Genomic DNA, 144179 nt, shown 5'->3' on the forward strand with positions numbered 1-144179 from the left:
ACACCAGGGCTAGATGCTGCAGAGGCTGAGCAGCACACAGATGAGCTTGGAGTCTTCTGACTGCGAGTGGGACATCATCTGGGGGGTCGGGGGTGCCTCTCTCCACTGTTCACCACAACGTCCATCAGGGTTTGCAGGGCTGACCCAATCGACGGCTGCCATGTTACTAAAAAAGTTTAAAAAGACGCAGAAAATAATGACTTTACTAAAACTGTTTTCATAACCCTGAAATGAGAACAGCTAAAATGTGATTCTACTTGCCATCTAAATGTAAAAGTGGTCGGGTAGACCCTCCTCCAGAGCAGACACCTCGGCAGACAGCTGGTCCCTCCATGGAGCACCACTGACTGCTTTCAACACGTTCTCCCCCTCCTCATCCACTGGCATGTTATCCTCTGGGGCCGTGATGTCACCGGACAGGACAGCTAATGCCGTTATGACCTGTAGAAAAAAATAGACAAAAATATTTACTTTTATTCAGTCATCTATCTTTTTTTCATTATCTTTATTACCGTATTTTCACGACCATAAGGCGCACCGTACTAAAAGGCGCACTCTCAGTTATGTGTCCCATTTCTGTATTTAACACACACATAAGGCGCACCGGACTATAGGGTGCATTTTTTATATACAGGTACATGTCCTCTACTACCTTTAAATACCTCTACTGCGTATTTAAAAATACAGCGGGGGCAAAACTGAGTATGACTGTGCTTTATTCATGTATTTATTACAAAGTATTAATCAAACCTGGCAGCTGGCCGTGAGACAGACACATCGCAGATGACACAGCGCTGTGATCACTCCTAAATTAACTTAAAATCCTGAAACCTGCCGACGGAATATGTTCGCTTTTATTACCGGTATCCTGGTGCCTGCCGTTTAAAGTATTTAGATGAAAAACACCTGCCAGCCACCGCGGTGAACCCCAGGCGACCCAGCGTAGAGGCTGCTGATGAAAGGATTTCTACTGTCGGTGCACCGCTGGTATGTGGGGGTCTGAGCGCCTCCAACAGAAATAGATAATCTGGATGAACTGACTGCAATTATTAAGTTTTCAGGTGGACTTTCTCACTTAAAAACATATTAAAACTACTTTATTCCCACTGATCACAGCAAATATAGCTGCAAGATTTAGATTATTTAGATGAAAAACACCTGCCAGCCACCGCGCTGAAGAGGAGGAGGAGACCAGAGGCTGCTGTTGAATTAAGTTTTCAGGGAGAAAAATAGAGCGGGAGCAAAACTGAGTATGATTGTGCTTTATTCATGTATTTATTACAAAGTATTAATCAAACCCATCAAAGTCATCATCCTCTGTTTCTGAATAAAACAGCTGCGCTAAATCAGACATGCCAATTTCCCCTTCTTCGCTGTCAGTCACTTTCCGTGCAGCGCGGCTCCTCAGAAATAATGCCGGCTTTTGCGAAAGCTCGAACAACAGAGCCAGCAGACACTAGTCCAAGCATCAACAATCCATCCGCAAACGGTGGCGTAACTTGCCCGGCGCTGCCTTCCACTTATCCTGAAACTGTGGTCTCTGTCGGTCATCCATCGCTCCCACGCCGCTCGCAGCCTTACTTTGAACGGCCGCTTCACACCGATGTCAAGCGGTTGAAGTTCCTTTGTCAGACCCCCGAGATAACGGCGAGCACAGCGTTCATTTGATTCACCTTTTTTTTCACATCGGCTGTGAGATGGGCACGCAGCGATGGTGATGCGTAGAAAAAACCACCTGTTCTCCTCACATACACCTCCCTCAGCCACGCTTTCATCATCTCCTCATCCATCCAGCCTTTTTCATTTAATATCATATGTCATCAGAGCGCTGTGTCTGTCTCGCTGTCAGCTCCCAGATCAGCTTCTCTGATTGGTTGGTGCGGCGCGTCCAGCAGCAAAACTTCAATTTTTCCATCTCGAGCAGCAGCAGCGCGTTGGGGGCGCTTCAGATGCTTAAACGCTCCTGCTGCTCAAAACGTGCTGCGGGACCTTTTGCTGTGCCTATACGCGCGTCAACCATTGACTTTGCATGTAAACTCGCTGCTTCTGCTGCACCTGCTGGGTCCGGTTCACACCGATGTCGAGTGGTTGAACAGCGAGCACAGCGTTAATTTGTTTCCCCATGTTTTTCACATCAGCTGTGAGATGGGCACGCATGGAGTTACATATTAACAGCGATGGTGATGAGTGGAAAAAAAACACCTGGTCTCCTTACATTCAGCCACTCTTTCATCATCTCCTCAATGAGGTGGTCTCAAAAGTCGCAGTTACAACACACATACAACACACATAGGGTGCACCGCACCGCACATTTTTAGGGGAAAAAAAGACGTTTAAGTGCGCCTTATAGTCGTGAAAATACGGTACATGATTTATTAGAATATAAATTGTACTTGATCTAGATCCACTATTTAACTTATTTTTTCCTTTTTATATTTAGATTTTTTTACCTGTATTATGTTTTTTATATATATAATTGCAAATAAAATCAGGCAGTAAGGGGATAACAATTTAGACAAAAAATGATTTATTTCTCAACAGTTTGGCTTCTCAACACAACATTAGTGATAGTGAAAGTAGTGATTTAAGTCAGTTATTTACAGGGTTTGTACACATTTAACTATTCAATTCAAATGACTAAAGTTACAAACAAATAAATTACAAACCTACAAATAAATATAAAATTTGATATTTAAACATATTCATCAATCTGCTGACAAGCGTTTTTTTAATAACTGGTATACAGTGATGGGCAGTAGCTCCGCTACATGTAGCGAAGCTATTAGTTTAACTACATTTTCCAGTAGCTTGACCGTAGCGTAGCTGCTTTATTTATCAAATAACTTTCCAGTAGTGACGTTATTGTTTATATCAAGTAGCGACGTAGCGTCCACAAACGCTAGAAAATCCAGGGCATAACTAAGAAATTAAACCAGGTTTTCTATTTTTGAAACAACAATCAGAGTTATTTGCTGGACATTCACGCATGGGCCTCTATTCTGCCTCTCCTGTCTGTATCTACGAACAACCCAGTCTCATGGGAAAATGTACCCCCCACTACGTTGGTCCACACTGCAAAACGTAGTGGAGGTACATTAATGGCCATTTTTTTGTGGTACTGTTACGTTTCTTCTGCCTATACGCTTTCTACTGTTTTACGTCCTAGTCACGTGACTTTCAAGATTCCAGCTGGGAGAAGAAAAAAAATATTAGCAGAAGAATAAAAAACTTAGCTCAGGATGAGTTAAAATTTCCTCTGAACTAAAACTCTGTAACCTAGGAATTAATGATTACTTCAGAATGTGTATAAGGAAACTTTTTCTCATTAATATCTCAACTGGTAATTTTGGTAGGAATGTATCAGGGTGGGGCAGTGTGCTTGTCTGTATTTATGTATGGAAGGAGGGGCATATGCACTAGGGGGCCAGTGCCCCAGTAAAGCTTTGTGCCTAGCAACGCCCCTGGTGAGACATAAATGTATATATATCTCCTAATTAGCTTCTTTATTTTTTCACCTTCTTTGTCAAAACATGTATTAAAGATCAGCGAATGACATAACACAGTGTAAAAATTGTTTTATGATCAGCATATTAAAATAAAAACTAAAGTAATTACTAGTAGACAAAAAAAATAAACAATAAACAATCTGCTGTTATTAGAACCAAATTAAAGGTTCTGTGTAGTGTTCTACACATGGAGACATGGCTATGAGTTTGCATTCAATGGACATCTCTAGGGAAAACAAAACCCTACAAAAGGCATCTTATTTCTTTAGGGTCTCCCTTAGAGAAAACTTCTTCAGACCTCAATTAAACAGTCGATTCAAGGAACAAATGAAACAGTTTACAAAAAAGGTGAAAAAATAAAGAAGCTAATTAAGAGATATATATACATTTATGTCTCACTGTATAATTTAATTTCTACCTACATATTTATTCATTGTATTTTGGGGGGTAATTAATTGAATGTTCATTTATTTATTTATGTATTTATTTTTATACATGGGAGAGCTGTTTCTCCATACCTAAAAAATCTTATCTGTGCAAATAAGCCTTAAAACATCTGAACACGTACTTTTTATCAGAGGATTCAACAAGTTTCAAAATCTCTGAAGATAAGGCGCTCTGCTCCTGTGTCCTCCACCCTGTGTGTGTGGCTGTGTGTCTGCGCGTGGCTGCGGGTGTCGTTCATTGAGTTCCACTGCAGTGCGCATGCGCATGTTTCGTAGATACAGACAGGAGAGGCAGAATAGAGGCTCATGCGTGAATGTCCAGCAAATAACTCTGATTGTTGTTTCAAAAATAGAAAACCTGGCTTAATTTCTTAGTTATGCCCTGGATTTTGTAGCGTTTGTGGACGCTACCTTTCTACTTGATAAAAACAATAACGTCACTACTGGAAAGTTACTTGATAAATAAAGCAGCGACGCTACGGTCTAGCTACTGGAAAATATAGTTAAACTAATAGCTTTGCTACATGTAGCGTTGCTACTGCCCATCACTGACTGTAACATTCAGTAACCGCACGTGCTTTACATATAACGCTACAGCGATACATTGCTGACAAGCATATGAAAGCCAGACATCTTTTGCTTCGCGGTAAAAGTAAGAAATTAACTTACCATTGTTGTGGAGTCTCGCGTGTTCAACAACCTTCTTCTTCGTCTAGAAGGTGATGTCGGTTAGGGGGAGGTGGGCGTGGCTAAATTAGTTTATTTCCGGCCCTACGGTGGAGGTGGAGTAGGACTTTGCTGCAGCAAACAGAAAGGGGCGGACTGTTTAATTAGTGTTTTTAATGTTGAAAGTGTTCTTGGGTGTTTTGAAAGGCGTTGTCAAATAAAATACGTTCTTATTATTAGAATTATTATGAAACGGTCGGTACAGGAAATAGTGTCACTAGCGCCCCCGTCAGTTCCGGAATGAAATGGTCCCATTTCCATATAAGGTATGAGACTGACAGTGGTCCGTCCCCGCCCCTTTCTGTTTGCTGCAGCGAAGTGTACTTCTGGAGGTGGCCTGTGACAGGCGCCTGCAGCGGAACTGGTCTGACAGCTGCGGTGCTTCTTCTTCTTCTTCTTTTTTTTTTTAATGGCGGTTGGCAAACAACTTATAGGTGCATTACCGCCACCTTCCAGAATGGAGTATGGATCAGACAAACTATTACATTCTCCCTAAAATACCCGTTCTTCTTAGAAAATTAAAAATACTCCCAAAAACTACATCCCCAGATGGCCTTTGAAACAATTCCCTTATATCTAGTTTACTTTTATTCCTGTCTAACTCTCTACACAACATTTCTCTTTCCTGAGTATATTTATTACATTCTAAAAATATGTGTTGGACAGTTTCTAATTTCCCACAAATACAACACCCTGTATTATGCTTATTCATTATTTTAAGAGTACTATTTAATCCTGTATGTCGAACCTTATTCTAGATATAACATCTTCTTCTTTTTTAATTCTATTACATTTTCTTAATTTTCCAAACTTTTTTTTGAATACTATAATAAAATTTAGCATTCCCTCCTTTATCCCACTGTTGTTGCCATTTCTTCTTGAAATACATTTTTATAATATTCTTTAACTCATTTTTACTAATGTTAATGTTTAAATCAATATCCTTTTTTACAGCACTCTTAGCAAAACTGTCAGCTAACTCATTACCGATAACACCAATGTGAGCAGGAATCCAGACTAATTTAACAACAGAACCACCATTTTTAATCCTAAAAATTGAGTGAAGAATATCCAATATAATATCTTGTCTCGACTCTGAATTAAATTCTAGAATACTTATTAATGCACTACTTGAATCTGAACAAATTAAAACCTCCCTGTCTTTTGTTTCCTCAATCCATTCTAAAGCCATTAAGATAGCCATTAATTCACCTGTATACACTGCCAATTTATCTGTTATTATTTTATTCCTCATAATATTTAAATCTGGGATTAGCTGCGGTGCTGCAGCCAGACCGTCTTGATAAATAGTGGTGTTTCAGTGCTGTTGTCAGAGATGGCTTTGATCAACGGGCAAGTCAGTGAGCTGATTGGATACCGAGATACCGGTGATGGAATGACGTTACATGAACCCCCCTCCCTCCCGAATGGACGGATGATCCACGGACCTTTATTGATTCAGTTATTTGTTTTGCCAAAAGATTAATTATAATCATTTTTCATTAAATAATAGAGATGGATATAAATAGAAATAAACAGTTCTCAGATAAGATCGCAGGGTGTATCTATAACTGCTCCCATACAGTATGCAACAATTTTCATGAAATAAGATAATGCAGTCACTATGTTAAATTAATTCATTAACTTTATTTTAATCAAAAACATCATAAAATAGCACAATATCACACCAAGATCCCCAATAAACCTGCTTTAAAGACAGCATCTAAATAACAGCCTGGATTAAGGAGGGGAAAAAAAGTTCCCAAGTGCCACCTGGTGGTTGTCCGGGTACATTGCAGTTCTTTTTTAAATAAAAAAACTGGCCTCAGGAAATGCATCGTGATTCACGTGGGAATCACACAGGAATCATGCAGGAAACCGTCCATTTTCAACCAGTGCCCACTGCATGTGCAGAATAGTAGGATGTTTCAATGAGCACTTCTTGCATGTTAGTCTCTGCTCACAAGTTTTGCTCAGATGCCCAGATGACAGGCAACCAAAGCATAAACCTTTGGACCTCAGAAAGTCCAGCCTCTCTTTGTGAGGTTTCTGCACAATTGACTTGCAAAATTGTAGCTTGTGTTCTTTCTGACAGAAATTACATTTATCAATGGAGGAGCTCAAGACCTTTGCCTTGCTTGTTGACTGTTTAGCTTCAGTCATGGATTCAGCACTGGTTACAAATGTGCTTTTCTTTTCTTTGTACCTTTGTGGGTTGCTAGGTTTTGTGATGCATTTGTCCTTTGAACTCACAGGCTCTTGAATGTTGCCAAATAATGGATCAGTAGCTATTTGTGCCTGTCTCTCCACAAAATACACAAAATCTTCAAACCTAGCTCTGACACCAGTCTTCTCTTGGATGTCACACGCGAATCCCCTCCATCTTTCTCTGAACCTGAAAGGTAGTTTTGCAATTATTGCACGCATGTTAGTTGGACTGTCCATTTCTTCTTTAAACTCCATTCCTTCCACTGTATTAAGGCAGCTTGTGAGGAAAACAGCCAATTCTGTCAATGATGCTCCATCTTCTGATTTCAAGACAGGCCATTTCAAAGCCTTCTCCACATACGCCATAGCAATGGTGTATTCGTTGCCATAATGCTGTTGCCATAGCCTTTTGGCCTCTTTGTACCCAAATTCAGGATGCATGTGCTGGCAACTTCACACAAGCACTTTAGGATGACCGCTTGTGTACTGCTCCAGAAAGTATAAACGGTCTTTACTAATGGAGGTTCTGTCCTCAATTCCATGTTCAAAAGCTTTAGTGAAAAATCTGTATTCAGTTGGGTCACCACCAAAAACAGGAATGTCCACTGATGGTAAGCATGACAACCTTTGCTGTTTCACAAGCAGCTCAGTGATATCATTCTGATGCTTCATAACCTCAAGCAGGTTTCTAATCTGCATGTTGCCACGTCGTCGTTCACCAACATGAGCACCACTGTTGGCGCGTGAGTGTGAGGAAGATTAAACATTGCTGTGTGTGTTTTGCCTTCAACTCACATAGTATTGTTGCCTTGGCTGAGGAGGCTGCCTTTCGTGTCGCTGTATAGGAAAAGCGACATCATCTTCCTCACCTTCATCTTCAGGATATGCAAATTCAGCACGCAGATTTCTCACCTCAGGAGGCCTCACTTGTTCCTGCTCTTGCATATCAGACTCATGCAAACCAAGCACTTGAATTTTAGCATTCGCTGCATCAATAGGTGTCTGCAATTCCAGTTTCTCTTTCTTTGCTTGTAGTAGAGCCAATTCTCTGTCAATTTCTTGTTTTTGTTTCAATGCACTAGCCTGTGCAATCAAACTTGCTCTTTCAGCCTCGTACTTATATCTTGTGGCAGAAGCAGTTGAAGACACAACTGAAGCTGCTCTATTATGGAGAGATGCCCCCAACTTGTGTGGTAAACTGACCATCGAAGCACTATCTGCAGAGCTTACTTCATCATCATACTGTCTTGCTTCTTTAGCCTGCTCAGCAGCTGCTTTTAACCATCCCTCAACATCCTCCACAAAACCATTAAGATGTTTGGTTCTAGATTCATACCAGCTTTACTGGTCTTTAATCAAATCCTCTTCCGACATACATTCTTTTGCTGTATCATTCAGACTGCAAAATTGCACGTACACCTCTGTAAACTCTGTTGATAGTTTCTGGGAAACTACCAGCATTATTTACATCTTCCATTAGAGCATCAATATCCTTCATTATTCGACAGAGATGTGCAAACTTGGATTTCCTTTCAGCCAATGTCATGCTAAGCTTTTGTTCCATGCCTTTAGAAGTCAGCCTTACTGTCCTCTTAGAACGCACAACAGCATCACTTTGTTCATGCATTTTGAATATTCAAATATCCCTCTTTTCCACAAGCACAATTCCAATAATCGTCATATGTGGTAATTTTCCTTACGAGATCTTTCCAAATTCCTCAGAACTAGCATTAGCTTACAGCACTAATATGCAAATTTAGCTGAGTGTGGCTAACTCCTTTTGCAAATCCAGACGCATTTCTTACTTGTTCCTTCGAACGGAGATCCAAACTTGAGGTCAATACTTGCTTGTAGATGACTGAATCCACTCTTCAGGACATCCCCTGGGTTTCTTAATCCATTTGGAGCTCTTTTCTGACTATTGTGAAGCCACGTTGTCCGACGAAGTCACGTTCCAACTCGCGTTTTTGGTTTCAAACTCAAAAGATTTATTTCCTCCAAAAATGCAAAATAAAACGGTACAAAAATGAAAAATGCTTTTAAACTAACTCTTTTAACTTATATCCATGTTCTTAATTCCTTAGACCTAAAACTGCGGTCAGAAAAGGCGAAGCTCCGTCACATCAAACACCTAGTAGCTTGCTTCCTGAACGTGCCTGACGTGCCAGACCTTCCAACTCAGAAATTACCTACAACAAAGATCGCTATTGCCACCTAGATGCAACTAGTGGTACTACACGTATTTCAATCTTGTCAATTCTGGCACTTACAGTGACCATAGGGACATGTTAAATCAAGGCATTTCCATTAATTAGCAACACAGGTGTCTACATCCTTGAAGACAGTCAGTTGGCCTAAATAAAACCAAAATGGGATTTTGACATTGTCAATGTTTAACCCACATCAGGTATTTACATTGAATAATCATCAAATTTCTGTTAGATTTTGATAGTCTAATTAGCTTTGATATAGCGGCGACATGTTAATGTCATTTTCAATTTAGGAAGATTAAATACTGAGTTTAGATTTTGCAAATGTAATCATTAGCAAGATTTGAAATATACAATTGTGTTCTGTCTTTTTTAAATATGACACTGTTTTGACCACAGAATCAATGTGCTGAATGATAAAAGTACAGACAGAAGATCTTGAAATGTAAAGTTTTGCAGAAAACCGTCCTGTGAAAACATCAGAAAGTAAACAGTGAATTTTACTATCTATGTTTTTCATTTAAACTAAGTCCATGCCAATATAATAGCACATAATTCCATTTTCACTAGACAATACATAACAATCATTAGTGTTTTGTCTGATAAATAATTTCCTCTGCTAAGGTGGTTATGTATTTGTCTCTCTGTGTACAGGATAAATTGAATAGCTATGGACAGATTTTGATTAAATTCCTACCAAAGGTGCACCTCAGTCCAAGGAACAATCCATTACATTTAGGTGATGATCCAGATTATAATCTGAAAACAGCATTTTTAAAAAGCTTTTTTGACATTTTTAAGATGGGGATATTTGGCAGAAAAAAACAGTTCCCCACTAAAACCAGTGAGGTTGCAGCAGTAACTATTAATGGCCTCAGCATCACACTCAAATTAAATTAATTATTAAAATGACTGTATCATGTTGTCACACATGGGTCACAAAATCCCCCCCCAATCCTAATGCAGCCATTGACTTCTCACCAGATCTGCAGCATCTATGCCCCTTAACCTTGTCAAATGTTTACTCTGAAAAGGAACAACAAGAAATAGATGAATAAAAATTAACCACAAAAGGTGAACGGTAATGTCTAATGTGCATGTCTATCACCAAGAGTTTGCAGAATTCACCAGAATTATGGGGGTTTGATTAAAAACAATAGTTTGATTTAGGAGATACACTAAGATCTGTGACCGGTAATCTAGGAACTGCTAATGGATGGTCAACTTTGTCTGTTTTCTCAAAAACAGATGAGAAAACAGTTTATTTATTTTAAATTTATATTTTCTAAATTGGTGCATATTATCAAGTAAACAGGTATTCCCTTCCCAGGATTTTCACTACGTGTACATAATAGTGGCACCGCTACAGCAAGATAAAAGCTGCCTCACTTTCAGAGTAAACTTAAAATTATATGTTAAACAATGTAAATATAGCAAACTGTATATTTGTACATTTATTTAATAACTTTAAATGGAATCTTACATTTCGTGATATTTTTATTGCTATTTTTGTAAAACCAACAATGCTTGACTCCTTTCTGTGTTGCTGTGGAGCTGCTAGTGTCTGAAGCTATGGGTTGAATACAGAGCACTGTGTTCCTCTCTGTTGAGAAGAGAAAAGGGAGACTTTCAGACTACTCATGCTTTTTTCCAATACAAATCTGAATACTCATTTCTTTGTTTACTCCCAGTTTAGTGACTTTACATAAAAGCTCTAAAAATGTAAAAATATTTAAAGGGTTAAAGTTTCTTACTTTCAATTCTAAATGGACTGTTGAGCTTAGTTTTGGTACATTTAATCGTTAAACGTGACTTAGATTGTGTCCTTCAAGATCTATAGTAAAGAGCAGGCAGAGGAATGTGAAATCTCAAACATGTTTAATTTAAATGAATATGCCACATTCATCTTCAGAGACATCAACACCTCTTGTTAAGACAAATTAAACTGAGGCTTAAAAGAAAGTGGTGAAATTTCATATTAGTATATGGACAAAAATTAAACAGAACAAATCTTAAGCAGTTATTGACTTCTTTATAAAGCCATACATATTAGATTTTGTTGGTGTGTGAAGGATAAACCCACATATGCTACTGTGCAAGTGTAAGCTGCAGACGAAAACAGTTTTCATTTTAACAGGAACACAATTTTATAAATGTTTTTAGTAACCTTATAAAGCAGTGAAGACTTCTATACAAGTTTTAAAATCAGGAGACAAGATAGGGCAGGCTTGATCAGAGCGATGTGAAAAACAGGATTAATCTTTAAATGATCCGACAGCTCGAGGCAAACCGCTGAGCACTGCCTGGATTTCAAATGAGCCGATGAATCTGGGAGAGAGTTTTCGATTAGATGTATTTATGTTAATTTCACGAGCTGATAAGCAAACCTTTTGTCCAGGTGAGTACTGGGGAGGAGGAATTGTTACGGGTCTCAAGCACGATGACCACAGTAACAAAGAGCATCTGTAAAATAAAGGTTGAGTCTTAGAGCAATGAACACAGGAACACTCAAGTCTTCATCCAGGTTAGATATATATTAGGTCAATTCAACACACAAAATCAGTACATTTTCTTTGTCCTGTTTTGAATAACAAATAAAGTCTAGATGAAGTCAATTTACAGGGATCTCCACCTGCAATTACAGCATTTGTTATTACTGCTTATTACAGTCTTAGTTGACTGGCTAACTAAACAATGCCTGTAACCATCATTTCGGTCTTCAATGAACATAGTGCAAAATTTGGGATTTGCCATTTACAATCTTAAATTCCATAAACTTATTCAGGTATAAACACTGCTCTTTAGAATATATGCAAATCACCTTTACATCACGGCACCCGAGCATATATGTGATAAAGCATTTATAACTTTAAGCTCACTAAGCTCGTTCAGATGTGGACAATGTACTTTAGAAAATATGCTAGTCACTTTAACATGACAACTTCTAACCATATTTCTATGCAATAAACCAACATTTATACAACATGGTAATCACTTTCAAACCTGAACAAATATTCTGGATTCTTTAAACACATTTGAGTTCCATCAAGAGCCTTCTCAAATAATTTGGAGCAATCTGTAGATTGTAAAAAAAACCCTAAACTATCTGATTTTACTATCAAAGAGAATACATCTCAAACGAATGGGCGAACTCTCGCGAGACTTCCGGCGCAACGCGGCTCGGCTTTCCCGCCACCCAGCAACGGTGGACAAACAAACACCCACAAAACTAATCCAAAGTTACGCTCATCGTCATAAAATTATTACCTGTCACTTACAGAAAGAATATGAAGCTTAAAGCTCTCATGTATGGCACCTGTAAAATAAAGGTTGAGTCTTAGAGCAATGAACACAGGAACACTCAAGTCTTCATCCAGGTTAGATATAAGGGGAACACAGGGGTGCCTCCCTAATTAGCAACCGGAATGAACGACCGTAGCGTCAAAGGTTCCGCCTACCCTTTTCTCTCCTTTACCCACCAATATTCACCCAGGAAAACATCTCCTAAAAGTAAGATAATGTTTGAATCGACTACTGCCGTATGTTTATTTTCATACTAAACATCTATAGGATAAAAATTAAATTTTTTTCCCCTTTTGATCGATAAAGTAATAATTCCAAATGTGGTTGCACATATTTGGGTGCACCACAGAATCATTTTGGGATCAGCCAGATTTCTATTTGCTTCCATTGACTGGTTCAAGGCAGAAACATATCATCAGATGAAAATAGGGGACATTGGTATCCTAGAGAGAATGGAAATGGATGTTTCAAATGGAAACAAACCCCTAGCTGAGGAAGTGTGACAATTATGTGCATATTCTACCCAAGGCATCTGACTACTCTGTTATGATGGGTGTGACAAACGGAATTTCACTAAAGATCCCATGAAAGCAAACAACATGCTTAGTCAGGAGCTAAGCTATCTCAAGGAAAGATGGATGTCGAAGAAGGGGGATGAGGTAGCAGGCTATGGAGAACCGGTCAGTTATAGCGAGGATGCTGGTGAAACCCTTAGATGTTGGTAATCCAGGAACAAAATCCAAGGCAATATGAGACCACAGACCTTTAGGCATAGGCAAAGGCTGAAGAAGACTACTGGAGGCTGCTAACAAGCTTTGTTGCTGGTACACACTGGACAGGCTAGAACATAACTTTAAGCATCTATATATACAGTATTGTAGGCCACAATAAATTCCGTTTAAGCAGGGCGAGAGTTCTCTTGATTCTAGGATGGTAGAATAATTTTGATGTGTAAGCCCATTGAATGAGGCAGGACCTAAGGAATCAGAAACATAAACTTGGTTCAGATGTCCAGTGCCAGGGGCGGGTTTTGATCACTGAGCAATCAACAGTTTTTATTTCCCATTATAAGGCCCCCTCAATGCAGAAAGATTGAAAGAGGGTTGAGATATTGGGCTGCTGGTAACTGAAATATTTCTTATTTAGGGCATCAGGTTTGGTGTGTTAGAGCCTGGACGGTTAAGAGATTAAGTTGAAATGGCTATCCAGGTTTCAGACATTTTGCTTCTTGGAGAAAGGCCATATTTTTGTGGTCATTCAGGATGACCACAAAAAACAGTCAATAACAGGATGTTCAGCTCCCTCCAACCAGTAGCAGCACTCTTCAAAAGCCATTTTTATGGCTACAAGCTCTCTATTGCCAATATCGTAGTTTTGATCTGCTTGAGACAAACGACGGAGAAAGAAGGCCCTGGGATGATGTTTATTATTGCAAAAGGAACATAAGAAAGGATTGCATCCACCCCTAAACTAGATCCGTCAATAAAAAAAACAAAACAGTTTCTCTGGATCTGGCTCAATGAGAATTAGAGCATGAGCAAACATTTTCTTAAGCTCCAAAAAATCCCTTTTGGCTTCAGGTGACCAAATGTAAGTTTGTTCGGAGGAGGTAAGGCTGTTGAGAGGTTGAGCAGTTTGGCTGTAGTTTTTAATGAATCTGTAGAAGTTGGCAAATCCTAAAAAACATTGAGGGAGTAGGCCAATTTAGAATGGCTTTAATCTTTTCTGGATCTGTCCTCACCTGCTCACTCTTGAGAAAGTGTACAATAATAATGTAAAAATGTAATTGATCTGTCCAAAAAAGGTGATTGATGTGGCATGAAACTCACACTTCTCAGTTTTAACAAAGAGTTGGTTCTCTAGAAGATGTTGGATTACTTGAAGCACATGGATTTTAAGTTTGGATAAGGTCCTGGATAAAATCAGAACATCATTAAGGTATACAAATACAAAGTGATTCAAAAATCTCTAAGGAAATAATTCACAAGGTACTGTAAAACTGCAGGCATGTTCGTAGAACCATAAGGCATTAACATATATTCTAAATGACCAAATGACCAAATGGGATTTTGAATGCAGTCTCCATTTCTAAGCATGTGGTGTGTTTTGGAGATCCAACTTGGTCAAGAAATGTGAGCCATGAACCGGATCAAAAACTGCTGAAAGATTTTATTTGTTAGATTAATCTAGTCAAGGTCCCTGAAATCAATGCAAAGAAAAAAATGCTCCTAATAGAGAGGTAGAGGTGTGGATAATTCCAGCGGCTAACGAGTAATTAATGTACTTGTCCATACTGTCTCTCTCATGTTTGTATAGGTTATACAACCTACTTGAGAAAGTAGCTTAGAAGTAGCAATAGGAAGTAGTTCAATAGCATGGTCATGTGGGCAGGGAGGTGGGAGAGAGAGACATTTAGACTTACTGTACACCAGATGGAGGTCATGATACTCAGGTGGAGCCCTGGGAGAGATCTACTGCAATTTCCTGTTCCTCAAATTTTTAAAACTGGAGACAGCTGTAGACAGTTTGACAGACGGTTGTTTCCACATGACTCAAATATATTGTCTCTCCAATTCAGGGGAAGTTTGTGGGTGAGCCAAGAGAACCCTGAAACAATGGGAGATTGGGTAGAAAAGAAGAGGAACATTTTTTTTTTAGGTATGATTGCTTGACACCAGAAGTTATACTGATTCAGTTTGGTGCAGGATTATATGCAGAGGACTTCCATCTAGAGTCGAGACATGAAGCGGATCAGGTAGGAGTACATCAGGAAGAAGTATTTGTTCAGCAAAAAAATTATTCCTAAGCCTTTGTTAACAACCACAATTAATTAAAGCAAAAGAGGGAAATATTGCATTTAGTAGGAGACAGGGTAATATAATGCGTAAGGTTCTTTCTTAAAACCAAAAACTGGTCCCTTCCTTACCACTGGGCCCTCCCTTTTAGCTGCTTTCGGTAGGAGGAAATTATGCCACCACTATCACCACAATACAGGCAGAGTCCAGTTTTTATCCAACGTTGTTGTTCCTCAGGAGACTTCACTTCACTTTAGTCAGAAGTTTTTGAATGATCTTGAAGTTGAGATTGGGGAAGAAGTAAATAATTCCATTGTTTTGCACAAGTTTTGTACTGTTGTCAATGCTAATAGCCAGGGAGAATAATTCCTCTTGTTAATAAGAACAATTTGTTGTCTTTCAAACCATTTTCTTCCTATTGGTCAAAGCTATGACCAATGATCTCCACTAACTGTGAGGTAGTAAGCATGACAGAAAGCTGGTGGCGGAGTATAAACAAACAGCCTGTCGGTAAAACGGCGAATATGTCCTTAAAAATGAATGAGCGTAGACCCTCTTCCTGCTCACGTTTCACTGAGAACCCCAAGTCTAATCCTTCCAGTACTGATTCCAAAGCTGAGTCAAAAATCGCCATCAGAGCCAGCGGTCCTTCACACACGACTATGCCGAGAGAGGGCTGCTGCAGACGGGCTGTGTTAGCCCTTGCTACCATTAGCCTCGCTGCCATAACCTCTCACCTTCGGAAATTATTTTTTAAATTACGCACTAAATCGGTAAATGGACCGTATAGTGACACTATAAACTATAATATTCTCGCCTCAAATGGTCTTAAAACATACTTTTATTGAACAACAGAAAAGAGAACTTTTAACTTTCAATGGAGCACCCAAAACCTGGGGGTTTGACTAAAAACTTTGAAACTTAAATGAATTGAGAACACCATCTAAATACCCGCATAAGGCTATGGTGTGCGGTAATTGGCAAAAGGAAAATTAGCAGTTGCAGGAGGAGTTAGTTAAGGAATGGCTGATGCGTCAGCTGTAGAGGAGGTAGAACCCATGAGAGTGGTTCTGTCAAGCAAATCCTTGAACATTGCTGTAAAGTGCTCCATCCGCTAATTTGAATGTCTTTGCTGTGCAGCAAAATAATGAATTAAGAGACCACATAATAAGAGGTTCCCACAAAGACAGATTTCAATCAGAAGGATATTCCTGGTATGAAGCTACTATGAGAAAAAGCAGAGAGCATAATGTTAGAGATTGAAATAACAGATTCCACAGATTGGGAGAGTTGAGACAGAATAAAGCACAATGAAGAAATGGGGGTCCCTATGTCTTACAGCGGTCTAAGCCTATAGCAGCATAACTATAGAGATAGCTCAGGATAACCTGAGCCACTCTAACTAGAAGCTTTATCAAAAAGGAAAGTTTTAAGCCTAGCCTTAAAAGTAGACAGGGTGTCTGCCTCATGGACTAAAACTGGTAGTTGGTCTTTGGCTGGAATACCATTAGGGGGAATGATTCGGAGAATAGACATGATCTTTCCCCTCCTTACATACATGGGTTAGCCCAGCCACCAGCAAAGATCCTTTCTGTAACAAGAAGCTCACTCATTCCAGAAAAATGGCAAAAGCCCAGAGAACCCAACATACGCATTTTAAAGAAAGCATAGGACTCATCTCAACATCAGAATTAGAGTTTAGATATGGGACATTATTCCGCTTTAAGCAGTCAAATAATCAGTATTGTTTGAAGCTTGTAAATTTTTTCATATATAAGCATATTTGCAAAAAATATTTTTTAAGACATACAATTAAAAAAGGTTTATAATTTACTGCTAAATCTCTAGACTATCAGGGATTTTAGAGAGAAGTATGCTGCAGTGTCAGCAAGCTTGGTCTCAGTCCCAGCTCATGGGTCTTCAACAGGATAATGAGCCAAAACACAGAGCTAGAGAAAGGCCAAGAGGAAAACATTAGATTGTTTTGAAGGTGCCCCTGGGAGCTCTGACCTCAATCCTACTGAGCATCTTTGGAAGGAGCTGAGAAAGGCTTTCAGGAAAAGGCAGCCTTTAAACCTGAGGCAATTTGTTTACGAGGAATGGAGCACAATGCTGAGAGGAGCAGAGGTCTGACTGACAGGAACAGGCATTGCTTGATTCCTGCGCCTGCCTCAAAAGGTTGTTCAACAGAATATTCAGTTATGGGTACCATCATTTCCGTCCCGGTCTGTTTTGTGAGTTTTTTTAATTTTTATAATTCTGTTGAAGCCTTGCTGAAAAACAACACCTTAATTATTTTTTTTTTTATTTTAATAGATTTTTTTATTCATTATTACCTTTGTCAGATTTAAGTTATGTCTATGACCATTATGGGGTTTCGCTTCATTAACTGAGGGATACAAACAATTTTGTCCAGGTGTATATTCTTATATATAGTGCTTGAGAACTAAACATTGACCTTTTTGATCCACATAAATGTCCAAGAGAAACACAATGAAGAAGAAAATTCAACAAAAAAACAGGTAAATTACATTACAGAACTGCTTAAATATGAATAACTACTTAGGAGAGATAAAGTAATGGAGAATTTTTGTGAATCTGAATAAGAGTTTATGATAGTATCAGAAACTTTCAGAACTTCTGAAACAAAGAAAATGCAAACACCCATCAAGGTGTTTGCATGTTTCTGTAAATCATTTTTGAATAGTCTAAGAAAAAAAGGGTTTACCCCCAAGTCAATTTGCATTAAAATCGTGCTGCAGGTTCTGAGTTATTGTGAATCAAACAGGCTTAATTTTGACACAAATACCCTACATTCATTTGCTCCACACCAGTACTCTGATAAACATCTAGCAAAAAAACATTACCATGGTGACGTCAGAAAGAGAACCCTGTAGGAGCTAGCTTACCATGCTACAATGGAGATGGATGGAAACACTGATGCTTGTTCCAGAACATCTAGTATGCAATTGGTTTGAGTGGTTGAACCATCAGCCAGTTCAGGCCCAGGAGAGGGTAGTGATACTAAGCGATATAGAGGCATAACACTGTCTAGGTCAGAACCATCATGAGTGGAGGGTGTTGCTAATATGACCTCAGCAGCCCTGCTAGATAACACAGGCCGGGGAAACACGGCTGCTAAACCTCTGGTACAGTTACTACAATTAAGTTATTAGTTTATAAATATATATTAGGATAAAATACTTTCAGTAAACATGATTCTAAAATAAATCCTTCACCTGCCTTTCACTGCCAGGGTTGTCAGATCTGCCTGTTTTTTTCAGGTGACTGTGACAATGAACCGATTTAGGCATGTCAGGGCGACCATGCAGGCCCTGAAAAGTCAATTGGTTTGAGTGAAGAAACGTTATATTGAAGGAGATATTTAAATGTTTTTACAACTGAATATTTAAGTTCAACAAACTGATTTAAATCTTTTTTTTGTCTCCAGTAAAAAAAGCTGGTCAATAGCACAGTCGTATGGTCTGTGGGGAGGCAGAGAACAGGCTTTGGATTTTCTAAATACCTGGGAGAGGTTGTGGTTGTTGGCAGGAATGGAAGAGAAATCGATGGCATCTGACTCACTAGAATCCAGAACTTGGAAACCTGGGGGAACAGCAGATCTGAGACAATGTGAATGACAATAAACGGACCATGAGTCCACATGTCTGCTGGTCCAATTTATTGTGGGATTATGAGCCTGGAGCCATTCGAAACCCAAGGTTAATGCAGTTAGCTGTAGGAAAAACAAAGAAAGAGATGTTTTTGATGTGGTTACCAGAAATGGTTAGTTGTAGAGGGATAGTCTGGTGGGTTATCTGAGGCAGATCTATGCCATCCAAGGCAAAAACACGAAGAGGGTTCTGTAGAGGAATAAGCTCTATTCCCATCTGTTGAGCAAAGGCAGAGTTTATACGATTATGTTCACAGCCAGAATCACTCAAGGCCGATAAGGAGACGGACTTATTATTTAAAAGTAGTGATGCAGGAAGGAGAAGTCGAGGTGAGGAGGGATAAATCTTCTGGTCCACCAGTAGTCCTCTCTCTACTGGTGGACCCTGGCTTTTCCTAAAAAGGGACAGGAGGCTACAAAGTGGCCTGCCTCCCCACAGTATAAGCAGAGTTTAGCTTGCATATGGTGCTGCTTTTGCTCAGGACTAAGACGGATGCTGCCAATCTGCATAGGTTCAGGCGGGGATGGATTAGCAGGCAGCTCAATGGGGAAACTGTTTGACTGAAGTTTGGGAGAAGCTGTCTTGCTCTCTCTTTCCTTAGCTCAGGCTTGAATCTGATAATCTAAACGGTTCGAGAAGTTTATTAATTCCTCAAGAGAGTCAGGTTCATTTAGCGTGGCTAGCTCATCCTTGATAGAGTCATTTAGGGCGTGAGCAAAAACCCCCTTAAGGGCTACTTATTCAGCAGCCATTATTCGGAAGTCAATGGCAAAATCAGAAACAGATCTTTGTCCTTGCTTTAATCTCAACAACTCACGAGAGGTTAGATTTTTCAGTCTCTTGGTTGAAAGTCAATTTAAACTCCTTGATAAACTGATCAAAATTGCAGTCATAATTAGTGGATGAGGAAAATCTTACCTCAGCCCAGTACAGAGCTTGGTCAGTTAGGTGAAAGATTATATATGAGATCTTTGTAGAATCCTGGAGAAACTTACTCAGAGCATGAATTGAACGATGCATTGCATGAGGAATCCACAGAACTTTTGGGGGTCTCCGTCAAACCTGGGGGGGTTTAGCAAATTGGCACTCAGAGAAGATTGTTTATTCTCAGCTCATGGACTTTTTAAATGAACAAAATGTTCTTGAGATTTTCCAATCTGGTTTTAAAACATTGCACAGCACAGAATCAGCGCTTTTAAGAGTTTTTAATGACATCTTTTTAGCTACTGACTCTGGACACTGTTGTCCTTGTACTTTTAGATATGACTGCAGCCTTTGATACAGTGGACCATGAAATCCCGATTGCTCGTTTGGAGCAGTGGGTGGGCATCAGGGGCTTAGCACTGGAATGGTTCATGTCCTACCTGTCACATCGGACTTTCTGTATCAGCCTTGATGACTCTGTGTCCTCCACTGCTCCTCTCTCATGTGGGGTCCCACAGGGCTCCGTGCTTGGCCCTCTTTTATTTTCTCTCTATCTACTCCCACTTGGCTCCATTCTCAGGAAACATGGCATTTCCTTTCACTGTTATGCTGATGACAGCCAGATGTATGTCCCCCTCAAAAAGGCTGATTCCTACTCTGTTGAACCACTGTTAAAGTGTTTACATGACCTTAAAGCTTGGATGTCTTTAAATTTTCTGAATTTTAATGAAGAAAAGACAGAAATCATGGTCTTTGGTGGCACATCTGTGAACCCCCCCCACCCCCCCCACCCCAAGTTGATCTCGGTTCTCTAGCGCAATATTGTAGACCAATTGTAAGAAACCTCGGGGTAAAAGTGGACTCAGACCTTAAATTTGACAGCCAGATAAAAGCTGTAGTAAAATCTAGCTTTTTCCAGCTAAGGCAGCTGGCAAAGATCAAACCAGTCCTTCAGAGACAGCACTTTGAGACAGTAATCCACGCCTTTGTGACCACTCGGCTGGATTACTGTAATGCACTTTATGTGGGGGTTGCTGGGTCCTCAATTGCTCGTCTTCAACTGGTTCAAAATGCTGCTGCACGTCTTTTAACTGGCACACGCAAGTACGAGCACATTTCACCTATTTTAGCTTCACTCCACTGGCTGCCCATCCATTTTAGGATTCATTTTAAAATTCTTTTATTTACTTTTAAAGCCTTGAATGGCCTTACCCCCAATTTATCTCTTTGAGCTTCTGCACCCCTACACTCCCAGCCGATTTCTCAGGTCAGCTGATCAGCTGCTCCTGACGGTGCCTAAAGCAAGGCTTAAGCTCAGAGGGGATCAAGCGTTTTCTATCGCAGCTCCAAAACTTTGGAATTGATTGCCGCTGCACATTAGACAGGCCACCTCTCTGTCTCATTTTAAAACTCTTCTTAAAACCCACCTCTTTTCTTTGGCTTTTAACACCATGTAGAGTATTGATTTTATGTACACATTGTTGATTTTATGTACACATGTTGATTTTATGTATACACATGCATATTTTTATCCTGTGCGGGCAGTGCTTTTATTTTATTTTATTTACTTTTATTTATTTTAGTTATTTTATCTTTTTGTGCAGCACTTTGGAAACCTTGTGTTTATTTAAACCGTGCTATATAAATAAAGTGGATTGGATTGGATTGGATATGGGGAAAAGAACAAACGGCCTGGTTAGCTTGCTGCGGGGCTAGCTCGCCGGTTGGGCCCGAAGCCTGGAGAGAAAAATGTACAGCCTCAGTTAGATCTGTTATATGGCGCTTTAATTCCGTCTGTTGATTAACCTGCTCGACCAAAGTGTTATCATGTCTGGACAAGGCGGCTTGCTGCTGGTTGATGGCTCTCTGAATGGCTTTTGCAGGGTCAGCTGTTTGGCCAGAGTGTTCTGTCATGATTTTATCAAGAGCTCGGACCCAGGTGCAGATAAACCAGTCCAGAGAGAAAAGGGAAAAATTTTAACAAGTTTATTGAGAAGTTTTGTGGGGATTCCAGTGTTGCTCTGAACACTGCTCAACCGGAAGTTTCCAGAGATTAGGTTGACTCTTAGACTCCAGTAGGTGATGTCATGGATTTTCTTTCTTAACGACTTGAAAATTGAAACTAAGTTTTATAAAAATTCAAAGTTCTCAAAAGGCAGAAAAAGTCTTCAACCAAAAATGTAAAAAACAGGCAGAGGTCACGGATTTCCAAGTCCAGAGTGTTTTATTGCAAAACACAGCATCCACACTGAGCTGCTCTCCGGAGAAACAACTGACAATACAATGAAACAGCTTCCCTTTTATACATTTCAAGCTATGGGGCTCCTCCCCCAAGCTCCTCCTTTCTTTTTCATCATTTCACATGCATTTCTTCGGTTAAGTCTAATTAATTTTATTTTACCGGTGGAAAGTCCTTTTCAGAACACATTTTTTATATATTTAATCAACAAACACTTCATTACATGTCATGATTACTTTTTCTTATAAGTCATAATAACATATGCTGCTATATAATCGTCAACCATTATTTTCCAGCTATTATTATTTCAAAACACAGTTTTCAGTTTAGTTTTTATTATTTTAAAACAATGTTTTCATCCAGTAATTATGATTGTAACATTTCACATTGAACTAGGGTGCTCAAAGTTTCAGTAAATCATTACATTAATGATACTTAATACTGCTCAGGGTGTGTGTTTTAAAACCTATAGCTCCACTTTCCAAACACATTTTGTTTAACTAGGCTGGGTACATCTGCGCCAATTGTTCCTCCAACCGGCCTTATCTTGACTTTTCTGCTGCCTCTGAGGCCTAAATAACCTTGGCCATCTGCCCTTCTGTTGCTGTACTCGGAACATTAGTGATCCCAACCATCTGCTGAGCCCAAACTTTCATCTTTTCTTAGAAACTTTCCTTTGCAAAGGCTGCTCTTTAGGGTTATTCATTAACAGTCTATTCCTGCAAAGGTGCACTATCTAATCAGCCTTGTTTGTACAGCTGTACTGTTCGCAGCTCAGACCTTTCCATGTTAAAAATGGTTAGACCTTTAAACTAAGCCCTTTATTCAATGTAAAAGATGACATGCATACAACTGTAATCATATAATTTTAATCATAGGTGCACACTAATTCTCTACATTATCTCCCCTTTGATCCTAGAAGGATCAATACTAAACGGAACTACTCAAAATACCATAAGTGTAAAATGTCAAAAGTACCTTGCTATTCATTCGCATGCACATCAAACTAGAAGTAAGTCAAACCTACAATAAATCAATCCTACATCATATGGCAAACTAGAAATAAATCTAACCTACATCATAAGGCTATAGTGACCAATATAAGAGGTCATGAGTATATAAGGACAGCTTAATCAAAGAGGGATCCCCCTCTTGGCTCACTTATGAGGATTTCCCCCTGTTGCTTACTTTTTTTGTAGAAGGATTTTCTAACTTTGTTTTCTCGGCAAAGGAAAACGTCAATGTTCAAGTGGCATCTTGTGCCCCGAGGTCACTGCAATCCCCTTCGCATGGGTGTGGCCAAACACCCTTAAATAAACCAAAAAAACCTACATCACTCCTGGGCCAGGCCAGGAAAAGCACATCATCTAATGGTCAATGGACCTTCAATACATCCAACCTAAGAGTAACCATGTGGCACTCTCCTGCACAGTACTTGTACTGTCGCGTGAAGTATACAATTATATCAATATTCTTAACATAGGTATGCATAATCATCGATAATCAGCATTGTCCGTTACATCCAGTTATGGCGTTGAAGTTGATATATTAATAATAATAATAATAGCCTCCATAATTTCTGTCCATAATTTCCCCCTCCGTTCGGGCCCCCCCTTTTTGGGGGGGGTAGGGAGCCATATGCTGCAAAAATCAGCGGGTCAGCTGCCTAAACTTGTTTCTTTTTGGTTTCGATAATAGTTTTGCTGTGCATCTGGAAGTTGCAAAAACCTGCCCCTTGCAGTTTGGGATAATGGTCTGCCGTTGCACCCTTGAATTTGCTGCCTCATTTCCCAAGATTTGGTCTCTGGCAGCGTCGTTTCCCACCCCTTTTACTTTGCGTTTGTAATGGTGCGGCGCCCCTTTTCAAAGGACCGACGTTAGCTGGGGGGGGTTGCCCCAACCCTTCATAAATTTTGGCATTTATGCTTTTGGCCCAGGGGAGGGGGTTTTCAGGCTTAAAGGGTTTCGCGTTGGTTATTTTAGGCTCCAGCGGATGAGCCAAGAACTTTCCCAAAAATTGTTTTGAGCTTCAGCAAGATCAAGTTTTTATGTCATCTGCTATGCCCTTTAAAACTTTAGCCATACCCCTTGGAATGGGTGGTCCCGGGGATTTTTTATTTTTTGGGTGGGGGGGGGAAGGGTTTGGTCTTTGGGATCCTGGGGGAATTTTCCCGGTTTGTCGATCTGCAGGGCCCCAGGAACCGGTTCTTTTCTCCCTCAGCCAGGAACCCCTGTGGAAGGGAAGGGGAAGGGAGGGCTCTTCTTCATTTTTCCCTGGGCCCTCATTTCCGTTGTTGGAAAGGGCAGCTCCTGATGCCCATTTTGGGGGGTAGGAATGGCAGTCGTTTCCCCCGGGATTTTCGGGGGGCGGGGCGGGGGTGTTTTTGGGGGCCGAATCGCCCTTGGGGTTTTCCCGGGTGATGGGGGGGTTGGAAAAGTGGTTTCCCCTGTTGGTGACGGGGCCGGGGTTGTTCATGGGGGCTGCCTTTTGGGGGTCTTCTTAGGCCTGGAAAAACCCCCGGAGGTCCCGGCCCCCGGGCCCCCCCCTGCGGGAAATTTTTCGGGCTCCCTTTAAGGGGGGGGAATATGGTCCTTTTCCCCCTTAGTGATGGGCCTAACAACCCGGTTGGCCCTTTTTTTTCAGTGTAAAATTGGGAAATCCCCTCATCGGGTGGGGGTTGAAAAAAGTTTTTTGGCTTTTTTCATGAAATATCGAAATAAGGCCTCTCCCAGGGCCCAATAATCTACCTTTTGGGGCATAGTATGGCTTTTTAGATACCCGTCATAAGGTTTTTTTCTTTTATAGCAATGAATAATTTAAAATTTTTGCAAATTTGTTTACATCTACTTTGGGGAAAAGCTTTATTAGTTGTTTTTTTAAACCCATTTTTAAAAAATTTTTTTATATAAAATTTTTGTTAGTAAATAAAAGAACGTACCTGATGGGGAGGGTTTGGGGGGGAGATTTAAGTATATTTTTTAAAAGGCTTGTCCAATTGTATCTGCATTTACGGGGAAAATGTCCTGTTAACTTACAATGAGTCGTGAGATCATTTCCTTCCAAAGAGGCACGATGAAACCCAAAAGGGACTATCAAAATCATTAAATCATTACTCCTAGAGCCCCCCCAAATTGATTAAAGGGATATCTTCCCCTTTCCAAGTTGCCAACCCCATTTCCCAAAAATTTCCCCTTTATTTGAGTTTTCCCAAATTGGATTGTACCCACGGTGCTACCCCCTCATGCGTTTCTTTTCCCTTGTGGGACTCCTGTGAGGCTCCCTTTACATCTTTTATGCATGGGGAATTAATTTTACAACAATTTTCCCCCTATATGATGCTTATCCCTTGATCCCCTCCCATACGGGATTCTACCAAAAACCTATTTTGCGGGCCCCCATTTGGGAAGTGGCTTTGCAACTTTCCTTTCCCCAGATCCTTTGCCTTTTATTGGGGAAATTGAAAAACCCCTTTTGTTGATTTTTTTACCTTGGAGATTCACCCCATCTGCTATTTCGAGCTGTGTTTTGGCATTGAAACAGTTCCCCTTTTTGGGTTTTACCGGCGCCAGCCCCCCTCTTCCGTTTTTACCCAATCACTTCCTAGGAAATCTGATCTTCGGGGAAACTCCATAGGGATCTGATCCCGGGGAAATATATACTCATCTGTTGTTTTTCCATTCGTGTTTATCAGGGTACTTCTTTTAGCCGATTGGCTTTTTTCGTTAGATGTGTTCTTAAAAACCTTGGGGTTCGGCTTATTAACTTCAGTTTTTCCCGTTAGCTTTAAAGGGTTTCCCCCAAGTTCCCTTTCCCCAAAAAGAGGGGGCAGTGGGGTTTAAAACCCTTCTGGGTTTTATTGGGGCCCACACCCAAAAAAAATGTAAAACCCAAAGGGGAGATCCCTTTTGCCACTCAATATTCGATACTGCGAAACGCTTAAAGGTTTGGGAAAACTCAAGATGAATGACCCCCATCGGGTTTATTACTTTTTTCACAAGTTTGGTTTTTTTTTGAAAAAATTTTTTTTAAAAAATTTTAATATGACGGGTGGAATTTCCTTCCTCGGGGGGGTTTTGGGAAACCCATGTTTTTTTCTAATGTAAACCCAGTCAAATTCTGCTGCCCCACATTTTCCCAAAGATTTCCTTTTGTTATTCTTTTTAATTTTTTTTCCACGGGCTATACGGGAAGGGAAAAAATTCGGTTTTACCCGGTTTTTTTATTTTACTGGTGGGAGGGAGAACGTACTAAATTTTCTTTTTACGGGAAGTGGTCAACGCTCTTGGGGATTTTGGGTGTGATTTTTTTTGAAAATTTGCCGCAAGACCTCCGGGAAATCTGCATGGCACAGTGGCGAAACATTCTGTTAATTGGACAGTCACCTTTTTTTACCCCCGGGGATTATCTGAAGGGTTTTGGTTTTAAATTTTTTTTTTATTATGGGCAGGCTTTTCCCAATTCATTAAAAGGGCGTTTTTGCTGTAAACACTGATTTGGACAGAGTACTAAACCCCTTTTTGGGAAACATTTTTGTTTTCCCAGTAGGCCGTTTTTAATTTTTCTGGTTTTCCCTTTTCGGGTTTCTGTTATAATTTTCCCAATGCTATGTGCTCTTTTACTGTTTTTTATTTTTTTGTTATTTGGGGCCCTGGATAGGGTTTTTTTTTCCCTTCTTACCTCAATGATCACCACCCCCCACCCCCAAGGGCAGTCCGCGCTTTGTGGAAGCCCAAAGGGGCCAAAATTGTTTTTCCATTGAATTCCCTAAAATTTTTTCAGAAATTACATAATTATACCCTTTTAACTTTGCACATGCTTATTGAAAATACTTTCTCCATTTTTGTTGGGTAAAATTCCCCCCTTGGTTAGTAGCTAGTTTTTTACCATTCCCAAAAGGAAAAATGTCTGTTTTTGGAGAAATTTAAATGTGGGTGTTTTTGTTTTTGTATTTAAACCTTAATTAGTTCCCCCCCTTGTTAACCCAAAAAAAAGGGAAAAAACAAAAAAGAAATTAGTAAAATAAAAGAATGGGGTAATAGCCAAGGGGCCGAGGGGGAGTTGGGGGGGGGGCCCGGGTTTTCAAAACGGGGGGCCCATCTGCTTTCGGAGTAAAGGCAAAGGAAAAGGGGGGGGAAGAAAGGGGAGGGTTTTGCAGGTGGGGGTTTTGTAAAGGGTTTGACACGCCCTCCAACAGATCTGGTGGGTTTAAAAAAAGAAAACAAGTTGTCCAAGTTGGCCAAAGGATGGTCAGGGTCGGGACCCTTTCAGGCTCTGAGCGGGCGGAAGGGATTCTTCATTTTTTTTTGCCCCCCCAGAGTCAAAAAGGGGCGTTCGGGAGCTTTAAGGGAATGAAACTTTTCACCCTTTCGGGTTTCCCCCTGGCATTGGGGGACCCCCTGGCCCCCAAGGCTTTTTTCAGCCCCCCCCTTTCTGCCCCGGCTGAGGTGGACGGCGGAGAGGGGGAAATTAGTACTGATTAAAAGGGTTTTTGTGAGTGTGGTGGGGTGTTGGGGGAGGGGGGACTTTCGGCTGCCCTAGGTTCAGAAATGGCAGGGCCGTGGGGTCCTGGTCAAGTCCGGGGGGGTTGGGTCTGGGGGGAATGCCGGGGTCCCAAGTGGGTTTTTGGGGGAACCAAAAAGGGCTTTACCTTCAACTTTGGGGGCAGTGGGAGGGGGGTTAAGTAAAAACTTTTTGGGGGCCCTTTTCCCCCGAGGCTCGTTCCCTGACGTCTAAGACTGGTTATAAACCCCCACTGCCCCCAAAATTTTGGGAAACTTTCCTCTGACGTCCGCGGGAAATTGGGGGGTGTTCCTCGTGCTGGGTTGGGGGGGGCCCAGAAAAAATTTCACCTGTTGAAAAATAAGTCTGTGAATGCGTTTTTAAGGATCTGAGCTAATCCCCCAGTTTTTCGTTCAAGCTGTGCAGGGAAAAACCTCCTCCTGCTGGGGCCCTCGAACCTTTTGGGGATTTTGGTTTGGGTTTCGACCTGTAAGAATTTAATGTGGAAGAAGATGGGTTATGGGTTTTTTGGGGATCCTTTTGCATAATGCAATGGGTTTAAAGCATCAACCCAAGTCAAAGGGGTTGTTGTTTGTCAGTATTATCTTACCCAATTTTGGGGTTTTCATTTATGCCATTAGCTGTTCCACGGGGAGCCCTGGGGGGAACCGGGGGAAAGGATCACACAACCAAACTTTTGTTTTATAAAAAAAACAGTTGTAAACATCTGCCGGTTTCACCTGTGAAAAAAAAATAGGTCCGTTACAGTTTGTTATGGGGGTCAGGCTTTCCCAAAATTTCAAAGGAAAAAAAAACTTCTTTACAAAAAAAAACCGTGCCGCTGCTTGTGGTAAATTTTTTGGGCATTGGGGCATGTTCCCCCAACCGGGCAAAAACCCGAAAAACAACCACACATAAAAACCTTTTCCCCTAAACCAGGAGTAATCATGTCAACGTAGTCCATCATCAGATGGACAAAGGGGGGGGACCGTCCGGCAGGGGGGGAATGTGAAAAGGGGGTTGGGGGTGAACATCTTACCCCCACATTATATTTAGGACAGTGCGGACACAAGGCCAGCTCTCTTTGTCTACCATAGGGGGTCATTTTTAAGGTGACCACCGGGACTGCCTTTTATTTTTCGAATAATTTTGGGGGCCCGTGAAAAAATTTGACCCGGGTCCTTGCATTTTTTTAATCCGGGGGTAACGGGAGAAAAAGGGGTTAAAAAAAAAATGCCCTCGAAAAACTCCCCCAAAAACCCATCAGGGGGAAATGTGATGTCGTGCCCCCCCCCCCTTTTTGCCCCACAAAACGTTTTTCCGTTTCCAGAGACTCGGGTTTTGGGCTTCTATCAACGAAGCTAAGTTCGAAATAGGTTCACTTTCGTGTATGAACCTTTTGGCCCCTGCACTGCAGGTCCTGTGGCTTCTTTGGCCCCCTTAAATCCCCCAAAGTTTTTTTTCCCTATGGAAGGGGTGTCTTTTTGGCCTTTAATGAGGGAGCTGCACTTTTTTCGATAGCTAAGGCGATGGCAGTTGCATGCTTTTTTAATTCTACAATGCTTGAAATGGGGGTTACTGGGGTCCTTTCTTTTTTTTAACAAACCCTCGTTTTTTTTCCAAAATGCTGGGCCATTAATTATGGCAAAACCCCTTTAAAAATGGGGCAGTCAGTAAGATTGTCACTTTTTTACCAGTAGCTAGTTTAAAGCAGTGGTTTTAAAGCTTTTATTTTTGCAACCAAATTTTAGCAGAGCAAGGTTGATCTAGGCTCACTGATTGTACTTTTGGGAAAGGTCCCCCTTTTTGGGGGGGGTTGGGGCTATTCCAAAATTTCCCGCTCTGGTTTTCCCGTTTCACCTTGTACGGAGCCCGGGCTACAAACAGCGTCAGATTTAGATGGGATTTTGGGTGATTGTATTTAAAACCTCCCCTTTCCCCTTAAAGAAGGTTTGTTCCTTGAAGGGACAATCATTTTTGGGGTCCCCCCTTCTGTGGGCAGTAACCCCTTTTTTTGGCTGGATTAATCGTGGGGACAGCGTTGTATTGTTAAGTTTAGGTCCCGGAAAAACAGGGAAATTCATAACCCGTTCGACAAGTTGTGTGATCACGGAAGGTTGGGGTGGTGGGGCAGTTTCATGTAATTGATGTGTGTATACAAAAATTTCAGGGTGGCCCAAAAGTAAAAAATGAGGGCCTTTTTTTTATGCGAAGGCTGTGCTTTTCCATGCCAAACCCTGGGTTAAACAGGGAGGGGGAAACCTTCTTCGACACCATTTTAATTTTGTGCTGTAATGGAGATTGGGGGGTTTTTCCCGTTTTGGGGGGGTCTTGCTTTAATTTTCTGAAAATGATACCCTTGTCGCTCAGCCACTTAAGGTTTGGGAAAGGTTTTTCCCCTAATCTGGATTTGGGAAAAAGGGAGGAGCAAATTTGGAGATTTGTTTTTAGCAGCTGGGAAAGCCCTTCTGCTTCTTTTGCCATTGTAATTTTAGGGTGAATGGTTGGGCCCTTTACCCGCGGCTTTAATCAATTTCCCCTTTTAGTGGAGCCGTTTTGATGGCATAAAAAACAAACCCGGTCTGCTGTAAAAATTTCCAAAGCCAAGGAAAGAAAAAAACATGTGGGGCCAACAGTCCGAGGTTTGGGCATTTTTAGTTATTTGGGTTTTCCCGTTTGGGGGCGGGTTTCAATTTCACCTTTTGTCCCCCATGAGTTGGCCCCCCCAAAGGGACTCCACGTTTTTTCTGGCAGAAAATTTCAATTTTTTTTTCTTTCACACTGGGCCCCTTTAGAAAACGAAAAAAATCAGAAAAGTCATCAACATACATCAAAAAATTGTGGTTTGGGATGTCAAGGTGATTTTTGGCATTTGCCGTACACGTTTGGGAAAATTTATGGTGAGGGGGAAAAAAAGCCCTGTGGCAATCGCCGAAAAAAGTATAAAATTGTTGGCCTTTGTACGTGAATGCAAAAAAAATAATGGGAATTTTGGTGGGGGGGGTTTCACTGAAAAATGCTGGGAACACAGATCTTTTCAGGTAAACCATTTTTGTTTCCTTTGGGGGGATGTTACTTTAGTAGTGTGTGGGGTCTGGTATACTGGTATCCTTCCCCTACGATTGGGATTTAACCCCAAACTCAAGTCATGCACTTTAAACTGTTCCCTTACTTTTTGGGCTTTTTTAATTTGGAAAAAAATTTGGGGGGGTTTTTCAGGGGCTTTTTCGTTTTGGGTTTTAAGGGGCTCCTGTATTTCTAATTTTTGTTTTAATAGGTTGTTTCCCTTTACCCGCCTCTTTTTTAAAGGGGGGGGGGACGGGTTTTTTTGGGAAAAGGGTTTAAATTTCACGTTTGATTTTTTTGGTTAAAATTTTATGGGGGCTGGCTGATTTTAAATAACCCTACATCTGGTTTTTTCTTTTTTGGGCCCTAACCCGTTTGGAAAACCCGTTCAAAAATTTATTCCAAAAGTTCTGCAGCCACTGCCATTTGTTTTTTTCCCCGGAACTTTAATGTTTTTCTGCCCATTACTTTTATTTTGGTGCATGAGATTTTTTAAAAAAAAGTCCATCTTTTGACAATTTCTAATGCAGTTCCATGCAGTAAACAATCCATTCAGTGACCTGCTTGGGGTTCTTGGGGCCATGGGTTCCCCGGTCATGTTTAATATTTTTTTGTCTGGGGATCAATAATGTGACATGTGGTTTCTGGTTTTGGGTACCCGGAACCCCTTCTGCTACTTCTTTATCAGGAAAAAGTGACAACAGCTGCAGCTCCTTTTTCGGTCCCAAATATTATGTTTGCGTTTTGGGGTGACAGTTGTTTTGTTTTAATTTCTTTATTCCAACTTTTCATAGTCTTCGTGTGTTTGGGCCCCTTTTTCCCTAAAACTGGTGCAAAGGAGAGGGAGGAAGGGTTCTTTTGGGCTCTTCTTTTGATTCATTACAAGGGGGCCCCCACGTTTCCCATCCAGGGTTTGGGGGTAGGAGGTTTGGTGAAAGGGGAGTTTCAGCCAGAACACTTGGTCTTTTGATCATGGTTAATTGTTGGGGGGGTCTTTTTGCAGGTTTGTGGCATCATGCGGCTTTCCCTTTTTGTCTGTTGCTTCAAAGGTTTAAATTTCCCTTTGGGGTAAAATTTAATTTCTGCGTTGGTTTGGGTAGCACATCTTTTTACCCGCCGATTTTTGGGCGTATTTTTCTGAGTACAGTAGTGGGTTTCATACACAGTCTTTTCAAATATAATCCCTGGGAACTGGCTCCCGTCATGGGTATTTTTTTTGGGTTTTCCCCGAGAAACCCACTGTTCGAAAACTTTTATGGGTGAGGGGAGGCAGGCCAATTCCCCTTTTTTTCCAAAACAGGGTAGGGCCCCGCTCCCGTAAACAATCAAATTTAAAAAGATGATGCCCCGTCAAAATTTTTGACATCCCAAAGGTGGGTTTGTTTGTGGTCGTTGGGTTAATACAGGTTAAAAATGGCCTTTTCCAAACCGGTTTCTTTGGGAAACCCCCAAATTTCCAGTACATTTCTTGTCCCCTTCCCTAGGGGGGCTGGTTAGCCTTGGGGGGGGGCTGGGGTTACCATCCAAGGGTTTGTGGGGCAGTCTCTTTGCTGTGTCCAACTTGTCCCCATCCCCCGCTTGGAGTTTTTCCCGCTGCTGTGTCATGTTGGAACCCCGCTGGGGGCATCTGCTGGGGGGGTTTGGGGATTTAGGGGGCCTTTTGGGGGGCCCCCCTTGTGTTCCCCTCCCATCCCTTTCCCCCCGGGGGGTGGCCTCCTCGTTTTTCCCCTATTGAACCCTGCTTGTTGAGGGGCCTCCTCCTTTGGGTTTAGTGCACATGAATAGGAGGGATTGGGTTTAGGTTGGATCGGGTTTTGGCAGGGCTCCCTTCCCCACAGGGCCCGGTTTTGGGGGTTGGGAATTGCCCCTCTGCTGTGTGGGCGGGAAAGGGAAAAACAGGAGACACCATGGGTCCTTTTACCAAATGCCTCTCCCCTTGGTGCCCTTCTCTTTTAGGAGGGTGTTTGGGTATCACCGTCAGTGCTGCTTGATGTTTGGGTTTTTCTTTTTCTTTCTTTGCTCTGGACAATTCCCCAATCTGTAGCTGGGTCAATCTGGTGGCCAACACCTTACTTTGTTCCTCAAAGGCCTGTTTTTCAGCCCTGTACATGTTTACATGATGTATAACATGCTCAGTGAACAGTGGCCAGTCCATCTTCATGAGCCCCACAACATCCTTCAGTTTGGCTTGCACTTCTTTGGGCATGGCCTCTTTGATGTAGGTCCTGAACAGGGGGCCAAATGTCTTCAGATCCTTCCCATCACTGCCAGTCTCTGTTTTCCATTTCTGTTGGAACCTGTGCAGGAATTGGGCTGGGCTCTCATCGTCCTTCAGGCATTCTTCTTTCAGCTTAGATGGATCACTGCAGGTGGGGTATTTGTCTCTCAAGGCTGCCCACACCTTGGGTCTTATCTTGTTGAATGGTATCTTGTCATACCGGTGTGAGGACATGACCCCTGGAAGCTGAGCTTCATCAAACACCTCTCTGGCTGCTGAGTGTCCTGCTGTTTTGATCAGCAGCGCCTTGATGTCTCCCGCAGCCAGGTTGATGCCTCCAGTGATTTCTTCCAGCTTTTCTATCCACCTGTCAGCACCATCTGCTAATGGGGTCAGTCTCCCGGCCAGAGTTATCATGTCCATAAAGGACCAGGGTACATATCTTTCTTCCTGAGGTCCTTTAGACAGCAAGGGAGCCATGTAGACCTCATCTTGCTCTTGCTCTAGCTCTCTTGCTTTGGACCTGGTTTGCATGGCGTGTTTACCGCCTTGTATTATTTGTAGATCCACATCACACTCGGCTGTGAGAGGCTCTTTTACACTTGCCCTCAGCCTGCTCTTCTCCTTGGACCCCTTATCGAATGGATGTTTTGGCGATATTAAATCTGGGCCTTCATCTTGTGGCACAACGTGTTCCCAATCTGTCACATCACTCTCCACTGTGCTCACCTCCTCCTTGCTTGCTTTGTCCATCAGGAGTTGTGTCTGTGGACATGGTGGGTCTGGGCAATCTTCCCTAGCTGCTATTATAAGCTGCTCTTCTTCCATTCTTCTTTCTTTTTCTAATTCTTCATCTCGCCTTTTCCTCTCCTCCTTTTGTCTTTTTATTGTTTCTTTTAATTTTACTAATTGTTCTTGTTGCGCCTTCTCTTTCAACTCCTTCTCCCTGTTGACGAGTTGTACAAATGTTTCCGTCAGTTCCGCCAAGTCCTTGTCTATCTTTTCTGTCAGTGACTCAGTTTCATCCAATACTACCTCGGTCTTGGGGTCTACGTGGCTTTTATATGTTGACGTGGTCCTAGGCTCTGAGCGGCATGGGGGGCCTCTAGGGTATGGTGAATGTCTGTGACGTTCTGGGGGCAGGGAGCGACTATGGGGAGCTTTCCTCCTTACTTCTGGGGTTCTATCCCTTTCGTCATAGTCTCTGCTGTAATCATACTCTTTTAGTATCATCAACTCTTCGTCTCTCAGTTTCTTTAGTGGTTCAGGTTCATCTAAGACCAACTTGGCCCTGGGTGTCGGGTGGCTTGTGAGGCTTTTCCGCAGTGGTGCGTGTTTGCGACGTACTGAGGATCGGGTACGGGCAATGGAGGATTTTTTCCTTACTTGGGGGGTTCTTTGCATCTTCTCATCCTCACTGCTGCATTCATACTCATCCTGCTGTGTGTCACTTATCTCTTTTTCTGTTTCATCCTCATCTTCTTCCAACACTACTTTAAGTTGCCCTGTAATCTTTCCCTTTCTGCCTGACTCTAACACTACGGGGTACTGGCCGGCTGCACTAGGGTGATAAGGCGGTGGCTCATGATCTATGTAATCAGGGGCTGTTGGGCTCTTATGGCGTTCCATTTTAAAATACCGCAAGATATCACTCTGTTCAGCATACTTCTGTTTTTTATGCAAATGCAATCGGTCACGCTTTTTATCCTTTTCCCGCAATTTGGCATCTACTTCATCACAACAAGAAGGATCAAAGCTGCCCTCTTTAGGCCAGCGATTTTTTCCAGATGTTATCTTATGCCATTCCGTCATGCATTTTTGAATTTTGCGTTTATTGGAAGGATGTGTCATTATAACCAATTTGGCAGGCGTCAATCCTGCAGACTGTTTGCTCCCATTGGCTCCCATGGCAATCAGCAATCACTCAACCCTTAGGGTATATGCTTATTTACCAACCTTTATAATTTCACTTTAATTTTACTTTAACCGATTCTGCTCTTTTCAATACAGATTGTGTTTTTTATTAGTATTCTTATTGTCCAATTGTTCTTCTTTTTTCCTGTTTAGATTTTTCCAATTCAAATTTTGTAGAGTTTTTTATAGATAATAATACAGTTTTATAGATAATAATACTTTGCAACTAAGAATAGTAACTCTATAATTTATACAATATGATTTATAATACCAATTGTTTATCATGTAATTATATATTCAATTTTTTTAAATCTTTATTTTGGGACTTTGTTAATTTATTTTTATTCTTTTGACTATATACTTTCCAGTTGCCAATCTGATTTACAATTCTTAATTCTCTAAATTTTGGGTTATATCTTTAACTGTGTTTTGTATTAACAGTTTCTATTGATTTTTTATTATGTCTTGATATTTTATCAATGTTATAATCTTTTATTTAAATTTCTATTAACTTATTATTATATCTTACCGTTTTATCAATATTATACTCTTCTATTATTATTAATTTTTTTACCCCTTATCTCCTTTGGTAGTAACTCTTTCACTCTTCACACAGACAAAGACACACCAAACAAACGATTATATATTTTACAGTGCACTACTATTCTCACTGTCTTCCACAGTGGCATACGCGTTTTCCCTGCTGTCCGGATCTACTCAGATAACTGAAAATAGATAACGTTCCCGGTAGAGCGGTACTATCTCTACGATTATCGCTTAATCGGTAATACTCTGGCTATCCCTTAGCCTGGCTATCGCTTAGCCTCTTAATACCTTAATACACAACACAAGCTTTTTCATGGAGCATGCCAACTATCATAGTCATCAATACCCTCACGTAACAGACGTACTATAATGTTCCGGATCTATGGCTTCCACCGACTATTGTCAAAAAACGTTTTGACCAATCTGTCCCTTCACCACTTGTCCGCTCAGAACAACATCTGTTAAGCTTGACCTATTCACCAAGTTATCAACAGTTCAAATACAGATATAAACATCCATTAATACTTAAACCATACATTCACATATACTCATACATACCTGGACTTTTCCTCCGCTTAGTCTGCCTTTATTTGTTCTCATATGAATTCTTCTCAAATTTGGAAATTTCTTCATTAAATTTGGAAAACTAAGTTCTTTTGAAGAGCTTTGTGACGCCTAACCCCTACAGGCAGTTGCCGGAGGCAGGTTCCCCACTAATTTAGAAAATTATAACGAATTGACTCACCTTAAATGGTGACTTATGGGCCCTTGGGGTTCCACGCCTTCCAGCTGGTGCCTGCGGATCGTCCGGCGTCCCCTTTTTGCTCTTCTCCGCCGCTGGCTCGCCAATTATGTCGTGTATTTTCTTTCTTAACGACTTAAAAATTGAAACTAAGTTTTATAAAAATTCAAACTTCTCAAAAGGCAGAAAAAGTCTTCAACCAAAAATGTAAAAAAAACAGGCAGAGGTCACGGATTTCCAAGTCCAGAGTGTTTTATTGCAAAACACAGCATCCACACTGAGCTGCTCTCCGGAGAAACAACTGACAATACAATGAAACAGCTTCCCTTTTATACATTTCAGGCTATGGGGCTCCTCCCCCAAGCTCCTCCTTTCTTTTTCATCATTTTACATGCATTTTCTTCGGTTAAGTCTAATTAATTTTATTTTACCGGTGGAAAGTCCTTTTCAAAACACATTTTTTATATATTTAATCAACAAACATTTTATTACATGTCATGATTACTTTTCTTATAAGTCATAATAACATATGTCGCTATTAAATCAACAACCATTATTTTCCAGCTATTATTATTTCAAAACACAGTTTTCAGTTTAGTTTTTATTATTTTAAAACAAAGTTTTCATCCAGTAATTATGATTGTAACATTTCACATAGTACTATTCAGTGATCCATGCTTGCAACATTTCACATTGAACTAGGGTGCTTAAAGCTTCAGTAAACCCTCACATTAGTACTGCTCAGGGTGTGTGTGTGTTAAAACCAACAGCTCCCGTTATCACATTTTGTTTAACTAAGCTGTGTACATCTGCACCAATGCTCCACCAACCGGCCTTATCCTGACTTTTCTGCCGCTTCTGAGGCCCAAATGACCTTGGCCATCTGCCCTTCTGTTGCTGTACTCAGAACATTATTGATCCCAACCATCTGCTGTGCTCAGAATTCTATCTTTCCTTGGAAACCTACCCTTGCAAAAGCTGCGCTTTAGGATTATTCATTAACAGTCTACTCCTGCACAGGTGCACTTAAAACTCTTTCTACTCAGTTAATCAGCCTTATCTGTAAAGCTGTACTGCTGGTCTCACAGCTCAGACTTTTCCATGCTAAGGCACAAAATGGTTAGACCTTTAAACCAAGCCCTTTATTCAATGTAAAAGATGACATGTATACAACTTTAATCATATAACCTTAATCATAGGTGCACACTAATTCTCTACATTATAATAGACATTCACCTGCATTGTGTCGCTGACTTTGTAGCAATCCCTCACACCAAGCAAGCATGTAGCGACAGTGGAGAGGAAAAACTCCCTACTTAAGAGGAAGAAACCTCCAGCAGAACCAGACTCAGTGTGAGCAGCCTTCTGCCAAGGCCGGCTGGGGATTCCAAAAAACAGTAGCTCATTTAACTCACAGATCTAATACAAGTGCTGAAAACCAAAATAGTGAAATAATAAATACACAAACTAAACACGTGATTCATAGGGATGGACAAAAATGTGTTGCAAAAAGCATATCTCAATGCCAGTTAAAGGCAGATGATTTCCAACAAACTGTTACATACTCTAATATTGAATTGACCATAAAACACCAAACATATACTTCAAAATTAGGAATTTACGAAACATGGAATACGAGATTTTAAAGCACAAGAATAAGCATAATTTATAGCCTAGTTCCTAGAAAAAAATATATTAACAGTTCATTTGTTTTAATCATTACAAAAGGTAAAGGTGGTAGCAAATTACATCTACCTACCAAAATATCTTGTATTCCAGTGCTTAAAAAAAAACTGCTATTAATCTAAGCAGTTTTACCCTGACAAAGAGGAACACATATCTCAAGGCTTTTCACATCATGCTGCGATCAACACTGAATCCAACAGTTGTACTTATTCATAAAGTAAATATCAGATATTACTATCATAAGTTCAGTATAATTTTTTCAAGCAATTAAATTTTTCTTTCTTTATAATTTTTGTAGACGCCTTGAGATGGCATTTGTTGTGATTAGTGTTAAATAAGTAATCTGAATAGTTTTGCATGTATTTCAGCCTGGTCGCTGCACAATCGTGAAAAGCCCGTTTTAAACCTAGACACCAGCTGACATCCCAAACTGAGGCAGACTTCAAGCAAACACATTGCATACTCCACTAGCAAAGCTTCTTAAATATAACCTAATGTTTAACAACATGAGTTTTGATTTGGTATCTGTTTGGATAACAATTTGATATATAGGAGGACTTTAATGAAATGTTTTTTAAAAGGTTTATTACCAAAAGAAATTCCATCACCAGTCAGAGTTACTAGTACTGGCAAAATGCAAAACATTATGCAGTAGAAAATATAACATTTTATGCTTTGTGTTTGTATGATTTCAGCCTTTTATAATCATAAATTATTCATACACATAACTCTTTTTTGTTTTTTGTAAATACTTGCGTGGTTAAAAATCCTTCCAATGACTTTGATTTTCCCCACTTGGTGCATACACCTGTATTGATATGGTTCTGATATTATATGCTCATGTGTTAAACTAAGCTTTTATCCTTCAGAATGTGTCCTAATGATGTGCTGCATTCTTGGGTGATGTGACCAAAATATACTTTATTGTTTCTACCAACATATAATTATTATATGTTTTTTTTATCTTCACAAAGCTAGTGTCAAATATTTACTTTCATTGTAGGTGAGGCATTGACATTGGCAAAAGTTTATTTTCTTCTGACCTTTGACCCACTGTGCCCTTTTGCCCTTTCAATTATCAATAATTGGTGTTATCATATTTTCTATTATAATAGTTTTCTTTAGATAGATGTTGTGTTCTTTACTATGTGAATAAATGCTGTTTTTAAGTTCTGATTGGTTGTTCCCTCTTTTCATAGGCTTGATGTCAAATGTTTAAAGATAACTGGAGTGATGCCAGGGCCTCTGTAAATCACAGCAGCTGGTTTTTGAACTAAAGGCTCCTGCTGAGGGTCAGATGGAAGTTAGGGCTGGTGATGCTCTTCACATTAACTTTGATGATTTCTGTGGGATTTTATGAACCCAATCAAGCTCCGCTTAGGCAGATATAAGTGCAGTTACACTAGTGTTACATTAAAGCTGGTGGGTATATACACAGTTTCCTATTTTTAAAGCTATTATATGTTTTTTTTTCTTCACAAAGCTAGTGTCAAACCTTTACTTTCATTGTAATAGAGGCAATGACATTGGCAAAAGTTTATTTTCTTCTGACCTTTGACCTACTGTGCCCTTTTGCCTGTTCAGCTTTTGCTTATCTGAAACAGACAAACGGAAATATTAATTACTTAGGTGTTTCTAATGTCTGAAAGAGTTGTAAAACAGTAGAAAGTGTTACCTTTCAGCCAATAATGAAGATGTTGATACCAAAGGAGGGGGTAGAGTCAAAGGGAAATAGTTGCAGGTTCCCTTCATACAGCAAGACATAGCTTTTGCTTATCTGAAACAGACAAACGGAAATATTAATTACTTAGGTGTTTCCAATGCCTGAAAGAGTTGTAAAACAGTAGAAAGTGTTACCTTTCAGCCAATAATGAAGATGTTGATACCAAAGGAGGGGGTAGAGTCAAAGGGAAATAGTTGCAGGTTCCCTTCATACAGCAAGACATAGCTTTTGCTTATCTGAAACAGACAAACGGAAATATTAATTACTTAGGTGTTTCTAATGTCTGAAAGAGTTGTAAAACAGTAGAAAGTGTTACCTTTCAGCCAATAATGAAGATGTTAATACCAAAGGAGGGGGTAGAGTCAAAGGGAAATAGTTGCAGGTTCCTTTCATACAGCAAGACATAGCTTTTGCTTATCTGAAACAGACAAACGGAAATATTAATTACTTAGGTGTTTCTAATGTCTGAAAGAGTTGTAAAACAGTAGAAATTGTTACCTTTCAGCCAATAATGAAGATGTTGATACCAAAGGAGGGGGTAGAGTCAACGGGAAATAGTTGCAGGTTCCCTTCATACAGCAAGACATAGCTTTTGCTTATCTGAAACAGACAAACGGAAATATTAATTACTTAGGTGTTTCCAATGCCTGAAAGAGTTGTAAAACAGTAGAAAGTGTTACCTTTCAGCCAATAATGAAGATGTTGATACCAAAGGAGGGGGTAGAGTCAAAGGGAAATAGTTGCAGGTTCCTTTCATACAGCAAGACATAGCTTTTGCTTATCTGAAACAGACAAACGGAAATATTAATTACTTAGGTGTTTCTAATGCCTGAAAGAGTTGTAAAACAGTAGAAAGTGTTACCTTTCAGCCAATAATGAAGATGTTGATACCAAAGGAGGGGGTAGAGTCAAAGGGAAATAGTTGCAGGTTCCCTTCATACAGCAAGACATAGCTTTTGCTTATCTGAAACAGACAAACGGAAATATTAATTACTTAGGTGTTTCTAATGTCTGAAAGAGTTGTAAAACAGTAGAAAGTGTTACCTTTCAGCCAATAATGAAGATGTTGATACCAAAGGAGGGGGTAGAGTCAAAGGGAAATAGTTGCAGGTTCCTTTCATACAGCAAGACATAGCTTTTGCTTATCTGAAACAGACAAACGGAAATATTAATTACTTAGGTGTTTCTAATGTCTGAAAGAGTTGTAAAACAGTAGAAAGTGTTACCTTTCAGCCAATAATGAAGATGTTGATACCAAAGGAGGGGGTAGAGTCAAAGGGAAATAGTTGCAGGTTCCCTTCATACAGCAAGACATAGCTTTTGCTTATCTGAAACAGACAAACGGAAATATTAATTACTTAGGTGTTTCTAATGTCTGAAAGAGTTGTAAAACAGTAGAAAGTGTTACCTTTCAGCCAATAATGAAGATGTTGATACCAAAGGAGGGGGTAGAGTCAAAGGGAAATAGTTGCAGGTTCCCTTCATACAGCGAGACATCTCATCAGTGTGGAGTTGAGAGAAACTGGTTCCATCCAGTGTGGTAAAACAGCAGAACCATTTCATCTTGTGTGTTGTAACAGAACACAAAATGCTGGTTTGCAGATGGAAATTGTTCTGAAAATTTAGAGGAAATACATGTTAATGACAAAGCTTAGAAATGTCAAAATAAGATGTATCGTAATGCATTATAAATGAATAACCTTAAAAAAAACAGTTGCAAGTAATAAAACCCAGGTCCAAGTGGTCTCACTTCCAGGTAGTGGTACTGTATGTGTTGTTAGAAGCTCATTGTTGAAGTGTTGAAGGTCTCAGCTGCTTAAAGTGAACTACTAAAGACAGCCATACCTGCACACAGAGGATGTTTAAAAACAAACAAACCCCAATTAAAACTTTACCTCTAGATTACAATGGCTAAATCCAAAAACTATTTGGACAATGTACACCTGTTAAATTAAACACATATTTGTTTTATAGATGAAAACTAATGACCTCCTTCTCCTTTTAGAATCGCCAAACTCCCAGGCAGGATGTGCAGAGGCCTACGCAGCACTCATTGTTGCTAGTTCAAACGATGGGTTGTGTGGTTGGGTGGTGATGTTGTCTGGGTTATCCAGAGTCTTCTGAAGGGTGTGCCTCTGTCCCTCTGAAGATCTCTGGCATTGTAGGTCATTAAGCAGCTGTCTCAATGGAGCATGTGATATCTGAGTTGTCCAACACTGAGAAGGCCAGTTTTGGATCAGCAGTTCATGAACAAGGTGATATTATAGTACAGCATTCACTTACATTGATGAAGTTTACAGATGTGGTCACAAGGACCAAAATAAACAAACAGATCAAAGGAAACACGATTATACAAGATAAAGTTGAAAGCCATTCTTGGACTCAACCCCTTAACCTATTCTAGTATGGGATGTCAGCTGGTATCTCTAAAGTGACATCAGAAAGGATGGATTACATTCAAACTCCATCCTTTCTGATGTATATTGCTTTACCTTATTAAATGTACCCATTTAAATGGGTACATTTAATAAGGGAAAGTTCTGCTTTGTACCCATTTCATATATGAAATGGGTACAAAACCCATTTCATATATGAAATGGGCAGAATTCAGACCTGGCCTTTTACCATCCCTAACCATAAACCCACCCAGGTAAAAGGCCAGGTCACAATATAGATCTAGAAAAATTTAAACTGAAACATGTAAACCTTAAATAATGTATCCATAACAAAACATCAATATTTATAAAAAAAACAACAACTATAAGTACATGATCTGTAATACACAATTTCAATTAAAAACACATTTGAGCCATGATTTAATTTAGCAGTGATGCTTCAACAAAAGCAAGTTTGACTTGATAAATAAAAAACAACAAAGTCATATTTCACAAAAATACTCATCAATATTTAGTTTTTGACATAATGCAATTTTCTCTATCCTAGACATATTTATTTTGTCATTTTTCTGAACTAAATTTCTTTTTGTTTGCACTTGTGTATACAAAATGACAAAATAAATCTGTCTAGGTCTCTAAGTCTAAGTCTATCAATCACTCATAAACTGATCCATGATTCTACATACTTAAAAACAAAACAGAAACTCTTATTGTACATGATTTAATTTAGCATCAGAAGCAAGTTTGACTTGATAAATAAAAAACAACAAAGTCATATTTCACAAAAATACTAATCAATATTTAGTTTTTAACATAATGCAATTTTCTCTATCCTAGACATATTTATTTTGTCATTTTTCTGAACTAAATTTCTTTTTGTTTGCACTTGTGTATACAAAATGACAAAATAAATCTGTCTAGGTCTCTAAGTCTAAGTCTATCAATCACTCATAAACTGATCCATGATTCTACATACTTAAAAACAAAACAGAAACATTGTAATATAGCTATCACCTCTAAAACATGCCATGATGAAAAATAATACTTTCACTTAGAAAACTGCTTCTCAACAAGCACCATGAACTATCATTATTCAAATGATTACAAGTTAGCCATCATTTAATTCTGCACTTATTATTAATTGGTAATCAGAGCCAAATTGGACTTTTTAAATGGTAAACTGCCTAGTTGCAAAAATATTCATGATTTACTAAAATAAAAATATACATTTAGCTTTTAACATAATGCAGGGTTATCTATCAATCACTAAAAAGCTGTTCCATGATTTAACATACATATTATGAAAATAAAACTTGTGCATGTGACTTCATTTCTGGCTAAATGTTTTATAGTGTAGTATAGTGTAGCAGTGTACATTGAGGACATCTCGAGGTTTTACAAAAAAGAAGCATCATTAAAGTGTGAGCAGGTATTTTACACATTTTAGTCTGATGCTATTGTGTTTTGCACCTTTTTTGATGCCTTTATTTGAGACTGAAGGATGTCCTCAATATACATGTGCCACCTAAAGTAAATATTAAGTGTAACTGTAAATTAATCCCTACTATTAAAATTATGTTTGACATTAATAATTCAATAAATGTATCATGATTCAAATTCAGATTAGCAATAACAAAAACCCTCAATATAATCACAGATCAAGAAAATACAATCTATAAAATGTCTGATTTATGTAGGCCTTTTGGATTAAGAAAACATGTCATGATTAAGAAAAATGTACACACTTAAGAAAACATTTGTTTTCAGAAAACTAGCAATAACATTATTTCAAGTAAAAGCACATACTAGCCATGAATAAATCCTGCACTGATGAATGATTATAAATATAAAGCTAAGAAATATATTTAAATTCACATTGATTTTTTTTTTTTTACAAAATAACAAAAGAATATTTAGTTTCCAACATAGTTCAATGGTCTCTTTTCAACATATTTATCCATAATTTATTACCCATGATGACAGAACATAATAATTTGATCTCTATAAAATATGAAACAAGCAAGATGTGTGAATACTTTAAAACTCACCAGATGGCCTCATGATTGGCTAGGGCTCAATATGCAGAAAACAGGGTTGTGGTAACTGTAATATGTTCTCAGGACACCAGATGTGAGACATTGCTGTGGCTGAGAAATAAAAATAAGATCAATCAACGTGCACCTGTCTGTCGTGGCAGACGTTATCAGTTGTTTGTACCCCCTGGACTGAAACAGCTCCAAAATCGGTTTCCTTCCTTCCGGTAGCTGGTTCTCATTAAAATCGCCACACACAATTATTGGCTGAAAATCCATAATTTCAAGTGAGTCTAAAAGACTTACCAGATTTTGCAGGAATGGTCTCAAACTGTAGTCTGGAGGTCGATACACAACACCAATGATGGCAGGGAAAGGAGCCTGGACCTTTAAGACCAAATATTCAAGGTCAGTAACATTATGCAGATACTGTTTTACCTGAGCCTGAAAATGATCCTTCAAATACACTGCTACTCCACCACCGGCTCTGCTAGCCATCTCAGGAAAGTTAGTGTAGGACACGTGTCTGTTGCGCTTGAAAAGCGTGTAGCCGTCCAGTTGAAGACTGTCTGAAACAAAAGATCCTTGCAGGCGGGTTTCAGTGAGACACAAAACATCAGCAAGATACAGCTCATGGTGACTCTTGATGTCACTGATATGAGATGGCAAACCTTCTGTATTGTGATGGATCAGTGTGAGAGTGTCAGGTCTGCACGCTGTGTCTCTGACTTGAAGGAGAGGCATCACATCTTCAACATTGGCTTGTCTCATGGTGTGGAGTGCTGCAGTGACCTCAGGATTGGCATAGATCTTCTTTTCATCAAAGTCCAGTAAATACAGGCCACTGAGAGATGTCACCCTGCTGAGAGCAACGTAAGCCATGCCAGGTTCAAAAATGTTCTTCATGGAAACAGCACACGTCTTTGTTGTAAGGCCCTGGGTTTTGTGAATCGTGCATGCAAATGCCAGCTTTACAGGAAACTGCCTACGTACAACACCTTTGAATTTCAGATTCTCCTCTGATCTCTCAACATAAACCAGATCATCAGATGCTGCAGTTGCGTTGCGGCTGTGTCCCCCAGACTGCTGATTGTCCATTTTAAGGCCAAGTTTAACAATGTGTCCATCCGTCTCAGATCTTACCACTTTCATCAGAACACCGAAAGCACCATTTACCAAACCTGCACTTGTGTCTAAGTTTCTGGTCAGCATAACTCTGGCATTTATAGCAACAGACAGCTTGTCAGGCAAATCGTTCCTCCCACCTGTATATGGTTTGTCCCTTCGTGTCATTTTACCTGTTCGAGGATCCTTCTCGAAATCGTCTGCATCAATTTCGATGATGTCTGAATGAAGTTTTGCCAGGGTAGATTTGTTATGGGCTTCCACACTCTTGTTTGTTGCAAATATGTGCAGAATGTGAATAGGGCAGTCAGCTGGTTGTGTCAGTGCTTGTGATAGCAAATTTCTGTCATCATGAGAAAGCTCTTCTGAGCTTTCTTTCACACGAATCCTGTTCAACATCTCTGCAAAGGCGACGTCATCTTTCTGGCGCATGATCTCAGTCAAAGTGATCATCTGAAAATGTTCCTGCCATAGGTCTATGTGTTCTGGATCATAAACACAGAGGGGTTTAGACTGTCTCACTGGTGGTAATTGAAAGAAATCACCAACCAGCAATAAGGACATCCCCCCAAAAGGTCTCTGGGTGCCTTTAATCTGCTTCAGCCTTGCATCCACATAAGTAAAAAGAGGCTTTGAAACCATGGAAATTTCATCAATAACCAGAATTTCTGCATTCATGAGCTCTGATCTGACCTCATCTAGTTTATTCCCAAGTCCTTGGATGGGTGGTTTCAGACTCCTGGGTAGTTTCAGCAGGGAATGCAGTGTGGAGCCATTGATGGAGAAAGCCGCTGTTCCTGTAAATGATGTCAATAACACAGTTGGATTTGATATGTCAGCCTCCTCTGCGTTAGTAGACAGTCTGCTCAGGATCTTTGATGCTTCAGCATGCACACATTTAATCAAATGACTCTTGCCAGTCCCTGCGCCACCATTGATGAAGTACTGGAAAGGCATCGGATTCAAACCACAGACACGCTGAATACACCAGTCTCTGATAGCATAGAAGACACAGGCCTGCTTCTGGTTCAGATTCTGATACATTGTGCGTAGCACGGCTGGATCTATTGCAGGTTTCTCTCTGGTGGCCCTAACCTCTGGTACTGCATTGGACTCACAACTGTAGTCTGGCACATTTTCCTGTTCATCCTCATGGTCAGAATGTCTCTCAGGAAGATTGTCATCGCACCGTAACCTCACAACTTCGGATTCAGGGGCAAGATTACTCCATTCATCGACAATATCTCTGCTTTGCTCAAATTCCTCCACTGCACTCTGAATTTCATCTGAGTTTTTCTCATACTTCTCTTTGTTTCTCTGTACAATGCTCTTCACGCTCTCACATTGGGCTGAACCTGGAAGCCGTACCCAACCAGCGTTGTAGAAGGACAGATAGGTTTCGAACCTTGGTGGTTTCAGTTCCAGCTCTGATCTGTGTGGAAGGTAAAGTCTCATCAGACGCCCATAATATTGCTCTGGTTCCTTTTCCTCCGAGCAGTGGTAGTATCTGATTATGGCAGGTTTTTCATTCTTTCGTCTTTGTACAAATCCAAGTTGGTTTAGCAGGGGAAGAACATCTTTTCCTTCATTCGGACCACTCACAAAGCGGCAAAGAGCGGCAAAATCCGCAAGGGACATTTTTTCGTATTCTGGGGTCTCAGGTCTACTTTTGTATTTATCACCCAAACCAGTCATCCAAATGTTCCAACTGTCATCTGTTGTGGTCTCCAGGAAGCTCATTGGGCGGCTCATTTTCACTGGGTTCTCATCCGTTGGCACAAACACCACACCGCGGGAACATTGTTTCATTTTTAACCCACAGACTCGAGTGACACACTCCTGGGCACTGATTTCTCTCTTTTTGGAGTAAGCTTGCATCACAGCTTTCATTTCATCACATTCATTGACTCTGTCCTTGTCAGAGTTATCAATAACTGTCTTCAGGTAGTCAGAAAGTCCACTCTCTTTCTTAGTTATGTACTTTGTGAGATACTGAATGCAAGAATAAGCATTTACCACAAAGGAAACATCAATGTTAGCATCCCAGGCTTCAAGCAGGTGTGGATTATAATTGTTGATCCAACAGTCTTTCGGGTCACGTTTCAGAATGACAACAGTTTTTTTGTTAATCGCTTGGAGGCATTCTTGGTATTCGGACATTGTCAGGTTGCATCGTGAGAGGATCTGCTGAACTGTTAAGGAAGCAGCTTCAGGTTGGTGCAGCAGGTTCATCAGCGGCCTGAGTTTGTTTTTTGCAGCGTCAACATCTGCTAAATCATTGGACCTGACAATCATTGTTTTAGTAGCAACTGGTTTTGGAAACCCAAACCTGCAACCAGAGTTAAGGCTTTTGAAGCAAGTCTTTGTGTGGCTTTTGCTGTGTTTCTGGAGTTCAGTGACTTTTTTGTACAGTTCAGGTTGCTTTTCTGGGTCAGGAAGTTGAGCTGTGACATATTTGTCAATAAACCTACAAACGGTTATATCATCATCCACTTCTATGTCTACCTTCTCAGTTGTCCAAAGTAGCATATGGATGTGAGGGGAACCTCTGTGCTGGAACTCAACTCGGTAGAAGTAATCCTCAATTTCACCAAGCGGCCTCGCAGGAGAAAGTAGCAGGTCTCTGAACAGAGCTTCAACTCGTTTATCAAACATTCGCATGGTGGTAACTGGATTAGATCTTAGAATGTCAGTCTTTTCTGTCCAGTTAAGTGCTTCAAAATCCACCACTTCACCTTGCTGTCTCTTTATTGCATGAATCACTTCAGGCCATCTCATCTCAGCAGCAGAGAAGGTTACAAAGAACTGTGGCGTTCCAATCTGACGTAGCATGCTCAAAAGGTCTCGAGTCGTTTTCTCCCAGTAAGCTGGAGTTCCTCTTAGAGGCTGCATAAATCTGATGGCATCTTTATTTCTGATCAGTTTCTCCACTTCTGTCTTACTTTGTAACATCCCTGAGGTTATTCTCCTACCATCTTTTGTTGTAGTTTTTCCTTTTCTGAGCTGTATCATCATGCTGGAATTTGCCAAGTGGACTTCTGTAGCAAACTGTCCAAAAAACAGGTAGTTTGTATCTTTAGCAAATCTCTCATCAATATGGAACAGTCTCGACTTGAAATAAGCACTTGGTGTGAGTTTAAGTGGTCTTGCTTCATCAAGAGTGTTCTGACCATTAGGGAAATGTGAAGGAAAGGACATGGCTTCCAAATGCGGGGTTCTGAAAAAACTAACAGGATTGTTCCTTTCAGCAGGAGCCACGCAGTACGTGTTATCACTGAAACACAGAATCTCCTCTGATATGTCAACAGGCTGCAGACAACTTTCTAATGCGAAACCTCCATTCTGACGATCATTTTCTGGTTCATCTGGATTTTGTTGTTCTGGTGGTTCATCACAGGATGACTTATCACCATCTTGTTCACTTTCAGAATCGGTTTCACACAGTGCATCTTTTTCATACCTGTCAATTTCCATTAAATCTGCTTCATCGTAATCATCACTTCCCATGCTGGATTCATCACTACTGTCCTCATCACTACTGTCCTCATCAGGCAACGTAGGATCACAGAGCAATGCATCATCCCTGATCTCGATATCTGTGTACTGGGGATGGATCTGTTTTAGTTTATGCAGGGCATGAATCAGTTTTGACCATGAAATAGTCTGAAGGATGTGGTGGCCTTTAAAACACAGTCTTCGTTTCAGCTTGACCCTCATGACCTGTGATTCACTTCTCAGTCTGGGCAAACTGTTTACCGTTTCTTGGACTTCAGATGGAACACACACCACATTTCCACGAATGAGCCGTTGTCTGCCTTTAGGTAATGGAATAATTTTAGCAAACGGGATGCATTTTGCAATGAGATGCCTTTCAAGAATATTAAGATCCTTCAATTCATTTGGAATATCTAGTAATTCCAGTTTATTAGCTGCAGCTAGCCGCGGCATACATCCTTTTCTAAGAGAGGAATCACACGTGTGGCAGATATACTCCTTCTTTCTCTCAACAGGAAAGCTGCATTGATCATTACATGCTTCATCACACTCATGAACATATTTCCCTGTGAGACATTGCTGAGCTACAGCTTGATGCTTTGAATAATTAGATCTCTTGCAGATTTTCACCTGATTTGGAAAGGATGCTTTCAGACAGACAGTACAAACATAAGATGGTCCTGATTTGATGTTCTCTCTGAAAAGAGAAATGGCCTCCTTGATTAAATCGTTATCTGGCTGATTTTGTAAGATTTCAGCAGGTCGATGCATATGGCGATACTTTCTTTTTATTTTCATGCCACATCTGATATTATGCAACATTTTAAAAGAACAACTTTGCCAGTATCTTTCTCTCATTCTTTTTTTCATATTATTCTTGTGTTGTTGACGAAACTCTCCTTCTCTGTAACGATTAGTCATGTAAGACCTTTTTTTCTGTTGAAATGCTTCACTCTCTTTATATAGTTGAGACAAATATGACCTCATGTGAGCTTTATGTTTCTCTCTAAATACCAAAGATTGTCCATAATTTCTCTTAACATATTCTCTTTGCCTTTCTTTTTGCTTTTCTCTAAATGCAGGACATTCTCTGTAAGTTCTTTTCACACGTTCTTTTTGCTTTTCTCTGTACACAGAATTTATTCTGTAAGTACTCTTAACACGTTCTTTCTGCTTTTCTCTAAATGTAGTACTTTCTTTATACAGCTTTCTAAGATGTTCTCTTTTTTTATCTCTAACTTCCTCTCTTTCTCTATAGATCGCTCTCATTTGTGCCTTCTTTTTTTCCTTAAAGCCATCTTTTTCTTTATAAATCCTTCTTAAATATTCCTTTTTGTTTTCTTTATACCTAGAACTTTGTTTATAAAGATTCTTTTTGTGCACATTTTCATCTTGAATCTGATCAGATTCATTTCTCTGAAGTTCAAGTTGGGTCAATAGTCTTCTCTTTATTTTTAACTTTTCGTTTTTGCTACGTTTCAACATTTTACGGTTAAGTTCTTCAACCAGAGATTCGGGGAGATCACTGAAAACTGTCTTTTTTGAGCCAGATGCTTTATTTGAATCATTCTTAGACACATGTGATGTTACATGTATTTCTTTTACATATGATGGCAGTGTTTGTTGTAGTAACGGATCAGAGGGGCAATGGCTCATGGGAGCGGTGGTCTCATTTGAAGAAGAATCCATTCTGGGTGATGTCACTTCACATGAATCATTGGATCGCACAGCGTCTTTAACACAAGTCGCCTCTATATTGATCCTCTGTGTCTGTTCAGTAGATGTCTCAGTGTTTGGTTTCCAAACAGGTTCATCTAACATTGGCTCCACATTTGTAGTGGTTTGTATATAGTCTAGGGTTTCCATGGCAAAGTCTTCACATTGAAATGTGATTGGCTTAATATCATACTGACAGTCTGAAGCAGTTCCAAGTATTCTGTACACAAGTTTGATCCTTGCAATCATGTCATCAAGTCGGCTGAATTTTAGCTGAACAGCTTTTCCACCATTTATGCCAGAGGGAAATGGAAGTCCTGTTGACTTGCGGGGATGAGGGTCAAAGTAAGCATATTCACCAGAACTTAGCCTGCAAACTGCGATACATGTTGATGTCATGAGTAGAAGAGCATACTGGACCTCTGATCTCAAACACTGCAGTCCTTGTTCCAAGCTCAGAGCATCTGGACCACCATCAAATAATCCATGACGAATGGGCTGAGACATGTCCACCTGATACTCATGACTACGGCTTTTAACCACAGTAGGCAGCTCTTCAAATTCTAGAAATATGCTGTTAATGTAGATCTTTCTGACATCTGAATACATAGCATGACCTTTGTCCAAAACCCTGTTAAGATCATCTTTTGTAATAAAATCATGTTCATGGACGAATGAAAGGAAAACCAAACAATTAGCCATACATTGCTTATTTCTGTAGTTTCCATATTTAAAAGATGCTTGACTCCTGGATGCACAGACACTTTTCACTGATGGCTGAGGTTCAGCAGGTTCATTAGATGGTCCTGGAGATTCTCCGTCGTGCTGTCCATGTTCATTTTTAGATGCAATTACCTGCTGTTCTTTGGAGGCGATCACATTTACTGCTTGGAACCCTTTTACCACATCTGCTTCACCTCTGTCATCTTTAAGGTAATCTCTCGGCTGGACTTCTGGAGTTGATGAAACAGAATGATTTCCCTTCTCACCACTTTGAAGAACATTTACCCATTCTCTCTCCTTTTGCCTTCTGAGCTTCTGAGACTGCGAGCGCTGACCTTTTCTTGGCATGGTATAAATACTCTCCAGACAGCAATAACAGATCTTTATTCAGGATTTACTATCGCTTCTTTAAAGCAGTTATACTTAAGAAATATGTGGTTAAATTGACCTTGGGATTATTTAATGCAAACCAAAGATTGATTCTCTAATTTTTTGTTAAACTTATAATACAATTTCAAACCAGAACAGGTTCAAACAGCTCTTTTAAAGACAGGTTTTATTTAAACACAGGTTTTTATCAAACACAGGTTTTATCAAACACAGGTTTTATCAAACACAGGTTTTTATCAAACACAGGTTTTATCAAAATCAGGTTTCATTCAAAATCAGGTTTTTATAAAGGAGGTTCAAAATCAGGTTTTTATAAAGGAGGTTCAAAATCAGGTTTTTATAAAGGAGGTTCAAAATCAGGTTTTTATAAAGGAGGTTCAAAATCAGGTTTTTATAAAGGAGGTTCAAAAACTTATTTCTTTAGATGAGGTTCAAAAACAGGTTCAGAATTGGCTTTTCAAATGCTTTCAAGGCTTTTCAAATGCTTTCAAGGCTTTTCAAATGCTTTCAAGGCTTTTCAAATGCTTTCAAGGCTTTTCAAATGCTTTCAAGGCCTTTCACTGGCACCTGGGGACACCCAAGGACCTGTGAGACACAAAGGAAAATAAATTATATTAGATTCTATATAAACACAAAGCATCTTCTGTTGCATATAATTTAAACCAGAAACATCAAGTTATAAAACATATTTAGTTAGCCAGTGATTGTGCAAGTTATCCTAATAAGAAATATATGACCTGTCTTTAATTTTCATCATACCTTCCCCATAGACACAAAATGACAGAGAGAATAAAATCAACTGATTTAAGGAGCCCTTCTGTCCTTCAGTCTTTACTTGTATTAATTGCTCATGTTTGGTCCAGAAGAAAACTACAATATAATGTTACCAGATGAAACCAAAATAGAACTTTTGGGAACAAACTAAACCCATCATGTTTGGAGAACTAAAAATGATTAGCTGCATACCAAGAACACCATACTTACTACGAAGCATGGGGGTGGAACAAAACATTTTAATGCAAAGCAAACTGGATGACAGATCAGCGTCAAGGGAAGAATAAACTGGGTCAGGGCAGAAACCTCCCTTCCATCAGTGACGGCAACAAAGATGAAACATAGCTAGGTCTTCCAGGATGATTCCTAAACAATGTTCAGCCATGTCTCACCTTCACTGTTTACATCTGATCACTGCTGCACTTTATGAATGGAAATGTTCTTTTTTACTGCTAAGTTGCTGCTCATTCCCTGTCAGAAAGCCGTATGAATGAAATTTAATTTCAGAGACGGCCTTAAAACATCACTGCTCTGAACAAGACCTGATTGAGAAGACTAAATAGAACATGTATGACTCCTCTCATTTCAAACAAAGCGTATGCTACAAATTATTAAACCAAATTATTGTGATTCACCAAATATTTTGTCCACAGAAATTACCTCTGCCAAAGAGGTTATGTGTTTAGGAAACATAACCTCGGTGTGTGGGGCGTTTTGTGTGTTTACCAGATAATTTGTTAAGATATGGCTTTTAATAAAATTTGTATCAGAGGTTTCCCCCATGCCAATGAAAATTCTATTACATTTTGGTGATGATCCAGATCATAATATGGATACAATTTGTTTTTTTAAGATTCTCTAATGTGAGACAGGGATATTTGGCGGAATAAGCAGTTCCCCACAACACCAGAGGGTGGCAGCAGTGTCTATTGGCAGCATCAGACTGAAAAAGTCACAAGGTATTTTACTAAAGAGCAAAACACAAGGAAAGGGAACGTTGTTGGGCTGTTAGCGGGGTCGATTGAGAGCTTATGAGCAGATTTCATAACCAAAGGTGTGCGTTATGCCAAGGAACAATTCATTTAAATTCAGTAATGATTTAAGATCTATATGATTTATGCCAATATTGGGAAAAATTTGCTGGTTGACAGAGGTTTGAACTAGGGCTGCAACAACGAATCGATAAAATAGACTTTTAAAAGCGTTGGCAACGAATTTCATCATCGATTAGTTGTGTCGCGCGATTAATGCGTCATCCGCCGCCGCCGTCATCACATCCACTTGACTGAAACGGGGGAAGAAGAAAAAATACGGCAGAGGGAGTCAGCGCCGCAGGTGCAGTGTTGCCAACTCAGCGACTTTTCAGACCCCTCCAGCAACTATTTTTCAAAAAAGCGACTAGCGACAAATCTGGCGACTTTTTACGGTGTCACTGGCGGCTTTTGGAGACTCTTACGTGAAAGCATGTATCATTCCTACTCTGCCGTGGGGCGCCTCCCCCCGCTCCCGCAGGAGTCCGTCTCAGCGCTGCAGTCAGAGCCGCAGGATGTTTAGCCTCAGCGTCCAGACTGCAAATGAAGCGCGCATGCACCGGGATTGACGGCGCTAATTGATCACAATAATTAAAATAGCCTGCGCTTTGTACAGTGAAAAAAGTCGTAACATGCAACTTTTGTCAAAACAAATTAACATGTCTTTGGAGGATGTGTTTTTTACCACCCCTAGTTCTCTCATTTTTATTCCAAATACAATTTATAATTTGAATCACAGGGCTATTTTTATCTCTATGGTTCAGTATTTTCTCAAGTAGCAACTTTAACTGCTATACTTTCCTGTCTTAAAAGGCAGAACTCTATTAGTCTAAAAAAAACCTCATTTGTTGAAATGGGGGGGGGGCTATTGTTTGAACCCCTTAGGGGCTTTTAAAAACAAAAATGTCTTTTTTTGCACTTTATGAAACAAAGTACCCTATATTTTGTGGATGTACAGCTACATTTCTCATGTAAGTTTGCGTAGTTTTAACACAAACATTTATTTTTCATATTGCACCAGTACAGTTAATGAGCAACCTGTACTTGTGTGCTTGTTTGTTCTGAATAAAATGTTTATTTTGGAATAAAGAGTATAAAATATAAAAAAATATTTTTTGTCCGATTCATCGATTAATCGACAAAATAATCGGCCGATTCATCGATTTTTAAAATAATCGTTAGATGCAGCCCTAGTTTGAAATCTCCAAGTGCTTTTCGGGCTTAGAGATAAAGTATTTGAAATCCTACAATGTAATTTACTGGATTATTTTCCCCCTCATGATTTGTATCATAGACAAAAGATAAAATTGCAAACATTCAAATTTTTAAGTAGACAACTTGGACAATCAGTTGCTGACTAAATCCTTTTTTGCCCTCCTGAGAGAAGATGTAGACAAAATAAACTGGAGCAATATAACTTTACTTTCTTTCATTGATGTAAAAGAACAATATACCAATTAAACCCATCTCTTTTTTGTGTGATTTTAATTTCAATTTTTTGTGTCAAACCAAGTTTACATTTTGAAGGAATGTCTATAATAACCTAAGTAAATTATATATTAATATGTCTAAAATTTTATTTATGTATATACACACACAACTTAAAAACCTACATCAATTTAAATCTACATTTCATTGAACTCAAGAACCATCAGAGGTGCCAAATCAACGTTATGCAACATTAAAATAGAAATGCCTATGCATTTGTAGATGTTGCATCAAGTTCTTTCAGTATCTCCTGTGGTAATGGTACTCTGACAATTGTGAGCCAAGCATAATTTTCTGTCTCATCTCTCTGCCCGATGGAAATATGTCATTAAATAGTTAATGAGTTTTAATCTAAACAAAACCTTTTTAAACTGTGCTTTACTCCTCAAAGTTTTAATCTAGTTGATAGTTAATCATTAAATCTTTGAAGTTAGTTTATTGATGAGAGAACTTACCGTTGTCTCAATAGGGATGTGCGAGGTCACCAGTACTGAGAATAAAACAATAAAAACATAACATGAGCAAAATGTTAAGTTTTTTTTATTTATTTTTTAACTATTCAGTAATCACATGTTCTAGTACTTACCAACATGTGCACAAACAATGTGTTGTCTGGTAATCTGAAAAGGGGAGAAAAGTTATAACCGGTTTGAGTTTTATGGCATTAAAATAAAAATTGATGCAAAAGAAAAGTGATGTTTCACAGCATTTGTGCTGATTTTCAATACCAAGCTGTATAGAGCTAAATGCAGCTGTAAATATTATGCTGAGCAGACAATGACCTGGGATTAATTTCACAAAGCAGGTTTAACAAACTCAGATTCAAATCTGCAACTCTGCATTGATCTGGACTAAAGTCAGGAACACCAATTTTGTTCAGTTTCAAAATGGCTGCTATTAATTAGTTCAATGAAGTCTAAGTAGGTTCAATCGGAGTTAAGAGAGTGCGTAACAAGTTTTAAAAACCAACATCAGAAAGTGCCTATTTCACCCCACTGGAACTAGAGATTTTAATGCAGAAATGAAAAAAAAAAAAACTAAATGTAAAAAAAAAAAAAAAAACTGAGAAACAGAGTTACAGCTGTGGAAGAATAATAGTCAAAATTATACAAGTAAGAATTAAGTTTTATACCTCGAAATGTTTACACATTTTAAGTGACCATTCTGACATTTATCAGCTTAATGGAATATGTACTTATGAGATCTGAAATACATTTCTCATAGTCAAAACAATGAATAATGTAATACAAATGAAGACCAGTAACAGTAGGACTATGGACATCTGAAATTAATTTCTAGAAATCTAGAATATTTTTTTTCCAAATTTGAAGAATGTAATTTTGTTAGAAATTGTCATTTTGACAAGGATTTTATTTTTTTGTATCAGATATCAGGAATACATATTCAGTAAAACTAATATCAAAACGGCTTGCCATAGGCTTTTCGGACCACAATGACGGGGCTCTTAAGGTTTGATTCTTTCTTCTTTTACACAGCAAATACTAAATATATGTTAACATCCCAATAAGTGGCTGTTATAAGCGATTATCAGTCCCATAAATTTGCTTCAGACTGTGGGCTCAGTACCTTGTTGTTACTGAATGAATGCTAATCCTAAAGTAATTCCTTTACCCCCAACAGAAATTATGAATCTATGTGTAATCTGAAAATCATTTCAGCAGTTCTTCATGTACAGTAAATAAAAAAATTAATTAAAATAAAATGCTCTGCATGTCGCTCATATTAAACAAACCAAAACCAAATAAATCCTTTCCCAACAAAAAGGCATCCAACACTGATAGCAAGATGAGGCCTTGCTTCAGCCATTTGCTTCAGCAAAGGGATAATTTCTTGCAGCTTCATATGCTCAAGAAACCACCTGCTGGTTGAAAGCAGAATCACAGTCAGTGGTATAATCTGTGATGCTTGCATATATTTTACCATTTAGGGACCTTTATAATGGTTATTTCTTGTTAATGATCATTTCAATCTCTTATGATTGTCACATGTGTATATTAAAATATTTTAACATGTTCTGTGTGTATGGTTTTAAGAAGAGTACAATCATAAATAAATAACACACACATTCAGGGGAAACTGAAAATGCCAGCTGATAGCATCTGATGGATGGTCCCACCACATGTATTTAGTATGTACAACTAGAGAGAACTTTTTTAGTGAGCACCCTAAGGGCAACAAAGTAAAGTCTGGATGGGATGAAATTCTCAATTATTGATCACTTCTTTAAATAAGACATTCACTTCGTTATCTGAATGGAATAAATACAGTTTAATACAACAATGTTCTTACAGCAAACGATAAAAAATGTCAATCTAGTAATAAGATCTGATGAAGAGGTCTCCACTCTCCTTACTACCAATCACAAGTTTTTATTTTCTGATGCAGTCAGATTTGTATTGTAGTTTTCAAATCACTAGCTAGGTCTGTTTGACACATTAGGTTTTAAAAATAAACATTGCATGTCCAATTGACAAGGATCTTATTAAAGAATGATCAACAGAGAATTAAATATTTATAGGAAGAGGATTCTACAACTCAGTGACAGGATATGAGATTTGTTGTAGGTTTAGTTATTTTGAGCAAAATGCGGATCATTGTATTATAATGCAGAACTACTGAAATTACTTTCAGATTATAAATATATCAATTAATGAATTCCATGGTGATAACAAGCTACTGAGCCTACTGCTACAATCTGAAGCCATTGTATGAGACTGATAACAGCCAATAAGGACCATTTATTGAAACATCCGAGGCGACTGGAAACAGCCATTTAGTATTTACTGTGTGATGGGAGACAGAATCAAACTGATAAACCATGAGATAATGAACATGTTGCATCTATTAGAACAATGTTTTTATTCTTAATCTTTACCTGCAGTAAGATGATTTAACAAACAGATGCATTGACTCCCTACCATTCAGGAAATAAAACCTTAGTGTCATCATGGTCACAACAGGCTATGGCAAGCCAAATTAATATGCATTAGTATTACTGAATTCCTGATATTTGAAAAATATTCCCTTGTCAAAATGACTATTTAAATCTAGAAAAAACATTTCCAATGCCTACAATTTAACTTTATCTCCATATTCCTAATATTTCTGGTCAGTATTTGTATTATTTTGAGTATGAAGAAATGCATTTCATATATCATAAATAAATACAAAATGAGTCAAGCTGATAAATGTCCAAACAGCCACTTCAGATGATTGAATTTTGCTAGGTACATACAGCTTAATTCGTATTAATATAATTTTATATTTTATGAAATTCAGTTCCTGCAGCAAAAATTTTATTTAGAAAATATATTATAGTTCAGTCTAGAAGTGAGATTTTGTTCAAGAAAAATCTTATTTTAGTGATCTAAATATAGAACAACAGTGATTAGAGTGCTTTTAATTAATGTAAAAACACCCTGCCACAGGCCATATAAACCTACACTTTAACTCAAGCAGCATTCTTCTCCTTCGCCATCTTCCTCTCCTCTACATTTTCATTTTTTTTCCCTTCAGTAAAATTTCTAGTTCCAGTGGGGTGAAATAAGCACTTCCTGTTGCCATGGCGACTCATCGATTTGTGGCTCCACTAATGATAGGTTTTAAAACTTGTCACGCACACGCTTAACTCTGTGTGCACCTACTTATAGTTAATTGAAATAATTCATAGCAGCTGTTGAGAAACCGAAAACTCAGAGATCCCGACTTTAGACTAGAACGATTTGGAGTTGAGGATTTGAATCTGAATTTGTTAAACCTGCTTTGTGAAACGGACCTCTTAACATAACATTAGGCTGAAGTTGGCTTCAGATTATGGAAAGTAATACATTTTTCCCAACCATCGGCATCTTAAATCTACTATAATTAAAGTACCTAGACACATCAAACCTGGATTTGTCTAGGTATTGCAGTTCGAGAGCTAGATTACTTCTAGTGTGACATGGAGACAAAAAAAAAGTATTAAAATCGGTCTTTATTAAAGTGTCACAAATCAGAAAGGTTTCCAAAACCCCAAACCTGGTTGTAGTTATTCTAGATCTCGCTTAGAAAAATCTGTTCCAGGTTAGACGTATCTAGGTGCTGTAGTTTTTTTATTGGAGTAGATTAAAGATGGTAAAGGTAGGGGAAAATTAAGCAGAATCGCCCTTTATTGGTTTCCCGAATCGGAAGCTAGAGTCGCAAGCAAACTTCAGCTTTGTGTAAATAACGTGGATAAAAATAAGTCAAAGTCTGTACAATCAAAACGGTAAAATTTGTATTCTAAAGGTGACTTTAGTAAAATGAATGAAAGAATAAAACCTCTCAAACAACATGATGAAATCATGAAGCATTGCGTAGCTTCGTAGCTAATAGCTACTCAGTAGCTAATAGCAATGCGGACTTTGACATCGAGTTAAACTGTGATATTTGACGAAAATCGCTTCTGCTTATGATACACTTAATCCTCGAAATAATTAATAAATATTTTACCACGGTATACTCACCTCGGCGAACGTAGACGTGGGCAGTTACTGGCTAAGCTCTCCGTGTTAGCAAGCGAAGTCAGTTTGTTCTTCTGAGGTTTCTGGAGTTCGGCAGCATCCGATCCGTCCCGGAAGTAGGCGCATATATACATCCGGGTCGCCCTCGCTTTTATTTTGTTATACAGACTTAAATTAAGCATTTCCCTCCCCAAACTATAACGTATTAAAGGTTAGTAATATATTCCCTGTATTTCCTAAGGAAAGAGGCCTTAAAATAATTTCTGTTTACAATTTTGAATAACAAACAAATTATTTTCCAGACTGACAGCTCTTTCCTAGATACTACAATTCAACAATTCAAATAAATCCAAATGTGTCAGTGGATAAATATGTAGTAAATAGTCTAATTAGTGGAAAACAGAAGGTCTTCATGTAATGACATGCAATAAATTAGCAGAAAAGGCAGAATTATTATGGAGAACTTGGATTGTTATCTAGTTGAAGAAAAAAAAATGAGAAGCTTAAAGTTAGGGACAAAAATGTTGAAGAACATGATATTGAATGAGAAGCAAAGTGTTAAATAGGAAAAATGTCTAGAATCAGCATAAAACTTGGAAATAAATCCAAATTTGTCACCTGATAAACATGTAGAACATAGTGTAATTTTAATTAGCTTAAAAATCCAAAGAACCCACAAAGAAGATCATAAAAAGCAGACACATGGGGAAAGAAACATAAATAGAAAACAGCTGATACCACAATTGAAGTTATTTTAAAACCACTAGCTGTTCAAAATAATTGTTAAAATATTTTAAATTGACAAGAATTTAAAAGTAAAAAACAAAAAAAGCATAGAGTAGCATAGAAAGTAAAATAAAATAGCATAAAATGATGAAGTAAGTACTGAAACAGTTGTTGTGACAGAACATTTTAATGACGGGCTTTTTTGAATGGGAAAATCAGCTCCGAACAAGTGCTGAAGACAAACTGTAAATGGTATCTAAAAAAATGTTTTAGTCTAAGCAACATCTATCCTTTCTGTCCGAATGGGGTAACTTTCATGGCTGTAGCTCTTTCACAAACTTAATGGGAAGGAGAAATAAAATGGTTTGTCCCACCAGATCCTCTCATTGGATTAGCTACAGCAGCTAAGCTACAGTAAGGGTTCAGCTGCTAAACACCCCCTCCGAACAGATGAGTGCTGAAGGCAAACCGTATAAGCTATCAAAAAAATTCTTTCCGTCTAAGCAACATCTAGCCTTTGTCTCAGACTTGGGAAACTTTCATGTCTGTAGGTCTTTCACACCAAAAAACGAAGCACAAACAAAATGGTGTGTCCCACCTGCTAGTTCCCATTGGTTTAGCTGCAGCACCTCACTTTCACATGCAGCAGCTCAGCCTCACAGAGCTTTCAGCTGCTAAAAAACGCCTCCGAACAAACGAGCGGTGAGCCAAAACCGTATTAGGTATTCAAAAAATTCTTTCACCGTGAGCGTCAGCCATCTTTGGACTACAACTGGTGTAACTTTCATATTTCTACAATATTTCGTCTAGGCGTGGTGACGATGTAAAAAAGTGTATAATTGTCAAAATCTTGATTTTGGGGTTCGGACAGATTTGTTACCCCCGAACAAACCTTTTTCCTAGCTAAACGATAAAAGATATCGACACACTTCCTTCAATGTGAGTGCTAGGAAGGTCTGAGGAACAACTTCACCAAGGCTCATGTTGCTACGTCGAACGGTTCCCAAATGGGAGCGATACGAAAAACTTTGTTTTTTTGAATTTTCACTTCGGATTTTCAGAGAGCTCTCATTGGATTTCTATTGGGGAAGTGTGGACTTCTTCGTGGTCTGGGCCAAACTGTCGGAAAACCGTAAATGCCACACAAATGAGGGTTACATTTCCTGAATCCTGACAAAAATCCCTACGTTTTGATGTAAAATTTATCTAGATAGAGTAAAAGATGAGCGAGTGAGTTGAAGCTGTTCGGCATGAGTGAAATGTTTGAAAACGCTAGAGTGGCACACTCTAGCAGCTGAACATTCCGTCCATAGACTTCCATTATAAATTTGAAAATCTTTAAAAATTGTTTAAAAGTTTGAAGCTTCACTGAAGCAAAACTGTAAAAGTTAGCAAAAAGCCGAGTTAAACTGTAATAGCAGAAAGATGCGGAAACATTTTAAAAGTTGAATGGTGTTTCTAGCTGAAAGTATGCAGAAGTAGTTAAAGAGCAAAATAGCAGAAGATTTAGCAGAATTTTAGCAAAATGCCATTCATTTCAATGAGGCAAAAATTTGCAGAAAAAGCTGAATAATTTAAAAAGCAAAAGAGGTAGAAATACAAAAAGACATAGCCGACATGTCCTAAATGAGCTGAATATTGTGAAATTTGAATGGTTGAAATAGCATAAAGTATGCAGAAGTAGTAGCGTTACAAAAAATGGTCGGAAGAATAAAAATAAATAAAGAATAAAGAGAAACAGGATCTCAATAGTGTGAATGCCTACAGCATTCACACAATAATAATAATAAAGAATAAAGAGAAACAGGATCTCAATAGTGTGAATGCCTACAGCATTCACACAATAATAATAATAATAATAATAAAGAATAAAGAGAAACAGGATCTCAATAGTGTGAATGCCTACAGCATTCACACAATAAAGAATAAAGAGAAACAGGATCTCAATAGTGTGAATGCCTACAGCATTCACACAATAAAGAATAAAGAGAAACAGGATCTCAATAGTGTGAATGCCTACAGCATTCACACAATGAATGCCTACAGCATTCACACAATAAAGAGAAACAGGATCTCAATAGTGTGAATGCCTACAGCATTCACACAATAAAGAATAAAGAGAAACAGGATCTCAATAGTGTGAATGCCTACAGCATTCACACAATAAAGAATAAAGAGAAACAGGATCTCAATAGTGTGAATGCCTACAGCATTCACACAATGAGTTGAATAAAATCCATTTTACTTATAAAATCTTAGTCTTACGATATAAAATCTTAGTCTTACGAATATACAGTAACTTAATTTACAAATATACATTAACTTAATTTCACTAAAAATGTTTCAGTGTTTCCTTGGCTTTGGCTAGATGTGTAATAATCAGTAGTCATATCGCCCCACCCTGGCATTTACAACATTAAAAAGGTTTATTTATGTTTATGGATTGGTCCAGAAATTCAGGATTATTTATGTCCCCACCTTCAAATTTGTGTGATTGACTTGTATGTTGAACATTTTTAAAAGTTTTATAGACATTTAATCCCAATTTCAATTGATTTATACATTATTTTCATACACCAGTGAGTCTCTCTCTCTCTCTCTCTCTCTCTCTATATATATATATATATATATATATATATATATATATATATATACACATCTCTCTCTTATATATGTGTATAAGAGAGAGAGAGAGACTCACTGGTGTATGAAAATATATACATATAGACTGCATTCAAGGATTTACCAAAAGGCTAAAAATAAAGGTTTTAATGAATGCACAACAATAACTGATTTATTTAATTTAATTATTTTTGCTCCTTTTTATTACATATTATTATTAGTTTGCTCTTTTGTTTTTAAATTACTGACTCAGTAGCTTCTAGCTGTGGAACAGATCTTGAAAAGGTAAAAAAAAAAGGGAAAAGGATAAGATAAAAAGTTTGGGATTTAAACCTCCAGGCCGCAGGTGGCAGCAAAGTTCAGTTTTAAAAGAACGAGGGGAAGCCCTTTCGTTTCAAAGATGGCTGCCTCCACATGTAAACATGCGACCTAGTCGGGATTTAGCGAATCATTTTTGTGCCAATTATTGGTGAGGCTTTGTTGTGTCAAAACTAGTAGTTGGACGGTTAAGTTCAGTTCCTGGTTAATAACAGACTAGATATCGGCTTGTGAGTTTTTTTGTATATTTTTTATAGCGCTAAAGCTTAGCGTTTAGCTGGTAGCAAAGAGCCATGCCTGCTATGACCATATTCGTGGCTTCTTTGCCTGAAACGGCAACAAATGAACGACTTGAGGAAATATTCTCCGAAGTTGGTCCAGTGAAACAATGCTTCGTTGTCAGAGAAAAAGGTGCCACTGAATTCTACTTGTATCAAATTATACTGTCTTCAACATACCGTATATATAAATTCCATTAATTGTCCAATTTTTCCACCTCCATAAACCAGGAACAGAGAAATGTCGGGGCTTTGGCTTCGTCACTTATTCTATGGAAGAAGATGCACATCGTGCCTTGAAGGAAGTAAAAGAATACGACGGGAAAAAACTCTCTCTTTCAGTGGCTAAAAAGAAAATGAGAGAGAAAAAGACACCAGGTTTGTAGAAAAACAAAGAAAAATGCACACGAATAATACTTTATTCCAAAGTCTAACCTCATATCTTTGGATTTTGCAGAGAAAGAGGAACCATGTCCCTCTCAGGAAAAGAAGGAAACTACAGATGTCAAGCAAAAAATATCTAAACAAGCTAGACTTGTCATACGGAATTTGAGTTTTAAGGTATAGAATAAAAAAAATATCCTTTATTGTCCCCCAATTGAGGTATTACAACAGTATCAGACACATGTAGTTTAAAGGAAGGTTAAAAATAAATTCAGATTAATGTACTTTACATTAGTAACACAGCTTTAACATACTGTATCGTTAACAGAAATGGATTTCTATGATCTAAGTAATGTGTGACTGAGGAGGATCATTTTAAAATTCGTTACATAAAATCCAGGTGTATCTGTTCATTGAGAGAAAATAACAATATTTGGAGAGAAAAAAAACAACCTGCAACAGTTATTCAAGATGAGTGAAAATACAAATAATTTAACTTGATTTAAATCTCATAAACACTTATTGAGTTTGTTTGAAGTTATCGGAAATAAATACCGTAATATGAATATTGATTAAGATGCATTTTATTTTCAATGTACGCATAGATTAAATGGTGCTACAAAAAAAAAGGTAATAATTACTTGTCATGTCTTGGAAAGCAATGTCAAGTGTATTTAGGCTTTAAAATATATACCGGTACTGCTCTTTAAAAGCAATAGATTTCTCTTTCCTGTTGTGATGTGTTCATATTATAATATTAATTCTAATCTATACTTAACCAGTTTTAAAGATTTTGATTTGTTGAATTGCCTTACAGGTATTGTCTGCATTTGCTGTTTATAAAAAAAAAAAAAAAAGTCAATTGTGTATTTTATTTGAGTATGGTGCTAATGTACCCCATGCATGTTTTGTGACGTCCATAGATTTTTGTCTCCTTAATCCTGTTTGAACCTGACTTATGTTTTAGTGCACAGAAGATGACTTAAAAGAAGTATTTGAAAAGTTTGGCACCGTTGTAGAGGCCAATATAGCCCTCAAACCAGGTACTGTCTTTGTTCTCAATGCAAACAGAAGCTTTGTCGAATGTATAAACTTGGGTATTTATGGATTTCTTTTCTTTCTTTCTAATTTAAAGATGGAAAGATGCGAGGATTTGCATTTGTCCAGTTTAAAAATATGTCTGGAGCCACGAAGGCACTCCAGGCTATGAACCTGAAAGAGATAAAAGGTGAAAAATGCAAGACAGAATTTCCGGTTTGATGTTTTTCAGTTTGTGTCATGTTCTTATCAATGATGCAATTTTTATTTTTATTTATTTATTTATTTTTTTTTTATCTTCACAGGACGCCAAGTAGCGGTTGACTGGGCTGTGCCAAAAGAAAAGTATATCGCTGCACAGCAGTCTTTAAGTTCAGGTAAACGCATGCTTGTGTTTTCAGGAAACGATCATAGCAACCATTACTGCAGTGGCATGGCATTGTGAGAAAGACCTACCTCTATAATTCACTGATTTTCTTTTTCCAAGCTTTCTATACTGAAAAAATACTCTTAACTACTTCGATAGGAGATGCATAAGTGAAGACATATTTCACCACTTTAAATTCTTTTTTATGTAGCTGTTTAAGAGTGCTAATTACCTGCAAGTGTTTGTTAGTCAGAAACTGGAACCCTTGTTGAGCCTTTAATAATAATCCATCCACTTTCTCTTGCCTGTTCCATCTGGGCCGATGTCGATCTCTGGCAGTCTATGTGCAAGAGGCACGGTCCACCTTGGACAGGTTGCCGATCTGTCGCATGGCAAAACAGAATCATACACCCATGCATACTCACACACCAGACTACAGAGAGAGAGAAACCATGTATGCATGGGGAGAACATCCAAACACTATGTAGAAAGACCCTAGGCTGGGAATTAAACCCATAACCTTCTTGCTGCAAGGCAAAAAGGTTCTGCCTAATTTTATGTTGATTTAGATGCATCATTTGATATTTTTTAAACATAAAGCAGGCATGTTAAGGAGATTTGCAAAGGATTTTCAAACAAACAGCTATTCTGGAAGGATAACATTTAGGCTCCTGTGACATTTAAATGTTTATTATTCACCAGTGCTGTATGTCCTGTGTCTATTTTCCTTACAATTTTGAAAAAATTCAACGTACAGCAATGTAATGTGGGGGAGACAAACAAAAATAGATCCATGGTTGTTTTCTTTTTTTGACTAGCTTAAACATTTTTGTTTAAAAAAAAAACTTTACAGGCATTAACTAAAGATTCAGTCGAATAAAGAACCTTGAGAAAAGGAAAAATCAGATCACTTTAATGATGTCCATGGCCTAAAATCTAGAGCAGAATGTTTTTTTAAAATCTATTTTAAAATCTAACAACCTCAGTTTGGTGTCATCTCTTAATTTGCTGCTTTTTACCTCATTTTTCTTAACAAGTCTGGACAAAACAGAGAAAACTGATTTCTTCCAACCATTGTTGCAAATCTTCTCTGCTGTTTCCTCCCATCCAATGCTGTCAAGAGCAGAGGATGGGAGGAGCAGCAGGTGTGCAAAAGTCAATTTTTATTGAAAATTTTCCAGTTTTTCTTTAATCTTAATAAATCTTCACTAACAAATATTCAGAAAAACTGGGATTATTATTATTGATTTATCCTATAATATTTAAAGTTACCCCCTAGTCCTAATGGTGTTTTTTTTACTTTTAGGCAGTAAAGCTGCAGAAGAGACAGACCCAAAAACAGGAAGTAATTCTGAGGAGGAAAAAAAACAAGGGAAAAAACAAGAAACTACGGAGAAGAAAAAGTGAGATTCTAATACTTAAACTTTTCCAGAATCATTCTAATATTGATAAGTGCAACATTGCTGATGCTGTAAATACCTTTACAGAGGGTTAAAGGCAGCTGCACAGCCTGTGGAAGATCTTCAGTCAAGCGATGTGGAAAACTTGGAATCGGATGAGGATGATGACGATGATGATGAAGATGACATTGATGAAGAAACTGAAGATGATAATGAGCAGGATGAGATGAAGGAAGAAGATGACTATGATACAGATGATGATAATGAGAGTGAGGATGAAAGAGAAGAAGAAATCTCATCAGGTCTCGAGTTATTCCAGATTTCTTCGTTTACCCTTTTTTAGTTAAGTGTTTGGTTAAAATTATATATATTAACATTTTCAAGCAACTTTTTTGTTCTTTAGCTCGGAAAAAAAAGCCAAGGAAAAATCTATCTTCAGATGTGAAAGAGGGACGAACCGTTTTCATCAGGTGGGCTCGATTTTCTTCTTTTGCCGAACTCTTAACTTTTTTGTATTGACACCCATCCTTTGTTCACTGGGAATCTTCACACATGGGCTATTGCTAAAACCAGATTCGCACATATACGGGAAAAATGCTATTTTGTTGGTATGCATAGAGCTGCTTGCTAGTTGCACCTCTCCCCCCCCTTCTTTATGGCAGTAAACCCACTTTTAAGCATATTATTGCCTCCTAGAGGGCTGGAGTGAGGTGGTTGCTATCTTCTTAGATGTAGACTCTGCAGTTTGAATATTTTGTCATCTTGGGATTATATTGCATATGCATATAACTGCTGAGCTCTAGACGATTCGTCACTATTTTGACTTTCTTTAGTTAAAGGCATAACAGTATTGGTATAAGCTAAACAATAAGAGAAATGTAGCATTTCATTATTTTGCATTTAACAAACATGAATTTTTTTTTTTCTAAAGCAGGAAGGTTTAGTCTGACTAAATGTACAAATGTAGCTTTTTGACAGTTTTGGTACATATCTGGTTTCAGCTGTATGTCTCCAAACTGCTTTATAAAGTTATAATATTTTAATGTTTAAATTCTGCCTTATAGGAACTTGTCCTTTGATACTGAAGAAGACGGTCTCGAGGAAGCTCTTCTACAGTTTGGAGAGCTTAACTATGTAAAGATTGTTCTTCATCCAGACACACAGCATTCAAAAGGTCAGAAAAAATGTCAATGGTTTATTGCCTTTCTTCTCTTGTTTATAAAAGAGTTGTTGGCTAATGTTTATGTTTTTATTTCAGGTCTTGCATTTGCTCAGTTTAAGACTAAAGAGGCTGCAGACGGCTGCATAGCTGCAGCTAAAGATGAGACGGAGGTAAAACAAAATACTATTTTTTTCTTGTATGTCTGTGTTCAGTTTGATTGTTGCTGCAGTTTTAGCACGCAAATTGATGTTGCCATATTTTTTGAAGAATGGTGGAATCCGTGTCGATGGTAGAAAGCTGATGGTTGTTGCTGCAGTGAGTAGAGAAGACGCTATGAAGCTGAAAGTCGACAAGAAAAAAGTAGAAACAGGAAGCAGGAACCTGTACCTGGCAAGAGAGGGATGTGAGTGTTTCAGTCTCTTTATGTCTTTGTCCTAACTAAACTTGTAACTTCTTAATTATAGAATTACTGAGCAAAGTTTTGCATTTATAGATATCACTTTTAACCAAATAGATGATATGATAACATCAGCATTGTCATTTTTGGGTTAAAATGAGGAAATTATTATTAGCTTTACATTATTTGTCAGCTTTAGCCTTTTGATATTATCAGTCGGTACCTGTAGTACATCTAGTATTCTCAATTTACATTTCCTACAGAAAATGAATCCTTCCCATTTTAAAAGGCTGCCACCATTTCCAAATCAAGCATTTTTGTTTTACCAAGGTTATAAAATGGAAAAGAATAAAGGAAAGGTTTTTCTAGCTGCAGCATGGGCTTGCTCCATCTTGGTCTCTTGCAGCCTGTAGCAGCCTTCATACAGAAAAAAAATACAGTGTAAAGCTTAAAAGTGATGCATTTTATGTTTGAAAAATATCTAACATTAAATTCTACAGCTGGTCACTAATCAGGACTGGTCCAGCTGAAATCCACTGATTAGTGCGGTATTTTAGTAAGACACATGCATGTTTCTATATTATCTTTAGTGATCCGTGCTGGAACTAAAGCAGCAGAGGGTGTATCTGAGGCAGATATGGCCAAAAGAGTCAGAGTGAGTATGTTTTATTTTGGAGAATTGTTTTCAATATAGGATCAATTCAGCCTTTATTTATCTCTTAGGTAATTTTGGCTCCTAAGTTTTTTGTTGACTTTCATTATAGTTTGAAGAGATAAAGAGAGCAAAGCTCCGGGACGTAAACGTATTCGTCTCAAAAAACCGCCTGTGTGTCCATAACCTGCCAAAGTCTGTAGATAACAAAAAGCTCAAAGCACTGTGCCTTCAAGGTCTTAAAGGAGTCAAAGGAGTTCGGATTACAGAGGTAAGATTGAGTTATCATACAAATAAACCCCCAAATTATTCTTTTTTTGTTTTTTAATAGATGATGGACAGCCATGTAATTAGTGATATGCAATCAAGAGAGCATTTTCATGTTGTTTTGGATCATGTGTTTTTAATGTTTTGTGTCCTGCCTCTTCCTTTAGTGTCGGGTCATGTATGACAAAAAGCCAGAGAAGGGTCAGTTGATGGGTCAGTCGTTGGGTTATGGTTTCGTCCAGTTCCAGGACCATGAGCAGGCTCTCGACACTCTGCGTTACCTTAACAACAACCCTGACATCTTTAGCCCTCACAAGGTACGCTTTAAATATACTATCTAATCTGGTTTTTCAGTACTTTTATACTTCCGTTTCGTAACCAGGAGCATCTCATAGTTTTGGAGCGGTGTCCTGTCATACAGATGGTCATTTAAAATTATTATAAAAATGTATTTTAAGACTTTTCGATTTATCATACAGTCATTTCTGATTGATAGTGTTTTAAAAAAAACCTCGAACTAAGTATAATTATAATATATGATCAAATGTGCTGTTTAGTGATAACAATGGTGTTAAAAAGAAGCCTTTTATAAAACTGGGTCCATAATAATATTTGCTCTCTTTTTTTTTTTTTTCCAGAGACCTATAGTTGAGTTTTCTCTTGAGGACTCCAGGAAGCTAAAACTCAAAGAAATGCGAAAACAAAGAAATAAAGTTTGTAATATTTTTGTTTTATTGTAATGTTTTGTCTGACAGTTAATTTGAATCCTTGAACAGGATTTTAATCCTAAATATAATTTTCTCAAAGTGTATACTTTTTATGTTTCCAGGAAATAATAAAAAATCGAACTGTTAAAGAAGAGATAAAAATGTCCCAGATGGGTTCAGACACCAAAAGACTAAAGAAGGGCGGAAATAAAGAACAGTCCTCATCACTGCCAACAGGAAAGGAGAAAGGTAAAACAATATATTAAGTGCTTATACTCTAGGGTTACAAAATATGTTTTGACTTAATGACATTTCCCATGCATGATGCAATAAAAGATGGACACCAACAGACTAGTCCTCGTTATATAAAAAAAGATTGGCCTCAGTCAGTTAGAGGGCCTTTCACAGTTTAGTATTTTACTCTATTCTAGTTTAGGCCCTTTTTTCCAAATGATTTTTTTAAATAGTCTTTGCTTAACAAAGAATATAGCTACAAGATTTTTATATATATATATATATATATATATATATATATATATATATATATATATATATATATATATATATATAAAAATTAAACATATCCATAAAATTTTGGTATTGATGCAGAATAAAGTATTAGTTGCACTAAAAAAATGTATATCTTAAAAGTTTATTTTATAGAGAAAATATTTCCTAGTGGAAATCCTTCCAAACATGCCATACTTCAGTGTTTTCAGCTACAAGTTACTGATTCCTGTAGTAACTGAAATTGAGTTCTTAAGGGGAGTGTCAGCCTAGTGGTTATGGCATAGGGCTTGGAATTCTGAGGTTGTCAGTTTGAAACCCACTCCCACAGACTGCCACTCTGGATCTCTGACCAAGACGCTTAACCCCCGATTGCTCCCCAGGTGCTGCACAGTGGCAGCCCACTGCTCCCCAAGGGGGATGGGTTAAATGCAGAGGTAAATTTCTCTATTGTGAGATCAGTAAATCAAATCAAATTGCTATTTCTCTGAGATTCTCTGAGATTTGCTTTGGTAAATGTGTCAACTATCTTAAATGTTCTCCACCTATATTGATAGTTTTAGAAATGGTGTAATAACCCTTCCCATGCTGATGGGCTGCAATAACTGCATCTCTCATGTCATTGGGGATCTTTTCCTCCCTGTTTACCAAAGAACATGAACTGCCTAAAGAAATTGTTTGATTGCATCAAAACCCACTCGCTGATGTTGGAACTGCTCAATTAAGGAAGTCATTAACAAGTTGTGTGGGTCAGTAATAAAATCACATTGGATTTATCACAAGATAAGGTACAAGTTAAAAGTAGACCGACTATTTGAATTGAAGTTCTAATAGAACTTATTTGAATTAGAATAATTAAATCACCTTTCCAACATAACCTTATAATCAAATATTTTTTTATTTGAATCACCTGACTGCTACTTTCCATTTTAACTGTAATATTTTAGCTTCAGGTTTTTTCTTAATTTTTACATAGACAACTTCTCCATCTTTGGCTTTTTTTTGATAGATGAGTAATCATGGTGTAAGATCTGTTTTATGTTATATTAACTTTGAAAACTCTGGAAATAAGAGAGCCTGGGACTGAAAGTAAAACTTAAATATAGGAGTTAATTGTCAGCAAGTGTTTCACAGGGGTTTGTGGTTTTTTTTCTATCGTTTGTAAAACTTAAGCTGAGAGAAAATGAATGGAACAGCTATTAAGACGCTATTAGAATGTGCTTCTGCTGCTGTTATTCATTTTCTTTTTCCTCTTTAATAGCGTCCTCTGAAAGGCAGAAGCAACACTTTTCAGGCTTTCAGACCCAGCCTGAGGTTGAACATGTCGATTTAAAAAATGGAAAGAAACGAAAGAAGGTTCTACCTTTACCTTCCCATCGCGGACCAAAGATAAGGTACCGTTTTATCATTTTAATCTACTATGAAACTGTACACATAGAAGGCTATTGTTTGATATATCCTTGAATTTGTTGTGCTGGCATATTTAAATCATCCTGCTTTTGTCCTTTTGCAGAATGCGTGACAAAGAGAAGCAACAGGCACCTCCTGCCAAGAAAGCAAAACCTGGATCTAAAAGGAACAGGCGTCAAAGACAAATTGAAAAGCCTACTCAGACCAGAAAACAGGTTTGGAAATACTATCCCAGTTGTTCTCATGTGCTGTTTTGGAAGGATCTGTTTAGATGGAAAGTTTAAGTTGTGATCTTTTGACTATTAGTGATGCTACATTAACACTGCACGTATTTGGGGCAGCAAGTGCCTGCTGCTTTTTTTTTGAAGCTTGTTCACATTAAGGTCAGACCAGTAAAGTGTGTCCAGGTGCATCTGTTTGTGCTGCTCCTGTGTTCAATGGCAGAGAGAAGCTTTGCTATATTTTCTGTGATGAGCTGGTAAAAAGTAGTTTTAATATTTTTTTAAGGGAGAAAGTCCTCCTCCAAACATCGTCTGTGTAGTCAGTTCATCAAGATTATGATCCTGCCCAAACCGGAGGCACCAGAATAATAATTTAGATGTTAATAAACTGTTTCAGAGGAGTGATCAAAGCGATTTGCATTAGCAGCGCTGTGTTTGTCTCCCTGCCAGCTCCCAGATCAACTTCTCTGATTGGTTGATGTGGTGCATAAAGCAGTTACATTTTTCCACGTCATGCGCCTCAGATGCTCAAAAGCAGGTGCTGCTTCTGCTGCACAGATGTGGCAAGATGCACTGGTCCAGCTGCTCGATGCCCTGCAGGACCTTTTTCTTGCACCTCGATGTGCGTCAACCACTGACTTTGCATGTAAACCAGCTGCTTTTGCTGCTTCAATCAGGTGTGGTCTGAATGCAGCATAACTCAGCAGATGAACCTAGACACTAAAGATTACTTCTATCTTTGGTCTTTTGTAAAATTTAAATGTTTAAAATGATCCGTTATAATACTTTAAGATTTTCAAGAATATTTTCAAAAGAGGACAATGATCATTCAATGGCTTTTTAAACCAGGATGGTTTAAAAAGCAATATCCCCTTTTATTAAAACATGAATTAATTGTGATTAAACTACATATTAGAAGCTGAGCTAAAGTTCACAAGCCAAACCAAGTTTAATCAATGTTTGACTGATACAAAGACAACTCTTACATTTACCTGAAAATATCTTGGTAATCTCCAAGACTTCTGTAAAAAAATAGTTTTTGAGACAAAAGTGGACCTAAAATCCCCACAGCGGTTCAGAAAGAGATCATGATGATGACAGTCAAACATGGTGATGGGGTGGGCGTGTTTTGCTTTCTTTGAAAACTTTCCATAATTGCATTGATAATGAATTTTGCTCTATAGCAGATAATCATGAAGAGGTTTATAAAGCCATTAGTACAGAACCTTAAAGGTGCTCCTTCACATTCTATGCCTTTAACTAACAGCCAAATTAAATTATTCATGCTTAAAAAAAGCATGATGGTGTTTACTTTGTCCTTTTTTAAAGCCTGAAAATAATTTTTTGCACAGCGGCAATCAGCAGACTCAAACATAGTTGTCTGCCATCTGCTGGCAGTACTTCAAGCATTATTCAGCCTTGTAGCTTCTGCACCTTTAGCTCTTGCGTCAGCGATCACCAACATTCACACTGCATTCTGAGTGCCATCAATGTGTTATCACTTGGCATCAAATATTTTTTTGTTCTTGATCTTGAGCTTTTCCTGTCTGCTCACTCCTTTGCTAGGAATTGCTAACCTCTTTTACTTCTTTGTTCACTCATTGCATGCATCACACATCCGGTTGGATGATTCTCTCACGGTAAATACTTACAATGTTTGCGTTTACTGACAATTGGACCAAAAACAAAGCACAGACGTAAAATAAATTAAGGGTGCTGTAATTTGATCAGCAACCTTTGTATGCAACCAGAGTGAGTTACTGGTGCATAAAGCCATAGTGCATGACTTGGTCTCTTTTAAGAATAATCAAATTTTAGTTCTGCAGTAAGACAGTGATCCAAAGCACAGCAGTAAAGCCACATCTCAACGGCTTCAATGTGGATTTGTGGGAGTTTCAGGGTTGCAGTTAACAGTTTAATAGATTAATTGAATAATAATAATTTTATATATATATATATAAAGCAAGTTCCTTCTTATATATTCTGTTATAGTAATGTTAAATTATATTTTAAGAACATAACTGTTCTTAAAATAAAGAGCCTTATATTCATCAGATTGTTAATCAGTGAGTTAATTTTTATTACTGAATAAATGGGGATAAAACAAAAACCAAAAGTCTAACTGTAAGACCTAGGGCTGAGTATTGTTCAAACATTTTCGGTGCTGGTACCAATACCGATACCTTCACTTCGATACCGGTTCCTGAACAATACTTTTTTCGATACCAGTTTTATAATATCAATTCGAAGAAAAAGAAAATTACACAACATAATAAAGTACAAATCTTGAGTTTTATTTTAAGCTCTGATTTTTCCATTTACATTTTTCCTCTTAAATAAGAAAAAAAAAATTCAGTGAAGAAGAACAAGTCAGTGTCTAATATTCACTGTTACATTGTGAGGACCTTTTTACTTAGCAGTTTTTCTTTAGAAAAATTACCATGTCTGCTTTCTCAGGAGACAACAAGCCCTCTGAATGGGATTCCTATTGATGCCGCTGGTATGTGGGGGTCTGAGCGGCTCTGACAGAAATAATATTGGAAGGCAGGATGGTAATCTGGATGAACTGACTGCACTGATTAAGTTTTCAGGTGGATTTTGCCACTTAAAAACATAATAAAACTACTTTCTTCCCACTGATCACAGCAAATATAGCTGCAAGGCAAATAAAGGATAGAGTAGCTCCGCCCAACGCGTGTCAGAGCCACTTTTCGGCCACCAATCACAGAAACTTGGTACCGAAAGACGAGGCATGTTTCGATACTCTGTAGAACCGAAGCATTTCGGTCGGTACTAGGGTTGTCATGATACTAAACTTTTCAACTCAATACCGATACTAAGGAAAATACTCGATACTCAATACCATTTTCGATACCACAAGGATAAAAACAAAGACTCCAAAATTCTACAGAAATATTTTCATTAATAAATAAAATACAATAAATAAATACAATAAACAATAAAAAGAATATTTTGAGGTTGTTTGCTGTGCACAATATTAAGCAAGCTTTATAAAAAACGTATAAAATTAAAATTAAGTGTTCCTTCCTTGGCTATGCTTTGCACACATAACAATGACACTAGCCAAACTGGTTAAGAAACAAAGCACTGTAGCACTGTATCGATACTTTTAAAAACGAGTATTGTATCCGGATACAACATTTTGGTATCGATACTTTTTTGAGTCTCGATACTTTTGACAACCCTAGTCTGTACCATAAAAGAACCGATGTGCGGTACTAAGACCACTATTACTCCTGGTGTATTACCCTTTAAGTGGCTGCACAAAAGGAAACAGGAAAATAATTGGGCTCAACAGAGCAAAGACGATCAAACCACCTGCCCATTACTGTTTCAGCACTGGATTTAGAAACTACATCCAGCTTTTCCATGTAGGCCTACATGTTTTCCTTCCAAGGGTGTTCATATATTTTACATTTTGCTTCAGGATGTTTGATATTGAATGCCTTATGATGTCCTCTGAGGGTACTCTCCTACTCTAAGAAGGCTTTTGTATGCTTTCTATACACTGCAAGAATATTCTAGAAATAAGTAAAAATGGCTTAAATTGTATTTACCCTTAATTTGAATAGGCAAATAAGATTATTTGCCAATGGAATTAGTATTTTTACTCTTAGAATAAGATAGTTAGATCATGTGCACTTGAAAGAAGACAATGTAATTGTTTTATTATATAAAACAATTTCATTGTCTTATTTAAATTGTCTTGTTCCATTGGCAAAGTGTCTCACTTACCTCCTCAATCCAAGAAAAAATGCACTTATTTGGAAAAAAAAAAATACCTATTTAGATGTCTTTTTTTCCATTGTACATTTGATTTGTGTTTGCATATTTCCTGTGCATTCTGAGCCGGTATATTAACAGAATTTGTTTATGGTTATGGAATGAGAAACAAAGACTCTCAGTTCTTTAGATTTTCGTGCAGAGCCCATCTTCTCACTTCCGATTTAGTGCAATTTGTTCGCTGTTCACTTTTTCAACAAATTAAAAAAGTTAAACTTGAAATTCAAGTTATCAATCAATGGGATTAAACTTATATTCTGTTTAAGTGAGGGATTCATGCTGGTCCATAATCTGATCTGACCAGCGGCGTAGGAAGCGGGGGGGACGGGGGGGACATGTCCCCCCCAATATAAAAGCCAGGTGGATATGTCCCCCCCAAAAATTGTACCGCAAAATATTAGATTTTGACATTTTTTTGACTAGCGTGCTTTTATTTTGAAGGCGCAGCATAGCGTTACGTCACTGTACTCCCCCTCCCCTCTCTGAACTGCTGAGTGTTTGAGCACTCAGTCAGCAGGGAGGGAAACGGCGACACAGAAATCAGAAACTTGTGAAAGAGGTAAAATAGTCTGTCGGGATGCTGCTATGAATATTGCCTATTTATAACGTTTTGTTTTTAGTTCACTTTCATATATAGAAACTGAATCTTTTTGGTTTAGTCATCTTAGTCTTGTACGGAAGAGGATTAGGGCCACTGGGAAAAAAAAGTTAACTGATTTTTACATTTTTTTTTTTAGTTTAACATGGGGAAAAAAGTCAGAATTCTGACTTTTCTCAGAATTCTGACTTTTTTCTTCTGACTTTTTTCTCAGAATTCTGACTTTAATCTCAGAATTCTGACTTTTTTCTCAGAAATCTGACAGATGATTAATATTTCTAATCAATTTACATTGTTTTTATTTTTTTTCGGGGGGTACTTATACAGATACATAAAAACAAGTAGGTCTAACTAAAAAATAACCAGAATATATGTTTAGAGTAAAGATTGACTAGTGTTTACACAAGCACACAATTTCAAATCTGCTGAGCTTGCTGTGCAAGAAAATGTAAAATATACGTATAAAGAAATATAACAGGAAGTACTGCTAAAACATAAACTAAATGTTAAATAATGTAGATATTGGTTTAAAAAATTCTTCAGATTTGGAAATTTGGAAGGAATACATAATTTTGAAATTAATCAACAAATCTGGTAAAAAAAACAACAAAAAGAAATAAAAAATAAAAGTTGCACTTTTTTACTTGAGGAATTTGTTGAATAACTTCATAATTATGAGTTTAACTAGTTGGAGGTAATGCTACACTTCTCTGCTTCCTGTCCTGCTCATAAAAGGTAAACATTATAAACCCACCATCCATTTTCTACATTATTTGGAAAACACAACACAAATGTAATATAACAAAAGTATGTTTAAAAACAAACATGTTAGCATCCAGCCATAGCCATGTCTGTTTTAGAGACTAGCTCTCTTCTGCTCCTCCATTAATGAGGGGACCCCACGGTAGTGTTAATTTTAGCAGCCATTTTTAAATTTAGTTTTAGTCTTAGTCCGGTTTCAGCATCGCTTGTTAGTTTTTATCACATTTAGTCGACATCATCGCATTTTTATTTAGTCTAGTTTTAGTCGACTTAAGTCAGAGCATTTTAGTCTTTATTTTAGTCCAAGAAAACATAATTTTATTAGTTTAGTTTTAGTCACCAAAAACTGTCAACATTTTAGTCTAGTTTTAGTCAGGATATAATTTTAACCTTTTACTTTTTTGTCAGCAGATAACGTTTAAGATTTCCTAAAATTATTTCAACATTTTCTCTCATCTTTTTAATAAAAAACACAATTTTAAGGAACACATGCAGACATGGAAGATGTTCTGACAATATTTGCATATTTATTTTGAACACAAACACAAATGCTTGCATTAAAACAAATAAAACACACCTGGCAAAGGAAACAAATAAATAAAATAAAGTGTCTTATGAACTTTACACAAGTGCTGGCTGTTTAAAGCTAGTTCACATTGAATAATAAAATAAATAGATTTGAGGTCAATGTTGTTAAAAAAAAAATTAAATAAAAAACTCCAACTGATACAACAAAAGTGCTTTCCTTCCAGCTTTAGCTGGCCTGTCATTGTTTCTGGGTGGCTGGTAGGTTGTTGTTGTTGGTGGTGGTGGTGTATCTTCAATCTGGAACAGAAATTAATACAATGTTAGGATAGATGCACAGCATAACACGAATTCCAAGTGTATAAGTAGCATATAGGTCTCTTTTTTTCCTTAACAAAAACTAAGTCTCTATAAAAACTACATTTGACCATCCATTTCAAACTCATACAAACAACCTAACTATCATTTAATGCAGGAATAAATTGCAGACATTTTTAGGTGTGCATGCATTTTGGTTGCATATATTGATTGCACATATTGATGCCAATTCAATTCAAATGTCCTTGTAATAGTAATGTGCAGATAAAAAGAGCAGCATTTTATGTCACCAAATAAAGACACCCCTGCAGTGGTTCCCCTAGCAATGACTATTTGTATATGAAAATCTAGGTTAAAGTTGCTCTGAATTATGTGTGGCATATTATTTTTATTTTGTCTTATCCTGATAAATAGTGTCAGTTCCTTTTAGCATTTAGCATACATGTGTAGCTGCCGAGGTGTTTTCTGTTAACTATAGTTCACTTGCTGCTCCTAGATTACCTAAAACGTCTGTCTGCTTTAATCAAACTTGCAATTTAACAGAAACTATAGTTGCCCGGCCAGTATAACATATCTAAGTTAGCATAAATTTAACTTTACATACAATTCTATCAACAAGTGGCTACGGTTGCTACGTGCTAACAAGCTAACGTAACGTAGCCAGCCTGGATACTAAATGCTATGAAAGTTAGCCAACATCAGTTAGTTTATCATTGGGATATTATAGCCGTTGATTTAATGTTACATTATAAACAATCACCACCAATCTTTCTGGTAACTTACCGTAATGTCTTTGTGGTGAACTGCGACGTGTCTCTTCAGGTTTGTTGTGTTTTTTACAGCCATCATGTGGCCATATTCCTTCCCTTCCACTAAAATCAAGCATTTGGTTTTGTTCTCCACTTAAAAGCGAAAATGTGTCCATATAGCACGTCTCCTCTTTCTCCCGAGTCCCGGAGTAGGCTACTCTGTGCCCGCTCCGGGTTTGAAAGTGGGTGTGTGGGAGCTGACGAGGAGGAGGAGGAGGAGGAGACGAGACAGGATTTGAAAAAAAAAAAACAGAAAATAATAATATATAATTTTCGTCTCGTCTTTGTTCGTGAACTAAAATGTCCATAGATTTTAGTCCAGTCTTTATTTACCGAACTGCATTTTCGTCTCGTCTTTATTAGTCCACGAAAATGATTTCTGATTTACTCCCAGTTATTGTTTATTAGTGGGGATTTTCGTCTCGTCTCGTCTAGTTTTCGTTTGGTGAAAAATGTGCGTTGACGAAAATATTTTCGTTTAGTTTTCGTTAACGAAATTAACACTACCCCACGGGCACGTAAAAAGTTGCCTAATTCCGTCATTTTCCACCAATGTGGCACTGGCCACCTCAAACAACTCACATCTTTGTCAGTGAAGCTGAATGCTCCACATCTCTTCCTTCATGGTGACCATCTACATTAAGATCCAAAATTCTGAGATTAAAGTCAGAATTCTGAGAAAAAAAAGTCAGAATTCTGACCTTTTTCCCGTATTAAACTGAAATGAAATTTAAAAATCACTTAACTTTTTTTTTTTTTTCAGTGGCCCTAATCCTCTTCCGTAGTCTTGGGATGATCACTCATCCAATATTTAACTGCTAACTTTCTCTAGACGTTTGCTACGCTAGCCAAAATGTTTTTTTTTTTTTTATATATCTCATTTCAGTACAATGCCACCACCAACTAAAAGGCTGAAACAGCAGTAGGACTTACTCAGATTTTTTTTAAAAGAGAAACGTCAGTGTGAGTTACAGTCACCTAACACAACTTGTGTTGAAATTAGCCCGATCTGGGCGTGCGTTTAACGAGGATTTTTTTTATTTTTTGCGTAGTTTTGATTCGCCGAAATTGACAGATGTTATACCTGCCGCGCTCCTGATCGTTAGTTAAAACCACAGGGAGAATTAATTTTAATTCTTAGCAGCGGCGGTCGCATTGGTTGTGCAGCAGTCCACTGCACAACCACTAATTAACCAACTAATTAACTTCTGCACCTTTATTTCCTCAAATAAACTGCTGGCTCCTCTTTTTAGACGATAAACAGATTAACACAACATTGAAAACTCTGTAGTTTTCTCTGTTCTGTACTGCAAACTGGAATTAAAGGCGCCATTTCTACCAAAGGTCTTGACAGACTGGCGACCTGTCTAGGGTGTATCCCGCACCAGCACCTCCCGACCCCACTAATGGACAGGGTGTACAGAAAATGGAAGGATGGATGGATTTCTACCAAAGGTTTAGAATGCGTTTTTGAACCAGATGCTTCAAAGCGCCCTGTCCATAATTCTTCAACACACCGTCAGCTCCCTCTGTCAGTCAACCTATATAAATTCATTTTTGACCATTATTGCAAGTTTGACAAAATAAAACATATCAAACTTTGCACATGTGTGGCTTAGTGAATTGTTTTTAATCAAACTGAAATATTTGATTTTCTAGTGTGATGCAGACACTAAATATGCTAAGGGTTGAAGCCCTTGAAAGACATCTCCCTTTGCTTAATAAAAGACTCCAGTCATTTTGTTTGGTGATATGCTCACATCTTATGAACAAATGCATTATGTAAATTTTAAATGCATTATTTTTGCAAGACACATTTATAAAGGAATAAAGTAAAAGATTAAATAGCCTTTTTTTTAAGTAGCATACTTAAGATATGTTTCTGTTGAATACGAATCTCAGATTTCCGACATGTGTCCCCCCCAATAGTAAACATATTCCTACGCCCTTGGATCTGACTGAAGCCATTCTTATATCCTGTTGTAACTATAAAGTAACTAAAAACATTATAATTTAAACTCAATGATTCAATTTATTTGATCCCATTCTATTTCTCCAGTTCTCTTAAAATAACTGCTGTTCTTACTCATAATCACTATTTTCCTCTCTTCTGTTTTTTAAATTTTTTTATTTGCTTTATGTGTAAAGATGCTGTTCGTCATTATTGAGGACTTATTATTTCATAACATATGAATGATAAGTTATTGAGTTAAAAATATAAGTTAACATTAATGTTGATAACACAGTTTGTGTGTTAACTGTGGCTAAATTTGGCACTGCATTTATTTGTAGTTGCATTGAGGTGGACTCTATTACCCAAGATGCTCTAGGAGCAGGAAGAGAAAAAAAAAGTTTGTATTGTTGAGCCGACTGGCGCACGTTGTATGTTATTTTTTTCCTTCACCGTTCTTCACTAAAGTTCAACCAAATGAAACTGACCATCTCGCTTCATCATTTTTAGTTGTAAGTCACAACAGTCATTTAGCTTGTTGGGTTTTGCTTCACAGATGGTTGATATGGTGAACGCTGATAAACTTGCACATTTCACAAAGGTTATCATGCATCACTTACTCTTTAAACTTGTGGTACCAAAGCTCATGAAATCCAGTATTGCATAATTTATAATTAAATGGTCCAATCTGATTGCTGAAATCTATATATTTTATATCATGTTGAAAAACTAAAACATTTCAGAACACAAGTTACGAGTTTGTGGGCAGTTTCTTACCTAAATTGTTTTGCAAAGCTTTATTGCCTTAAAAAAATCCTTTTTTGTAGTTATTCACTTCATCTTTATCCAAAAATATATTTTGGTGTGAAAAAATATGTATTATAAAAATGTTTAAGGAGGTAAACACCTTTTCCAGCACTGCTACTGGGATGATAAAGTTTACATAACATATCCTAACTCATACTTGTTTAGTTCATCTTAGCTTCTTAGACACGAATATTTAAAAGTTATTGAAGCATTTATGTACAAAGATATATGTCAACTGTTAGACATTTTTTTTTGTGTGTGTTCTGTGTCACTCAAAGTTGCATTGCTTTGCTGTTTTTGTTTTTTGAAGTTAAAGACCGGCACGAAACAGTTCAAGAGGAGGGATGGCGACCGTTTTGATTCCTTGGTCGAGCAGTACAAGCGGAAACTGATGGGTGGCAGTGACAAGAACGCCTCCTTCAAAAGAAATAAGTGGTTTGATGGTTAAATCTGTTTGTCAGGAAAAAAAGAGGTGATGCTTGAGTCATTTGGTTTCTGTAATCAGTCATCTAGTGTGATTTCTGAAATCACACATTTTTTTTCAACAATTTGTGATAAATTGTACAGGTAAATTACTCTTTGTATGACAATTTCAGTGCAAGTACATTTTTCTTTTTACTAGTTTTCTATATATCTCTTTTAAAATGATTTTTGAAAATGGCTTTTTTCTGTACATTATTTCCTGTTATGTGATGACTTCGGTCCCATATGTCTTGTTACACTTGAACTTGCTGACTTGATTACAAATACACAAATTTATACTCTCTAAACATATTTTACATGATTATGATTTTCTCTGTTTTGACAATATAAAAACACTGATATGTAAGAAAAGGTTAAATTTTTATTTATAGTATAGTTTATAAAACATTGTTCTCAGTGCAGAAAAAGATATTCAAAATATTCCATGTTTACCTGCATTACACAAGTTGTTGGTATTGCATAACAATAAAAGTTCCAAAATCATTTAGACTTGACTAAACACTCTCACTGAGAGCTTGTCCCTTAAATTGCTTTGATTAAATAAGTAGGAAAATAAATAAATACAAGACATACATATATTCTACATAAAAATAAGTGCCTTTTAAAAATACAATTAAGATTGTATTAAATTCCACCTCATCATGCTAGTGCAGAGTTTACAAATCTTTGCACATGATAAATGGCCTGCTTTTTAAAGGGCTTTTTATCAAGTTTCATGACTCTAAAGTTCTTCACATTGCAGTAAGTCATTCATCCAGATGTTGCCCCATTATCAAAGGTGTCCATTTTTCAGCAAGATGCAATACTATCAAAATTTTCCTGGAGCAGTTTGAGGATCTCTTTCAAGCCATGGACCGCCATTTCCGTCACGCTTTCAAAAAGGTTAGGGTCCTTCTCCTGGAGGTCACGCAGCCGCTTGGGAAGTATGATTTCTGGTGTTCTTGCCGTGCAGTTCATCCATTCGTTGGTGATGGTGTTAGCCAATTTAGAGATGTCAGTTTTGACTTGGCTAACATCCATCAAGTTATCAGAGATCGACCTGTTGTAGGCTTTCAGGGATTCTACTATGGATGAAAACCCTTGCAGTTCAGTGGGAGGGGTGACAATCAAGTGTTGAGTCGTCTGTAAAATAGCAACAAGAATGTCTTTTAGTTTCAAACAATATGGTATAAGCTTCAAGCTGCACTTAGGATTTGAGCTATATAAACAGAGCTGTGTAACATACCTTCAATATTTTCAGTCTAACCATTAGTGTTCTTATTATTTGATCAATATTGCTCTTGTCTTCTGGCAAAGGCATTCCTGTACCCACAGTTAGAACATGAAGCAAGGAAAACAGGATCACCCATGTGTAGTCCATAGTCATATTTTCCTTTATAGAAATGGGAAAAAGTCATATTAGTGATTGTCAGAATTAAGCTCTTTCTGTCTTTCACTTTAAAAATTGGATACATTTTGTTTCATTATTGTACCAGCAAATATTTGTAACAGAGATCTCTGGTTTTCCCCAACCTGTAACACGATCAAAGTTCAGACTGTAGCTAACATTTTTTATTTTTTTTTTTTATGAGTACCTTTTTGTTTTTTTGTCGTTCGAAAGTATATCAGGCATGATAAAGCAACACCAAATTGTATTTACACAACATGCTTCTGTATAATCTATGAACTAAAGCATCTCAAAATCCAACAAGGTTTTATTCTGATCAAAGACAAATATACTCAAATAGATAAACGGCGCTTGTGATGGTAACAGAGTGGGAAATTCCTTTAAAAGTAAATAAGTTTTTTCAAATAGAGGCTGAGAGTGAAACCTTACCTCGCTTGGTGCTTGAATCGTTGACATGGGTTGCCTCCATCAGGGTATCTTATATTGGAGAGCTGTTGAGTCATCTCTTACTCACCTCTTCGACCCCCCCCCCCACCCCCCCTTACTCACCTCAGCCCATCACTTATCCTGCCTGCCATGAGGCACTGCAGACCTAAAAAAAAAAGTTTCCCTTTGCTTTAATTTTACCACATGCTTTGAACTCTTGCTGCATATGTCACTGCATATGGGGATTTTTCTTTTTTATCTCTAATGTTTGTAAAACCTTCAAATATCGATAATTGGAGGTCAGCGTATCTGTAAAAGATTTGAATTTAATGGAAGACAGTTGATTTATTTACTAAGACACTTAAGCAGCCTAGCTTTTGAAATGGTCCTATGCAACAAAGATTGATAGTGTTAATACGATCGCGTTTTTTTTTAGATTTCTACAAAATCTCAGGCTGACATGAGCACTTGACAAAAAAACAGACGGCTAAATTCCTGAATGGATTGATATTCGATTTCAGATTGGATGTGATGTGTAATGTGATTTTAATTTATTTATTTAATGTAGAATTTTTTTTTAGCAAAAATCTACATAAAATTACAAAAAGAAATATCTTGGTTAACAGTTCACATCCACAGTTTGAGCTTCGGAAGCCTGCGTGTCCTTTTACAACGTCAAAGACACAGTCCCTTCAAATGCCATCAGCATTCATGTCCGTATTATCTTCCCCATTACGCCAATACTTATTTGCTTTAATTTTGTTGTAATTCTGGCACGTCAACTGGGCTTTAATTCTTTACTCTGATACAGATTCTTTAAAATGCGGTTATAGGAAGTCCTCTTATATCTGCTGGGGTGGTGGTAGAAGGTCAGAATGAGCACAGGATATGAAAAGTCAAAGTCTCAGGAGAAAAACTTTGACTAGGACTTTTGCAAAAAGAGCTTTCCAGCACCAACCTAGAGATAAGGGCTAAACAGCCAATGACCAGGATGTATGCAGTCAAAAGAACTGTTGGCTGCTGTTTTCTGGCTTTAGACCTGCACAGGTCATTGATGAAAGGAAGGTCAGCAGAAATAATACTAAGTGCATACCTCATAAATAGCTCCAGTTTAAACCTATTCTATTTGGTAGGTGAGCCTAGCCAAACAGAGATGCATGTGAAAATATCAGACTGAGTCGTGATGGATTAGAAATTGCAAGCAGCTCCTGTGGAAGGTTGCCACATGAAATGCAGTCTATATTTAAAGAGAATATATGTGTGGTGACCACCTCTGGTCCTGAGAAGGGATAGTTCTTAGGACCCAGAAATGACCCACAGTTGACAGCGTTGTTGAGGATGCCAAGGAGAAAGAGTTGTTTATCAAGTTGGAAAAGTCACTTTTCCATAGAAGTACACATGAATTTCCTAAGACACAGTAGATTGCTCAATATAGTGTTAGTCAAAGTCTGTGCAATGTATTATAAAGGAAAATAATTATAGCCATGCTTTAAACTTTAGGCTTTGATCATAACCGGCATGTTCCTTTTTTGGGAAATTTAAAGTTACATTTTAAAGAGTACCCGACTTTATGTTTTCAAGTTTCTCTGAATTTAACTTGAAAGCTAATAACAAATAAAAATCTAATTTTATTAGCAATGCCTGGTGTGCAGTTCATATTAAAATTGTCATTCTCAAAGTATTGTTTAAATAGGAAAGATCTGAGACCAATGAAAAAAACAAAACAAAAACCATATGGGGCTATTAAACATTTGTGGACTGGCGCCAAAATATGGAGGGAAATATAAGTGGATGGCTTTGAAAAATGCTGTGATATTGTACAACTATAATAACTATAAGCCAAAAAAGAAAACACTATTTTGTATAAAAAAATCTAAAATGAGTTTTGGGAGAGAGGGTAATTCATCATGTCAATTAACAATGCAATAGAATGTGAGTCATGTAAGGGAAAAAAATATAAACTCTGACGCTTACAGATGTTTGTTTTAACCTTTAGGTACGACGTAAAAAGATCTCTCATACCAACTCTAGAGATTTGAGGGATTGATGAACAACAGAAGATGTTTTATTCCACACATCTGGAATGAGTGAAAAAAGGGCTGTTTTTTTTTTTTTTAATTCTCGCTTTTTCCACCAGGATCTAACGTCACGCTATCTGTCTTTAGAGCATCACTCATATCCCAATTAAATGTCAGCTGAAGGGAAAATTTAAGATTGTAAGAAATTTATTTTAAAATAATGTTTATGAGCACAAAAAAATAGTTTTCAATCAGACAAAAAACTTTTTGGTTTTAGAGTCTAGTTCTACTGGTTCAACATTGCTATGAAGGTTGATGATAAATTATCAAATTCAAAGATACTAGGAGGATTTTTTTTAAGGAAGCCAGATCAGTTGATGTCTGTGTCATTTTGATTGAAATAGAAACTGGAAATCTGTGGTTTTCCATGGTTATGAGTAAGAAAAAAATCCTCGTTGAGGAAAAAGGGTTAACTGTGGGCCTATCATGATAATAAAATGTCAAATGTCATATTGGCGCTATCTACCTTGTATTTTTTTCTCTGAAAATGAGTGCAATGATAAAAGCCCTTTTCCTTTTCTGTTTCCTCTTATTTTGCATCATGCATCTTTTGCAGATCAACTAAAATTACTTGGAAAGTTTACCTTGGGATCAGACTAATTTCTGGATGCCTTTTATCAGCTACAGTCTAGGTCTTCAATAAAAAAAAAATAGAATAATCTAGAAATATGTGGGTTGCAAAATATTGACCTTACCATTGTTCTTAGAAATATCATAGCATGTAATAAATTTGCTTCTTCATAGAGCAGTATTAGAATGCTTTTATAGATGTTTAGGGCAACTTAAACTTCTATCCACCATTATTTAGCACAGCTTGTTTAAGGCTGATAATAGTTACTCCAAACAGCTCTTCAGGTTTGGCCGTTTTGACTAAGCGTCACAAAGGTTCTTCTGTAAACATAGAACACTTGTCGAGTTAAAAAAAACCTTCCATTTCAATCTCACTGTTTTTAATTTTTGACCTTCAGCTAAGTTGTTCCAATAAAGGAAATAGGTTGCATATGTGTGTATATGCTGCATTGTTTTGTGCCTTCTTGGAAACCTTAAAGGTGCAGTAGGAGATCTTGGGAAAACGGTTTCAGCAAGCTATATTTTTGAACATACACAACCATGCCTCTCCCTTCGAACCCCTCGAAACTCCGCCTTCAAAACACATGAACGTGCATGCTGTCTGCAGCCCGTCTAGAGCAGCAGGAGCAGCTGCTGGCAGGGAGACAGGCAGCACAAATGATGCAGAGCGCTATGATCACTCCTCTGAAACAGTTTATTAATGCTTAAATTAACTTAAAATGCCGTAATCTGCCGACAAAACATGCTTGCAATTATTATCCTGGTACACCTCGAGGAGGTGGCTCCGACACAAATATTTTAAGGCAGGATGGTAATCTGGATGAACTGACTGCACTGACCATGTTTTCAGGTGGACTTTCTCACTTCAAAATAGATTCAAACTAAATTTTACCCACTAATTACAGCAAATACAACTGCCATTGTTACAGGCAAAGGAAGGATAGGGTAGCTCCTTCCAACGTGCATCAGACCCCATTTTTCCACAGCGCACCTAGAGCAGTAAAGATGCTTCAGCAGTGCATCAGAACTAAACTTGTACAAGCATAAAAAATAAAGCAGCATGCACGTTTTTGCTGCTCTTGCTGCTTTTGGTGTGAATAGGGTAAACAGACGTCCTCTTTTTTTGCGGACATGTCCTACTTTTGGCTGGCCGCTGGGTTTCCCGCACCTGCCCCAGAGCTCAAAGCTCCGTTCCAATGCCCGGTCCGGTCCAGCAGCCTCCCTCCCAAAAAAAATGCTCTCCTTTTCAGAAACCCACATCTGGTCACCATAGGTGTGAACGTAGCATATTAGTGGTTAGCTTCCAGCCATGGCGCCCTGCACTAGCATTGGGGGGTCGATTCTTTCATGTGTCAGGGTACGCATACAGGGGGGAGGGACAAGCAGACGACCATGATTGACGTGTCAGGAACCAATCGTGTACAACGGACCGTCTTTTGTAATTGGTTGGGGTTATTCATTGATTTCTCACAGTAGCGGGGAACATTTATTTTAGTTTCATTTCCTGACCTTCTATTTCACTGCTTGCTAAGCGGCTGTGGGGAGATCTTTAAGCCACATGGTTAAAAAAGCGTCAGAAAAGATCTCCTGATTATATATACTTTTCCCTTGTTTCAAAGGTACATCAGTGCTGCTTGTGTGCAAAAAGCATTTCTAAACTGATTTATCTGGCTTGCAATCTGCTTTGACCACATTTCCCTTCCCCCTGCTGAAGAATGGCTTAACCACCGAGTGATGCAGAGAGATTTTTTTGTAAAAAGTATGGTAAGCAGCTGTGTTTTGCTCCCTTTACTCAGGCTCCCCTGCTTCTAAGTCTGAATAGAAGAGGTCATGATTGAAATAGAGTTCAGGGGGATTGAATACTTTTGCACTGCATTGCCAAGCTTTACAGGTGCTGGTCATAAAATTAGAATATCATGAAAAAGTAGATTGATTTCAGTAATTCCATTTAAAAAGTGAAACTTGTATATTATATTCATACATTACATACAAACTCATATATTTCAGATGTTTATTTTGTTTAATTTTGATGATTACAAATGACAACAAATGAAAATCTCAAATTCATCATATCAGAAAATTAGAATATTACTGAAGACCAATAAAAACAAAGGATTTATAGAAATGTTGGCCAACTGAAAAGTATGAACATGAAAAGTATGAGCATGTACAGCACTCAGTATTTAGTTGGGCCTCCTTTGGCCAGTATTACTGCAGCAATGCGGCGTGGCATGGAGTCGATCAGTCTGTGGCACCGCTCAGGTGTTATGATAGCCCAGGTTGCTCTAATAGTGGCTTTTAGCTCTTCTGAATTGTTGGGTCTGGTGTATTGCATCTTCTTCTTCACAATACCCCATAGATTTTCTATGGGGTTAAGGTCAGGAGAGTTTGCTGGCCAATTAAGAACAGGGATACCATGGTCCTTCAACTAGGTACTGGTAGCTTTGGCACTGTGTGCAGGTGCCAAGTCCTGTTGGGAAATGAAATCTGCATCTCCAAAAAGTTGGTCAGCTGCAGGAAGCATGAAGTGCTCTAAAACTTCCTGGTATGTGGCTGCGTTGACCCTGGACCTCAGAAAACACAATGGACCAACACCAGCAGATGACATGGCACCCCAAACCATCACTGACTGTGGAAACTTTACACTGGACTTCAAGCAACGTGGATGAAGTGCCTCTCTTCTTTTCCTCCAGACTCTGGGACCTTGATTTCCAAAGGAAATGCAAAATTTACTTTCATCAGAGAACATGACTTTGGACCACTCACCAGCAGTCCAGTCCTGTTTCTCTTTAGACGCTTCTGACGCTGTCTGTGGTTCAAGAGTGGCTTGACACAAGGAATGCGACAGCAGAAACCCATGTCTTTCATACGTCTGTGTGTGGTGGTTCTTGAAGCACTCACTCCAGCTGCAGTCCACTCTTTGTGAATCTCCCCCACATTTTTGAAGGGGTTTTGTTTCACAATCCTCTCCAGGGTGCGGTTATCTCTCTTGCTTGTACACTTTTTTCGACCACATCTTTTCCTTCCCTTCGCCTCTCTATTAATGTGCTTGGACACTGAGCTCTGTGAACAGCCAGCCTCTTTAGCGATGACCTTTTGTGTCTTGCCCTCCTTGTGCAAGGTGTCGATGGTCGTCTTTTGGACAACTGTCAAGTCAGCAGTCTTCCCCATGATTGTGTAGCCTATAGAACTAGACTGAAAGACCATTTAAAGGCTTTTGCAGGTGGTTTGAGTTAATTAGCTGATTAGAGTGTGGCACCAGGGGCCATCAATTTTGAACCTTTTCACAATATTCTAATTTTCTGATATGATGAATTTGAGATTTTCATTTGTTGTCATTTGTAATCATCAAAATTAAACAAAATAAACATCTGAAATATATGAGTTTGTATGTAATGTATGAATATAATATACAAGTTTCACTTTTTAAATGGAATTACTGAAATCAATCTACTTTTTCATGATATTCTAATTTTATGACCAGCACCTGTATTGTTCAGCTATCTAATGCAAGTGTTGATAAAACTGAGGGAGCTGACATTTAGAGATAATTAATTTGGTTTACTGTAAAAACATATTTAAGTGACTGGTTTTGTAGCCATTTTCTTAAAAAAAAAAAAAAAGAACATAAGACCCAGGTAATAGTTTTCATTTTCTCAAGTTTCTCTTGCATCCTATTGCGATTAGTTTTAAAAGCTGTGAAACATTTGAGCATCTGGCTTTGCAGGCCTCCTTTGATGTTTGAATAAGTCCAATTTTATTCCTGCTGGACAAGAGGTCTGCCACGTACGAATAGGCGAGCACTTCAAGCCTCATTAATATTTCATGAGTACAGTAGGTCACATGACTTATTGGAATGATGAGTCACACCAGACGAGTGTGTTACTCTTAAAAAACTGAACAGCATCACTTAAGATAATCCTTCAACGTTGAAAAAGTGAAATTATGGTACCAGTAAGTTACATAAAAATCTGTGTTTATCATGGTCTACTGAATCAAGAAAGTAGCTGAGTGAGCTGTCATAGGCCGTACACAACATCAGGGTAACTTCTACATATGTAGCACTGGATCCAGGAATATCAGTCTACAGGATTTTCATCATTGAGTCATTGGAATGTTCGGAATTCAAATCCACTACTCCTGCATATGTTATCGTGTAAAAAATGTGTTAAAAATGTGAAAAACTTCAGTCAGGCTGTTTACAGGCAGTCTTTAAAAAAAAAACTGTTAAGACTTTATGCAGCTTTAAATGTTGTTTTGCATGTGAAAATAGCAGTTGTAATCTGTTTAATAATTTGACTATTGGAAGGATTTTACTTGTGCTATACATAAATCATGAAATGTTATGCGTTGTCTCAAATATTTAAAGGTTTTTCAGGCATGGGTGTTCTTTCACATCAGATACCAGGAAATCGTAAATAATATATTAAAAATGCTTTTTAAAATATTACTCCTCCAGGGAGCCAGTAAGTTTTTAATGTGTACTTCTGTGTTCCTAAAGTTGTCAGTTATCATTGGGTCAGCCATACTTTTCCTAACCTCTTATATTTAGTTTGGTTGGATTGTGAGAATTGTAGACTCAGTTTGCTGGTTTTAGGTAACAGAATTTTTACCCTCTGCTGCCGTAGCCCATCTGCGTAAATGCTTGACGTGTCGTATTTCCAGGGATGATACAATTGTAAAAAAGATATTTTATCTACTGATGCTTATCTGTCTTCTCAAACCAGCCAACATATTTTCCTCTGATCTTCGGCATCAATGGCAAGGCAAGGCAAGGCAAATTTATTTGTATAGCACAATTCAGTACAAAGACAATGCAAAGTGCTTTACATGATTAAAATACGGGAAGATAAAACAGAATCCAAGCAAGTAGGGAAAAAATTAATAAAAAAAAAAATGCAGAAACAAAACAGAATATTAAAAACAGTTGGACTAAAGAAAATATGTTTTAATTGAACTGTTTAACTAGAAAAGTCGAAGGCAATCCTAAACAAATGTGTTTTTTAGTCTTGATTTAAAGGAACTCGGGCTTTCCGCACTTTTACAGTTTTCTGGAAGCTTGTTCCAGATAAATGGAGCATAGGAACTAAATGCTGTTTCTCCATGTTTAGTTTTGGTTCTAGGTATGCAGAGCAGGCTGGAGTCAGAAGACCTGAGTGGTCTGGAGGGTTGATACACTGATAGTTTGAGATACAGGGAGCCAGTGTAAGGACTTTAGAACTGGGGTGATATGCTCTACTTTCTTAGTCTTTGTGAGGACACGGGCAGCCCGGTTCTGGATCAGCTGCAGCTGTCTGATCCACTTTTTAGGCAGACCTGTGAAAACACCGTTGCAGTAATCAATTCAACTAAAAATAAACGCATGGATTAGTTTTTCCAGATCATGCTGAGAAATTAGTCCTTCAATCCTGGAAATGTTCTTCAGGTGATAGAAAGCCGACCTTGTAATTGTCTTTAAATGCTTTTGGAGGTTCAAGTCTGAATCCAGTACTATTTCAGGCCTGATCAGTGGTTACCAGCTGAAGCGACTGAAGCTGTGTGCTAACTTTAGATCTCTCCTCTATTGGTCCAAAGATTATTACTTCAGTTTTGTTTTTATTCAGTTGAAGAAAATTATGGCACATCCAGACATTTATTTCTTCTAAGCATTTCCTCAGTGCTTGAATTGGTTCATAGACACCTGGTGACATGGTGATGTAAAGCTATGTGTCGTCTGCATAGTTATGGTAGCTGATGTTATTTTTCATTAAAGCTGCAGTCTGTAACATGGAGAAGAGAGCAGACTTCGACTGAAAATTTGAAGAAAAACAGGTTTCACGCCACTCCCCCACCCTCTCTGCTTCACTCATGCCCCACCTCCAAGCCCCACCCCTCTCACAGCACCTGCGCGGCTACCGCATGCGATAGAAGCGTCCAAGCAGCATACGCGGCATGGAGTGTGAACCGGTAAGAGCGATAACACTCACCTCCAAGCAGCTAGATATAAGATGCTGGTTATACCGAAGTTTGCCGTGTAAGCAGTTGTCAGCAGGGGCAGTAAGGGCAGTTTCTCTTTCGCTGGTGGCTGTCGCTCCGCCATGACTTCCACGCGCGTCCTCCTGACTGCGGCAGCCGGCCGTTGCGGCAGGTTAAGCGGTGAGGGGGGGGGGAGCTGTGATTGCCACTCCATCAGACGCTCCTCTGGCTGTGATTGGTTGTTTTGACTCGTCCCGAATTATTCTTTCCAGATTGAAATACAGGCAGTATGCGGGACCAATTGAAGCAGATTTTTTCACAGGTTACATATCACATGTACTGCTGTCTGGGCATAGGGACAGTTTTAGCCAATATGACAAAAAAATGATTTTTAAAAACTTACAGACTTCAGCTTTAACTGAGCGAGAGGGAGCATGTAGATATTGAATAGGAGGGGACCAAGTATGGACCCTTGGGGAACCCCACATGTGATTTTTGTCATCTCTGATGTAAAGTTGCCTACTGATACAAAAAAATCCCTGTCCTTTAAGTAGGATTTAAACCAGTTGAGAGCTGTACCAGAGAGGCCGACCCAGTTTTCCAGGTGCTCTAACAGGATGGAGTGATCGACAGTATCGAATGCTGCACTGATGTCCAATAGTACCAGCACTGTGGTTCACAACAATAAATGCTCATTACCTCAAAGAGAGCTGACAAGCATATCATAACACAAAATTGTAAAAAAAAAAATTATGATAAAATAGGCTACAACATAAAACATTTTCATGGTAAAAAAGCTTTTCAAGAAATTTATAAAATGTGTTTATGAAATAAGAGTAATATCAAAATCTCTCCTTGCATCTCGGCTCAAACTTATTTATGTGCCACCAATGACTGTATGACTACTTTTTTGAAGAGTGCATTGTTTTTCATTTCTGGAAGAAAGCTCTGGTGATCTATCCAATTGTTACTTTGAAAAAACATCACAAAACCTAGCACCCATTGAGTCTTACTAGAGTGGACTGACAACAAGCTGTCAGCACTCCCTCCTTTAGGCCCAGCAGCATTTTACAGGTAGGTTTTTTTCCCCACAATCAGCTGTCCTTATAAATTTGATATAGCTCTCATTTGGGCTTAGCAATCTGATCACCAGGCACCTGCTTATGAGCCCCAACACCAGGCCTAATAGTGCGTTTAAACCAAACGCATTTGGGGCATCAAAAACTCTTCAATGCTGGAATTTGGAAGCTGGGTCAAATGCTGGTCAAGTTGCTTTGACACTTTAATGTTCTAGATGCTTGGCACTCTGGTTGTTTATCTACTCTGTTCTGTAAGTTAAAGCTAGAGAGCTTGGCTTTATTTACTTTGATGAGTTGGAAAATTTGTTTTAAAAATTTTTTAAGTGAGAAAGTCCACTTCCAAACATCATTTGTTCAATCAGTTCATCAGGATTATGATCTAAGTAAAATATGCAGCTCTAGTTCTTACCGTAAGACCTCCAGCATATTGCCGACCAGCAGCTGGAAATCTCTGCTTGCCCTCTTTTCCTTGCAGCCTAGATAGCGATCCATTCTTCCAGATTTTTTTTTTTTAAACATTTGAAGGTTAACCACTTCTGTTGTTAGTTCAATTTCTAACTTTATCTCAGTTCTATCTTAGTATCTTTGTTCTCTTTGCTTTTACTAACATAGTAGCTTTATTTGGTCTGTTCCTGATTGGCTGTGACACCAGCCTGGAGATAATAATCAGCTGTGCTGCTGCCATCAACAACTTTGCTTGGAGAAGTTGGAGCATAGCCTGTTTTCTAGGGTAGTCCAGTTTCTCTTTCTATGTGCTCTGTTTCATCCTATGACCTGGGAACTGGCTTAAAGCTTGCCTGCCTGTGTCTTTGTTGGATGGGGCTGCCTGTGGAGCTGATTGACAGTTACATTTTGTATCTCTGCTTATTTTTGTATGTCTACTTCTGTCTCCTTAAACCCTAGTCAACCTCAGCAGATGCCCCTTCACACAGAGCCTGGGTCTGTTGGAGGTCTCCTCCTGTTAAAAGGGAGTTTTCCTCTCTGCCTTTATTTTGTAAAGAAATATCAACAGGATAAAACTTGACAGGTTGGTCAAGTTTTAAAACCTGCCAAGATCCAAGTAAGGTTTACATTTACTCAATAACGGTATTTTGAAAGATTTAAAGGATTGCTTCCAGAGAAAGGGAACATATGGCCCCAATAAATGTGTGAGTCTATTCTGCTTCAGCTCATGTCTGGGTGTTTTTCCCCGGTCTCACCAGATGTTCATGACTATGAACCCACCCTCAGATTATAAGACATGGCGTAAATATTGGTAAGCAGAGACTGCAGTTCTTACGGGCCCATGACCTTTTAGGGGACCCGTCACTGACACCTGGTAGGCCCCCAACGCATATATAGACTAGGATGTGTCTTTGCATAGGTAAGGATGCGAAAAACTGCACTCAAAACCCACCTAATACTGAAGTGACTGACTGCACCAGACCATATTTATATCACAACACATACCAGATTTCAACATGATGGTGAGCCGTTTAAACACGACACCAATGGCAAAGCACACAGTGGTACTTTTAATTGCTATGTTAAAACTGTTTATAGTTTATTAGACGGTTGGTAAAAAAAATACACTCATATAATATGTTTCGAACCGAAATATAAATCTTAAAAGAATGAAGAGTATTTTATTTTTTACACTATGACTTGGAATTATGGGTAACCCATGGCATACATTAAAACCATAACCGTTACAAACAATGTGTTAGCGCCTGACCATAGTCGCTCAGTCATCCTTCCCGGACGTATTACAACAAGACATTGACTAGATATTGACTATTTTTAGAACAGAAAAAAATCAGTGAATGGCCAATTTGAAAGTACATTTATAGTTAGAAAACTGCTAATAAATTTGACTTTATCCTTTAAAGGTACAGTGTGTGTAATGTTTAGAGGGATCACAGGCATAAATGGGATATATCATTAATATGTATGTTATTTATTATCATGATCTTGGCACTGACGGCTTGGTTTTTTTCCTTTGCTCGTTGCTCCCCTGTCTAATTGGTTCTGTGTCTGATTAACGCCGATTATTTCTACCTGGTTCCTCTGCTATTTATGTTGTGTGTTTGCCTTCCATCAGCGCCAGGTTATTCGAGTGTTTTGGTGAGACTAAGTCTATCATTCTGTAGTCTGTGTTCTGTTGATCCTGAGTTTTCGCTCTGCCCCTGTCTCCTCTGTTTGTCTGATCTGTTTTGGACTGTTTCCTGGATTCTTCCGGCTTCTGAACGTGGACCTGTCCTCTGACTCCGGCTTTAGTTTCCTTATGGACACTGTTGCTGCTCGGCGTCGGCTGGCGCCTGTTCCGCTCTCTCTCTAGGAACTCTGGGGGCGGCGCCCACCGCAAGCTGTGGAGAAAACTCCTCCAACCCTGCGCACCTGTTTGTGTTACATAAACGCTTTGAACTTTCCCATTGCCTGCCTCAAATTCTGTGTCCAACATTCTGAGTTCATTACAAGCTGGTGGGCAAGTGTAGAGACAACAGCCTGATCCTGAACATGGAAAAGATGAAGAAGATCATCGTTGACTATAGGAAAACCCGACCAAACCACACTCCCCTACTCAACAAAAGCTAAGCTGAAGAGGTGGTCAGCAGCACCAAATTCCTGAGGGTGCACATCACAGACAACCTCACCTGGACTGTAAACACCACTTCACTTGTCAAAAGGGCACAGATGTGCTTGAATTTCCTGCGGAGGATAAGTAGAGCCCTTCCTCCCAGCCTTCTAGAGAAGCACCATAGAAAGCGTTCTGACCAGCTGTCTCACTTTGTTGTATGGAGGCTGCAGTGCCTCAGACTGGAAGAAGATGAGAATAGTGGTGAGAACAGCAAAGGGGATCATAAGGGAGGAGCGCTTAGAACATTTGCTTGTACCTGAAAGTAGGTTAGAAATAGGAGAAAAATGGTAAATGCAACATTTTCTACTAAATTGCCCATACAAATTATTTGTTAATTTGTTGGAGAAAAAAAGGTCGATGTGATAACCATATACAATGGCCAACAAATAGACCGTTTTTGGCAAACGAATGAGTAACAAAAAAGGACAAAACAAAACCTTAAAACAAAATAAAATGTGTCATTTGGGACAGGAAAAGACATCAAGAACATAAAAACTTAAAACTTTCTTTTTTTCAGATTTTTTATTTTTGTTTTCAAATGAATACATTTTCAAACAAATGGATTATTTTTTAAATAGTTTAGTGTTTTTATACAGACTACCTTCACAGGATTACAAAAGTTAAGCCCCCACTATTATTAGGATATAGCCAACGATGTGTTTTGGAGTATCATGGCATGAAAATACAGAGTTTCTGCTTTTAGTCATTATAATGCATTAAAAAAAACTTGGGACATATAACTTAATCAACACGAGAATGGCATTTGCTTTTTGTGTGTAATTGTTCTTTACTTTTATGGTAGGTATTGGTCTTCTTTTCCACAATAACAGTGGGACTTATTCAGTTTCCAAGGAAGTGAGTAATGGAAAGGAAATGAGAAATGTCTGTAGAAGTGATTAATTATTTTGGATAAAACTTAGATTACTAACAAAAAACTTTTCCACTAATTTAACAAATTTAACAGATACTTTACTGAATATATTATTTGAACAGCTTTTAGATTTTTTACACAATACACAACAGACAAAGTAAGTATGTTTGTTGATCTGTTTGCCCCTCAGCCTCTTCATCTGCAATATGGTCATCAACCTTTTTGGCCCTCAGAGCTCCTCCAGAGGCACAGAGGGATACAATGGACTACTTGATATAAATGTTTTTTTCTTTTTTTTTGTTTTTAATAGTTGCAATTTACCATTGACCAATATTAAAACAATCATAAGGATTACCCAGGCAGGATTTTACTCACCTCACATTACTCTCCTTTTTTCTTAATATTTTTTCAACATTTTAAAATAATAGAACATAAAATAATTTTGTGATAACTTTGATTAAATATGCTGCATTTAAAATGTCATCTAGTATAATTCTCTACAAAGCACCATTTCAGTAGGCTAAAAAATATTCAGAGAAAAATACCCTACTTTTACAGTACGGTATTAAATCGTTTTTTTTTTTATGAAAAAGTGAAAAAGCTTAATTTCACAATGTAAAAAATTCTCAAAAATAAAATGAAATAAATACAAAAAAATTTAGATGAATCTTCTATGAATATCCTTACTATTTTCAGACTAAGCTACTACTCATAAGACCCTTGCAGGTATGTGATCCTTGCTTGCCTGACCCTCTTTGCTCCTCTGTAATGACCCCTGTAGGTCCACTGGGATTTGATCAAAATTTGTGTAGTATTATTAGCTCTACTAATGTTATCATCTGCACTGACAATACCCTGACATTAATCGTCTCACTATCCTGCTGAAGCTCGAGCATGAAGTCCACTCAAAAAGAAAGTCTATGCACGCTTTACTTTATGAACAACATGGTCATTCACCATGATTTTAGACTAATTAGCGGCTCAGTAACAGTGTTCTGATTTGAAACGTCTCTCATAGGGGAGAAATACAGTTTTTTTTCTTGTAAACAGGAGGAGCTTGGTTCATTGATTAAATGGGACTAAATGTTTTTAGATGGGAATAACTAAGTGTTACAACCAGTAGTATTAAATAATACAAAATTATCTCTGCTGTGCAGACAGCCCAGCTATGTGCCTGGCTATAAGCAAGGTTGCAGTGAAAACGCGGCCTGCATTTCTAGTGAAGCCTGCAAATTGGAGCAAGTGTAATTAACTCACTGATGGAACTCTCTACTTAAACACTATTATGTAAACTTACAAATGTATAATCATAGTTAAGTAATAATGAAAGGTTATGTTTTTATTTACCCAAACCCATATTTTGACAATACCAGTTAGGACTTGTCAGTTAAAACAGTTATTTGTAAAAATAAATAAATAAATTAATAAATAAGGCTCAATGAAATACTTCAGGCTCAAAAACAAAGTAAATAAAATAAAAATATTATATAATATATAATATGTATATATATATACATATGAAATTAAATACCTATTCGTTCCAATGTAATGGCAATTTGTGACCGCAACACTTGTTAATTTGTTCCTCCGAATTTTGTTCGCCATTGGTGTCTGAGTTGAGCTGGATGCCAGTTGCTTCTGAGCATTCACAACATCCATCATATAACGCTGCGATTGTTTTTTCTTCATCTTGTAGTGTTTTATGGCAGTTGGTAAACCTATAAAAGTGCTTACCGCCACCAACTGATAAGGAGTTAAACTTGGAAACAGGAATCAATACTCATCCCTTGAAAAAAAGTAAATAAATAATAAAACAAAGTCAGAACTAATTAATTCAACCCAACATAATAAATGACAAATACTTAATCAAATGTATCCTCATAATTTCTAATTTCTCTTTAAGTTATGGTCACTCTGCCAGTTGCTAATGGTCCTACTTGTTTTCCCATCATACTTTCAACTGTTTCCCAGTTTAAATCTTCAATGTACTTTTCTACACCCTTCACTTTTCTGTACTCTCTCCCTATTATTTTGATTTTTTCAGTTTTCTTCTGAGCACCACAATCGATCACTTCTACAATGAAAAGTACAAAATCCTTTTTTTTTTTTTTTTTTTTAATTATTAACGAGTCTTCTGCAATTTTGGGACACTCCTCCAAAGGTTTCGCACTTGTCATTTCGCCACTTTTGATTTGGGTCTTTCTGACTGGGACGTGATTCTTTTCTCAGCTTCAGCATAAGTTATTCTGAGCCCTAATTTCACTTTTCGTATCTGTACAGATCTTTTGTTCACTTCACATCCACAGTATGCAGCAGTATGTTCTCCGCCACAGTTATAGCATTTAATATTTACTTCTTTCCCACAGTTTCCATATGCATGCTCTCTAGCACATCTTCCACATCGATTTTTTTCCTTTACATACAGCTGCTATATGACCGAAGGTTAGGCATTTAAAATGTCTCAGAGGTGGAGAATTGTACATTTTCACATTGTAGCTCATATATCCAATTAAAACCGTACACGGTAAATGCTCTTCTTCCAATTTGATTAACACTAACCATTACAACTCTTTTACTTTTGCACCACTTATATTTTCTAGAATCTGTTTGTCAGTTACTTTAAGAGGCACTCTTCCAATGACTACCCTTGTTATCCAGCAAGCTGCACTGAACTCTTTTCCCTTCATTCTTGTTAATGCATATAGCTTTGCCTTGTTGAGCGCTGTCTCCGCAGTTGATTAACAAGTCTCCACTATACAGTATTTTGGCACTTCTAACTTCTCCTACAAGTTTGTTTACTCCTACATCGTTTTTTGTTAACTGCACCGGGTTCCAATCTGCAAAGTCTCCCCGATTAACTAGTTTGAATATGACATTGTAATTATTTTGTTTTTCAGTGGAATTTCTAGGTTGTTCATCATTTGATTCTTCTGTGCTGGACTCCCCTTCAAATGGTCTCTGCTTTTTCTCATTTTTTGATTCTACTTTATTCTAATATTTTCGTGTTCACTATTTCCCCCTTCCATCCCACAAGAATGCTTCGTATTTCTTTGCTACTCACGACCCAGGACAGGAGAGAGAAAGACGTGTGAGAAAGACGTCTCCAACCAAAATGCTCCTGCAGGAGAATCCTTCTTCCTGAAGTCCTCCACTGCGATTGTTTTCTAGGTCAGACATGGTCTGCACATGGATGGATGGACGCGATTGACGTCACATCCACAGTACAGTGCAGAATTTCCGGAACCGAAGTTAAAATTCTGAGAAAATTGGCGACAAGCTATAATACATACATCGGCGCTGAAATACTGAGGTGTAAGTCTGCTCATCAAAGGATTTTTCAGTTGTAAATGAACAAATATAAAGACTATTTTTAAGATATTTTTTATTAAAAACCTACATAATGTCTCTTCAACGTTTCAGCTCAAGTTTCGACTGAAGGAGCAGAGGATGCACATATGTTCATCTGGTGGATGAACATATGTGAACATAGTGCAGAGTGATCCAAATAAGCAGCAAATAAGTACATTCATTACTTGTCTCGTAGTATTATGCGCATCCTTAAGCTGCAGTTTGTAACAGTGGGGCAGCCATGATCACCATGTGATGAAGCAGAGAGAGGAGAAAGAAATGACAAAGGACCTTCTCTTTTAGAGTTAACAGCTTTAAAAGGACAGAAAAAATACCATGACCTGTCTTCTAAGATGATTTGTAACCTCAAAAACCACAGAGTGACTTTTGATCATTAACTAGAGCTGAGTTTGATTAAACCTCAAGTGGTTAAAGTATATTTCCAATTGCAGCAGCGCTTTACCCACGCAGGGCTTGTTATGTTGCGTCACTACGCCTCACTACGCTGATCCGGCTGCTGATTTGTATCTGTTTGTTTCTGTTCTCTTACTCATTTGTACTGTTAAATATGTAACCTTTGGCTTCATCTTTCATAGCAGCAGAGATCCTTGGCTTTGACTTGACGAGAGATCATTATTCCTTTGTTACACTTCTGTAAGGAAGGGAACCTCAAAGGGCATATTTACACATGCCAAATGCAGACTGGGTGATGAGATGCTTTGTTTTTGGTCTGGATGGATGCATATAGACTCCACTCTTTCAACCAGTGATAGATTTTAAGCCTATAGGCCCACCCCTTAAGCTCTGGGCCTCACTGCTCACTATGAAAAAAAAACTGGTGATCTGATGATTTTCCAGTACCAGTAGTCTGTGAAAATGTGATGGGCTACTCAGCAGGTGTTTGTGGAATAAAATGTCAGTGCACAAGGATGAATGCAGAGGGAGAAATGAATGGCATTAGACTCTAAAGGGAATTTTTAAAGATGGAATTAGTATTTAGTGGGAACAAATTACTATTTTATAATATTTTTTCTTCATATTAATTCCTGGGGTCTTTAAAAGAACACCAAGGGGGTAACATTTTAACTTTTAAAGGACGGCATCAGCCCACCTAAAATAGGTCTAGTGACACCACTGTATTCTCCAAGGTTCAGTTTTGGACTGGAGCAAATATCTAAGCGAGGTTTTTACACTAAAGTGATCAAAAAGGCATGGTTTTAATACTAAGAACCAGTTGTAACAACAAGCTGAGGAGCTTGTGTGTGTTTGTGCTCTTTAAGGTGTATAAGAAGGAACTGTAAACATGATTCTCTGAGGATCCTTTAATATGCTTTGATTCTCTCAGATTGGCGCACCGATCTATAACTCGATGTGAGTCTGACTGAAATCAAACCTTTATATTTTAAACAATGATTGGATGAGCTTGTTTCCTAAGGATGTTCAATATTGCTGGGTTGTTTAATAAAAATCTACTTATAATATATCTACACTATATCTGCATTAGTGATGTACGGAATTGTCTCATTTAGTTTTAACAACACACATGCTACTGGTGGAATAAACATTGAACAACCTTTAGTAATGCTGCCACCCTCTGGATAAACTATGAAATTTTGTACACACATTTATCACTGAAGAAATTATTCTCCTGAAGAAAAAAATGTTTCATTTAAACTTGCAGATCAGGGATTTTAGTGCAGTGTTTTGAAAAATTACTTTTTTCCTTTTTTTGTTGAAGTTTATGCTTTATTCAACACACAGTGCTTAACTTTAATAAGGAAAGAGAAAAAGTTACAGTTTTACAAATGCAGCCACTTTCATTGTTTGCTTAAACATCAACATGAGCAAGAATCTGCTGTTGTAAGTATCCCTTGCAGATGCTTTTTGGGGTAAGGGCTTCCTGGATAGGCATCCGACAGCAAGCCCAGACCGCAAAAAGACCTGAAAAGAATATGATTCCTCAGAACATTCATGGTTATCATCATCAAAGTATTGGACCAGCATCTGCAACACACACAGGTACAAATTCATGAGCTTTCAGACATATGAAATGTGCCATGGAATTTAACTTAATACCTTACTCTTTTATAATATCTTCAATGGATTAAAAAGTGGACCCAAAGTCAAATTCCTTTTCTATGTGGACACACCTTTTGGATAAGGCTGATACTGAACTTAAGGGCAAATTCAATGTAAAATTATCTGCTCAGTTGTTTTTTTTGCCATTAAAGATAAGAGAAAAAAAGATTTAAAAATGTCTTGCAGATTAGGGCAAGTAAAAGGCGTGTACCTATTTTATGTGTCCATTCTTTTCTGATTTATAAATAGTAGCATACATTTTCACACTTATGTTCCCCAAAAACTGGGCTCTAAGTTCATATCAATTCTAAAAGTTATTGATTGCTTATCAATTACTTCAATACTATCTAAAGCAAATAGCCTCTTTCATGTGTTTTTCTGCTTAAAACAGAAAAACAAAGTTTTAATTAAAAATAAAACAGTTAACATAATCTTAACCTCTTTAAAAATTTGAATTCATTTCAAGTGCTGTTTTAAATGATTCTGTTTTCTATTGATTAAAATCAACATGAGAAAGACTACACAATGCTTATATTACGTAACATATGAACAAACTCCAGAAAGATAAGGTAGATAGTCTCTGGAATCTCTCCTTGTTTCTTTGAGACGTCTCTTCCAATACTCAAAAGACTCCTTTAGTTCTGAACCTTGACTTAAATAATAAGGATTGTCCTGTGCTAGAGAAGTGAAAATCTACACAAGCTCATAATTTGATCACATCACCTTGAATCAAAATCAAGGAAGTTGGGCTGCATGATATAACAAAATCCTGTGATTTCAAAATAATTGCAAATTATTGAAATGATCAAATAAGTTATGATAATTTTCTTTTTTACTGTACTCTTTACTGTTTGTCTTGAGAAATACTCCCAACAATCTGTGGCATTTGAAATCTTGGGCATGGTTATTTGTGTCAGATGTGAACACAATCTATGGATAATCCCTATTGATCAAAAAGAATACATTATTGGCATGCAAAGTATGAATCCATAACATTTGTATCAAACACATATTGCTTTGAGAATGGTCAGTCGGGATTCACATTATCCACATTGATATTGAGATGATATTTTTTCCAGCCTTAAATGAGAGGATAGCCTCAAACTGTTTCTGTATAATTTTGTAATGGACACTGGGCATATGAGGTAAATGTTGGGTTCATGGGGTTGCAAGGATGCATTTAAGATGCTTGCTCTGTTCATAATAACTGTGGAATATCTATAATACAGATTCCTCAATTTTTTGGTTGAATCAATTGAAATTATTAATACAAGAGATGTTAAAAATCTTTCTGGAATCTAGCCGTCATAACTTATTATACATTAGGATTGTAACCTGGCATGGAATAAAAAGTATATGCACCTAAACACATTTAATTTTAAGGATAAATGTATTTCCAATATTATAACTCATATCAATTTTAAGCACAATTTCTGAAACTATCTATTGCACTTCTAGATTTAATCCAAAATCTGAAGCCTGTTGGTAAAAAAAAATAATCTTGTGTTAAAGCTTCTCAATTAAAATTTGTATTTATTTGTTTTATTTTATTTTATTTATTTTTTTTACAAAAACAACATTATTTATGCATGCGAGGCCATATACAGTCCCCTGGACTGTGTGTAACGCGAGAATATGTTTGGACAGAATTAACGTGGACCCCTTTAGCAGCTTCACGTGAGCTGTCCGTGGTCCTGAAAGCCTTTTACACACGCTGATGCACATACACGCCACATCCTGCCGGTAAACGCCCTGAGAACCCCACTCCCCCAAGCCCCTCACTCCCACCTCCCGTCGCGACATTGTGCATGTGTTTGCAAGCCACAAAAATAAAATATTTCCTTTCTTCAGGCATCTCTCTTGGGGGTTTTCTTGCAGAAGGGAGTTGCACTGTCAATTCCTCCTGCCTACACCTGGTCAGAAGCTGTAGGCTGCTTACAACCCACGGACAAATAGCGCTCATAAATAGTAGGAAACAGACACCTGATAAAGTCCCCGACTTGAAGGCAATTATACACTCTCATAGTGAAAGTTTTGAAAAATAAATAATCACTTATCAGAGACGGTCTGGTTGTGCGCGTCGGCAGGTCGCCAAGCTGCAAACAACCATGACGCGCAGAATCTTGAGCTTTAATAGCCAATCCTCTACTCACTTCAATATATAAAATCGATCAACGAATTTCTGTAAAGAACCATTCTTTATGGATTAACTCTAACTTACGCACAACAGGCATAATTAGGCGAAGGCTGAGTGATACATTTAATGAGATTGGAGACAAGGGCGAAAGTGTTCATTACCTCAGTGCTTCTAGATGCGAGCGCCTGGAATAGGTCACGGCTGTGTAGAGAGACAGAGAGAATAAAATGCAAAAAACAAAATTTCATTAAGATATAGCTTGTGTTAGAGTGTCGCTCTATGCAGGGGAAAGCAACACAATCAAAGAAAAAGCCAAATAACCGATGCTACTGCGGTAATTCTACATCAGATCAAGCAAAACAACAAATGCTCACAAAAATAGTAGCTGCTCCACTCGTCTAGTATTTGGTAGACAGCATCCCTTGGATGCGAGACAGCGAAAAAGGGATATATATATATATTAAAACAAATGATCCGTGTATACACACCTCCTTTACTATCGTTGATGCTCGAAGGGGGCGACGTGAAGGCACCGGGATAATTTTCATTTCTGCATTTTAATTTTTACCTACTATTTTCGAGGCTTTTTTCTTTTCTTTTCTTTTCTTGGAGGAAATACACTTCGATTTTTGCACTCGTTTTCCGTCCTTTCTGTAGGAAATACTGCAAAAGCTCCAAATGGAAGCCACTCAATTCCTCCAGTCTGCGATTGACCCGCATTGACGTCATTGCGTCATTAGGTCTCCCCTGGAAACACGGGGCTCCCAAAAATAGCAACACATTAATTCAAGGCTGTGCTGGGGTTGGCTTGGCGGGGGAGACTATTTGTATCAATCCATAACCCCTCCTCTGATTCTAAGCAATAATACAGTCCTCCCTCTCGCTGCTTCTCTCTCAAGGACGAGCCGATCACGACTCACTGCTATTTTTGGAAAGCGAGAGAGAAAGGTAGAGAGAGGGAGAACGAGAGAGGTGGGTGTGATGAGAGGCCCGCACCTCTGCTCCTTTCTGGGCTGGCTGGGAAACAGAAACAGTACCGCCTGGGATAAAAATAGCAAAGAGCGGACAGGAGGGAAGGCAAGACGCTGAAATAAATAAATAAATAAATGTTTGACCTTCTTCTGTGGCTGATCAATTCAGTTGCTCTTGAATTGTGACAATTTATTAATCCCTATAGGTCTTATAAAACAATGTATTATTTATTTATTGTGGTATAATAACGTCATTTTATTCAACAGATCATTTCAAGGCCAATGGAGTAACTATCTGTAAGCAGAGACTGCAGTTGCTTAGGGGCCCCCAACCTCTTAGGGCCCCATAACTGACACCTAGTTGGCCCCCTACGCAATTGTGGTCTAGGACGTCTCTGCAGATGTAATGGTGCGAAAAATTCCTCTTAAACTGACCTGATGCTAGGTTGACTAGTGGTACTTTTAATTACTATGTTATAGTTCATTACTGTGTATAGTTCATTAGATGGATGGTAAAAAAATACACTCATATAATATGTTTCAAACCGCAATAAAGATCTTAAAAGAATGATGTATTTTAGTATTTTATTTTTTACAATACGACTTGGAATTATGGGTAATCCAGAGCGTAGATTAAAACCATAACCGTTACAAACAATGTGCGATGGATACAAAAAAGAAGCACTTAAGCGGATTCCAGAAAAGAAAAAGCAAAGAAGAGATGCTGGAAGAATGGAGAAAACTTCCCTAAAGGGAAGTTAGGGGTGGGGGTAGTGGAGGTGGTGGTGGGGGGGTTGCACTTAATATGGGGGCCACCTAGATACAGGTGCTGGTCATAAAATTAGAATATCATGAAAAAGTAGATTGATTTCAGTAATTCCATTTAAAAAGTGAAACTTGTATATTATATTCATACATTACATACAAACTTATATATTTCAGATGTTTATTTTGTTTAATTTTGATGATTACAAATGACAACAAATGAAAATCTCAAATTCATCATATCAGAAAATTAGAATATTGTGAAAAGGTTCAAAATTGATGGCCCCTGGTGCCACACTCTAATCAGCTAATTAACTCAAACCACCTGCAAAAGCCTTTAAATGGTCTTTCAGTCTAGTTCTATAGGCTACACAATCATGGGGAAGACTGCTGACTTGACAGTTGTCCAAAAGACGACCATCGACACCTTGCACAAGGAGGGCAAGACACAAAAGGTCATCGCTAAAGAGGCTGGCTGTTCACAGAGCTCAGTGTCCAAGCACATTAATAGAGAGGCGAAGGGAAGGAAAAGATGTGGTCGAAAAAAGTGTACAAGCAAGAGAGATAACCGCACCCTGGAGAGGATTGTGAAACAAAACCCATTCAAAAATGTGGGGGAGATTCACAAAGAGTGGACTGCAGCTGGAGTGAGTGCTTCAAGAACCACCACACACAGACGTATGAAAGACATGGGTTTCTGCTGTCGCATTCCTTGTGTCAAGCCACTCTTGAACCACAGACAGCATCAGAAGCGTCTTGCCTGGGCTAAAGAGAAACAGGACTGGACTGCTGGTGAGTGGTCCAAAGTCATGTTCTCTGATGAAAGTAAATTTTGCATTTCCTTTGGAAATCAAGGTCCCAGAGTCTGGAGGAAAAGAAGAGAGGCACTTCATCCACGTTGCTTGAAGTCCAGTGTAAAGTTTCCACAGTCAGTGATGGTTTGGGGTGCCATGTCATCTGCTGGTGTTGGTCCATTGTGTTTTCTGAGGTCCAGGGTCAACGCAGCCACATACCAGGAAGTTTTAGAGCACTTCATGCTTCCTGCAGCTGACCAACTTTTTGGAGATGCAGATTTCATTTTCCAACAGGACTTGGCACCTGCACACAGTGCCAAAGCTACCAGTACCTGGTTGAAGGACCATGGTATCCCTGTTCTTAATTGGCCAGCAAACTCTCCTGACCTTAACCCCATAGAAAATCTATGGGGTATTGTGAAGAAGAAGATGCAATACACCAGACCCAACAATTCAGAAGAGCTAAAAGCCACTATTAGAGCAACCTGGGCTATCATAACACCTGAGCAGTGCCACAGACTGATCGACTCCATGCCACGCCGCATTGCTGCAGTAATACAGGCCAAAGGAGGCCCAACTAAATACTGAGTGCTGTACATGCTCATACTTTTCATGTTCATACTTTTCAGTTGGCCAACATTTCTATAAATCCTTTGTTTTTATTGGTCTTCAGTAATATTCTAATTTTCTGATATGATGAATTTGGGATTTTCATTTGTTGTCATTTGTAATCATCAAAATTAAACAAAATAAACATCTGAAATATATGAGTTTGTATGTAATGTATGAATATAATATACAAGTTTCACTTTTTAAATGGAATTACTGAAATCAATCTACTTTTTCATGATATTCTAATTTTATGACCAGCACCTGTAATGTTGCATAAGGGCCCATTGTTGTGTTGTTACACCATTGTCCAAGGCCCTCATATTTTCCCCATCAAGTTATATTTCCTTTCCACTAAACCAGTGGTTCTCAACTGGTCAGGCTTTGGGACCCTCTACCTTCATTTATGACAACATTAGGCCCTGTTATTAACTTTGTACAAATGTACAAATACAAGACCATCATCTGAGACCATGAGAATATCATTAGTGACTTTCACCAGAACTGTTTCAATGCTATGATGAGCTCTAAAACCAGTTTGAAAATCTTCAAAAAATGTAACAATGATTTAAGTGGTCACACATTTGTTTGGCAACTATTTTTTTAATCACAATTTAAGATGAAAAAGTAGGATTAAATATAGACCATAATTGACCAAGTCATCTGGGTCAAGAGACAATTTTTAATTAATATCTTTATCTTTAATTACAGCTAGCTTAAAAGCTTAAAAGATCTGGTGAAAATTCTCAGTCATCCAGGTCATAGGCATTCCAAAAAAATGTTGATAACGAACCACTGTAATTTGCCAGAACATCTCTTAGCCAGAACAAAAGCATCACCATATTACCAGAGGACAAAGGTAGATGCACCATGGTCCTCAACACTTCAGACTACCATGACAAAATTCTCATTCTACTGAATAAAACCAACACGTATCAATCTTTTAAAAGAGATCCAAACAACACCAACAAAAATAAAATCACAGACTGCCTTAAACAACTAAAAAAAGACAACTATTCATCTTATTTCAGATTATATCCAGGGGAACACATTCTTTGCTTATATGTCCTGAAAATAATGTGTGCTACATTAATAATTGCTATCCTTTTGGGGAAAGCCTGGTTTGATTGAGAGAGACGGCACCCATCCCACTTTGGATGGATCAGCTCTTCTTTCTAGTACGGATGGACCGGTTTATGAAAACCGTCCGAACCGTTCGGTTCGACTGTCTCGGTTCGGTTCGCGTGTGTTTTGTTCGGTTCATGCGCTGCTCCTTTTTCTCATAGGCGAAGCGTTTACACTCCCGAGCAGAAGGTGGCGGTACTGCGACCAAAGCCAACCACTAGTAGTAAACAAGAAGAAGAAGAAGCGAAGCAGCGTAGCCGGGTGTAGCAGAAAAAAATCAGTTGTTATGGAGAATTGTGTGGGTATGGCGAGTGGGAAAGAACAGGAGTTGGAAGACGCGCCAGCAGCACTTTATAGGTCTGCTGTATGGGACCGCTTTGCATTTAGAGTGACCTACGATGACGGCGGAAAGAAAGTTGTGGATAAAAGTGCAACAGTGTGCAAGCATTGTGCAGCACGTTTTGTTTATGCTAACAGCAACATGACCAACATGTCATGCTAACCCTGAAATCCCACATACTCCGCTCCGCTACGCTCCAGACCGCCTGCACAAAGCAAAGCCTACAGCCTCCACTGACTCCCGTCCGCCCCGCTCTGAGTTCCTTGTAGATCGTAGCGGGCATGCGCGAGATGATTAAATCAAAGCAGCAAAACATGCGGAAATGATCCATGGTTTCCGCGAATCATTAAAAATAATTACAATTCATTAATTGTTTGGGGATTTTTTTCATTAATTCGTTATTAATTTTTATAATTTTTCATAATTTTTTTTATTTTTCGGTGTAACAATAAAAATATACCGAACTGAACCGAAAACCTTGACCACGAAACCGTGAACTGAACCAAGCCGTGGATTTTGTGAACCGTTCCACCCCTACTTTCTAGGAATGTGGCCAAATTTATTAGTCCTCCAAAAACCTGAGAACCCAGGGTGCAGACCAGGGAGCAGAGTCATAGTTTAACACACCTCTTCAGCTTCTCTACTGTTACCTGCTCCTTCCTCCATCCAGACAGTGTCTTGCCCACTATCAAAATCTAATAAATTAGAAAAGACTCCCAAAGAGGTAAATCATGATAACCTATTCTAATTAAAATAAAAATAAATTAATAATAATAAGTTAAAACGATTAAATGTGGTGTTATTTAACATAAGATCTCTTTCCTCAAAAAGTCTGCTAGTTAATGACTTGATTTTTGATAATCACATTAATTTGTGTTGCCTTACAGAAACTTGGCTGCAGCAAGAGGATTATGTGAGATTATATGAGGCAACTCCTTCTAGTTATTTAAATTTGCACATACCCAGACGTTCTGGGCGAGCAGGAGGAGTGGCAGCAGTCTTTCAGTCTGACTTACTGATTACTCCAAAGGGAGTTAATAATTACAACTCTTTTGAACATTTAACCCTTAGTTCCCCTGATCCAAATTGCAAAGTACGAAAACATCTTCTTTTTGTAACTTCGTATTATCCATCAGGTCCTTACTCTGAATTTTTAGATGAATTTTCAGAGTTCCTCTCTGATTTGGTGTTAAATATTTACAGGGTCATCATAGTAAGGGATTTTAACATCCATGCTGACATTGAAGGTGATAGCTTAATAACAGCCTTTATTGCTATCTTAGATGCTTTTGACTTTTTTCCAAATGGGAATAGTCCCACACATTCTGATCTTCCTACTATACTGCCTTAGACAAAAGAAAAATGTTAAAAATGGAAAGCTGGCACCTTGTTTTAGTGGAGAGCTGGAGAGAAAATCGCGCTCCACAGGCCTACAGGAATCCTACCTAGTGTGGAAAAATTAGTTTACTGCTGTATAAGAGGACCCTTTGTAAAGCTAGAGCAGCATATTTCTCCTCGTTAATAGAGGAGAATAAGAATAAACCTAGATATCTTTTTAATACAGTTGCCAAACTCACTTAGAGCCATAGCTCTGTTGATTTTATGGGATTCTTTATAAATATGATTGATCTTATTAAAAATAAGAAATAATAGATCATTAGCTCTCCTCTACCTACAATTGGTTTATCTTTGGAAGATGAGGCAGCATCTCAGGTTGCTATAGAATCTGAACCAGGTCAAGACTACTTTGATCCAGTTGAACTTTCAGAGTTAGCAAAACTATTTTCTTCATCTAAGCCTTCAACTTGTATGTTAGATCCAGTTCCAACTAGGTTATTTAATGAAGTATTCCCTTTGATCTTGTCCTCCATTTTAGAATATAAAATATATAATATAAAATGATATAAAATCCTCCTTCTCACATATAAAGCCTTAAATGGCCAAGCTCCATCTTATATCAGAGGTATGATTATTCCTTATGTCCCTAACAGAGCACTTCGCTCTCAATCTGCAGGTTTACTAGGGGTTCCTAGAAGTTTTACAAGTAGAATGGGAGGCAGATCTTTCAGTTATCAGGCTCCTCTTCTGCGGAACCAACTACCAGTTTTAGTCTGTGAGGCAGACACCCTGTCTACATTTAAGGGTAGGCTTAAAACTTTCCTTTTTTCATAAAGCTTATAGTCAGAGTGGCTCAGGCTATCCTGGGCTATCTCTATAGTTATACTGCTAGGCTTAGACTTCTGGACACAAGGACCCCTATTTCATCATTCTTCTTCATTCTATCTCTACTCTCCCACTCTGCAGAATCTGTTAGTTTATTCTACCTATGCTATGTCTACATTTTCTCATAGTAGCTTCATGTGGTCTGCTCCTGTTTGGCTGTGACACCATGCTGGAGAGAAATATCAGCTGTGCGGCTGCCATCAACATCTTTGTTTAAAGAAGTTGGAGATCAGCCTGTTTTTCATTGTAGTCCTGTTTCTCTGATTGTGACTGGCTGGATGTGCTCTATTCATCCTCTGACATAGGATTTGGCTCAGAGCTCGTCTGCCTGGCTGTGTTTTTCCTGGACTGGGCTGCCTTTTACAGTTGCTATTTGTATCTTTGCTTCTGTCTCCTTGAACCCCAGTCAGCCTGTGCAGATGGCCGCTCACACTGAGCCTGGTTCAGCTGGAGATTTCTTCCTGTTAAAAGGGAGTTTTTCCTCTCCACTGTCGCTAAAACCATGCATTGTGTGAGGGATTGCATTTGACTCTATGAGTCGATGCAATTAACTGGTTTTCATTATATAGAAAACTTTGAGTCAATTTGACCGCATGATCTGGTGAACTGTAAAGTGCCTTGAGATGACGTGTTGTTAATTGGCGCTATATAAAAAAACTGAACTGAATTGACTGCCAGAAATTCACAAGAAAGGAATACCACTCACAACCATTGTCAGCAGCTTTAACTCAGTAACATACAAAATTGCTAAACAGCTAATAATATTTTAACCCACCTGGTGGGAAACACGCCACATCACATAAAAAACTCCAAGGACTTTGCAAGCAAAGTCAAACACTTAAAGATGGCGCCCGAAGAAACTCTGGTCTGGCCTTTTGATGTCACTTCACTTCTCACTTGCAAACCTATGTCAGAAGCAGTGAAAACAGTCAGGAAACGTCTTCCTAGATTTGGGCACCTTCAGAGAAACACCACTAAGTCACTAGTTTAGAGATATGGAGGACACATTCGTCAAAATCCAGTTAAAAGAAATGGAAGCTTTCAAAAGACACATCAACTCGGTCGACCAAAACATCAAGTTCCCTAGAGAGGATGCCAAGCTACCTTTTTTGGACTGTTTGGTGAGCATGGAAGGAGATGGAAACCTCAACATTGAAGTGTATAGGTAACCCACTCACCTAGACTGATATCTTCTTTTTGACTCACACCACCCACTGGAACACAAGCTCGAAACCGTACAACACCAGGCCTAGCATCCCAACTAAAACAGAAGGAAAGCACAAAGAACAAAACATCAAAGATGCTCTCCAAGCCTCTGGATACTCTTAACTGGGTGTTTGTCAAATCAGTAAGGAAAACCAAAAGACATGCAGCAAAACATAATGGTGAGAAGATTAAATGTAAAAATATCGGCATCACATATGTTGCTGAAGTCTCTGAAAAACTCAAGAGGATTTTCTCCAATCATAAAATCCCAATAATTTCAAGCCAAACAAGACCCTTAGACAGAGGCTGGTGCATCCTAAGGACACAACTCCCAAACCTAAGACGACCCAGGTGGTGTATGTGGCTCAGTGCAGTAAGGAATGCTCTGATCTTCATTTTGGAGAAACCTAACAATCTCTCCACAGACACATGGCTCAACACAGGAGAGCTACCCCCTCTGGACAAGACTCTGCTGACCACCTTTACCTTAAGGACAAAGGACACTTGTTTGAGGACCAGAATATTCACATTTTGGACAAAGAAGACAGATGGTACGAAAGAGTTGTGAAGGAAAACATTTACGTTAATAGAGAAAAAACAACCTGAAAAACAGGGGGATGACTCAGGTTTTGGCTCTCAAAAACCTATAACACAGCTTTAGAGTTGATTCCTTCCCAATATCATCTCAATGATCACCGCCATGCAGGTGGTCAAAAAATTGCCTCTGTTAAGTCAGGCTAACAACAACCCTCATGACTCTACATTACAGATAAATGGGCCAGTTTCGGGTTAATTTGCATGCCAACAACGACCTTAACGACTCCCCATTACAAAGGAGTGGACCTATTTTTGGTTTCATTTGCATGTTTCCTAAGCCATAACAAGGCTTTGTTGGGCTATTCTATAAAAGCCTGGAGCTCAACGCCACTCCAGTCATTTTGAATTGAGAAAGCTTTCTGGATGGGAAAAGAACCTTCTTCAAACATGGAAAACAAAGTCCAGCGGTTTGTTTTTAACTGTTTTTGGAATTAAAAGCCTGAGGTACAAATCCCTGTAACAGGGATAGGTTAATCGTATCTGAAATGAAGGTGGAAATCAGAGGGAATACTTCCTTAAATCACCTGGTTGGAACTGGATCTAATGAAGACAATAGTTTTGCTAACTCTGAAAGTTTAACTGGATCAAAGCTGTCTAAACATGGTTCAGATTCTTTGGTCAGCTCAGATGCTGCCTCACCTTCCAGAAATAAACCAATCATATTTAGAGGGGTGTCAATGGTCTTATTATTAATAGAATCAATCATATTTATAAAGAATCCAACAAAATCATTACTCATAAGAACAAGGTGAATGGACGATACAACAGAGCTATTGCTCTGGGTGAATTTAGCCACTATATTAAAAAGGAATGTACACCTATTCTTTTTCTCATCTATTAAGGATAAATGTGCTGCTCTTGCTTTCTAAAGGGTAATTTTATAAAGCAGTACATTTTTTTTAAGACTAGGGAGCAGAGATGTGGGATCTGGAGTCAACAAGGCATCTCAACAAGGAGTCAAAAAGCGATATCCACATAAGAAGAATTCCCTGTAGTCCATGTAGAGCGGGATTTTCTCTCCAGTTTCCTATTTTGCTAGGAAAGTGGACAGCTCTGGATTAAACCAGTGAGCCAACTTTTTTTTTAAAGGTACTTCTTTTTGAAAAGGGCTATGTTGTTTAAGGCAGTACAAGCAAACCAGTAATACAATCTACAAACCATGATATTGTGAAGGGTAATAAATGAAGTGTTAGCCCCCTGCAGTATTGTTCAGTGATACAGAGGAGATAGAAAGTGGAACAGATTATTTAAAATGTATAACTGCCTTCTCTGCTAAAGACCTGTTAAAGTTTTTTTCTTTTTTTTTGTCAAAGGGGGCCTTATTTTTGGGGAGGAGAACTCTATTGAAATAATTTTCAAAGTTACTAAAAAGTGGTCAAAGTGGACAGGGTTTTAAAGAAATACTGTTATTCCTTCACATTAAATACCATTTCTCAGCACAAGGCCCAAAGTAAGAAGAAGAGATTGTGTGAGACTATTCACATTTTAAAGAAAGCAAATAAAGTCTGAGATAGCATTAAAGGCTGCATTCAAGCTTTCATGTTATGCCGGGGTTGACCACAGAACAGGGTCATACACAGGGCCCAAAATATACTGAGGTCAAGAGTCAGTTACTTCTAGATGGTTTCATCGATGTGCTCCCCAGAAAATGTTTTTAATTCCATTATTTAAATCTGATCATTTTCATAGTCTTAAAGATGAAAAGCAACATTATTAAGACTTTTGAATAGGCTCTCCAGTGCATTTCTCTGGCTGTTCTGGCCATTGTGAGGCTGCGTGGCATGTATGAGGGGATCTGCATATCTATCAACACTCTTAGATGTTATGTGATCGCAAACTGAATGTGAACCTTGCACAGCATCGCAGGTTGGCTGCCATTCCGCAAATCAGAGGTGAAATGTAATAATCTGAGATATAGTTATAAGCTGGATTCTGATGGAAAATCCAAGAATGGAATTTTCATTGTGAGAGTCCAGCAAAAACACCCAAAGCTAGAAGAAAAATCAGCTATCAGTCTGACCCAAACAATTTTTTTATTTCAGAAATTTGGCTGTATCTATTCAACTCAGACCGAATGGTAGGATGTTGTGTAACCATGACACCCCCTTCCTTCTCTAAAGGGAAGGTCCTCTTTAAATAGTTTTATTTTACTGTATATATTTATTTTAAAGATAGGGGTAATGGTTTGATATCATGTGAACCTGCACCACAGTGCTACAGCCATGCACATAGGGCATCACTGTGTTGCCATAGAAACAACTGCTTTCCTTTGCGGTTGGAGGGTGGTTGTTTATACACCCCACCTTGAATCAAGGCTCCTCCCAAAGCTGCAAGTGGGACTTGATTTGGAGTAACACTCAATAGTTAAGGATTGGTGCTGATGGTGCTGTTTGGGATTGGGGCATCAGTGTCTGAAATGCACTGGCTCAGTCTGGAGGTTCTTCCACTTTGCGTTGCATGGGAGCATTGGAAAACTCCAACATGGAATTAAAATGCTGTACAAATCTGTCAAGATCATATTTTATCGGCTGAGATCTCTTTATTTTATTCTTTTAAGCTTTTAGTATTGGTGGAGCATGTTATTTTTCAAAATCATACACCTAAAATATTAATGATATTTTATATATATTTCCAGTTTCTCTTGTTGTTGAATGCAACAGCTGGGAATATGTTGTTCAGCTGCTGTGTTGAGGTATCAATTGTTATTCCACAACCCCATCATGTGATGCCCAGCCCATAGGCCAAAACAGGGCCAGATGTTTGAAGCTGAAAAAAAAAAAGATAGGTTTGAAAAAATTTTTTTGCAAGTAGTTTTCTTTTTGAACATTTATTCTTCAGGTTTGAGTTATGATTTTTATTTTTCAGTTTTTTCTTTTAAACAAACACTTGTTTTAGGCTATATATATATATATATATATATATATATATATATATATATATATATATATATATATATATATATATTTTTTTTTTTTTTTTTTTTTTTTTTTTTTTTTTTCAAGAAAACCTTTTCTTTCAGGGTTACGTTTTTTTTTTTTTTTTTTTTTTTTTTTTATGGCCCGACTTTACTTCCAAGCTGGAGTGTCATTCCTAAACTGCCGATGCCATCTGCTGGTTATCAAATAAATATGCTTGAAAGAAAGCAGTTTTATCTGCATTGCCTCTGAACATGTATAGGGGGTCTCTTAATTTACAAATTGCTGCAGTTTGGTATAATAATTTTGTATTTGGAGTCTTGGAAAAAGCAAAGCACAGATATGATTTGAATCTTTCTCTACTTGCTTTTTCACTAAAGAACTATTAGGAAAAGGAAGAGAAAATACCATACGTGCTCCTTCGTCTTCTGCCGACTGATTAAAGCTGTACTTCTTTTGAAAGTCGAGGATCTAAGAAAAATAAGAGCAGAAGAGAGCTGAATGATTTCAGAGCAATTCTTGTCAGAAAAGGCTGCAGTGGGCTTCTTAAACAGCAGGTGGCATGAAGAAGCGTGATCTGGCTGGCATCTTGTTTCAGCGGATTTGAAGTTAATTGTATGGCTTATGCAAGGGTTTTCTGATGGCAACACACCCAAAATCATAAAAAAACAGATAACTATATCTTTTTGTAAATATGTGAGCTTATTTTTGCTGTTATACTTGTCCATATTTCATACTTTTTGTTCTACTATTTTTGTAAATCCTACTCATGCTGTTTAATTCAACAGAAAAAACCCAAATGATTTAGAGAAAGAAATAATATATGAATAAATTTCAACAGCTAGTTGTATATGTGTGCATACACTCCAACTAATGATCTGATGAAGCATCCTTTGGTCTAATTTTTCATATTTGCTTTACTCTACTTTACCTAATCTATCAGACAACTCTTTTCCACAACCCTCTTAAAGGAGATCCTGCATGGTTCCTGTTAGAATTTCTTTTTTGGTTCTAGCTAAGTCACAGGAAAACCAATTCCTGTAGAAAAAAAAAAATCATTTATTATGCATTTTGACAGACACCTGAAGCCTTTGGAGCATAACCGAATGGCATTTACAGTCTTCCTATTTTAATATGCTTTGATAAAAAAAAAAAAAAAAACATCCCTGTCTCCACTATACAAGTGTGACACCAGATTCTAATGATGACAACAACATTCTGTATAGTACACTGTTTATGTTGCCTAAATTTCCTCCTTTGTGATCATTCCAGGGGCTTGCATTTTAATTGCAGCATTTTGCACCCATATGGTTCAAGTGCAACACAGTGGGGTACCTTGGGAGGCATCAGTGAAATCACCATGGGAGAAAATAACATCAGTAATATCTATCCCTAGTCTCAGAAGAGCAGACGCTGGCATCCATTACAGCTCCTGACGGTAAGCAGTTTAGCTCAGCTGGCTGTAAATCACAGCCACACAAAACACAGGCTCTGTGGTAGCTTTGTGTGAGGTTTCATTTGGGTATGTCCCTGATTTATCAGGTGTACGATTTTTCGCAAGGAGTGAAATCCCTATGACTTCACCTTGTTAAGTTTCTATTCACTGAGTTTCTATTGATTAAGAACTGATCAAAAGAACAAGCTATTCTTGCATGTAGCTTGAGGTCTTTAATGTTTGTAAAAGGGTGTATGTCTCTTTAACAGCTTTATAAAGGCACTGCAGGGAGGCATACACTGGTTCATTTTCAATTAGCCTGAGACTCACATTAACAAAAGATATTAAAGAGGAGGGTAATGCTTTGCACAAACCAATAGTCTGTGAAGGCTGGAATCTGCTGAGTTTGCATTGCCTTTTAACACACAAATGTACATCAACAAACAAGAGTTGCTGTTTCAAATTGAAAATCAAAATTACAATAACCAATGTTTGTTGGGTTAGGGACTTGAAATGGCTCAGTGTTTTCAGTTGTTGAGGCTCTGTTTATTTTATTGAGTTTCTCTCTTAAGGTTTCTAGGAAACATGATGTAGAATCAGTAGGGAACATAATCAAACAACCAAAGCACATAGCAAGTAGAACCTCTCAGCAAAGTCACATGTGAGATGCTGGTCATTTCAAAAACAACCCTTCACAGGCTCAATGTCTTACAGTGTTTTCAAATAAAAAAAATGCTTTCAAAGCAGAAAACAACTCTGCTGGTAGTGGTAGCAAAAGGGACAGGAAGCAAAAGGATATAGGGCTGTGTATGTTGGCTACCTAGGTTTGATTTGAACCATCAGTTAGGAAATAATCAGTGATGTAATAAACTTAACTAATAGTAGATACACAGTGGGAAATTCAAAACTAGGAAATACATAAACAAAAGAAATTTCATTGTATGTATATCTGTATATGCCATGTTGTATGCATTTAATCTTTCATTTTGACAACTTACTTATATGATTTTAATATCACTCATATTATGTATGTTTTGTTCATAATAAGCAAGTACTTTGTCTTTGCTGAAGGTTTTTTCCTTTTTTTTTAACCAACATGGACAATGACATGTTACAGCCCCTGGATTTTATATTCATCTCTTAGATTTTAGGTGATAGGACACGCAAAGTTGGTCATAGAAGTTGAAAGAACAGCATGTATGGGGTTCAAAAATCTTTTTTTTTTTTTATTAATTATCAAATGAAAAGGGTTATATTAGGCTACATTCTTTTACAGAATTTCCCACTCAAGTATTGACATAATTCTAATAATTATCTGAGAAAAAAATGTTTACTCAGATACAATAATCTGACTGAGCTTTGGTCATCTTATGAAGAAGGATATACATAACATGTTACTGTTAACCAAAGTGTCTGTAATTTGTTTTCTCTGACTACTTTCCATTGTTCTAAGTAAGGGGGAACGAATGCTGCCCATGCAGAACAGGGCTGAATACTGTGCCATAAAGGGTGTATGATGAACTGTTCTCTCTTTGCAATGATATGAAAATAAAGTGCCGACTGAGTGAAATCTGTCAATCTCCATTAATTTAACTAGGGTGAATAGTTGAATACTTTTTTTCCCACTACAAAAGCTGACACCCTCTAGTTTCTGAAAATATAAATAAAAATTGGGTGAATAAAAGACAAAATCGCTTCAAAGCCATACGGAAGTCTTTATCCATGGCCTCTCCCAACTCTTTCCACGCCTGAGTTTTTGCCTAAGCGACCAGCCGAGCCACCTGCCGCTTTGACTGCCAGTACATATTAATTGTTTCTTGAGTCCCACAAGCCAAAAAGCCAAGCTCTCGATTTACCGGTCAAGAATGGATTTATAAAACTGCTTGTGGACGCCTTCCCATGCTGCTATATCTGTCTTAATTGTGCTTTGGTGCTCACTGTGGTGGTTGAATTGTGGAGAATCTAAGCTTTCCAGTGATGTCTAACATGATAAAATTGGTAAAAATTGTACCATTGTACATTTCATGCATCTTGAGTTATTTGTTGTAAACCTTTTAAAACTTTTTGCAGGCAATCCTGTGGGTTTGGAGAGGATATTATAAAAGAAAGTATAATGTGACTAGAGACCTTTCAGAAACTGACATTGAACCAGACACAATGTGCATTTGATGGTTTATTTAAAAGTTTATGACATAATCAAGAAAACTGGCAAGAAGACCGGGAACCGCCAGTGACAAGCTGGTGCAGGCTGTTAGCAGTTGGATGATTGTCGGCCTGCTTGAAGCAGGGTTTCCGCTATTAGATTGTGTCTAACAGGCTGAAAGCCAAGTTTGATCAGACCTGTGGCAGGTTGAACAAACTGGTTCAACAGAAAACAAATCAGAACGTTACCAGAGCCAGAAGCCGATGAGAATCCATTGAGGACAACTGACCTTAAGAACACAGTAGCATATAAAAGCAAGCGGTACACACCAGTGACCAGTGAAGGCCCACATAGAAACTCTGATGCACAATTCCACTGAGGTAATCCTACTATGGGCAAGTATGAGACAATCTGGCAAAGACCGTAAGAGAGAGGCAGTTGCATTTGCTTACTTTAATTAACAGGATGGACAATTAGTTTTTTGATGCAGTAAAAAGCTTAACCCAGAGATTCAACAAGTGGATCTAAACAAGCAAAATGCTGTTTGTTGCAGTATGTAAACTTTCCTGAGCCAACACCTGAGTAAGTAGATAGAAAAGACCTGCATGATGAAAAATCTTGCAGTTCTAGATATTTGTCTCAACAGATACATTCCAATATGATTTAGTTGCAATACCTACCTGCTGCGTGGAATAAAAAAAAAAACAGGTTCTACTGAAACAGCATAATTCACTTCTTAACAATACTATGGCAATATTATAAAGTATTCCTCGTTCAGGCATTGACTTCCCCCACTGATATGCAACTATTGATAAAGTTGCATCACTCAAAAGGGAGAAGGGATATCTCTTTCTAGCAGCTGACAGAAAATATTTAGTATTCTCTCTAGCAATGTGGATAATGACATACTAGCCTCTAAACTAAAGTTTTAAAAAACAAACAAACAAGAAATCTTGGCTTGATAACCCTAAGTGCATCAAGTATAGAACAAAAAGGGAATGTGTGTTCTTTCAAAACTCTGTTTATTTTTTTGCAATTCTACTGAGGATATTCCTGCTAGTATAAATAAAAAGAAAACTCCATTTGACTTTCAGCAGTATTAAAGTTGTGAAGGCAGGTTAGTGTTTCAATTGATTTTAGGCCAGGGGTAAAGGCTTTGAAAGCCCTATCTGCTCATCACTTGTTTTGTGAAAATTAATCGATACAGGGCTTTTACAAAATATGGAGACAAGGTTGAACTAGTGCAAATAAACCTGGTACTGTTTAGATACTTGAATTATTTGACTGTAAAGTATTTGGCACGGACTTAAACTGTCTTTGTTGTAGTGGAATCTATGTCTGTCTGTCTGTCTATAAATGCATGTATTTGTCTGAAAAATATGCCTTGTTGACCTTCCACCGACCTAAGATTTTCTCTACTTATCAACAAACTTACTTAAATGTCTGACCTGTCAACAACAGATAAGAATAATTGTATTAACAATATCTTTACAGAATAAAACAATACTAAATGCACTTCAGAAATAATATTTATTTATTTTTTCAACAACATAATTCCACAGAGGGAAACCTGCTATAGATGTTAAATCTTACAGAAATTCAAAATTAAAAAATAATGCTCACCCCAGCCAGTGTGGGAAAAGTTGAGAATCTTGAGACTGAATTAAACAGACGCATTTTTAACAGTTTATTATTATTTTTTTTGAGAGATTCATACACGTTTTAAAATCTGTCAAAATAAACACCTCACAAAGCTGTCACATTTTTACATTAGCTTCTTTTTTTTTCTGTTGTTTACCTTTTATTCCCTAACATAAGCATTACTGCTCAAATCAACTACAAGTGCCTGGAGAAAAATGTCTGTGTGATCCAATTATTCATTCCCCTGCATCTTTGTATGGGGTCTGGAGTCTGCAAGTGTATTTGTGGATGCATACAAAGTACACACAACTGAAAATACAGCTGCTGTTCTGCCACTGTCATCACACTCAGAAGGGATAAGAAACCAAAACAGAGAACAGATTGTACAAGAATCACCCTTAAGGTTCTGTTTGTGTGATGGAGACTGCCGTAAGCATGCAGTTGCAGCCTTTGTCCTGTGTGAGGCAGCAGAGATATAGCCGCTTCTCCTTCATGGCAAACACTGCTGCATCACTGACACAGATAAAAACTTGCACACAAACATGTTCGACGCTCCCCTTGAGAAATTCACTGGGGCCAAAATGTTGGGCATGGATTTAGAATGGACACAACAGATCACTGGCAGGTCAAGTCACTTCATTTTAAACGGACACAGATGGTGATGGAGCATAAAGTATGTGGATGGATAGAAGGATTGCGTGACCAAGGAATGGCATTTGTTATGAAAATTCCTCTTGTATGGAAGAAAGGGATCTTATTCTACTTCAATAAGCAATTGCTATTTGTGGCACCTTCATGAGAAGGGATGAATGTCTGCGTGCAGCTGATTGATGGAGAAATGGAAATAAGGTTTGGAACTCATTGAAGCAAGACAGAGTGAGCATGAAGCAATCACTGTCTTGAAGCACCCCTTAAAGGATAAATATGTTTTTGTCCTTGGAAAGAAAAGCAAGTATCGTCTCTTTCATGTCTGGATTTAATGGAGACTGTTCTGTGAAGTCATTCATACAGTAATCCTTCAAGAATTCATCACAGAGGTATTCTCGGTCAAGAAATTTTCGCTTCATCTCAGAAACCATTGCTGTCCTCCAAATGGCCCAGGATGAGTGACAGGCCACACATTGCTACCTAGGGCCCTAACAGGTGGTGCATGATGATGTGTTTCTGCCAGACATGCACACCCAAACGTGCATGTGCAGAAAGAGAGGCCAGGCGATGAAAAACACCTGCAGTCTTGACAGCTGACACCTAAATTATAAATATTAAATAGTAAATTAGGCATGCTAAATATGCAGCATGCTAATTAGGAAGAGGCGCAGCAGTGACTGTTGTAACAGTGGGACTCATTGGTTTTCTGGCATTGTGTTCTTATAAATAGATTCATGAGACAAAGTGGCCCGCTAAAGGTCTGTAATCCAAGGAAGCATGTGGGAAATAATAATACTATCTGAATTCTGGTGACCGTTAATGAGGGAAAAAAAACATATATACAGTTTGTTTTTTATGCTATTGCCCTCTGCTGTCTCCATTCTTATATGCTTCTAAAAGCCCTGGGAGCATATAAACTCTCAACAGCAGCTAAGATTGCTAAAATCTAAATAATCCATGGTATGTTTTGTCTTCATATAAATGATTTAATGCTATACTTATTCACATATACGCATTTGTAAATCTCACAGACACCTTCAGATTTACAGGCAGATCTACGAAAAATGTGTTTGAGAACAAGTTGTACCAAATGAAAGGTTATTTTTTATTTATTGTTTTATTTGAATTACTAGTGTGAATTTATCATTTTCCTTAATGGGATCGTATGTAAGCTCTAAAGCACATAGCTCTTTAAAGAATACCCTATGAGTTACAACAAAATCTTAATTACTTTTTGAGATGGGTAAAATTTATATTTTTTAAATCTAACTTTGATAGGAAAACTTTGAAAATATGCTGCCTTGATACAAGGTAGTCAATGTACAGCTTGCATAACAGCGTTAATTTATTATGTTGGAATACAGCCTGGTGCCCCAGTTTCAGAATGGAGAGGATAATACTCAACTTTAGTATACCACAGTACATTTTGTTATTCATGCTACCTTCAAGTAACAACTAGCAGTACTCAGGCAGTGCAGAGCCATGGCATCACCATTCTTGGCTGTAATCGAGACACAGTAGTCTTCAAAATCCTCACCTGGTTCCCACTACGTAAACCAGAGACCATCTAAAACCAAATAAATGTCTCTTTTCTCAACGCATCCTCCACACGACTCCCATAATCTATGTGTCGCAATTTATGCCTGTTTGTTGAATACGATGCTTGCCACTGTTGTATTTCTGAGCAATATATTGTGAAGCTGAAGGTTAAGTGATTATTTAAAAAAAATAAAGGCGGAGCCTCGTTGTCTTCATGTGTTTGGCCAAAGCAGGGCAGTGTGGCTACCAGTTAAATTAAGAATGATGTCTCCTGTCTCCTATGTATTTATAAGTAAGTTAATACTTCTGTAAAGTTGTATACAAATGATGATGACGAAGAGGCCAGAGATTCCTGTGGAAATAATAGGAGATCTGCTGAGGAAGAACCAACACTGTTTCATGGGAGCAGCACATCTCTCCTCATTAGGTTGAAACAGACATGCAGAAGATAAATAATTTGAAGCATAAGAAGGAATCTTTGGGTCAAAGAGGAAATTATGTCTGTTGTTAAGGGGCCAAGATTGAAGGACGTTGAACTTGTTCCTAACCTAAACCTAGAAGACTGTGCTCAGTTCATTGGCTCTGTCCAGACTACTGTCTGTCCAAACCTCCTTCTGCTTGAAACTGTGTTATTTTTTTCATGTTGTATTTTATCTTGAGTTTAAATCGCTTCTGTATTGTCTACTATAATTTCCTAACTTCCCTTTTTTCTCTAACACTAAGCTGTTGCCTGGTAATCCAGGGTTGCTATTAGGAAAAGCTGTTTTGGTTGAAATAGTTTGTACAAATAGAAGATCTGCTTCCCAGAACCACTATTTTACAATTCTATATACAGGGTGCCTCTGAGAGGGGATTCAGATTGTGAGCAGAAAAGTACAAGATTATGAGCTGATTTGCCAAGAGGTGATTCTTGTTAGAGACGTATTTTCATGAAACAACGGCTTTTTTAGTCATTGTCTTATTAATGTTATTATTTAGCCATTTTGGTTTAGGTGAACATCTTAGGAGATTTGATACCTTAACATGAACCTTCCATGTTTGCACTATGAACTGAATAGGGATGCATGAAAAATTTTAACTTGCCCTGCTTTAAAATTCTTAATAACTTTATTCCTGACTTGCATAGATATAAATCGTTTTTTGATTAAGTTACATGCAAGTTACATCTATTTTCTAATAAGGTGACTCCTAAAGTTTTTGTGCTTTATCACAGAATCAGGTGGTCATATAATATTATCATTCATTAAAATATTTTTAAAAGCCATGCAACATGTTGTATACATGCAGTACTCTGTGTTTGTAAAATCACACTAAAATACATTGAAGTTTGTCGACGTTATGTGACAAAATGTGGAAAATATTAAGGTATTAGGGTTTTGTAAGGTATTGCCTGTCAACACATGAGTACATTCAATATAAATAAACTGTTCCAGAACTTCATGGTCACTAAGGAATGCTTTATTAACTGGGTGACCAAGACAGAATGATGAACATACACTTATATCCTTTTATGTCATATCATCTAGAAATTATATAAGTACCGGTAGTCAAAAATGCTGTAACTATACAATTAAGTATGAATGAATTTGTTTCTCAACACATTTACACTAAGATTTGCAACACAGAAGCTAAGCAATCAGGTCTGTGAAGATTAAATGAGAAGTCTCTGGCAGAGTTTCCCACACTTAGACTTGTGGGATGTTGGTGGCTTACCAGCTTCCCCAGAAAATCCTCTAAAAGCTTGGTCTCTCTCTTATCAGCACTCCAAGTAGTGCTAAGAGCCATGGGAAACATGTTTGAATTCCTTTATTTTTTTGACAGCGAGAGACTCAGCAGTAATGCAGTACAATAACACTCCAAAGGGAATTGTCTTCAAACAAATTTAACAAAAACCCAACCTTTGCATATCTGAAGGTAAGGTATGTGATTCAATCAAGTTTTCATATCTTGCAAATTTTAACATTGACAAGATCAATTTGGCTGAAACATCTACATTGAAAATGCTTGTATAAAGCTCATGAAATCGACTTCCTATTTTATTTCCCTAAATCTATTTGAAAATAAAAAAATCACTGGAGCACTGCTGCAATGTGTATTACTATTTTCTCTATTTTAGAATATTACACTTAAATTTATGCTGATTTGTCCCTACATCATGTGTGGATGTGTATATTTTAGAAGGAAATAGGCTATTTCTTTCTGCAGTCATTCACAAATTGATAGCGTAACATTTTAATAAGAGTATATGGAACATACTTAAGCTTTGGATTTAAAATATTAAAATATTTTTAAAATATTTTACTTCAATGGCTACAATTTCATCTTACGTAATAATCTGATCTTAAATGGGTTACTACTTTAACATATCTTACCTCATGGGGTTCAAGGTTTTTGGTAATTCTGCTCATCAACTCAGGAACTGACTAATATCTGAACTAGGAAACATCACTCTCGCAGTTAAACACTGATCTAAAAGCACATCCGTTAGGATAAGTACATCTGATGTACACTTTTTATCAGTGATATATTATCTTAAATGTTAGAGCTGTTTTATGTTGATGGTCCTGCAAGATGCTTCTAAATAAATTCTATTACTATTGGTTTGTGTATTTACTGTCTTCAGCTAAGGCCAGTGACGTAACAGTTTGATAAGATAAACTCGGACGTACCTCTCTACAACAACACAGTTATTCCCATACCAGAAGAGCTATATGCCTCCTCCAGTGAGTTCTGGAGTGTCTCCTCCAATTGGGAGATACTTGAAAAAACCTTTAAAGGGAGGTATTACGACATTGCCATTAAGATGCCACATCCACCTCAGCTGACTCAATAAGCAGCAATGGGAACAAAGAATTAGACCAACAAGGTTTTATTCGGTTTCCTGTTTAGATGTATAATACCTGAAGAATACAAGGGAAAAAACCCGCACACACACACACACATGCACACCCACACACCTACATACACATTCGTTCTGCCATTGTAGTGAGGACCATGTGTTCGCCAGTCGGCTCGGCTCAACAGCTCCCATTGACTTCCATTGATTTTCAGTCATTTTGAACCCTTTCTATGCCCTAACCCTAAAACTAACCCTAACCATTACCAATGCATACCTCACCCTTACCCTGATCAATTGACACCTTAGCTCTAAGCCTAACCATTAGTAAAATAGCATGTGAGGCAAAATGTCCTCACTTTGCAACGACAGGTCCTCAATTTGATGGTGAAATTGGAAAAACGGTCCTCACTCTGAGGGCTAGACAGGTACACACACATACATGTTTGTATATATATATCTATATTAAGACTTTACATAGATTATCATTCCTTTTAGTTATTACATCTATACCTAACCTTGATATGTACCTTAAACTTAACCATGGGTAGTACCGTATATTCCTTATGCTAAACTTAATCTGAAGTTAATCTACACCATACCTCTAAACTGACTCCCTGGCATTAAAAATGGGGTCTGCCACATTGGAACAAGCCTTTGGTCCCCTTAAGTCCTGTTGGTTCCCAGAAGGTTAGTAAATATTCCAAAAAATTAAGTAGGCAACATAAACAAGTACAGGACAAACAACCATTCATGCGTACACTCACATCTAAGGAAAATTTAGACTCGGCAATTAAGCCAACAGACTTTTTTTTTTTAACTGGGAGAGTAAACCAGAGTACCTGGAGAGAACCATCACATGCACATGTAGAACATGCAAACTTGATACAGAAAGAACCCTTTGAACCTAGGATTTTCTTGTTGCAAGGCAACAGTGCCCCACCGTGCAGCCTGTTTTCTCTCTCTCATTGAGGTGATCTTTTCTCTGATATTGGTATTAACTCAATGATCCCGCACTGTTGGCTTGTAGCATGGTCCAGGGTCTTTCTGCATGGAGTTTGCATCTTCTCTAATGGTACTTTGGTTTCCTTCCACAGTCTAAAAATATGACCTTAAGGTTAATTGTTATCTGTAAATTGTCCTTACGTGTGAGTGCATGCATGATTGTATGTCTCTGTGTTGCCCTGTTATGGACTGGTAACCCGTGTGGGGTGCACCCTGCCTTTGGCTCATAGTTTGCCGGAGATAGGCTCTATGAATTAAGTGGGAGAAGATGGTTGTAGATAAAACACAAATTGAATATTTTAAGAAATCATTAAGCGTGCAAATACTTTCTGTGGCACTAAATTGCGGTTTTGATGACTGGACTCATAAAAGAAATTCTCCTTTTCTTGTCCAAGGAGAAATACTAAGATTAGCTTCAAGGCCTCTATATAACACAATGAACCATTTACTGAAACAGAACACAGAACACAAATGCACAGTTTTAATCAAAACGATAAAACCTTAATATTTAGGTTTTCTACAGAGATGAACCAATGTGGAACTGAAAAGTAAATAGGCTGCAATTTAAAGCTTTCCACAGATGTAAAAGGTAATTTAGGGCATTTGTTTTTTTTTTACCCCTAAATTAAAAGAAAAAAAAAACTAAACTTTCTTAGGGAATAATAAAATGATAAAACCAACACATGCAAAACAGCATGAGTATACATCCACAAAACTCCTCATCTCCTCCAGCTTGTCCTTCCCGTTTTGTCATTTTATTTCATTCCTCTAATCCCTTGTTCAGAACCATTTTATTCTTTGCCTGTCAGCAGTTTGAAAAAGCAGGCTCATAACCATTCATGGCATTGTGTTGTACAATTACACTGACAAATGCTTGAATGATTTCCTACGCAGTGTTTTATCCAAAAAAAAGGAAAGGAGCAGAAAAAAACACCTATATGAGAGGGAAAGGAAAAGCTTAAGAATAAAAAAGCAAATTTCCTTCATGGAGTCTGTGTCACAAATATCAGAATCTAGTTATCCACTGACAGAGAGAAAGACAACATTTTCTGATATTGTAATGTACTGGTCAGCCAAAGCTTGTCTGAATATAAAGTTTGGAAGACAGTAGATTAATAATATCCAAACATTAATCTGTTATTAAATTGTGGTGGCACACAATGTAGCATGCAGACTTCATCATTAGTTGAAAAGTTGATCATACTTTTGTATATATAGATTTGAAAATTGTATATTTTTATCATGGTTGTGCATTTAAAAAGGTGCAAGCACACACTTTGCTTAATTGTTGTCAAGGGAATTGCTATCAGTTAAAATAGGTCTCCCATTACAGTATGGCAAAAAGCTAATGTTATGGGAATGGTTTTAAGTGTAATTATATATCCATAAACAAATCTCACATGATTAAAAGACAAAGCAGCTGACCAAAAAGTTTTAAAAACATATATGAGACATGTGTTATCTACTTTATGAGCGAAAGCTCAAGCCTCTTAAAGGGGAACGCATTGGGCCCTTGATTTTACGTTATTACATCATGTTCTACTCACTCATATGAGTTTTGTGTCATTTGGAGCTGTTCTGAAGATATTTGGTTAGGTTTTATCGAAGTAACGTCTTCCTATGGGCAATGACTTGAAGGCACAAACTAAACTGTTCATAATTATGAACTGGGCTGGGCGATATGACCTCTAATCAATATCATGGTAAATTGGGCGGTTTTGTACCCATTCAGCTTTAAACATTCAACAATGTCTCACTGAACAGGAGAATTTTTTTTCCAAAGGTAATGGAGCCTTTTGCATTTCTTTGAAATCAACAGCGTGATTGTGCTGTCACTAGAGGATGTTGGATGTGTTACTTTGGGTAGTGCTGACAGTTTTTAGGCAAACTTTGCATTTCGTGCTTTTTTTCTTAACATCTATGCCGTAATTTTGGTGCCACGGAACTGAGCGTGCAGTGAGAACAAGGTGCATCTTTCAAACTCTCACATCCTCATTCAAAAACTGGTCTGCTACATGCTCAACACTGACAATTTGTTCTCGACTTCTTCTCTGCACCATAAACTCTGCTCTTCTCTGCTGTCCCTCGGCTCCATAGCATTTACTGATATAATTTTGATTACAGCTGTGTTAGATGCTTCTTCACTGGGCTCAGGCAGTCTCTTTGTATGCTTCTGAGTGGATTGGTGAAGTCATGTGATCACACACCTGCTATTTTGTCTTAAGGGGGAAGGAAATACCAGTCACCATTGCACACAGAAAAAACAGCAGAGTTAAGTGTAATTATTTTACCAACATGGGAAAGTTGTTGCCGGTTATCGTACAGTACAGTATCGTAACAGTAAAAATCCGATTTATCCCCCAGCCCTAGCCTATAGTGCTAAAAGTCTGGGTTGATGGTGTTAAGGGCTGAGTTGAAGTCTACAGACAGAATACCGTCGTAAGTCCAAGATGGTCAAGGTAGTGCAAGATAAAGTGTAGTGTTTATGTTTACTGAATCCTTTGCCCACCCATTTGCCTGCAGGGCAACCTGCAGGGGTCCATCTGAAGGCAGGTTATCTCCCTTACTCTAGATGTTCCAACACCAGTTGCTCAAAGGATTTAGGTCACCCTTTCTTTAAAACATTTGATTATTTTACCCATGTTTAGTTAATTAATCCAATCAAACTTTTGTGCAATAGAGCCTGAAGACATTGTACAAATCCACTGGATATATGTTGTCAGATTTGCTATGAGATTAAAGAGAATGTAAAAGGCCTGGAAATCAAAACAGTCTCCAGAAAACTGCCCCCTAGTTGTACTTTGAGCTGCGCTAGTTTTAGCTGTTTTATATCAAATATCAATGGAAACAATTTTATTTGGGAATCAAACACTTAGTCAAAAAACAAAACAAAAATTTTGTGGGTGGGTCAAGGGTACTTTTGATAACTCTCTGCTTTGAGCTCCAAGTCCTAATATTGGAAGGTCTCAGTATACCTCAAAACTTTATCTCCCTCAAAAGATTCTGTCAGATCCAAATCAAGAACCAATAACTTAGACTGGATCACTTTAGATTATAAATAATTTTTGCAGCAAGAAGAAAATTCTTGGCAAAATTCCAAGGATCACTTTAAACCTAAGTCTGCCAGGGTGAACAACTTTGGGCCTTATGGACGACCACAACAGCTTTGATGAAAATAAATTTTATTTTTTTAATAAAGAGTTGAAAAAGTGGTGAAAGTGAGGCCATTGAAATGAACACAATATGATATTTAATAGAAAGTCCCCAAAACATAGTGTGACACAACATGTGTTTATGTTTGTGTGTGTTGCCGGTTACCACGATAGTCCACTATTGGTAATATTGTTTTTTTGGGGGGGTATTTATGAGCGTTTGTGTGTAAGTGTGTGTGCTCGCTTTTAAGAGAGTAGAAGGGACCATTTGGTAGGATGGAATCTAGGGCACATTAAAGATTTAAACTCTTCTCTTGGGGTCCCTCATCATCAGCATATGTTGCTCTCATCTCTACTTCACTCTCTTTTTTCCACATTGTCAGCTACTTCTACTGTTCCTTCCCCTCAATGTGGCAAAGGTTCCCTTTGTACTTATTCAAACTATTCTCAGTCATTCAAAACACTCATTCAATCCTTAGAGCCAGAAATAGATCCCTCACCTGAAATGACACATTGCTTCCTACTCTGACAAAGTATTTGTTTACACGAATAAAATTATTCCTCTGTGATCTGTTTGGCACCATTAAACATTTGGCCTATTCAGCGATACCACCCCCTCATTGGCAAACTGTATATGCGCCTCTGTTTTTAATAGCAGCTACTAATTACTTTGTGCTAGAAAGACTGTCTGTTTTTCTGCTCGTGTGTTGTCAAAAAGCAAAAGCAATTAGAGTTATGCAGTTTTACTAACTTAATTTTCAACTTAAGAGATCATCTGTCCTTTTCTTACAAACATCTTTTTTAGCTTCTCAGATCCCACATTTTTCTCATCAACTATACCTCTTATTTTCAGGTGGCTCAATGAGTAAAGAATGTCTGCTGCTTTGAGATTCTGAATCACCCACTTGGGAAATGAAAAGGAGATGATAGCAAAAGAGATATGAGAGAGTAAGACAGGCCATAAAGGTAAGCTGGGCAACTAGCCAGACATTTAAAGCCCTCCTTTTCAAGGAAATGGCTTAATCAAATAAACAGGTGTGCTGAAGTAGAATCCCAATAAGCAGTACATCAGACCTAAATGATTTATAGATTGTGGGTATATTTTAGAAGTTCTGTTTGACCTTGAAAAACAATCAGGGACTCTGTTAAAAAGCCTCACATAGGTTTATTTGCCCATAATTAGACTAATGGTAAAGACAGATTATTTTTTTACTGCCAAAACAGCTATTATTTAAATTGTTGAACCTTCTGCTGTACCAAGAGGGAGATTTCAACATGGACCGAGGATGAGAAGTGTTTGTTTGTCTGTGAAAAAGGGGAAAAACTTGTTTTCTATCCTGGGGCAGAGCAGTTTCCTAAACACATTTGGAGTGTTTTTCTCAAGTGGCTCAGCAGCAATTTCTGAGTGTGTGTATGTTTGTGTGTTTGGATATATGTGCCACAGCTATATTTTGTTGATGATGCTGTCAGGGCTACTGGCATCTTGGATGCAACCCAGAGTCTCTCCAGGCAAAAAAGGGTGACGATATATCTCTTCTTGCATCAGACACACATACTCAGACTCACGCCTGCTCCATCTTCCTCAATCCTCTTGTCTCCCTTGTGTGGTGCTGGTGGGTTATCTGTGCTGGTACGAACAAAGAGTGTGTAACTAAGCACATCCTGTCAGATCGTCATGGTATCTTCCCCTGGTCCAGTCCTAACCTTCCCTTCATGCTCCGTTTGCCTGTTATCCTCTGGGAGTGTCTGTTATGAATAAGAGGCCTAGCAGTCAAGAAAGAAGCTTTATTGCATCACAATTCCTCACAGTAAGGAATTTTGGTCTGGTTCCAAAGCATTATGCAAAATGGTTAAGATGTTAGTAATTTATAGAATTGAAATAGAATTAAAAAACAAAATTTCATTGGGGGTTGTCAATTTAGAAGTTTGAATGAACCAGGAAGTAATTGCACTAACATGTATCAGCTAAAAGATTGTGATCACTAGTGTCAAGCACATCATTGCTAGCTCTGCAAAGCTCTGCATTGCATAGGTTATTTGAGCAAATAAGTGTACAGGTGTGATTCATCCGTGTGTGTTTATGTGAGTGTTAATATTATCAAAAACATTAAAACACTTTCCTAATTAAGTGTTGATGGTGGCTGCAATTATTAACATATTTTCTTTACTGTTAACTGAGAAACTATTCATCCCTCTTGAACTTTTCAACCTTTTTACCACATTTCCGGCTTCAGACATAAACATATAAAATTGTAATTCTTTCTGAAAAATCAACAAGTGGGACACAATCATGAAGTGTAATGAGATTTATTGTATAATTTTAACAAAAAAAAAAGGAAAAATTAGGATGTGCAAAACAATTCAGGCCCCTTCAGTTAAAATTTTGTTGCACCACCAGCTGTGATTACTGCTTAGGGTATGTCTATCAGTTTTGCGCATCGTAAGACATTTTTGCCAATTCTTTCTTGCCAAACAGCTTGAGCTCAGTGAGGTTGGATGTAGAGCATTTGTAAACAGCAGTTTTCAGTTCTTTCCACATATTCTCCATTAGATTCAGGTCTCAACTCTAGTTCGGTCATTCTAATACCGGTACCTGGATATTTTCACTTGTAAACCATTCCATTTTCGATTTTACTTTATGTTTTGGAACATTGTCTTGTTGGAAGATAATTCTGCATCCCAGTCTCAGGTCTTTTGCAGACTCCAATAGGTTTGCTTCCAGAATGGTCCTGTATTTGTCTCCATCCATATTCCCATTAAATTTAACCATCTTCCCTGTACCTGCTGAAGAAAAGCAGGCCCATACCTTGATGCTGCCATCGCCATGTTTGCCATGAGCCTCTTCTTCCACATGTTTGTTGTGTCTCCCAGGTGGCTTGTGGCAATCTTTAATCAGGACCTTTAATGAATGGCTTTAAGATTTGGCTTTTTTCCATAATTGCCAGGTTTGTGCAGTACATGACTGATTGTTGTCCGATGGACAGAGTCTCCCCCCTCAGCTGTAGATCTCTGCAGTTTATTCAGAATTATCATGGGCTTCTCGGCTGCATCTATGATCAGTCTTCTCCTTGTTTGACCAGAAAGATTAAAGGCCTGGCTGGGTCTTTGTGGATTTTCAGTGGTCTGACACTCCTTCCTTTTCCATATTATGCACAGTGCTTTGTGGGATATTGGACGCATGGGAAATCTTTTTTTTTATCCAAATCTGACTTTAAAACTTCTCCAAACAGTATCTCTGACCTGCCTGATATGTTCCTTGTTCTTCATGATGCTCTCTGCGCTTTAAACAGACCTTAGAAACTATCACAGAGCAGGTGCATTTATATGGAGACTTGATTACACACAGGTGGACTCTATTTATCATCATTAGTCATTTAGGTCAATATTTGACCATTCAGAGATCCTCATTGAACTTCTGGAGAGAGTTTGCAGCACTTTAAATAAAGGGGCCAATTGATTTTACATGCCACACTTTTAATGGCCACTATTTTTTTTCCCAGTTCATGGTGGACGTTCTTGATTCTTCACAAAGAGTTACAATTTTATATCTTTAGCCTGAAATGTGGTAAAAGGTCAAAAATTTGCAAGCCAGTGTATATATGAATTAGACCTGCTAGGTTGTTAATTTTGGTCAAATACACCACATAAAAGTAAACAGAACAGGAGGTGATTAAACAGGTATAAGTAAACTGGAAAAGGGCAGGTTGCAAGTGTCTCAAGCTGGCATAAACCAGAGCATTTTCTTATATGGTCCACAGAGGTGCTTGAAAGTGGGAGCTAGGTCATTCTCACAATTAAACAGCTTAACTGTCTGTCTGGAAATCAACCAACTTCTTATTCAACAATATTTCATCAGAAAAACTACATCCCGACTCTGTCTCACAATCCATGAGGTCTAAAAGATGCACAGCTCTCACACTCAAGAACACCCCTCTATGGATCTTGACAATCATATGCCAGAGGTATTTATAAGTTAGCTTGATTAATCAAAACCCAGGATTGTATACATATTTTAAGAAAACGACGACAATTGCCATAAAGATACACTATATTGCCAAAAGTATTTGCTCACCCATCCAAATTATTGGAATCAGGTGTTCCAATCACTTCCATGGCCACAGGTGTATAAATTCAAGCACCTAGGCATGCAGACTGTTTTTACAAACATTTGTGAAAGAATGGGTCGCTCTCAGGAGCTCAGTGAATTCCAGCGTGGAACTGTGATAGGATGCCACCTGTGCAACAAATCCAGTCGTGAAATTTCCTCGCTCCTAAATATTCCACAGTCAACTGTCAGCTGTATTATAAGAAAATGGAAGTGTTTGGGAACGACAGCAACTCAGCCACGAAGTGGTAGGCCACGTAAACTGACGGAGCGGGGTCAGCGGATGCTGACGCGCATAGTGCGAAGAGGTCGCCAACTTTCTGCAGAGTCAATCACTACAGACCTCCAAACTTCATGTGGCCTTCAGATTAGCTCAAGAACAGTGCGCAGAGAGCTTCATGGAATGGGTTTCCATGGTCGAGCAGCTGCATCCAAGCCATACATCACCAAGTGCAATGCAAAGCGTCGGATGCGGTGGTGTAAAGCACGCCGCCACTGGACTCTAGAGCAGTGGAGACGCGTTCTCTGGAGTGACGAATCGCGCTTCTCCATCTGGCAATCTGATGGACGGGTCTGGGTTTGGCGGTTGCCAGGAGAACGGTACTTGTCTGACTGCATTGTGCCAAGTGTAAAGTTTGGTGGAGGGGGGATTATGGTGTGAGGTTGTTTTTCAGGAGCTGGGCTTGGCCCCTTAGTTCCAGTGAAAGGAACTCTGAATGCTTCAGCATACCAAGACATTTTGGACAATTCCATGCTCCCAACTTTGTGGGAACAGTTTGGAGCTGGCCCCTTCCTCTTCCAACATGACTGTGCACCAGTGCACAAAGCAAGGTCCATAAAGACATGGATGACAGAGTCTGGTGTGGATGAACTTGACTGGCCTGCACAGAGTCCTGACCTCAACCCGATAGAACACCTTTGGGATGAATTAGAGCGGAGACTGAGAGCCAGGCCTTCTCGTCCAACATCAGTGTGCGACCTCACAAATGCGCTTCTGGAAGAATGGTCAAAAATTCCCATAAACACACTCCTAAACCTTGTGGACAGCCTTCCCAGAAGAGTTGAAGCTGTTCTAGCTGCAAAGGGTGGACCGACGTCATATTGAACCCTATGGATTAGGAACGGGATGTCACTTAAGCTCATATGTGAGTCAAGGCAGGTGAGCAAATACTTTTGGCAATATAGTGTATAACCTTTGAAGATTTCCTGATAATGCCAATAAAATAATTTTCAAATAAATCAAACCATAAAACATGATCTTATTATAATTCCTCAAGAAATCTGTTCAATAAAATGAAATGTAATTTCTATATAACAGCCAATCAACTCATCAACCATCTATTAAAAACAATTATAGTGCCAACAGGTCTTTTGGATGAAGGCAGGCAAAGTATCCTCGTAACAAGCATAAGAGTTTTGTCAACTCTAGTTTATGCTTTATATTTATTTTTGAAAGGACTTTTCATGCATCAAAACAGGCTTGATGGTATAAACTTAAAACCACACACTTAAAGTGCCATGAGACCTGTTACATCAGCCCTGGTGAGACACACTAAACATTAGTCTGTCAAGTCAATTTTTACAATGCATGTGTAAAAATAAAGCTTGTTTTATTTGTCACTGACTGGAAAGCACTTTGGGTTTCAGTGACAGGATGCTGCTATGGGTAAAAAGCTGTTGTTTAATGAAAAGATAATCTAGAAAAAAAAACTGTTATAGTTTTTTTATTGATACATACCACATATGCAACACATTAAATTTAAAAGACAAAACAACTATTTAAAGTATGTGAAAAGAAGAGCGCTGTTTTTTGGAACAGTAATTCAGCAATTTGCATACAGTTATTTGGTTTACAATAGAATTTTGTATTTACCTTACTAAAAAAGAATTTAAAGTTAATTTGCTTGTTTCTGTCAGAAAACTCCTAAAGCTAGAATTCACCTTTCCATTCTTAGAGATGACAGTCATACTACACGCTTATTACTTCAAGTTTTCCGAGAACAATTTCTAAGACATGATATACTCTTATAATTAAGTATTTCAGTTGTATTAATTAGCTGTCATTCTGGAATAACAAGTTGTATGCCAACAAAAAAACCTAAGAAGGCAAAGTTAAAATCTACTATTGACTAAAGTAAGACAACACATTGAAATAACTCAGTTTCTTTTCACAGATTTTCTCATAAAGCTTTGACATGGCCTAGCATAATTTCATTTTAATGTGCCTCTCATTACCAATTGATAAAGAACATTAATATCCTTGTTAGAAAAAGTAATCTAAATGGCCCTGTGCAGGTAGTTACTGGTTTTTGACATTATTAAGCAATAGCACTAAGGTTTAAGTATATGCATGAGAATACAGGCCTGATGGGTGGCTAGGAAGTATTAAAAACTGGACTGTCATTGTGGTCTGACTTTGATTAATGAACCAGAAAATTCAAGCTGTTGAGGTGAGTTTCCATAAAATTTGCACATTGCAACCCCATTAATAGGTCTTGACATGTCTACAATTATTTTCCTTACCATTGTGATCTTCATCAAAATTTCAGTTTTAAGGCCTAACCTTGGAGTTAAAGTAATAGTAAAAATTTTTTTTAAAAAAATCAAGTAATATTAAGAGGGTATTTATCTTTGACTATATCTAACCTTTTGCCAACATGAACTGATCTCAGTCAAGGTCATTTAAAATTGACTCAACCAAATATTTGATTCAAAGACAAAGACTGACAAAGAACTTGAAAGGCCTGCACCTATGCATTTTGAATATATGGAATAATTTTCATTCAGTTTTATTCATATAAATAGTACTTGCAGCTAAGGTCAAAAGACCAAGTGGTTTTCCAGCCCTATAAGAGTAGAAAGTCTAATAGTTGGAAACTTTGAATCCAAAAAACTCTGGAAATGCCATCTTGAACACTATTTGGAGTTGAGATGAATTGGTGCAATTGAAATAGCTCCCTCAATTAAATTATATACTCTCAGTTGTGAAATATAAAAATAAATGTGAGGGTAAAAAAAAAGGTTTGTCCTCGGTTTGCTTTACATCAGTGTAAAGTAATGGATCACAAACACCTAATCAGACTCAAATGTTCCTATTTTACTACAGACATAGGTACTTAATGCATCTGATATGGAAAACCACAGTACAGAAGGATTCTGTCTTGCAAACACACAATGGAGTCTGACACAATGTGAAAAATTGTAATTGAATTTACTATATGTTGATGAAGTTGGAAAAGAGACAGTAAGTTTAGCTTCTGACTTTTTATTGCAATGTGATTAACGTGCAACAGTGCTTTGAATGGAAGAACCACATCGCATTAGATGATACTAATTTGCTCAGGATATATATCTATGGACAGAAGTTACTAGAAAATTCATGCTCCACATACTGATTGTTCGAGTTATCTGCACACAGAGAGGCAACAAACCCTAATCATGCAAAAAAGTTAGATTCGGTATATTCATGAATGAACCCGATTGAGATGCTTAAGGCTTGCAAAAATAATGGAGTGTGTAACATTATTGTGGTATCCTAAATGGAACCTGCCTTTAGGGGAAGATATCTAGCTTTAGAGAGCTCTACTCGTCTATCCACAGCAGGGAATGAAGGCAAAATAGGGTGCAATGTGATCACTTAAATGTGTCATGAGGCTTGCTACCAAATTTAGAACACTACAAAGCTTTGCTGTATTAAAATTCAACCACCCACCATAAGCCACCTGGGATGTAACTGCATACTTGTACATCATTATTTGTATGTGAATTAATTGATAGTTGCTCTTCTACACCTGCTGGGCCCATTGCAAATTGCAAAAAAACTTCAGCGAATGGGCGTCAGTGCTTATCTATATAGATAGATCAATTCAATATTGCTCTAACTGTGTTAAATAATATAGTGAAAATGTGGATTCAAATGCTTACATTGCATTACTGTAAACAAAGAATTGTTTTATAAAATATTTTAAATTTAATTAATGAACTGACAGTTAAATACGAAAACAATAAAATTCTTTAATTTGCATATGTTAAAAACAGGCTAAATGACAAGGTGAATGATGAGCCTCAAATGACGTTATTTTGACACCATCTTTTATTTTGCTCAATCTATCTGGAAGGTCAGACATAGGATCAGTGAGTTACCTCTCTTTCCAATATTTAATAGGTTGGATTTTTTCCCCTTACATATCCTGTCTTAATATATCAAGCACACCATATAAAGAAGTTGCTTGCCCTAACGTGGAAGGGCTCTTTTACTCAACATAAAACTAACCTACCTATCAAGATGTGATCCTTGGTTTGATTGGTAGACATTGTTCTATCAAGACTTGAACCAAGTGGACAAGCCACACTGATTAAGTAGGATGCTATGCTATTATAATATTCCCCCATGTGAATTATTAGGGAATTAGTGCATTGGTGGGTGTTTTTGCTTAATGCATGTGTACATGGATTTGTTTTTGTGTAGAGAGTGTTACAGACAATCTGGCATCATTCTGTCTCAGCTGGAAGCCAATAGGCCCAAAGCAGGGAGGCGCTGAGAAGATAAACCCAGAAAGTCAAAGAGGAAAGGAATTACCCTGGAAGGGTGATGACACAACCCCTGTCCTCAACTGAGCCTATTCTTCTTCCTTGTTTGTTGTAAGTCCCTTTCCCACTGAAAAACCCGGCTGTTTCAAAACTTGGTTAACCAGCTAACAATCGGCGTTTGGCTCTTTTTTCGATTTGAACAAAAAGCCAAGTCTGACCCCCTGTTGGCAAGCTGTGTGTCCACTGTTCCCCACCGCTGCTTTTCTGATGATGGCATCGCACTTGGTGAGCATTGATAATGTCGACAGTGCGACCGAAATCAGGGAAGTAAATAATGGAGAGCAACATGGACGGGAGCCAGTGTGTAGTCAGTATCCTTTTCGCTCTTTTTTCTGTCCAAATCCCTCTTACCAGTGCTGCGCAATGTTATGTCGAATGTAAAAAGAGTTGTTTTGGCTTGTTAGCTCAGTAGCGACTGTCATGGATGGTGTTTGTTTATGTCTGTACGTTGCGTTCACGTAATTTAGCGGGTTAACCTAGATCGGCCTGTTTTCCAGTGTGGTCCTGTGACTGGGTGGATGTGCTCTCTTCGTCCTCTGACATGGGAGCTGGCTCGGAGCTCGTCTGCCTGGCTGTGTGTTTCCTGGACGGGGCCGCCTTTTACAGCTGCTTTTTGTGTCTCTGCTTCCGTCTCCTTGGAGGATTCTTCCTGTGAAAAGGGAGTTTTTCCTCTCCACTGTCACTACAAGCATGCTTAGTGTGAGGGATTGTATTTGAGTCAATGAGTCGATGCAATCAACTGGTTTTCCTTAGATCGAAAACTTTGTATCAATTTGACTGTATGATCTGGTTGAACTGTAAAGTGCCTTGAGATAACATGTGTTGTGAATTTGGCGCTATATAAATAAACTGAATTGAATTGAATCTGGTGTTCCCACAGCATGCCAGTCAGAGCCGAGATGATTTTAACACCAGTTTGCTTACCAAGTCGTTTGACCCGGGTAGACACGTGTCATTGAGCTTCCCACTGCCACTAAAAGTCCATTGTTCCAAGGTTTAAAGAGGTTTTTCAGCCAGTGTGACAGGGGTATTACTGTGAAATGTTGCTTTAAATACATGTCAAAGACAGTTCGTACCCCAAGTGTTAAATACAGGCATACTAAGCTGCAGCTACAGATATATACAACCCTGAATAATATTGTGTAATCACAATCCGTTTTGCTCTTTCCACACATGTACTGACTGGTTATCTAAAGCTGGGCAAACACTGTATGAGTTTTTGGTCTTATCGGGACGATTCTCCAGACATGCAAACATTTTTTTGATTGGGCCACATTTCAGCCTCATTGTGCATCCTGCGTTGTGTAGTATACAAGGGGTAATGAGGGGCGACCAACCACTCACGACCGCAGAGTCGGGAGAAAATGAAACATGTTTGAAATTCAGTCAGCCCTCATAAGGTGTTCATGAACAATTCCAGCTGTTGAAGCAGAGTTACAAGTGTCTACTAGCTGATTTACCAGAACCTCCCGCATTCCGCATGTGAAAACAAGGGAGTTCTTCTTCCTGATTGACGAGTCTGACTAGCGGCATGTCTCTGCGCTAGTCTGACATGTTTTTTGGACGTAAAGTGTGAGCAGGTAGATCACATCAGAGAATTGGGCCGTACAGTGTAAGTACATAGATCCCGAGCCAGTAACTTTTAAACCCTGCAGTTTCATCGTACAGTTTGAGCTGAAGCTGAGTACAATGATTGAAAATATCGTAGTATATTCCCATCTTGAGAGTTTAGCCCTTCTCTTGATATTTACTTAGTTGTCTATCGTTTTCTTTTTGCTTTTGTTTTGCTCTCTGCTTTCTTTCCCTCTTGTCTCATGCATGTCCAAAAGCAGACAGGCAAAAGCAGTTACTCTATATCTTCTGCTTTTTTCCCTGTTTTGTTTTGCTCTCTTGCTTTTTGTTTTCTCTCCTTTCTGCTCCTTGACTTATAGTGCTATCTTTCTTTCCCCTTAATTCTTATCGCCTCTCCCTTTCTCACCTCCTTTTTGGACCCTGTGTCAGTTGCATAAAACCAGCCATTATCCCAGGAGCCAGCAGGCGGGGGTGGCCAAAAAGTGATAGGCAGCAGAACCAGTTCAAGGTCAATCTACACTAATCAGACGGCACCAACAGGAAAATGAATTCACAAACTCAACTCTGTATTTTCCTTATAACTCAACAAAGACAGACCAGATTATCCTGATTCCTTACTAATAACTTACAACACATTTTTATATGTTAATGTTCTCATTTATGCAATCTAATTACTTAGTAATAGTTCTTAATTATATATATTAAATGGATAAATAGAAAGCAATAAAGCAATTGTTCTTGTCCTTTATCTATAATTACATAGACTACTTACGAGGCTGCAATATATGATTGCTGAGACACATAACTTTCCCTTCTTCTTCATAATCACAAAAACTAGTTCTGAAAACCACATTAATTATTCATTTCTTTAATGGTAGTAAATTAATGTAAATAATGTCTCACTATATTTTTACTCAGTTTATGGTTAATATACTAATAATGTAAAATAGTAAAATTAGTCAAGTCATTCCACCTGGGAGTATCACTTCTACAACCCTGTGGTTTACAGGTAACTGCTTAGTATGGAGGAGGTCAATTACGTATTTTGCAAGCAAGATAAATTTTCGTGAGATTAGTGTATTTAAAAGCTCCAGAAAAGACATCTTGCCAAAAGCCAATAGATGCATTAGTCTCATCTCTGTTGTGAAATGTGTATACTATGCAGGACATTATATGCTAATTTATATGCAGAAGATGAAAGCAATTTTTTGTGCTTCCACAAGAAATTGTAGATTAAGCTGCTATCTGAGGCTCTCCACATCAAATTACTAAAAGAGCTACAGATAAACAAATTTGTATAAAAAAACAGCAACAACACAAAAAAATTAAAGGTAGAAGAATCAACTGCTAGTTTGGAAAATGCTCTTAGGTCTAATTTAAAAAACATTGCTAGGACTTCTACCAAAAGTGTATGTGCACCAAAACGCTGAAAATATGCCAAAATAAATAAATTTATACAGAAATTAAATTTCACTCTGGGAATACTCAATGTGTTGGTGAGTAAATAAGAAAGTTGAATAAAATAAATATATATATTTTTAATGCTACAGCATTGGCGTACAAATAAAATGAAGTGTTTGAAATGGCAACACCTTCATAATCAGATTTACTGATTGGTAATATTGACAATGCCATTCAAGCATTATATTATTGCACTTAGCGCTACCTGCCTGTCTGCCTGCCTGCCTTTCTCTCTAAAATGTATACATATATCTTAAATCTTACATTTACCATAATTTACTGATAGTACAGTTTCTTTTGTGTTTTTGAAACATTGGAAATAAATAGTATTAAACAAAGCTCTATCATGTCTATCAAGTAGACTGAGAAATTACATTTACCTCTACAGAGGATGCTAATTCTAGTGAGGACTGTGCCGTAGTGTGAAGGAGCGCCTTGTTGCCCACATAAGCCCAATCAGGAAGAAAAATGTATGGGATTTCGTCTTAATTTATTCCCCCTAACGTCCAAGATGTATAGTGATGCAGTGTGTCAGTACCAGATCAGTACTGGAAGCACGATCCATACCATCGGCTTGTTTGCTCATGTGCAAGGAGATATTCATCCAGGTCGCCTTAAATAATGTAATCATTGTACTAAAAGTGCTTATTTATATCCTTAAATCAGAAAAGAATGCTAATGCAAATCTTTTAAACATTTTTATGACTTTTGAGACAATTTTATACTTTTTCAACTCTCTGCTTCTCTGGCATCATCATCAGAGATGCTCAGAGTAGTCCAGCAAAATATGATTAAGCTATGTTTATCTTTTTTGGATGATCTATGAGCTATTTTATTTATGAGTCATAAACTGTAGCTTTGACTTTGAAATACAAATCTTTTCATTGCTATTTTCATTTTTAAATTAAAACATTTCACAATTAATTTGATCCCATTTTTGCAGAACACATTTTCAAAATACAGTGTCAAATGTTGTTTAATTAAGCTTTATGATAAAGTAACAAAATAAGCAGTCCTGATAAAGAAAATGCATTTTTTTTTTTTTTACTGATAATTTTATATGGGTCAAAAAATGCAGCTTTGACTTTAAAATGAAAAAGCATTCATGTTAATGGATTTTAGTTTTCAAATTTGAAATTTCAAACAGAATTGTGATGTCTTTTTTGGGGGGACATATATTACAAAATGAATGTTATTTAAAAGCATTTAGGGATTTCTATTGCTAATTTCACGTATGAGCCATAAAGGTATGAAAATGCATTGTTGTTAATGAATTTTCTTTTTCAAATTTGACATTTCCAAACAAATTTTTGTCACTTTTTGCTTGGACAGTTTAGCAACTAAAATGTCATAAAATGTTTTATTTATAAATTTAACTGATTCACAAAATGAGCGGTTTTAAAGAAGAAAATGAAAATTTTATATGGATTATTTTTAATTGTATTTCTTATTTAGGAAATTCTGACCTGCGTTCAAAACTAAAAAGCATTTCTCTTAATCAATTTCTGTTAGAAAAATTGGACAACTTTGCTTCCATACATATACAGGCAATAAGCCAATATGTGTCTGCTCCGCTTCAAGCATTCTTTCTTTGGAATTTTGTAGAACTCATTGTTCTGTGAATCTCCAGAGATTTTACTCTTCACACACATACTGTACTACAGCCAAAAAGAAAATATCACACTCTGTCACAAGTATCTGGTCTCAAAATAGTCTGAACTAACTCAACCTCTGTACATCAAAGCCTGTTATGTTTTGCTGTTTATATTTCTTTTTACATTTATTTGTTTTTTATTTTAACAGTACAATTTTATTATTTATCAAGAGGAAGTAAACAGCTTTTTAATTTTTACTAAGGGAAACTACAAGGGTAAGTCATCCCAATACTTCCCATATGTGAGTGTTCTGAAATAATTGAAAGATAATTTTTCTGAAATTCTTCTGGAATACTTCTAATTCCTATTTAAAGGGAGACTGCTTTTACTTTTGGAATTAAGGGACTGATGATCCTCCTCAGAGCCCCAAACATGGGGCTTTACCAAATCTTCAAGATCTCATAACCTTTTAGGATTAGCCATATTCTATGGAGGTTCCACTAAGATCACATGCCATCATTATCACATGTTTATTTTAACCCTTTAAACTGACTGGTCAACCAAATGGTTCTCCAATGCTACACAAAACTTTTAGTTAGTGTTGAGGTTTTTGGAGGACCCAAATGCAGAGACGGAAGCAAAGGTGAATTCTTGCAAATTTAATGTTGATTCAAAATCAAACAGAAGTTAAGTCCAAAAGAAAATAGAGAAAAGCAAAGAACCAAGAAGCGTCAGGGAAAACACACAAAAGGG

At 37.9% G+C, this 144179-nt stretch overlaps 4 protein-coding genes and 2 long non-coding RNA genes across 7 annotated transcripts; 1 reads left to right on the forward strand and 5 right to left on the reverse strand.

Annotated features, from left to right (window-relative positions):
- Window positions 1–37243: 37243 nt before the first annotated feature.
- On the reverse strand, window positions 37244–41040 carry LOC119777769. Its single transcript, XR_005279964.1, has 9 exons — window positions 40835–41040; window positions 40653–40754; window positions 40471–40572; window positions 40289–40390; window positions 40107–40208; window positions 39743–39844; window positions 39561–39662; window positions 39379–39480; window positions 37244–39298 (listed from the first exon to the last, which is right to left on the reverse strand). It is a non-coding gene; the product is annotated as an uncharacterized LOC119777769 (long non-coding RNA).
- Window positions 41041–41132: 92 nt separating this feature from the next.
- On the reverse strand, window positions 41133–49520 carry LOC119777756. Of its 2 annotated transcripts, XM_038276768.1 has the most exons (3): window positions 44162–49520; window positions 41416–43969; window positions 41133–41271 (listed from the first exon to the last, which is right to left on the reverse strand). In XM_038276768.1, the coding sequence occupies exons 1-2, from the start codon at window positions 49460–49462 to the stop codon at window positions 43880–43882; spliced, it is 5391 nt and encodes a 1796-aa protein (XP_038132696.1). In that variant the 5' UTR covers window positions 49463–49520; the 3' UTR covers window positions 41133–41271; window positions 41416–43879. The 2 variants fall into 2 exon arrangements, with proteins under 2 accessions (XP_038132696.1, XP_038132687.1); XM_038276759.1 differs by having other exon boundaries at window positions 41416–49520.
- On the reverse strand, window positions 49470–59232 carry LOC119777799. Its single transcript, XM_038276792.1, has 5 exons — window positions 59103–59232; window positions 55184–55217; window positions 55053–55087; window positions 49530–51889; window positions 49470–49479 (listed from the first exon to the last, which is right to left on the reverse strand). Exons 4-5 carry the CDS (start codon window positions 51260–51262, stop codon window positions 49470–49472), a joined length of 1743 nt encoding a protein of 580 aa, XP_038132720.1. The 5' UTR covers window positions 51263–51889; window positions 55053–55087; window positions 55184–55217; window positions 59103–59232.
- A 3594-nt stretch (window positions 59233–62826) lies between these two features.
- rbm28 (RNA binding motif protein 28) lies at window positions 62827–81598 on the forward strand. Its single transcript, XM_038276784.1, has 20 exons — window positions 62827–63176; window positions 63275–63421; window positions 63501–63604; window positions 64395–64470; window positions 64563–64655; window positions 64771–64842; window positions 66139–66235; window positions 66320–66534; window positions 66636–66702; window positions 67297–67406; window positions 67491–67564; window positions 67662–67797; window positions 68382–68446; window positions 68556–68714; window positions 68878–69027; window positions 69349–69423; window positions 69540–69666; window positions 71186–71318; window positions 71438–71549; window positions 81440–81598. Exons 1-20 carry the CDS (start codon window positions 63059–63061, stop codon window positions 81575–81577), a joined length of 2268 nt encoding a protein of 755 aa, XP_038132712.1. The 5' UTR covers window positions 62827–63058; the 3' UTR covers window positions 81578–81598.
- Window positions 81599–82088: 490 nt separating this feature from the next.
- LOC119777787 (leptin-like) lies at window positions 82089–83510 on the reverse strand. The gene is made up of 2 exons (XM_038276786.1): window positions 82838–83510; window positions 82089–82734 (listed from the first exon to the last, which is right to left on the reverse strand). The coding sequence occupies exons 1-2, from the start codon at window positions 82976–82978 to the stop codon at window positions 82402–82404; spliced, it is 474 nt and encodes a 157-aa protein (XP_038132714.1). The 5' UTR covers window positions 82979–83510; the 3' UTR covers window positions 82089–82401.
- Window positions 83511–101692: 18182 nt separating this feature from the next.
- On the reverse strand, window positions 101693–105053 carry LOC119777742. The gene is made up of 3 exons (XR_005279958.1): window positions 104648–105053; window positions 104321–104360; window positions 101693–101947 (listed from the first exon to the last, which is right to left on the reverse strand). It is a non-coding gene; the product is annotated as an uncharacterized LOC119777742 (long non-coding RNA).
- Between the last annotated feature and the right edge of the window lie 39126 nt (window positions 105054–144179).

This window comes from Cyprinodon tularosa, unplaced genomic scaffold (genome assembly GCF_016077235.1).
Source record: "Cyprinodon tularosa strain WSP-4 unplaced genomic scaffold, ASM1607723v1 ctg1007, whole genome shotgun sequence".
Taxonomy (NCBI): domain Eukaryota; kingdom Metazoa; phylum Chordata; class Actinopteri; order Cyprinodontiformes; family Cyprinodontidae; genus Cyprinodon; species Cyprinodon tularosa.

Coding starts and splice junctions, on each gene's coding strand:
- rbm28 (XM_038276784.1), top strand. CDS start 63,059: ATGCCTGCTATGACCATATTCGTGGCTTCTTTGCCTGAAACGGCAACA. Junction 63,177..63,274: donor CTTCGTTGTCAGAGAAAAAG/GTGCCACTGAAT, acceptor TCCATAAACCAG/GAACAGAGAAATGTCGGGGC. Junction 69,028..69,348: donor ACATCTTTAGCCCTCACAAG/GTACGCTTTAAA, acceptor TTTTTTTTCCAG/AGACCTATAGTTGAGTTTTC.
- LOC119777799 (XM_038276792.1), bottom strand. CDS start 51,262: ATGCCAAGAAAAGGTCAGCGCTCGCAGTCTCAGAAGCTCAGAAGGCAA.
- LOC119777787 (XM_038276786.1), bottom strand. CDS start 82,978: ATGACTATGGACTACACATGGGTGATCCTGTTTTCCTTGCTTCATGTT. Junction 82,735..82,837: donor TTAGACTGAAAATATTGAAG/GTATGTTACACA, acceptor GCTATTTTACAG/ACGACTCAACACTTGATTGT.
- LOC119777756 (XM_038276759.1), bottom strand. CDS start 49,462: ATGAGGTCATATTTGTCTCAACTATATAAAGAGAGTGAAGCATTTCAA.